General features: G+C 36.7%; 1 protein-coding gene across 3 annotated transcripts; it reads left to right on the plus strand.

Moving 5' to 3' along the window:
• Window positions 1-8,468: 8,468 nt before the first annotated feature.
• On the plus strand, window positions 8,469-120,771 carry LOC150079214 (integrin-linked kinase-associated serine/threonine phosphatase 2C-like). 3 transcript variants are annotated; one of them, XM_090382773.1, is made up of 8 exons: window positions 8,535-8,673; window positions 14,149-14,337; window positions 41,542-41,659; window positions 71,892-71,998; window positions 82,238-82,419; window positions 94,193-94,314; window positions 113,642-113,843; window positions 120,468-120,771. In XM_090382773.1, the coding sequence occupies exons 1-8, from the start codon at window positions 8,637-8,639 to the stop codon at window positions 120,621-120,623; spliced, it is 1,113 nt and encodes a 370-aa protein (XP_090238899.1). In that variant the 5' UTR covers window positions 8,535-8,636; the 3' UTR covers window positions 120,624-120,771. The 3 variants fall into 3 exon arrangements, with proteins under 3 accessions (XP_090238898.1, XP_090238899.1, XP_090238897.1); XM_090382771.1 differs by having other exon boundaries at window positions 8,617-8,673; window positions 14,149-14,331; XM_090382772.1 differs by lacking the exon at window positions 14,149-14,337 and having other exon boundaries at window positions 8,469-8,673.
• Window positions 120,772-144,179: the final 23,408 nt, after the last annotated feature.

Below are 144,179 nucleotides of genomic sequence, written 5' to 3' on the forward strand. Positions count from 1 at the left end.
GAGGCTAAGGCGCTTCTTTTCAGCAATCAAGTTATTAGTGGGATCAATGGTGTGGTCCATGAAAGTCACCGATGTGCCTTTTGATAGTTGGTAGAGGAGCCCGCAACGGATCGCGTCCAGGTCCAAAGGAAGAGCCCCTGCCAGCACTTGAAGGGCATGGGTGCTGACAGTACGGCAGGCCCTGGTAATGGAGAGGAGGATAAATCTTTGAATAGTTTCGAGCTTCTTTCTGTTTACTGCTATTTTTGCTCTCGGATAGAATATCCACGCGGCGTATGTAATTGCCGGTAGAAATACTGCTTTGTAGAACAACGAGAGAGTGCGGCGATTGAGGCCCCAATCCCGACGCGTAACTCTGGCGACCAATGTGGGAGGAATGTAAGTCCTGAGTCCAGGATTATTCCTAGATATTTCAGTTCAGTAGTGAAACATATTGTGGTCTCGTTCATCTTGATTTCTGGATGTCTTCTGAGGGACCCTTTCAGTTAGATGGAATTAGTCTTCATTAAAGAGATTTGAAGGTTATGATCCCTTGCCCAGTTTTGTAATATCAAGAGAGCCTGATTTGTAGAATTTTCTAGCTGCGCTCTGCAGTCTGCAGACACGGCCAGGATCAGATCATCTGCATAGGCCTGGGAGATAACTTCATTCAGGTTTGTGTTGAGGAAGTCATCAAGTACAACGTTCCAAAGGAGCGGCCCCAGCACCGAGCCCTGGGGACATCCCCCTGTAAACCTGGCGTTTGACTCTGCAGTATGGTGCATTGACAATTATTTCTCTGGCTGTGAGGTAGCTTCTTATGGTGTTATAAAGGTTTCCGGGAAGATAGGCACGTCTTAGTCGGTTGAGGACGCACAGCCACCAGAGTGAGTCGAACGCCCCAGCAAAGTCTATGGCAATAATCAGGAAATATTTTCTGTTGGAGTTTGTGGCAGTTGTAAGGATATTCTGGAGTGCGTCAATTGTAGAGCATCCTTGTTTGAAACCATATTGGCTTGTAGAGGATAAATTTGCTGCATCATAATGTACTGTAATTCTACTGTGTAGTAGGTATTCAAAAAGCTTGCTTAGCACAGATAACAAGGCAATCTTTCTATAAGAAGATGGGATTTCTGGAGGCTTGGTTGGGTTTTTCAAATCAGGCGTATGTTAGCTATCTTCCAATCGAATGGGAAGACTCCTGTCTGCAAACAGTGATTGAACAGGTCGAGGATGAGGTATGGGGAATGCTGCACAGTCTTCCTTATAATCTCTGGTTCAAGTAGGTCCAGTCCTGGACATTTATTGTTGCGGAGTCTATCAGTTGCGGTGTGCAGCTCCTCAATAGTGAAGGGCGGTTCTTGATGTTCTGCACTGTATATATTGTTGTCCTGGCAGAGTTGTTGTTGTTGTTGACTTGTACTAGGATCCATTGCTGATTGGATAATTGTATCCAATATGTTATGGATGGATCTGTCCCATGAGGTTGTTATTTTACCATAAGGGGTTATTGTTGCTGTCATTACCTCCCCTCTTCGGAGTTTGTTGGTTGTGATTTTATAGACTACACCCCAGGGATCGGTGTTTCCGGTTGTGGAAACTAGTTGTTCCCGTTATGTTCACTTGCGTTTCCTGATAGTAGTCGTGTATATATTTCTAGTCTCTCTCTATATTGATGGCGGAGAGCCTCTACCTCTGCAGCTGGCCAGGACCGTCCCCCTCGTTGGAAGGCTCTTCTTCTGAAGTTGACCTCTCGCCGGAGGCGCTGGAGTTCTGGACACCACCACGGGACAGAACCAGGAATGGGTTTCTTCCTAGGAATGGTGCAGTTGCTAGCTTCTATAATTATATTTGTGACTTTTCTCTAGTAGGCATCAGGATCAGTGGGATGGTAGTTATTAACTTGCAGCTGCTGGGCAAAGGAGCGCAGTTTCTCCGCGAAAATGTCCCATTTTGCTCTGGAGATGGCATACCTTTGAGGGGTGAATCTTGGAGTTGGAATTCTATCCAAGGATCTTGTTATCTGTTATGTTATGGCCCTGTGGTCTGAGGTAGTCCAGGAATCCCGGACGGCCCAACCCACGATGAAGTTTGATATATTTCTGGTAGCGAAGGTGACATCAATTGTGAATTCCCACAGTGTATTACAAAAGGTGGGAAGGTTGTTCGGCCTGTTTAGAACAGTAAGCTGGGAATTTGCCAGATCTTCAAGTTTTTGGCTGTTTCTACAGCCATGCCTGTCAGCAGTAGTGCTGAACCAAACAGGTGACCTGCAGTTAACGTCAGCACCGATGATGATCTTCTCATTTGGGAGAGTTGCAAGGACGATCTCCAGATACCTCGTGTATGGAAGTATATCAACCCCCGGTCTGCAGTATAATGAAACTATATAAATATTTCCCAGGGGACTGATGATGTGGGCACATGCCGCCCAGGCTGTGCATAAATGGGGGTTTTGGTGACAGTTATGTCAGAGTTCCTAGTTGATATTGCAGCCAAGGGGGGCCTCTTCATCAACTTGAGTAATTTTATATGTGAGGGGGTACCCCCGACCTGATTTTCATAGGTGTATGGTTCCTGTAAGATTAGAATATCAAAGTTGTCTTCATATGCTTTTATTCTTAGCTACAGCTTTTGCCCGTTGTGCATTTATTTGGAGTAACTTCAGGACGCTGGTGTTGTATGGTTTAAGACGTTGGACCATAATCGGTCTTTGATTGGTGTAAACTCTTCGTCTTTAAATATATCGGACATTTGTTGTCACGGATGGAGTGTTCGTGAGGCATCTTCTGTCCCTTGCAATTTGCACAGACGGGCAGTTTTTCTTTATTACGGCACGTATTATACTCGTGGCCCTTTTCAGTACAGTGGCCACAAGTAGCAGTAGCCTGGGTGCAGATGTGAGTAGTGTGCCCAGACCTGCAGCATTTAAAGCATTTGGGTACAGCCAAATGCTTTAAATGCTGCCCGAGTTTATGAAAACTGTCTTGGTGAATGACTGTTTGCCAAGAAATAGGGGCAATTTCAAAAATCCAGTTTACATTGTTTCCATTCCTAGACTTTGTATGGTATTTTGGAGTGATAATTTCTTCCCAGTTGCCTGACGTCTGGGAGTGTTCTCTGGATATTTCTTCCCTATAGCTCGTCCCGCACCTGAGTAGGGGTGAGATCTTTATCAACGTCAAAGACGATAATGGAGGGTCCTCTTTTCTTTGATGGCGCAGCTATGAGCCCAAGCATTGGTATTTTCGGGTTGTTCATAATATCAGCAGCTTCTTGGCCAGATTCAGTTTCTATGATTACCCCCACATTTCTGGTCTTTCTAATTGACTTGATCCTAGTGTTTTGGAAGTCTGTGCTCAATTCTGTAATTACTGTCTGTTTTACTTCCTCACTGGTTTTTGTAGATTCTGGGTGTGTGGGCCTGAGAACGACCAAGTGTGGTTCCTTTATGAGAGTCTTCTTTCTTTTTAGCATTAGCATTAGCATTAGTAGAGGCATTTGATGCAAGAAAGCAAGCTTATGCAGAATCAGCCAAAAAAAAAAAAAAAAAAAAAAAAACCACCCCCATTTCACCCCTCTGTTTGTTCAAAATACCTGTCCAGCTGAGCCTTAAAAGTATTTAGGCTATCAACTTCCACGACAAGGGATGGAAGTCTGTTCCACCAACCAACCACTCGCTGGCTAAAGGCAAATTTCCGCACGTCTATCCTACATCTGTCTTTCCTCAATTTGAATTTATGCCCTCTCAGGTGATTATTCTGAGCGAGAGGAAGAATCCCATCAGCATTGAGCATGCTCAAACCATTCAATGCTTTATACACCTCTATCAGATCACCTCGCTGGTGCCTAGTCTCCAGACACTGTAATTTGCAAATCTTAAGCCTTTCTTCGTAAGAGCACCCCTTTGTTCCATTCACTAATCTTGTTGCCCTTCTCTGTACTCGTTCCAGCAGCTCTACATCCTTCTTAAAATGAGGCCTCCAGGCCTGTATACAGCACTCTAGGTGTGGCCTGACCATTGCCTTATACAAGGGAATAATCACCTCCTTATCCCTGCTAGAAAAATTCCTATATATCATTGACAATACACCATGAGCTACTCTTGCAGCCCGTCTGCACTGCTCAGAGAACTTCATATCTGCCTGCACAACCACCCCCAGGTCACTTCCATTCTCTACCACTGTCAGTGCAATACCACAGAGTTGATACGTTGCTCTGGGGTTGCTGTTTCCCATGTGTAGTACTTTACATTTGTCAATGTTAAACTTCATTTGCCACCTCTCAGCCCATCTGCTCAACCTTTCCAGATCCTGTTGCAGCAGCATAGTGTCAGTAGTGTCCTTGACAACCCTGCCTACCTTTGTATCGTCTGCAAACTTGGACATTAAGCTTGATATACCATCATCAATATCATTTATGAATACAGAAAACAATAATGGACCCAACACTGAGCCCTTAGGGACTCCACTAATAACATTAGTCCACGACGAGCAGTGTCCATTGATTACCACTCTCTGTCTTCTCCCCCTCAGCCACCCCTTTACCCACAGCAGCAATTTGCCTCCAATGTTACACTGCTCCAATTTGTGCAGCAGTCTTCCATGTGCAACAGTATCAAAAGCCTTTCTAAGATCCAAGTATATAATATCAAAGTTATTCCCTGCATCCAGTTCCTTTGTGACTGCATCATAGTATCCAATCAAATTGGTCAGGCAAGACTTCCCCTTAACAAAACCATGCTGTGTCCGAGCTATAACTGAAGTCTTGTCTAAATGATCCTGCAGTGCTTCTTTAACTAGTGCCTCCATTAATTTTCCTGGAACAGAAGTTAAACTCACAGGTCTATAATTGCTTGTGTCAGCTTTTGATCCTCCTTTGTGAATGGGGTCACATTTGCACATCTCCAGTCTATGGGTACCTCCCCTGAGTCCAAGGAAGCTCTCATAATTATGGCTAAGGGTTTGCTTACTTCCTTTGCTGCCTCCTTTAATATAACTGGATAGATCCCATCCACCCCAGGTACCTTTCTTGTTTTTATCTTCAACAATTTCTCCTCCACTTTACTCTCAGTTATTACAAGATTCTCTAGCTTACTGCTAGAGTTGAATACACCTCTGGCTTTCCCCTCGCTAAACAACTCCTCATGTGTGAATGTCGATGCAAAATATTCATTTAGTTTGTTAGCTACCTGAGCAGGATCATCAACAGTTGACCCATCGATATCAAGTGGACCAATCTGATTCATTCCCTTCCTTCTAGAGTTTACATAAGTAAAGAACTCTTTGCTGTTTTTCTTTGCATCCCTTGCCAAAGATTTCTCGTAATCTGCCTTCGCCTGCCTAACCTCCTTTGTAACTTGGTTACAGATCAACTTGTATCTATCATAGGCTTCTGTGTCATGTGTTAATTTGTTTGTGTCCCATGCATGTTTCTTCTCTGCCATATGCCTCATCAGTTCATCTGACATCCATTTAGGCCTAAACCTTGAACAATATTTCTTAGTTGGTATGTAAAGTCTAGTAGCTTCCAAGATAAGTTCTTTGAATGCTTCCCATTTTGCATTTACTGTTGGTAACATCATCAGTTGATCCCATTGTATAGAATTTAAATACTGTCTCTGTCCATCGTAGTCGCCTTTACGAAAGCAATAACCCTTCCCTTTACCCCTAATGGTAGTTACCTCTTTGAGTAAATCCCACTTCAGCACACTGTGATCACTGCCACCTAGTGGTTCATTTATCTGCAGATTCCTAATGCATGAAGAATCACTGCTGATAATCAAATCAAGAGTATTCCTCCCTCTAGTTGCCTCCCGAACATGCATGTTCTTGTTATTGGTGCCCTATTTATGTTAGGTGAACTGGGTTTTGAATACCTCAGCGCATCAGCATAAGACCAGGAGCGCTGCTGGGTTTTTTTATTTCCGCTCTACTTGATAGGCCTCTAACTTGACCTGAGCCTTCTCATTTTCAATGTTGGAATTTAGTAAAATGAGTTCCATCTTACCCCAGATTTGAATTATTTCTCCTCTGAGAGTAGTGGTGATTTGATTGTCCGATTTGGCCATTAGTGTTTCTATCTCTGACCCTTAGAGCAAAAACTTGATCCATAATGGATCACTCGGGGAGGGTGGACATATCAAAAATGATGCCAGGTAAATTGGCCTCTATTGGTTGGGTTGTCTCTGGTGGTGGTGGTTCATTGTAGCCCTTAGTGCCATTCTTAAGGACACTAGGATGTGTAGCGTCTGTATCAATGCGCGCTCGAAAGGTAGGTTTGCAGGGCTGGTCAGTCTCTTCTACTTGTTGGGTAGAGTCATTCTCGTGCTGTTCCAATATTTCTTCCTTGGATGGAGATATTTGAAAAAAAGGCCTGTTTTGTTTTTCTTTGCCATAGACCTTGTAATGTGCGTTTGGGGGGGGGGAAAGCAGTGATTCTCTTTTTTTAAGTTCCTCATCCGAAGGTCCCAGTGCAGCGGCCTTCAACAGCACAACTACAGGGTTGCACAATTTTTTCTTCTCCTCAGACATTGTTTATCTTGATGGCGATCAAAAAAAAAAAAAAAGTAGAAACTGTAACAGGTACCCTCCTATCAGTTTAATTTGCTCTCGTAGCGGCACTCAGTTTATTTCCGGCCACGAGACACTGCAGTAATAACACTGACCGATGCAATACGGCGGCCATCCAAGTCTTTGTTCTTTGAGAATGTCATTAGTCGAGTTCATTCACGGAAGTAAGCAAAGTATCTTGAAGTACAAGTACTACGCAAATTACACAGGGAGAATCCCCTCCCCAGTAAAAACTCAGCTGTAGCTGTGGCAAGCTAACTAAAAGACAGCCGCCTCCCCTAAATTATCGGTACGGCGACCGCGTGGTCAGATCCGTAGCCGACAACGTAGAGTACAAGAACGGACTCAACTAAGTTAAACCCACAAGAAAAACTAAAATTAACTTACTCCATTTGTAGCAGTTCTATAGCTGATTCCATTGATTATCACCTATTCCTATTCTTAGCTACCCTAACACAACCCATATGTTTACTTGTACCGCAATGACTCCCAGCAGTCTCTGAAATATCCTGCATCTTATTTTCCAGGCTGCTGCTCATTCCAATAGAAGCAGTGCAAGAATCACTTTCACCTCTGCCAGTGGCTACTGTTAATCTATTAGTCCTTGTAACCTCCCAAGCTAGCAGTTTTCCGACCCACCTAACACTGTCACGCTAGCATCAGCAAATATTCTTGCACCCTTCTATTTAAGTGTATCCCATCACTGTAGAAGCAGTCTCTCCTGTTAACTTGGACACTTCCATCGGGACTTTGAACTGTCTTCTATATATACTGCCTAGGTTTGTGTGATAGGTTTTTCCACCCAGCAATTGGGCAAAAACAGGGAAGGGAGTACATTATAGTCACATTTATATATATTTATTATTATTATTATTATGTTAGAGCCACTCGTAATCTCTTACATATAACCATATACATATTATGACTGTAAATTGCGTGTGTTCTCTGGTCCATTTGCCTGTTTTGCTGGACGAAAAACACCCCGGTTTCTGGGGGGAACCTTGCTATCTATGCCTGAGACCGACTAACTCAGCCACAAAGTGAAAAAAGCCCACTAAAGTTCCTCGCGTCATCAACGGGATTCGAACCCGGGCCTTTTCCACCGGGTGTTGGGAGGAAGGTGACGATACTACTGTGCTACCGCGCAGACACATTATAGTCACAGACAGAGTATCTTACTACTCTGCGATTATAGTTATTTATATCATGTGTATATTTGACAGCGGTGTCGCCAAAGACTGCCGAATACATAAACAAGCAAAACAAATAAGTTATTAAAAATGACATGAGGCTTCCTTGTGGCGCGCAATTTTTGTAAATGGGCAGTTCAAAACTTTCTTTTTTTTTTTTTCTTTTGAATATATTTAATGTAGTTTGCGTAGTTCTAAAAATTGCTTCAAAATAAATTTTGACAGCTTTTTCAGTTCTGAAAGTCCCGTTAGCAGATTTATTACAGATCGCTCTATTTCGAAAAATACTTAAGAATCCAGTTTGCTTGATTACGAAAACATGTATCAGGCGGATATTAATATTGATATATCATATACAGTGTGCTGTCTAGCAGTTTGTGCAGTTGGCAATGTTTTCTCGCCCCTCGTAAGAAATTTGTATTTCACACTCACTAAAATGAAAATGGAATATCTATCATTAATAATCAATGCTGTGCTGTTATCGTTGTGCCGCTAGAATTGCGGATCACACCCATCGAACTAGTTTGCTTGTGTTCGGCATTAGTTATATCGTAATTGCCATACTACCTCACTTGATTTTTTTTTTTATTCGAAGACTTACTGTAATAAAAATCTTTGTTTCTCAGTATTGAAAAATTTGTTAAATTTCTTTTACGTTATTTTTGTGATAACAAACCATTTAGCGATTCTCTTCCATTCAAGAGTAAAGCTTAGTGCTAATGGTGGATCTACAGTTTGTGTGTTACAGTCGTCCGAAAAATAAAGTGAAAAACGTGTAAGATTGAGTTGATCTGCAAATTGTGGGAGAAGCCTGTCATCTGTCACTGTTTCTTGCCATTGCTTAAAGACATCTGTTTATATTTATATTGTAAACACTGACTTTAACGTTATATTCATGGATATGGATTTGTTTGGGGATTTGCCAGAGCCTAGTAAGTATTAGCTATTTGTGAATAACTGTTGCTCTTTCTTTCCTCGCAGTACCCCTTTCATTTCTAACGAAAACAAGTGTTTACGCCAAAAATACTATATTTTGATGGTTGTGATGATATATCCAGTGAAACTGGTAGTGAATATAGAATTTATATAAGTATCGAGGGATAATTCGCGGAATCTTATTGGGGAACTTTGGGGAATCTTATTTCAAGGAATATTCTTTACTAACATTGTTAATTACAAGAATTCTCATTTCGAAGTTCAGTTTGAGGTTAACATAAATAACTTTTCTTGTTTTCGTTTTGGTTTGCTTTCCCCCCACGACTGTTAGAAGGGAAATTCTATGCTTTCTATTGTATTAGACCTATAAACCAAGGTTTGTAAAAAAAAAAAAAAAAAAATCCGACGTGTTCTGTTTATCTCTTTGAGCCTTCCAACTTTCCCGACTACCTTGATATTTCATTATTTCAAATAACCTTTTTTAAATTGAGAAATAAAGAGGTCTGTATGACAAAAAGAGTTGCTAGCTTCCGAAAAATTTAATACAAGAATTTTATTTTTAAAATTATTAAATAAGCATAAACTCTATGAAAGTGGTATTATACACTTAGCCCTTATAGTAGTGCTGACTATATATAGAGGAAAAAAAAAAATATATATATATATTCAACAGTGGTCAAGCAGTAACTTAAATGCTTGAAGTTAAAGCAATACCCCTTTGACTACTAAAGTTATACATTTTAGTATCCTAAGTTGCATGATTAGCAGTGAACTCTCTCATTTCACTTAAACACTATGAATCCATAAGGAAAAACTGTGTGCATTTGTGAAACTGTGTGCTTGTCATATTGATAAACTCCTGTGTTATCTCCAGGTCACCAGTACAGACTAAGCTGCGGCTGCTTGCATAATGTGTTTTACTCTGTCTCTCAATATCTACCTCCTGCTCAAGAAACCATCTATGTACGTAATGGGAATGTGTTCTCTCAACTGTCTCCATCTTATCTGTTCATTGAGGGACTTGATTGGCTCTCTCTCTCTCTCTCTCTCTTTATAGGGAACTCAGACATTAGACAAAAGAGCACAACCAACTAAATGCTAACATGTGTGCACCCACCTATTCAAAACCAGCAGTCGATCACCAGTTTTATATCTTTTTTGGCTGGTTTGTTTTTGAAAATACATTAGTCGGTAGAAGGTAGCACAAAAATAATTTTTTTTGTAAGGACATTGCTTTTCCACAGTGTCAACTAGAAGGCTGCTGTAACATCAGTTGTAAGTACAATAAATATAAATCAGTAATAAATATGAAAAAAGTGTTTGCTTTTATTTTTTCAATGTTAACATAACTGCCATGGCTCAATGGCACTTTACAGTCAGCCACTACAGGCATTGGTTATACAGGAATTTTGCCAGCAGGGATAAGGAGGTGATTATCCTGTTGTATAAGTCAATGGGGTTATACTCCAGAACATGAGTACCACCTTGCAGGCATGGCTTCTTTTGCTTGAATCTGTCCCAAATTAGTGGTATAAACTAACCTAAGCTTTTTTCACTAGCCAAAACTGAAAGGCTTAAAAACCCACACTTCTTTTGCTTGGATCTGTCCTGAATTCGACCACACGCCCACAACACGGTGACTTGGGTGTACCCACATTCTGGAGATCAGCTGGCAATGGCTAGGCCAATTCTTGAATACTGCATACAAGTCTGGAAGTGTAATTTTAGGAAGGTTGTGCATCTCTTGGAATAAGTGCAGAGAAGAGAAATGACATTAGTGAGGAGGAAAAAAGATGCTCTTAACAAGAAAGTCTTTAGTTCTGAAAATTGCAGCATCTGAATACTATGCACCCATGAGAAGATCTGAGTGGAGCACTTAAGGCTTGAATGGATTGAGTAAGCTCAATGCAGATGGCATCTTTCCTCTTCTTCTTGACTACAGACATGACAGGGCATGAATTCAAATAGATCAAGGTTGGTTGCAGAATAGATGTACAGAAATTTTCATTCCGTCAGCAAGTAGTTGATTGTTGTAACAAACTTCTATCTGGTGTTATAGAATTGAGTGATTTTAATAAATTCAAGGAAGAACTAGACTTTTTTTCTTTTTTTTTTTTTTTTGCTGATGCTGTGTAAGCTGCCTTTCTTTAATTGTTTGCAACTACTAATACTAACCTGGCAGTAGTACCACCCCCCCTTTTATAATACATGTGATCCCATCCCTAGACAGGCCCAGATTTTAACTTTAATAAATCAAAAGTATTTACATTTTTGAATTATACTTTGTGTACTAATGCTTGAGATTTTGCCAGTAGATTGCAGTACTTGTTAATTTCTGTTAATTTAAAAAAAAATAATAATTGAAAATTATTATTTTTTGCCACTGAAAGCGGCAAAAACTATTAAGTAAAATACTTAATAGTTTTAATGAAATAAAAAATTTATTAATTATATTTAAATTTCAAGAAAACTATTGGTAACATAAAATAGAAACATGAAACCTTTAATCTCTGCCAAATTTAAGTTTCTAGAGACATTAATTTCATGAAACTTCAGCATTACTCCAACACAACAAATTAAGTCAATATGTACAAAAAAAAAAAAAAAAAAATTGAAATTAACATATTTCATTTTGCTTGTGTGTGTGATAGATATTATAAACATGGAATAGTAATGTTAAATCATTCATATCCTTTTTTTTTTCTAAAGTTTCTAATTTTCACTTCATGAAAATTCTGCATAGCTAAAATACAAAAATAATTTCAGTGTCACTTATTGTGAGTGTGTATGCCCATCTTTTATTGTAATCAATTTTACTTTCCTTGTGAACAGTCACTATTGTAAGTTATCAACTTTATATCACTTGCAAATTGATGCCCTCCAAATTTACTAGGAAAATAAAAATTGCCACCAGCCAGCATATAGTATTCCAGCTGATATCATACATAGTATAACGCTCATCCAGCCCTGTCAGCCCCCCCTTTGTAAAATTGTAAAATGTGATGAGCTATTCCTTTTCCTCCTGTTGAAGCATCGGTTTTACTGCCATGATACACACTACCGCTCAGAATAACATAATGACCTTTTTGGGTAATACAGGATATTTTTGTGACACCTTCCTGCAATGCAAATATGTTGCAGTTAGTTTATTTATTATCCATGGCCATGCACAAATTCTATTGGAATGTCTCATATTTTCTGTTTACAAACTAATGAGAAGAATTACCTTGATATATGCATGCAGAACGCTTCTTTTCTAACACTTGAATAAAAGAATTTAAAATAACTAAACGAATTCTCTACACTCAGAGAGAGAACATTAGCGATCAGACACACTCGGAATTCAAGGTTCAAGAGCTCTAAACCTAACACCAAAATAATTGGACCACCAACAAATATTGAGCGAAAGAAGACATTGTGTCTATAATTAAAACAATACAAATCTATTCTAAAAATTTTTCACTTTCCTGAAGTGGACAGAACTTTTTGACTTTGGCCGTGATCACAGGATAGTAAAAACATGAATTCGGTCTCCACAACATACCACAAAAAGTCATAATCATTCAGCAGATAACCAGGTTATAAATAACCACAGAATTTCGTGCCCCCTGAGCTTAACAAGAACAAACTTTCAGCGTCATATGATCTCAGGAAAAATAATGATATCGCTATACAGTGTGCTGACAAAGTAGACACTGTTGTTAATATATTATAATTTTTACCCCACTGAAGAATTACCTGGAGATTAACATTTAAAGAATTGTTAGTGGATATTTGAGAAGTTGAAGCTGTTTGTGTAGGGCAAGGTTTCTCAAACTTGAAGGTGAAATGCAATGTGCTACCATTAGCAAAACTATGGATAGGATTTCTGGTCAATGGAAGAAGGTCATTAATATACAGGAGGAAAAGAGTGGGAGAAAGAAATTAACCTTGGGGAACACCAGCATTAGTGGAGAAGTTAGAAGACAGAGAACCATCTACCATTATCCAGTGTGGCGGTCAGACAGAAAACTGGTTACTCAATTACCAAAAACAGTTGGCAAACCATAGGATAGAAGCTTATTTAGAAAACATTTATGCCAAACACGATCAAAAGCGTCGAGAGCAACTGCTTGAATCACCTAACTTTTCTGTTGAATATGTCCATAGATGAGTAACATTAGCCAGAATATTACCAGTGCATCGACACTGATGGAATCCATACTGGCGATCATTGATCAGATGGAAGGTTTCCAGATAGTTTAAGAGTTGGCGGTTAATTGATTTCTCCATTACTGTAGAAAGAGTAGAAGTAAATGCAATGAGACGATAATTGGATGGGAGGAATTTGTCACCCTTTTTAAGAATTGGCTGGATATGAGCAAAATTGCAAGCAGATGGGAAAACACCTTTGGAATCAAAAAGTGAAAAAAGATGACACAAAACAGGCATAAGTTCAGGAGTGCAGGTGTTGAGAACAAGTGGAGAAATACCATCAGGACCTGGAGCTTTCTTAGCATGAAGATTGTTCAAAATCCTTCTGACATTCTTTTGATGGACGACCACAAGAGGCATTGAATGAAGTGTACTGGAAATGATAGGAGGTATTTTACCAAGATCAATACATGAGTTAGAAGAAAAGTAGGATGCTAGCAGGTCAGTTTTATCTTTGGCTTAAGTGGCAATGCAACCGTCTGGTGCTGACCGGGCTAGCCGGGTGGGTAAAGTGCCTGCCTTTGGTTCGAATCCCGCCTCGGGCTTGGATCAAAGTACTGCAAAAACCTTGGGAGGTGCATTATGGCCACAGAAGCTGATGTGCCAACAACTACCAAAAAAAAAAAAAACCATCTGGTTCTGATGGGTGGGAATAGAGATGGGCAAAAGTTGCAGCCAGTAGCTTTGGCAAGAGACCAGAATGCCGTAAAATTTTCTCCTCTTTCTTAACCTATTTGAAATCTAGTTTGGAGTGATTGATAACTGCTTTACAATTGTTGTGAGCTTTGGTGTAGATAAAATGAAGCTGGAGATTTACAATTATTATATTTCAGATGTGTTTACCTACTTTGGACCACCTTGCATGTTGAGTATCTTAATCTATAGGAGTCATTAATTGTACTTTCTCTCTAAAAATAGAAACCATCGATGAATTTTAGCAGATTGTATCATTTGAAAAGTTATTTTCAGTAAAAAGGCCGTGTAATTGAAAACATTAAATTTGGAATCTGCTCCTAAATCTTTTCATTGTTGAAACCCAGTAGTTAATGACTGAAGCTAACTGTTATGTCAGCAATGCTGATCACTTCAAGCTTGTGTGCGCATTATTTTAAGTCCCTTTTTAAAAAGGAAAAAAACAGCTTTACTGGATTCGTACGTATTCAGTTGTATTTTTAGGATATGCATATGGGAATTCATATTTAATTGACATTGATCAAAAATTGCTGTGATTATTAGACTTAATTCTTTATAACATGATTAAATATGACATATTTTAGCGCAGAGAAGTACATCCCCTCCAAAGGGTAATCATCCTAATTCAACTTGGGATGAAACATCTCCTCAGGATTTCTTTTCTGATTTGCCTCCCCCAGCCAATAAAAAAAATGAAAATGGAAATAAAGGAATCAAAAGAAAGTTAGAGGAGTGTTCAGAATTTAATCAGGAAAGTTCAGCTACAGGTACAGGTAAATTTAAATTTTTTTCCCTTATAATTTAATGTCTTTTAAATTTGTATAAATTACAACATGAAACATTGTTTTGTTTTCAGTTACCGTGGATACTTGAGTGTAAGTCATTCCTTAGCTTTGGACCTCACAAAGTCAAAAAAATGTATTGACCCTTGTATTAGTTGATATTAGAAAATGTGCATTGGGGAAGTTGTCCAGTTTTGTATAATTTGGTGTAAAGAAATGGATGAAGTGTGCAAAACTGTTTGATCCAAAACCTTTTGATAGTAAATGAATGGAATAGAAATGTATTTCCTGAAATCAGAGATGCTGTTTATCATGTACCTTAATATTAAACCACTGTTTAAAACTGTTTGAAAAATTTTATTGGCAAAAACTTTGAAAATGCAGTTTTATTCAGTTTAAAGCTAGCTTCAGATGACACTTGTTTTTGATTTATGCTATTAAACTGTTCTCTTTCTATATTTGTAACTTATAATAGCTTTCATGAAGAGTTCTCTTTATTTCTATATTAAAAATTTCAGAGCTCTTGCAAAAAGTTGAAATGACTCCCATGTTGCTATGAATTTTTACACATCTGCCAGCAGGCTTACGAGAGTGGTTCAATAAAGAATTGCCCTCACCTACTTCCACATATCACAGAGTCATGATATTTTGTGTGTAGCATCATACATATCTCTGTACTAAAGGTGAAAAATTTCAGCCCTGTGTCTTAATTTGTTTTTCTCTTACAAAACTGAACTTGTGACGAAGTAGCATCATGGACAAAGTTGAAGCCAGAGCTGTAATACAGTATCTGTTCTTGAAGGGGAAATCTCCTAAAGAAATCCATGAGGAGATGACTGCTGTATATAAGGATGAAGCCCCATCCTATGGCATTGTGAAGCACTGGCATAGACAATTTAGGTGTGGTTTGACATCAGTAGAATCTGAGCCCATTCCAGGTCGTCCCCATTAAGCCATCGATGACAGCATGATCAGAAAAGTAGAGTCATTCATCATGGAAGATCACCGGATATCTGTGCATGAATTGTCCCAGAAGGTGAAGATTAGTGTGAGCTCATTAGTGAATATTAGTGTGAGTGTTGAAACAGTCCTTTGTGACCAACTCCATTTACAGAAATTGAGTGCAAGAGGTATTCCCCAATTATTGACTGGTTTCCAGAAGGCTGATCGACAACAGAAATCACAAGAGTTGTTAACCCTGTGCCAAAAAAATGAGGAAGACTTTTTCTCTCATATAATCACTCAGGATGAAAGTTGAATACACCATTTCGACCCTGAAAGTAAAAAGCAGTCCATGGAATGGCGACATCATAGTTCCCCACCCCCCCAAGAAGGTAAAGTCCAGAATCAGCAGGAAAGGTCTTGCTGACAGTGTTTTGGGATGAGAAAGGTGTAATAATGACTGATTACCTGCCGAAAGGTGGAACAATTGCAGGTGCCTATTATGCCAACTTACTCACAAAATTACAGGAGAAAATCAAAATATGTAGGCATGGCATGCTGTCCAAAGGTGTGAGAATGCTTCAAGACAATGCCCCAGTTCACACTTCTGAAATTGCAACAACACAAGCGGCCACTTGTGGATATGAAATGCTGCCCCATCCAGCCTACTCGCCCAATCTTGCACCATCGGACTTCTTGTTTCCTTTCCTCAAGTCATTTCTTCAGGGGTCACTCACTTCCCTGACAATGAGACACTCATTTCTGAAACAGAGTCATGGTTCAAAGACCAACCTCACCACTTCTACAAAAACTGTATCCATAGCCTTATCCATCGATGGAAAAAAATGTGTAAATCTGCACGGTGGCTATGTAGGGAAGGACTAAAACCTGTGCTAAGAATCAACAGGTTAGCAGCTAGGTTAGGGCGATTCTTTATTGAACCGCCCTCTTGAGTTCATTATATTAAATTCCATTTGAATTAAAAATTTTATAGTAAGAACCTATTTCATTTACAGTACTCATCTTCAATTTGTTTAGGACAGAGTTTGATAACTAACAGCTTAGAAGCATTTTAAATCCAGTTAAAATCCCAAAGGAATGTACAAATGACAGGTTTGTCAGAAATAAAAATCAAGGTACATTAGAAACTTAAGTTTTCAAGCATCTTCAGCTTCAGACAGTGTCAAAAGGAAACTTAGAAGGGAATGCTTCTTTTGTAATATAAAGATTATAGATCAGGCACAAGTACTCATAATGATTTTGGTTCATGTCACCAACCTTCATCTTACCAGTGGCTCGCCCTAACTCTTGAAATAGCAATTTTCTTGAACCCTTGAGGCATCCTCAATGACATTAACCAGAATTCTTGCACCTCTTCCATTCAAATGAATTCCAACTTTACAAAGCAGATTTCTTCTAATAGATGCAATTTGGGGCAGTCCATGCTAAAAAAAAATTTCTCCCTTGTAACAGTCCCTCAAGTCTAGACTTAGTTTTATTTTTTTTTATGTAAACCCCAAACACGAGAGGTGTTAGAACCTATAATACTTAGTACCGTGCTTGGGTTGGAGGTTGAGAAGACGAAAGAAGATTTTGTTGACATTGGACTTGAACTTCTGTAGACTATAATTTTCAGGAAATACGTATGAAGGAAGGTTGTTCCAGAAAACGGCAGTTGAATGAATAAAAAGTAAGATGAAAAGTTGGTTCTGTGAGTTTGAAGTTGGACAGTAAATGGATGTTGGTTGGTGGCGGCATGTGTTCGGACTGTTTTGAAAGAGAGAGCAGGAATTATAGAAGCCAATTCAGAAGAACAGTGCCCATGGATGTATCTGTAGAGGCATGCAGCAGAAACAGAACGCCTATGAGACAGTGAGTGGAGAGACTCTGTTAGAGATGAATCATTAATTAACCTAACTGCCCTCTTCTGAATGGAATCAAGAAGCCTGAGAGAGGTTTTGGGGGCATCACCCCAGATGTGGGAACAATATTCCATGGCAGGGCGGATTTGCGATTTATACAGAGTGAGCAGCTGTGGAAGAAAAGTAACGCTGAGAGCGAAAGAGAAAACCAAGTTTTTTAGATGCAGAGGAAGCAATATTTGTAATGTGCTTGTGCCAAGAGAGATTAGAAGCCCAAAAGAGATATATCATTTTGCCTAGAAATTGGAGTGTCACTAAAGATAAGCATAGGAGCAGAAGAATCCTTTTTGGAAGATATAAGACAAGACTGAGTTTTAGAAGGGTTGAAATCAACTAAGTTGTCTTTGCCCCACTGGAGAATTACCTGAAGATTGGCATTTAAGGAATTGGTAGCAGATTTTCAAGAAATTGATGCTGGTTGAGCAGGATAAGGTTTCTCAAAATGGAAAGTGGAATGCAATGTACTATCATCGGCAAAACTATGGATAGGATTTCCAGTCAATGGAAGAAGGTCATTAATATACAAGAGGAAAAGAGTGGGGGAAAGAACCGAACCTTGGGGGACACCGGCATTAGTGGAGAAGTTAGAAGACAGAGAGCCATCTATCATCACCCTCAGTGAGCGATCAGAGAGAAAACTGGATAACCAATTACTAAAAACAGTTGGCAAACCATAAGATGGAAGCTTGTTTAGAAGACCTTTATGCCAAACACGATCAAAAGCCTTTGAGATGTCAAGAGCAACTACTTGTGTTTCACCGAACCTTTCCTGAATTAGTCCATAAATGGGTAACATAAGCCAGAATATCACCAGTGGATCGACACTGACTGAATCCATACTGGCGATCGTTGATCAGACGGAAAGTTTCTATGTAGTTTAAGAGTTGGCGGTTAATTGATTTCTCCATTACTTTAGAAAGAGTAGAAGTAATTGCAATGGGATGATAATTGGATGGGAGGGATTTGTCACCCTTTTTAGAAACTGGCTGGATATGAGCAAATTTCCAAGCAGAAGGAAAAACACCTTTGGGATAAGAAAGTGAAAAAAGGCGGCAAAGAATAGGAGTAAGTACAGGAGCACAGGTTTTGAGAACAGGTGGAGAAATACCATCGGGACCTGGAGCTTTCTTAGCATCAAGATTCGTCAAAATCCTTCTGACATCCTTTTGACGGAGGACCACAGGAAGCATTGAATGGAGCATGTTGGGAATGGTGGGAGGTGTTTTACCAAGATCATTAATATGTGAGTTGGAAGAAAAATGGGATGCTAGTAGGTCAGCTTTATCCTTGGCTGAAGTGACAACAGAACCATCTGGTTTGGACAGAGGTGGGAGCAGAGATGGGCAAAAGTTGCAGCCAATAGCTTTGGAAAGGGACCAGAATGCTTGGCTACTATTAGGGCAAGAAGCAAGTTTTCTGCTCTTAGCCTGTTCAAACTGTAGTTTGGACTGATTAATAACTGCTTTACAATTGTTGCGAGCTTTGGTGTAGGCAGAAAATGAAACTGAAGAATTAGATACAAGCCAATTACGATATGCAGCATTCTTCTCTTGAACGGCCTTAGCACCTTTATTGGAAAACCAAGGTTTAGATAAGGGACGAGATTTCAAAGTGGAGTGTGGGATAAAGGATTCCATTCCTGCAAGGATAATTTCACTGACGCGATCTGAGCAACATTAACATCAGAAGTTTTGAAACAGTAATCCGACCGAGGAAAAGAAATCTCATAGGTCATCCCATTTTGCATTCTTGTAATGCAAAACAACACGAGGTTGGGAATAGCCATGAGATAAAGGCTCCATTGGAGAAGAGACAATCACCAAGTTGTGATCTGAAGTGCCTAAAGGACCTCTGACTTCGACCATGTACTTAGAAGGGTTGTTTGTTAGAAAAAGATCGTGTGTTGGCCATATGATTCGGATTGTCCGGTATTCTTGTAGGTTCATTTGACAATCTGTGCAAGGTCATTAGAAATTGCAAAAGCCTCAGCATCTCGACCAGCTGGTTCGGTGTGACTAGAAAACAGAAGCCAGTTGGAGTTGTGAACATTAAAATCACCAAGGAAAATTACCTCACTGTTTGGAAAGTTGGACTGCAGAAAGTCAAGTTGCAAAAAAGAGGAAGTCAAAGAGCTCCAAGTGATTACTGGAGTTGGGAGAATGGTAGAGACAACAGATGAATTTTACACAATGAAGGAGAGAGAGAGAGAGAGAGAGAGAGAGAGAGAGAGAGAGAGAGAGAGAGAGAGAGAGAGAGAGAGAGAGAGAGAACATCAAAGAGAGCAGATTCCAAATTGCCAAGTCTCTGACAGGGAATATCAGAACAGACATATGCACAAGTACCACCTTTGAGGCGAAAGGAATCATACAGCGAATAATTTGGGCATCTGAGATGAGCAGTAGTTGAATCAACCAATAACTGAGATTCTGTCAGAAAAAGTACATGGGGTTTGGCAGACTGCAAGTGGAAATGGACATTGTTAAGATTAGAATTGAGACTACGTATATTTGTGAAATGAATTAGGAAGAGCTTGGGAGGTTTAGATCTTTTCGCAGATAAGCTTGCTCTATTAGTTTGACAATTCGTGGTGTATTCAATAGTAAGAAAAAGTGGGTAGGACATACTGTATGAAGTAACAAAATTTTTGGATATGGCGTACACGTCGTAAGAATATACCCAGATCCTTGACATAATGTGGCCTCGACAATGCTCCCCACATGGACTTCCTCCAGTCACTATCTGGCAGAGTAGAGGTAGCAAGATTATACACTAGCTGATCCGTGAGTCTCCTAGAGAGTTACCAATAGGTTCGGTCCAGTTTACTAACTAGCGGCCGGCCTGCGAACACCGTTTTAGAGCTGTACCCTCGAAATGTAAGGAATATTGGATCTCGCCATGATGTTCATCATAACCTCAAAAGTCATCAATCATACTGCATGATGCAAACAGTAGGGAAGAGTTGACCGGAACTTAGCTCTAGAGACTAAACATGGGTTCCACCACTTCAAGCCTCCAATAAGCAAAGTGGTGGTATTTCACCAGTTGATGAGAGTCATCTACCACCTAGTATTGCCTGGTAACATAGAGGGGCGGCATTCCTCCATGTGGTGTGGGCGCCACACCTCAACCCCTGCTTACGTTGGTTCACACCTGGGTTGTCACCCACCATTTCATCGTATATTCCCTCCTGTCGTGTCTGGGCAGAATTGCAGACACAAGGACGTTTTGATTCTTACAGCATTTTTCCTACATGGCCGTATTTCTTGATCAAGTCATCAGTTTCATATTTTTAAGTCATAAGTAACTACATGGATTACCGTATGCCATTGTACCCTTAAAAAGTGATAACTGTTGGTTACATGATTAGTTTTTGCACCCTGCAGAATACTTTGGTTCTTTTCTATCTGCCATTATTATGGAATACATTTCTGGTTTTCCTTACAACTGAATTTGCTATGGCTAACTCCTTTGTGTGAAAGATCTGGTCCTGAGATGAGACCTGATTTTGAAGTGTTGCTTGGTATGGAATCAGACACCTGGATCTCTGTCAAGTCCCCAGTTTGATTTTGATCTAAGGCATCAACTGATCTCAAACACTCAATTTCACCTAACAGTACACAGTTGTTTTTAAGGCTATTGCACTCCCTATATTTGGCACACAAAAAAGAATTGCCATCATCTAAAGAAAGTTCTGCATCCATGTGACTGCAAATGCAAGTAAAAAGCCTGTAACTCACAGGTGAATTGTCAATGACAATTCTTCTATCAGTCATGACATCCTGTGATATGTTATGCTTGCTTTTTCCAGTTAAAAAGTAAAGGTTAAATTAATAAAAATATCAAAATAAGCATCAGTGAATTATCTTTAAAAATATCTCACTTAAAAATTAAACTGAACGTTACAAAAAAATGATCATGCTATACTGGATAAAGTGTAAATTTAGTTCTGGTAATGTTTGTTTGTTATTTGGTTTTTTAGGAGCATTAGCAACTAAGGCTATATTGCTCCGAGGATATGCGGTGGTCATTCCCTGACCTCTCTGAATCCTCCATATTTGGTGAGCACGGGCTCAAACCCCGGTCTAATCAAGAAGTGTGTGCTATACACTGCTGCTCCAGCCCACCTGGCTACGGAGGCGCCTCTGGTAATGTCTTTCAAAGTAAGTACACTTTGAAAGTAATCTGGAAGCCTCATTTTCGGAAGGATATGGATTTGCTAGAATATGTAGAATAGGGCAAAATTAGTGAGTGGAACAAAGAGTGCTCTTACCAAGAATGTCTTCAGTTCTGCAAATTGCAGCTTCTGGAGACTGGTCACCTGCAAGAACTGATTAAGTTGTTTAATGCTTCGAATGGATTGAGTGAGCTAAATGCTGAGGGCATTCTTCTTTGTGCTCAGACAGCACACTCGAGGGGGACATGAGTTTAAATTGAGGAAGGATGGTTACAGAATAGATATTGTGGAAATTTTCCTTCAACCAGCCAATGGTAGTTGTGGAAATGGGCAGTCTAAATAAATTCAATAAAGAACTAGAAAAATTATTAGAAGGGATGCAGGAATTTTTTTATTTTTTACTAATGCTGTATGAACTTTCTTTCTTGCATTATTTGCTACTTTGCATTAGTAGCTAAAATTAAACACTTCTGGAAGCTACTAAATTAAAAAGCATAACATCAGTTACCGGTGAGTCGCATTGACTAAGTTTTTAAAAAAGACAAACTAATGAACTCTCCGAGAAAAAGGATTCTGAATCGCAAACTTTTCGGGAAAGCAATTCTAAATGGGCCAAGCAAGTTGAATATGCTAGGTAAGTTTTCCTCACCTGTGTGGAAAGTTTGTACATGTTCTTGTCTTCTGGCTTGAATAAAGCACTCTGTTTGTCTCTTTTAAATGTTACACTAAAAAATCAGAACATAGCCTTTCAATCAAATGTGCCTCGCATTAATTTTCTGGGGTTGTTACTGCTTAATATGCTTAAGAATGTGTAAATTTTTTTAGGTAAAAAATTGTTAAAATTATTTTTTCATTTGTGGTGGTGGACCATCTGACGGGTGACCCTCAAGCGATGAACCCATATTAACCATAAATTAATGATTAAAATTTTGATATATATTTTTTTACCTTCCTGAATACATACAGACACATGAGGCATTGGTAGGAGGTGGTTTATCAAGATCATCAATACACAAGTTGATAGAAAGGTAGGATGCTAGCAGGTCCGCTTATATCTTTGGCTGAAGTGGCAGTAGAACCATCTGGTTTTGTCAGAGGTGGGAACAGAGATGGGCAAAAGTTGCAGGCCAATTCTGGTCTCTTGCCGAAAGCTTTGGCAAGAGACCAGAATGTTCGACTACCTTTTGGACAAGAAGTAAGTTTTCTACTCTTAGCTTGTTCATAATCTCTAGTTTGGACTGATGAACAACTGCTTTACAATTGTTGTGAGCTTTGGTGTAGGCAAAAAATGAACCCGGAGATTTGGCTATATGCTATGCAACATTCTCCTCTTGAACAGCCTTAGCATATTTATTGGAAAACCAAGGTTTACATAGAGGACGAGATTTTAAGGTGGCATATGGAATAAAGGATATCATCCCTATAAGAATAATTTTACCCACATGATCTGAGCAAACATTGATATCAGAAGATTTGAAACAGTATTCCAACCAAGGAAAAGAAGAAAAGAAATCTCACAGATCATCCCATTTTGCATTCTTGTAATGCCAAACAACAAGATGTTGAAATTGGCCATGAGAGAAAGGTGCCATTGGAGAAGAGACCATCACCAAGTTTTGATCTGAGATGCCTAGAAGACCACTCGCCTTGACCATGTACTTAGAAGGATAGTCTGGGAGAAAAAGATCAAGCATGTTGGCTGCATGGTTGGGATTGTCAGGTATTCTGGTAGGTGAATGAACAATTTATGTGAGGTTATTAATAATTGTGAAAGCCTCGGCATCTTGACCAGCTGGGTTGGTGTGACTAGAAAACGGAAGCCAGCTGGAGTGAACATTAAAATCACCAAGAAAAAATTACCTCACTGTTAGGAAAGTTGGACTGGAGAAACTTAAGTTTCAAAGAGATGAAGTCAAATTCTAAGTGATTAATGGAAAATTGGGAGAATGATAGCGGCAACAGATAAATTTTACACAATATGGTAGAGAGATTTTAAGTCAGAGGAGATCTCAAATTACTAAATCTCTGACAGAGAATATCAGAATGGGCATGCACAATTACCTTTTTTGAAGCGAAAGAAATCATACAGTGAATAATTCGGACAACTGAGATGAGCAGTGGTTTAATTAACCAATAACTGGGATTCTATCAGAAAAAGTACGTGTGGGTTGGCAGACTGTAAGTGGAAATCAACATCATTGAAATTAGAACCAAGACCATGTACATTTGTGAAATGAATGAGGAAGTTTTTGGGAGGTTTAGATCTTTTTGTAGATAAGCTGGTTCTATTAGATTGAAAATTTATGGTTTATTCAGAAGTTAGAAAATGTGGCAAGGACATGCTGTATGAAGTAATGGAATTTTTGCATATGGCATACGCATGGCAAGAATACACCCAGTTCCTTGACATAATGTGGCCTCAACAATGCCCCCACATACACACACACACTAATCAGACACCCTCCAGTCACTATCTAGCAGAATAGAGGCAACAAGATTATATACCAGCTGATCTGAAAGCCTCCTAGAAAGTTATCAATAGGTTCAGTCCAGTGGACTATCTAGTGGCTGACCTGCGAACACTGTTTTAGAGCTGTACCCTCGAAATGTAAGGAAGATTGTATCTCACTATGATGTCCATCATAACCTCAAAAGGCATTAATCATATTGCATGATGGAAAAGATGTGAGGGTTGCCAGAGCTTTGCTCTGAAGACTAAAAATGTGGATTTCACCACTTTGAGCCTCCAATAAGCAAAGTGGTTGTATTGCACCAGTTGATGAGAGTCACCAACCACCTAGTATTGCCTGGTTAAACAAAGAGGTGGTCTTCCTCGATGTGGTGTGGGTGCCGCACTTCGACCCTTGCTTATGTTGGTTTGCAACTAAGTGGTCACCTTCAGTATGCTAGTCGCTGTATTTCACGACTTGCACTTGGGGGTTATACCCAGGGTTACTAACAGTCCCATCATCATGAAGGTGCAAGCAGGGGAATTGGCTGTCTCAGACTCACTGGGGTATCACCCGAATATCAGTTCCATCAACGTTTTAGATTCACAGGTGACAAGCACAGCTTGGCATACCTGAGAGAATGTTTGTGACAGCCTCAAATTAGCTGAATATGTCGAAGGCACAAAGCAACTAGCCATGGGAGTTTTCAAATCTGTGTGCATATTTGATCTTCACCAGTTACCTTTACTTTTGAAGTTGTTTTGAAATTGTTCAATGAACATGGAACTTTATTGCCAGCAATAACATCTGCATCCGAAGAGTGGCAAATATAGCTAGATGTTGTTGAGCAAGAAGAAATACACAAGAATTTAATTAATAATACTAATTAATAATAAACACATAATTAATATGATGATGAGGACAGCCTATTACCACCAAGTACTCAATCTCCTGTTTTAATACACTTGCTACTCATTTTTAGGCCTACCGAAACAGGTGCATTATTGACACTAAGTGCCAGACAGTTTTTTTTTGAAGGAATCCCATATGCTTCCAGGTGGGATTGATTTCTAATTGATTAATTGATTACTAATCATTCAATGATGGGCATAATTGAATGATTAGTAATCAATTATTTCAATTACTTCTAAGCATGTAAGGTCTTGACAAATTCCAAATGGTACGCATGCATGCGTGTGTGTGTGTGTGTGTGTGTGCGTGCATTCATAAACTATTTACCTGAGATAGGTATACACCACAAGTATGTGCGTGCACACAAATGATACTATTTGCCTGATATATATGCGCACACACACACACACACTCAACTATTGCCCCAATTGATAATAGTTGGGCAATAGGTGTGTGTTATTTCCCCCCCCCAGTTTTTGTGTTGTTGATTTCATAATCATTTAATTTGCATATAATTGATTATTTTGCTTGTACCTATCTGTAGCAAGGAAAAATGGCCCAGCTTTAGTGCCATCACTACTTCTTTCCCTATACATGAAATTTCACTAACAAGCCTGTTGTTTTTGTTCTTCCACAACCATATTTTGCTATTGGGAAACATTTCTGAACAATGCACTTGCATGATCAGCACAACTTAGAGGAAGATTATGTTCAATGAAAATAAACATTTCAGTGTGTATGACATCATTGTAACCATGAAATGGCATCTATTTTTATTTCTTTCTATGGTGCACGTTATCATTATGCTTTATTTTTTTATAAAAGTGATTACATTATGTTTCACTGCTGCTCGAAAGTGGAGTATCACATCTATGTATGTATGGTACACGAGGTAAATGTGTTACTTTTTTTAGATTTTACAATACGTGGAAAATCTTGCATATATGTCTTCTGAATTTTACATTGTGTTTCTTTGTCATCTTTCTAAAAGACATTGTTAATGAGCCTTGCACGACACATCTGATGAAATTATTACAGTGAGTAATGCTGTTATTGCATGTTTCAGTTTTGTAATGTGGACTACCTGATGGCTGATTCATTAATGCAATTCCTGGACTAGTGCAGTAAAAAGAACACAAAGTGGAGGAGCTCAAAAATGTTTTTTTTTTTTTTTTTTGGTTTTTTTTTTATTCAGTGTAATCACACCTAATTGAATGCACTTATTACACCATTCTAAAAGTTTTTGAAAGGAGTCAGTAAAGGCATCCAAAGAGATTTTGTTCAGTCTTGGTGGTTACATTTTTCTTTATATCATCAACATTCTGAAATCTCTTTCCTTTGAGGGCAGTTTTCACCTTGGGAAAGAACTCCACTGGTGCTAAATCTGGAGAGTAGAGTGGATGGTTATTTTGTATAATGCTGTGTTTCATCAGAAATGTCTTGACAACAAGTGTGGAATGGGCAGGGGTATTGTCATGCAACAAGGACCAGCTACCTTTCTTTCAGAATTGCAGCCTCCACTTCAGTAGTTTTTGAAGCAAATTTATGTAGAATTCAGCATTTACTCTCCCCTTCAGGTGAAAATTCCTTGTGAATCACACCCTGTTTGTCGAAAAACATGGACAGTTGGCATCCTCTTGATCCTGGACTTCTATAAATTAAACGTTTTTGAGTCTTGGTGATGATTTTGAAGTCCAATGCATGCTCTGATGATTTGTCTCTGGGTTGTACTGAAACACTCAACACTCATCTACAGTTAAGGAAATTAGGATTAACTTGGCAAGTTTGAATGAAGTCTGCATAATGATGCTCTTTGTTGCTTCTGCTCATCTGTGAGGCTGTGTGGGGGCACAGATTTTTTGCACAGGCTTTCCTTTTTCCTAAACCTTCATGCAGAATTTGATTAGTCTATTTACTTATCAACTTTTTTATATATTATCTTTTATATTTACATCTTCTTTATATTTTTATTGTTATTTTTGTTTATTATTTTATTTTAATTTATTTTTTTGCTGGTGCAGCAAAAGTCTGTAGTTTACTTGCGCTATATGTCTAACTTTAATACTAATAGAGACCACCTGCCAGTGAGTTTTGAAACAGCTGTTCTTTGAAACAACTATATCACAATCACATCATGTTTGACCAATGTGGTTAGATACTATAAGATTAACTCAAAATTTGATTTTTATCATGGGGAGATTTTCTGCTCTCAGTTAAAACTGAATACTCAGTGCTAAGGTTTGGGCTTAAGTTCTACTTGGAGACATACTATTATCTATTGTTCTGCTTAAGTTTCTAATGTCTTTCCATTCCTAGTAAAAATTGAACATGCATTACTGTAACTATTGACTCTATGTTCCCTGGTATAGAAGTCAAACTTACAGGTCTATAATTACTCACTACTTCCTTTGAATTATAATTACTCACTACATCCTTTGAATTATAATTACTCACTTCTTCCTTTATGAATAAAATTTTACCCCAGGGGATCACATCTGGTGAGTATGGGCTTGGCAAACCTAGTGTCCTGAGCTGGATATCATCATTCTTCTCTTTCTTGTTTTCTTGGTGATTTCCTTCTACTTTTGACTCTCTCTCTCTCTCTCTCACACAGGGTAATGTGCGAATTTTTTTTTTTTGGCTGGTGCAGCATAAGCTTCAGACTCCCTTGCACCATACGGCTAATAATAATAATAAAAAGATACATTTGTACATCTCCAGTCTGTAGGACCTTCCTTGAATCCAAGAATGCTATTACTTAACTTAGCATTTCACTATCACCTTTACTTTGTTCACTTTTATCTGCAGCAGTTTCTTGTTCAGCTTCCATTCACTTATCCTAAAATCACTTAACTCCCCCTTGCCGACTGGGCTAGCCGAGTGGGTAAAGTACCTGCCCGGCAACCCAAAGGTCGCGGGTTCGATTCCCGCCTTGGGCTTGGATCAAAGTACTGCAAAAACCTTGGGAGGTGCAATATGGCCACAGAAGCCGATGCGCCAACAACTACCAAATCAAAAAAAAAAAAAAAAAACTTAACTCCCGATTAGTAGATAGGTCTGTTAGCCCAGTCTCTTAAAACCATAAGTACACTTGCAACTGCAGAGGAAAAATGCTTATTCAGTTTATCAGCAACACCCATAACAGAATCATATATAGCAAAGCTATTCAGATTAGACAGATCAATGTGATTCGTTCCTTTCCTTCTAGTGTTAACATAAGTAAAGAATTCCTTGCTACTTTTCTTTGCACTCTTAGCCAGAGATTTCTGATAATCTGCCTTATTATTCCTAACTCACCTGAGTAATTTGATTACAGACTAATTTATACTTCTGCAGACTCCTGTCTCCTGATAATTGATACTCTATTTCTGGTGCACTCTATGAAGTTTAACCCCTTTTTCTTCCACAGAAGGAAGTGCAACTATATCTGTTAGTATGGGCAAGGAACACTATTAAAAAGTAGCATTTATCCAACCAGTAGTATTTTGTAATTTGTCTGAAAGATATTTTTGCCTGACAGTACTACAGGCTCAACAAACAGCAGACTGAATCCAGATAGTGCAAACTGGCAAAATAGTTGATATGGTAAAATAGCTTCATGTGTGATACCATGTAGTATTTTAAATTTGCTGTTAGAAAAAATAATCTGTTAATGAATATTTAAATTAAATTCAGCAATTTACTGTCGGTGGATTTAAATGATCAGACGGATATTTTCTGGGTGATTAGTATTTAGGTTTAATTTTATCTTGACATGGATTTCCACATTCTGGCTAAGTTCTGCAAGTCTTCTGCAGAGATGGGTAATTGAGATAATGAAGCAAAAGATGGTATGGGAGGTTGCAGAGTAATGAAAATTACTGAGCTCTACAATAACTATAAATTGATCTGTAATAGTATCGTAAAAAGGTGTAGGCTGGGAAAGGTCTGATTATGAAAACTTAGTGGCCATGGGAGCAAAGTAAAGGAACAAAATTTTTCATGTAAAGTAAAAAAAAAAAAAGATATACTGCAGCCATTATCAATCAACTGTAGGATGGAAGTCTCGTCAACAATTCATGTTGAGGGAAATGGACCATAATCTGCCGCAGTGGTCCAGTGCAGCTTGGAAGATCGACCTTATTTAGCAGTCAAGGGCAGCGTGTTCCTGCACTCCTGCTCCTGATCACTTGCCTATGGAGGCTGCTCTATTTTTCATGTATGTAAATGCGAAAAATTTTTAATGTATGTGAATGCAAACAAATAGAGCGAACTTATCTGCGAAAAGATCTAAACCTCCCAAACACTTCATTTTTCATTTCACAAATATATGTGGTCTCAGTTCTAATCTCAGTTAGAACTGAGACCACGTCGACAATTGGAAATTGTCAATTTCCACTTAGTTTACCAAACCCTATGTACTTTTTCTGACAGAGATGCAGTTATCGGTTGATTCAACCACCTCAGTTGTCCAAATTATTTGCTGTACAATTCCTTTTGCTTCAAAGGTGGTACTTGTGCATATGTCCATTCTGATATTCCCTGTCAGAGACTTATTTTGGAATCTCCTTTTTTCGATTTTCTCAGGCTTAAAATCTCTCTATCCCATTGTCTCAAATTCATCTGTTGCCTCTATTGTTCTCCCAACTCCACTAATCACTTGGAACTCTTTGACTTCCTCTCTTTGAAACTTGACTTTCTCCAGTCCAGCTTTCCTAACAGTGAGGTAATTTTCCTTGGTAATTTTAATGTTCACAACTCCAACTGGCCTCCTTTTTCTGGTCACACAGACCCAGCTGGTCGAGATGTTGAGGCTTTTGCAATTACTAATAATCTTGCACAGATTGTTCATTTACCTACCAGAATACAGACAACCCTAACCACAGCCAATGCTTGATCTTTTGCTCACAAACAACCCGTCTAAGTACACGGTTGAGATGAGTGGTCCTCTATGCACCTGAGATCATAATTTGGCGATGGTCTCTTCTCCAATGGAGCCTTTCTATCATGACCATTCCCAACCTCGTGTTTTTTGGCATTACAAGAATGCAAAATGGGATGATCTGCAGGATTTATTATCTTCTTTTTCTTGGTCGGATTACTGTTTCAAAACTTCTGATGTCAACATTTGCTCAGATCGTGTCAGTGAAATTATTCTTGTAGGGATGGAATCCTTTATTCCACACTCCACCTTAAAATCTCGTCCTTTATCTCCAATAAATGTGCTAAGGCTGTTCTAGAGAAGAATGTTGTGTATCGTAATTGGCTTGTTTCCAAATCTTCAGTTTCATTTTCTGCCTATACCAAGGCCCGCAACAATTGTAAAGCAGTTATTAATCAGTCCAAGCTTGATTTCGAACAGGCCAAGAGTAGAAAACTTGCTTCTTGTCCAGATAGTAGTGAAGCAGTCTGGTCTTTTGCACATCTCTGTTCCCACCTCTGTCAAAACCAGATGGTTCTATTGCTACTTCAGCCAAGGATAAAGCCGACCTGCTAGTATCTTATTTTGGAGAGTGCACATGCACAGGTTCAACTGTAGTTGTGGATTTTAGTGCTTCTAATTTTTGAATGTTTTTATCTTGTTTGGAGTGTAATTCAGTGTTTACTTATGTGCTACAGTAATGCCTATGTGGTTACCTATCTCTAGATGCTAATATCTTCCATTCTTGCACCTTCTGCAGCTTATAGTTTTATTTATGTTGTTCTGGTCAAACGCCCTCTTGTCTGGTGATAGCCATTTTCCAATACCTCACTACTTGCCATTTCTGCCTTTCTGACTTCGGGACTGCTGCTGTCAAGGTCAGTAGGGCTGTGAACTTCCCTCCTTCCTCGGGATAAAGTTTCAAAGTAAGAACCCAATTCCTTCAGTATTATTTATTCTTAAACCTGTCACTGAATGACTAAGTGGTTTCATCTGCTACCCCGAAGAGGATTCTTTTATAAACTGTCCCTCCACTTCTCAAGAATATCTTAGAACCATCTTGTATTTCTTTTCGTCATTATAAACGATGGAAAACAACTTTCAGTTACAAGATTTCACACCTTTGCTTGTAGTTATAGCTGACTCTCAAATACAAGACGTGTCCTATCATTATCTGAAGTCTATCTAGGTCTTCTTCAGAGAGACCTAGATAGACTTCAGGAATGGTCAGAAAAATGGCAGCTATGCTTTAATCCAACAAAGTGTAAGGTATTACACCTGGGAAACAGTAATCCCAAAATAACTTATTCACTTGGTGGAGTTCAACTAAAGCCAGTACTGGAGGAAAGGGACTTGGGTGTTACGATACGGTCAGACATGAAATTCTCTGAGCATTGTAAACAGGTTGCAAGAAAGGCCCATGGTGTCCTATCGATGATCTATTGAACTTTTGCAAGTAGAGATAGGGACGTGATACTCCCATTATACAGGGTGATTCACTACCAGTGCGACAAACTTGCAGGAGGTGTAGGGGGCATAAAGACGAATCGGAATCGCATAGCATTGCAGGGTCCGAAATGCCTTCTTCATGCTGTAGAGGACGTTGAACGGGAGGTCGCGTGAACAGCGATCCCGCTGGAAGTCAGCATTTGCGAACCGTTTCTGTTGAAGAAACCAAGTAGCAAAAGTCCTCCAGAGTGGATAATCCGCAGGCTCCAATGATTGGACACTTGCAGATGGTATGAACTCATTTGGTTTGTTGACAGTGTTTGTTTGTTATGTGGTTTTTAGCAACTAAGGCCATATTGCTCTGGGGTGTGCCGTGGTCATTCCTTGACCTTTCTGCATCCTCCATATTTTGTGGTGATGGGCTCGAACCCCGGTCTAATCAAGAAGCGTGTGCTACGCACTGCTGCTCCTTCCCACCTGGATACGGAGGTGCCTTTGTTGACAGTATCCTCCATACAGTGGATTGAGAAATACCCAATCGTTGGCCTATCGCTCGAGTACTCGTACTTGGATTGCCTTCTGCAAGACGCAGGACATTCTCCTCATTGTCTGGCGTCCTCGTTGTTCGCTCTCGATTCATGGTACCTCTCGCGAAACAACCAGTCTCACGTAACCGTCTGTGCACACGTGCGAAAATTGTATGATGAGGAGCACGCCTGTGCGGGAAATGTTCCTGGTACAAGCGCAGAGCGGCACGCCCATTACAGTCCGCAGCTCCATACGCGAGGTGCACGTCGGCCAGTTCAACGTTTGAATACTCGTACTGCCTCGGGAACTGGTTCGCAAATGCTGACTTCCAGCGGGATCACTGTTCACACGACCTCCTGTTCAACGTCCTCTACTGCATGAAGAAGGCATTTCGGACTCTGCAATGCTATGTGCCCCCTACACCTTCTGCAAGTTTGTCGCACTGGTAGTGAATCACCCTGTATAAGGTTTTGTTAGACCACACTTGGAATACTGTATGGAGACCGCACCTAAAGAAAGACATCGAGTTTCTTGAAAGGGTGAAAGACGGGTAACTCGCCTGGTGAGATCGGCAAAAGGGCATCCTTATGAAGAAAGACTTCGAATATGTGGGTTGTAGAGTTTGGAAACTAGACACTTTAGAGGAAATTTGATTGAGGTGTTTAAGCATCTGAGAGGCATCGGTAAAATGAATGAGGACGAAATTTTCAAGATTATAAGTGATGCTAGAACTAGGGGACATAAATTCAAGTTACGGGGGGAAATGTTTAGATTGGACTGCAGGAGGTTTTACTTTAGCCAGCGAGTTATAAATTACTGGAATAAGTTGCCTACATGAGTGGTAGAGGCTGACAGTTTGGGAAAATTCAAAGGTCATCTAAATAGTACCTTTGGGTGAGGGAAGTGCATAGGATGATAGGTTTAATTTCCTTTTCTTTTATTAATTATTATTATTTATTTTTATTTTTTTATCATTGTTTTATTCAGGGTTTTTTTTTTTTTTTTTTTTTTTGGCTGGTGCAGCATAAGCCATAGGCTTTCTTGTGCCATGCGGCCATTACTAATAATAATACTAATTACGATTGTATATCTAAGTTGAGAAAAGATATCATTAGCTTTCTAGCATGTGAAGCTAACAGTCACTGTAATTTCTGGAAATCTTATCATGGAAAAGTAGTCAAACTTAGAGACAATTACCACTGCTCTACTAATTAAAAACGAAAGGCGCAAAGCTATCAGCGATGAGATAAATATTAGAGTAAAGTTACTTGAAAGAGATTTTTCCCCTGCCCTCCCACTCAATCAAATCTTTCTCCAGTGTCAGCTCAGGAAATTCCTGTCAAGCGTGATGCTATTTATTCAGAGTCATTAACTCAGAGCCCTACTCCAGTCGAAACCTTTGCGGCTGCCACCCGTAGTGGTTTGCAAATGAATGGGAAAACTAAACTAAGTAATAATGTTATCATAATCAGCACCTCTCAGAACAGTGTAAGCAAGACAAGCTCTAAGGTCAAAAACTCAGTCACAAAAACCCTAAAAACTTATCTTAAGTATATAAAGGTCAAGTCCTTTAGATCAGCTAGAAACCAAGGCATTGTTCTGGAAATGGGAACAAAGTCAGATATTAAGTGTATTTCTGCTTTAGAAACCTTTACTGCTGTTGGTATCTCTGCAGGAACTCCTCAGAAAGGTAATCCTTCTGTGGTAATTTATGATGTCCTTAAAGACCTTTCAAAAGAGGAAATAAAAAAAAAGTCTGCACAATGAAAACTTAGCTGATTTTGATTTTATCCTCGATGATATCAAACAGGTTACTACATTCAGGTTCGCTATAAAGTTAAGATCCTCTTTATATGTGCATTGGGTAATAAGTTTCTCCCCAAAGATATATAACTCTATTTCATCATTAGAAAGAATTTTCCTAACCTGAAGCTCCCACAAACATCATCTGTTTGTTTACTGTAGTCACCAAATGCTGTCTATGTCTTAGAAAATCTGTTCATTGGGCCCGTCACAGATACCAACAACATCAGCATTGGCCTACTGCTGATGCAGAGCATCTATGCTCACAATATACATCTCTTAAAAAAAGATACATTAAAGCTATAGCTTCTCGAAGACAAGAGACCTGGATGAATTTTGTCCACAGCTATGGCAATGCAAACCCGTGGGGCCTTCACTATAAAATTTCAAGGAACAAGACCTTTTCTTTAGAAGTTTTGGTACTGTGATTGACAACTCTGTTAACAGAGTTGTTAAAACATAGAGAGTCTTACAGAGTGAAGACTCTGTAAGACGTCTAACTGGTTGGACTTTGTTAACACTATTTTGGATTGATGACTCCTCAACTGACACACAAGTTCACTGAAACACCCATTCTGCAAACTCTGAATATTTGTCTAATGAAGCTATGCCTCCATTTACTTCAATGGAACTAGAAACTGCCACAAAGAAAATCAATATTAAAAAATGTCCTCTATTTGGATCTAGTAGAAAATTTGTTTTAAGACTTGTTAGACTATGACCTAGGCTTATTAGATGGTTATCAACTAGTACTGATTAATCTTTATAATAAATGTTTGCAAGAGAGCCTCTTCCCAGATGTATGAAAAAAACTTATTAAAAAAACCTGAAAAACCAACTTTTAAACCAAAGTCCTATAGACCCATCACCCTTCTGGCAAATCTAGGGAAACTGTTAGAACGACTCACAGCTTAGCGCCTTATGAATATCCTACAGTCACAGAATTTACTGTCATCCAATCAATATGGTTTTATGATAGGCAGGTCCTCTAAGGATTCCCTGGTTGATTTTACCTCTCATATTGAAAATTCATCATCTAAATATAACCTTGCTATTTTTGTCAACTTAGAGGGCAATTTTGATTCCCTCTGGTAGGAAAGTGCCTTGAACATCTCCATACCGGCCACTGACCTCAACAACTTTATCTTCTCTTCAGAAGTTACTTCAACAACCGGCATGTGCCTGTGAAATCAAAATTCTGTCAGGTCTCCAGCCAGGTGTATTGAGGGCGTCCCCAGGGTCTATCTTGGGGCCCCGCATCTGGGACACAGGAGTGGATTTCCAGATCTTTTGACAAAACCAAAATAATTGTCTATGCTGATGATGTAATCATTTTGATCAGTGGTCACTCTTATTCAGCTATTGAAGCCTCTGCTAATGCTGTTTTTGCAAATTGTTATGGTTGGACTCTAGACAGTAAACTATCCATCAGTGCTTCGAAGCCTAAAATGATGATTTTTGGCTCCAAATTAAATATTCAGTGCCCACCACAAGTCAAAGTTAACAATGTTCGACTCCCAATTGTCATGGAAACGAAATATTTGAGTATGATCGTGGACTGTAGATTAAATTTTTTCTCACACCTTAATCACATAACTGCTAAAATTAGAAACTTTACTGATGCCATCAAAGATCTCCAGAGCTGATTGTGGTCTCTCACGTCAGACCATGCAGGTTTACTACAACGGCATCTTCCTCTCTATGGCAACTTATGCTGCTGGCGCATGGTTCCACAGGGCAGGAAGAGTTAAATTTCAACCTAAATAGCTAGTTTACATAGAACTATGCTCCTTAGTATGCTAAAGGTATGCCGAACGTATCTACACCAGCGTTACAAGTTATCTCTAGCACATTGACCTTGGATATACACCTAATATACAGAAGCCTCTGCTTTCGCATTAAGAGACAGAATCCACCTAGGTTTTTGAATATCGCCATCCATCCTGAAATAAGCATGAAGGAGCTAGGCATTAGAACGAATTTTTAACTATATGGCAAAGACATTGGAATCCACATCTCTGGGTATCATCACTAAAGAATTTTTTCCCGAAGTTACCTTCATGTCAAGCAAGAAAATTAAAACCTGCTTCTCTATGTATCTGCACATTTCTTATTTATTAACAGGACATGGATCGGTGCCTCCTTAGCCAGGTGGGCAGGAGCAGCAGTGCATAGCACACGCTTCTTGATTAGACCAGGGTTCGAGCCCGTGACCACCAAATACGGAGGATGCTGAAAGGTCAGGGAATCACCACCGCATATCCCCGGAGCAATATGGCCTTAGTTGCTAATGCTCCTAAAATCCAAATAACAAACAACAACAGGACATAGATCTCTAAATGAGAAATTATACAAATTTAGGTTATACAGATAAATATACAGATGCATCTGGCCCCATATTGAGTACAGTTTTGCATACGACTTGCTGATGAATAATACAATGAATTGGTATTATTTTGGAATCAATTTCAATAAGCCATTATTTTTACCAGCCAAATACGGCACAGCGTCCGTTGTTATACTAATAATTTTATTCCAGGTTAAATTAAACCTCTTTAGACAATTTTCTACTTTTTCAAAAATATTTGATCCGGTTGTGTGTAGTCTTGCATTGATTCCATGGATAACAACTCCTTGACAATTTCAAAATCGCTGTTACAAGTGCAAATGAAAATTAGCAACTGTGCAGTGCCTTTTATGTCGGTACTTTCATCGAGAGCCAGAGAATATCACTCCACAGATTTCAGTTCTGCTGATAGTTCCTCTACCAAGTTATTAGCAATATTTTCGACACTCGTCAAGCTATAGTATATCGAGACAAACTTATGTTTTGGAATTTAGACTTCACAGATGGACATAACATTGTACTAGCTTCTAATGTACATTCCTTAATGAACTCTCCATCTGAAAAGGGTTTACATGCTTTTGCGATTTTGCTGGCAGTGGTATTACTTATTTTTGTTGCAGCTTCCTGTTCATCATTTTGTCGAATAAAAACACTTTGCTGTTGAGATAGTTGATCATACATTGTGTTTCTTCCATCATCAGTTAAGTTTTCTCCATGTATAGGGTGTTTAGTTGTGTAGTGTCTCTTAATGTTATATTCTTTAAAAACTGAAACACATTCATTACAAATGAGACACAGCTCTATTTTTAATTCTTGTGAAAAAATATTTAGTTTTCCATTCCTCATTAAATGTACAACACTCATCCTTGATTTTTCATTTTTTCCTAATTTTATGAAATATACAGTGATAACAACTTTAAAACAAAAAGTCACAAAGTACGCTCAAATTATAAGCTAATAAGATAAGCTTGTCACACGTTTTAAAGATAAATCCAAATTAGAATATCACAAAATAACTTAAAACATCAATTCAACCCAGAAAACAATGCATGTGTTAGCGATCGCCAACTAGATGGTAATTCACTCACCTAATCACTGTAAACTTCACCACACTGATTTTTATATAAACTTTGTAAATCCACACATGAGAACACTGTTACTGTGAGCGACGAGTTCCATATTACATGATTGTCCGACTTGAACTGGAGGTAGAAAGTATGGATTCATGTCCCTATTGTTCCACGTGCATGCGATTACACAGTAATTTTGCCAAAACAGTATTTCTCAGAAGTTCCTCATAGCATTGTGAGGATAATATTGTTGATAATCTACCACTGTTGATAGTATACAACTATCACTGTTGATTCCATTGTATTTATTATAGTATGATAGCATTACACTGATGAGCCAAAACTTTGACCAGCGAGTCGTTATGCAAATCGAAGCAACTGCAAGTGAACTATGGTGTGCGTTGAGACACGGTATAAAAAATACCTGATACTGAGCTCTGTTAATCAGTGCTACTCTTGTTCTTCAGATGGGAAACGCAAAAAATTTACAATTCACATGCCCAAATCATATGTATATACACCAATCCAATTCAAGATAGCAAAAGGGCCAATTATCATTAATGTTAACAAGATTCAATATTATTCAGTAATTCAGTATCCAAGAAGGGCATTGTTGGATTTGTTGGCCTCAGAATAGTTTATACACTAAACTCTTAATAGATTGCTAAATGTGTACAGATACATAAATGTTGACCTTGTACCGGTGGAACAAAATACAGTTTCCTACAGGTTAACATTTGGAGGGAATGATTTTTTTTTTTTTTTTGGGCTGATGCTGTATAAGCTCATACACTTGCTTTCATGCATCACATGCCACTACTACATCTCATAAAAGTCCTAAGAATTTTATGAGATGTTAACACTTTGCTGTAGAGATAATTTTCTAATTTCATTCGATCCAAGGAATTAAATCACCGACAGTTCATAAACTTTCTAGAAGACCTTCAGTGTGGGCATACCGATGTACCTTATCATAGTCACTTATGGTGGTCAAGTTGAGGAAACATACTTTGTAGAGTATGTGAGCTGAAAGGTGAAATTATATTATTTTTAGAAATGAAAAATAATTGGAATTTCACCGAGCTTAAAGATGAAGGTTGGATCTGCAATTTTGCTTCCAAGGCGATATTGCTGCTACACACCTCAATATATCGAACAAAGAGCGATAAGGGGAAAATAAATTTGCACACGATATAATGATCAGTTTGAATTCTTTTCTTCTTAAAGCTGTGCTTGTTTTCTCGCCAATCGAGTTCTAAAAACCTGGTCCATTTTCCTACAGTGGCATCTCTAAGAAATATTCCAGAAATAAAATTTGTTGATTATACAACATCAATCAAAAACTTAATTGAAGAATTCGAGACCAGATTCCTCGACTTTCGAAAAATTGAATCATATTTATCAATTGTGTGGGGGATCCATTCTCTTCAAGCATTTATAATGCACCAGTTGAAGTTCAGCTTGAGCTCATTGATTTAAAATGTGATTCCAACACATGGGAACTTCATAACCAGAATGATATTAGAGAATTTTATAACATTCTTGACCCAAAAAAGTTTTGTAACCTGAAAAATTTGGCTGGAAAAATGTCAGTTTTCAGTTATACCTATAAGTGTGAACAAACATTCTCTGTAATGAACATTAATAAAAACAAATGCCGAGCATCCTTAATGGCCACCAACCTTCATTGTGTTCTGAGAGTTGCTACTTCAAAATTAATACCCAACTGGAATAAGATGATTAATGATTGTAAACAGCTTCATAAATCCCATCAAAATAAAGTTCTTAATTTATTTATAGGCTGACCATAGTTCCTTGAGGCCAAAACAGGATGGGGAATAGAAATGTTCAGAAAGAGCAGAAAAAATATTCAACCAAATGTTTTTAGGTCGACGTGGAGGGATACTGCACATCATCAAGTTCACACCAAGAAAATATTTTTCAGATGAACATATTTTACGTAACAGATTTTGGTCTTTTAAGATAATAAATAAAATAAATTTTCTGCTTATACTCCAGGACGACCAAATGGTCAGAGGAGTTCACAAGATAGACAGAATACAAGAAACAGCACTGTAGTTAGCAGTCACGGGCTTGAACCCCGGTCGCTCAAGGAACGTGTACTTATGCACCTGCACGCTTGATAATTAACATGGATTTCAAGGTTTCAACACTTAATCTGGATTTCTTATTCAACCATATGCTATCCATTATGGAAAATATTCTCTCCATAGAAGCTGTACTTCCAAGTAAGCAAAGAACAAATTCCACAACATTACTAAAATCCTGGAAAGCTAGATGTTTTTCGTGCATTTCAGAAAATATTTGAACCCATTTATCAGATACAGAAATTTTTGTTTATTCTATGTGTCCAACTGCCTGACAACTATTGCTTTTATAAATGCCCACTGATCAAATATGCGAGTTTCGTCTTCTCTTGTTTGTGTAATAAGCTCCTCGTTGAAACTGTCCTGTATTTCTTTCCATTCAGGTACCTTTTTTGGTAATACTTGTTTAAATTTTTCAGTATTTCCCAAGCTGCATTACCACATTTACATATTCTAAGCTGGTTTCATAAAAATTCTTGACTACTTCAAAAAACTTGACCTCACTAATTTCACTGCTGTCTATTAACAGTTTTAGTTTATTTTTAACATCTGTTATTATAAAATGCCTTTTTTTTCTGGCTTCTAATATGTTTGTAAGATTTTCAATATTCATAGCTACTTCTGTAGCTGAAATGTTATCTTTTTCACTAAAACTAATTTATGTTTGGAATGTTGAAACTTGATATCTTGCAAATGACAACCATAATTTCAAACAGAGATCTTCAAATAATTTTTTCAACATAACAGGACATTTCTCTTGAGAAAGAAAATGTGGACGAAGTCCATTAAACATGCTTAAAGCTCTGATTGGGCCTATGGACAAAAATCTTATATATCCATGTTCCAATAATTTTGCATAATTGTCTCCTACAAATTCACAAAAGTTTTTAAGTTCTTCGACTTTGACTGTGTATATAAAAAAGTATTTGTATATTTTAACTGCAAAACAATCAATATCGATTGGTAGACAGTCGACAGCACACTGGAGACAATTGTGAATAATATGTGCACCACAACCAATACCGATAATCTCTAGCTCCAACTCTTTTACAACCTCCAAAATTTTTGTTGGTATTATCAGCACTCAGAGCAATGATTTTGTTTTGTAAGGAGAATTTATCTATTATTTTCTTCAACATAATACTTTGTAGTTCGGATGTTTCACCAGGTAAAGAAGTAAAATCTATAATTTTAACTTTAAAACCGCAGTTTGGCAAAAAGTACCGCACAACAATCAGAAACAGTTTCATGTCTTATTTTGTTTGACGCATCTAAACTTATTGTAATGCTTTTAGTTTTATTCAAATCCATTATATACTTCATCCAGTATATATGGTGATAAAACGTTAGTAATTATTGCTTCTGATTTTGTATGTGTGTGGAAGAAAATTTTGTTTGATAAATCTTTTTTTATCAATTTTGACAAGCAGTCATATGTACAAAAACTCTGATTGTGATGCACGGTATGATAGGCAACAAGAGCTTTGCATGCTGCAATTTTATCACTTTCTCCTTCATCACGTCTTACAATGAACAAGCTGATGCTTTGAACCGAATTCAAAGTTTTCTCAGCATCCTTATGTTTCTGGCTACATAAGATGTTGGTTAATATAGATGTTGGTTAATGTAATGTCTATGAACATTACATTAATCAACAATGATCAAAAATTAACATTACAATGTTGACAAATCCACTTTTGTTTTATCACTATACCAGTTGTCCAGTTTAATAAATTTAAATTCTTTTTGAAGGTCTTTGTTAAATGCACAATTTCTCTTTTTTGACATTTTAAATTTTGAGGCTTGAAACTTTTAAAATTATAAATTAAAAACTTTCAAGTGTGTGTATGCGATAACCGACAAGCACACAGAACAAATGCAGACTACTGACACAACACACATTGTTGAACTGATATTAAAGGCCTATGACAAAAATTGTCAGTATATTTCAGTCATAGTGATAACCAGATGGAATTCTCGGCATTCGATCGATGCGCCTCTACCTGTGGTTACACGAATGACTACTACCCACGATGGCAGCCATCCTATGATATAATCACAATTATAGGTTATGTTGCACCAATATTTAAGTGTTTTTCGAAGTTTTGTTTAAAAATTATATTTTTTACTAAAATGATGTGACAGCCAGCGCCATCCCGTTGTTTAATATATTTATTTATGACGTCCTGTCATCATAAATAAATAGGTCAGCCTATTTATTTACGTTTCTTGTATTGATTGATTGTATTCCTTCTGTAATCAAGCTGCAGAATATTTTTAAAATACTATTGGTAAGCTGATAGAGAAGTATGGTGGATCATAAATTAACTCCACTAAACCATAACTAAACAGTGATATTGAATATCCCAACTGAAGTGATTTTTTTTTTTTTTCATAAAGTTTTTCATTTTTTTCTAAAATTATTCCAAAAAATTGGAGTAATAGATTTTGCTTTGAGCTGATTATTTTAATGCTTTTGGACTTCGTTTTATTACATCTGCTTTGATTACGATTTGATAGTGAATTTATATTTAAAAAAAAAAAAAGTTTATTTTATAAGACAAAAATATGTTTTGTCTTTTTATGAAAGAACTATGCAATCTTCAAGGATTTGCTGCTGAGCGAAAAGGAGAACGGGAAGAAATGCAGGATGCATATGTAATACTGAACAGTTTTCATAAAGACATTTCTCACCGTCATTCATCGGTGTAAGTGCATGAATTCATTTTAATTTTTGAAGTAATTTAATTTTTTGTTAAATTGGTTTGTATCATGATTTTTGTTACTTAATATATTTATTCACTTTATGGGTTTAGTTAATCCGAGTTTTTGCAATGCCAGTGTGGTATCTAAAAAACCAATCTCAAAAATTTTGAAATTTAATAAAATATGGAATTTGTTTATAATCAGATTGTTTCCTTACATTATTTGATAAAAATTATTTAATAAAAATTATTTAATAATTATCAGAAAAATTTCCTTATAAAAAATTTTTCATCACTCATATAATACTGAATGAATTAATTATTCATTATTAGTCAGAAAGTTATTTATAAACTTTGTGTGCATTTTATTAACAAAGAGTTGGTTATTAAATTTTAGTTTGATATTTGGAAGAGTGCATATTGTGCATCTAGGTATAGGATAATTCAAGAGTAGTGTCCACAAATTTGGAAACCTATAAGTTTGTGTATTTTGAACTTTAGCGAAACATTCCAAACACTGAATGAAAGTCGTGGTCTTGAAGTTTTTATTGATAATAGCAAAAATTCACTAGTAATTGACAGTGTAATGTAAACAGCAGTGGCTACTTTCATTGGAGCAGAATGAGCACAGTGCATGTATGCCTTAAACTTCTTTGCAAGTACAGTAAACCCTCGATATAATGGATTTCGGATTTAACGGACTGGATAAATAATGTAATTTATGCAGTAATGTACATATTAATCTCGACCATATTATTTTTTTTAGGTTATACAAAACTTCAGTGTTATTATTAATTAAAAATTAATAATAATTACCGATTTCCGTTATTGTTTTCAAAATTACCTACTTTTATTTTTATAATCAAAATCAGGAAATTGTTTTTTTATTCTTTCTGAAAACGAGCATGACTCGGGACACTAAACTGCAGGTCTACCAACTCGCTTTGTTTCGGTCTCAGTTTGCCTCAAGCTATCGTGCAGTCAGGTTGTATACAGAGTGTTTCTATGATTTCTGAATTGTGACTTTATTTATTATATAATTTTGCAATTCTTACAATTTAAAATGGCATAAAGTGATAGAGGAGTTAAAATAAAGTGTGTGGACTTAAATGTGGCACAGAAATTAGAGCTAATTGAGAAATTAGAACACGGCATCTCAGTAGCACGTGTTTGTGAAATTTACAGCTTAAAAAAACAAACTGTTTCTGATATCCGTAAATCAAAGGCCAAATAACAACATAATTTTATATTGTACAGTACTGTATATTGTATTAAAGCTTTTTTTTTTTTACATTAAGAACAATAAAAAATAACCCTCCCCAGGTTACATTCGATTTAACGGACTTTCAGCATAAACGAACACTCCTTCTCCCCTATTAGTCCGTTAAATTGAGGGTTTACTGTATACAGTATATACATATTGCAGGTTCTTTCAACTCAATAGCAACAAATTTCAACTCAGTATCGACAAAAATGGCTTCTATTACTTGTAAACATATCTGTATGTGTTTCAAGATTCTCTCGAAACTTTACAGATACGTGCTGTCAACTCTGTTTACATGTAATAGCAGCCATTTTTGTATTTATTCTTTTTTTTTGTATTTTTTTTGTATTTTGTTCTGAAAATCAGCATATGAGAGTGTACCCTTAACAAAATTCAAGATGATATAGGCTTACCCAAACCAAAAATAAAAAATTCTCTTGAATTTGGATCCAGAAGTTGATAAAATTGAATTAAATGATACATATAATAAGCTGCAAAGAAAAAAAAATAAGTAATAGCATTTTTATTTTTTTTTATTATTTATTGTATTAAAAAAAGTAATATTTAAAAATATTTATTGTACATAGTTTTCCAACTTTTACACACTTCCCAATTCCTCAAAAAAAAAATTCACTCTTAAAGTTACATGAATGTGGTCCCAAACATGCTCATGGAAGGAATAAACAGTCAGCCCCTATGCCAAATTCTGATTTTGTGCACAATATGTAAAAACATTTTCTAGCAGACATTTTATTTTTGACTGAAATTAATTAAAGTGATTAAATTGTAGAAAACATAAGGACAGCTTCTGTGTGATATCCTAGAAAATCAGCATATCATGCAGCAACAGCTTTTGCAGGCATGCTAATCATGCTGAGTAGGAATACTTTAAATGAATGCATAAATTATTTATTTTTTTATATATTTTTTGAATGTGTCAATGAAAGGTTTTTGATGATAACTCTGATTTTGTTAGCAAATTTTTTGTTCTTCTCACTCAATTGCATAGTCATGCCCTTATCCACAAAGCAGTACTTTGGAATAGGCAAAATTTTTACCAACTTAAGCAGTTTAGCTTTGAAATCCTGCTTCTTCTCTTGGAGTACTTTAATCTCACAGATGGAGGAAGATGATTTTAGCACTTACTGACATTTGTCTCAGAGAGTGGTTATGGAATTACTCTAAAGGTGCTTCAACTTTTTGCAAATCACAATGTGTACATTTATTTAGAAATAATTTTGAATAGTGTATAAGAGGTTTTTGAACTTTTTTTTTTTCAGAAGAAATATAGTGAAACCCCAGTTTAATGGATTACATGGAGATAAGGCCAATCCACTAATTCTGAACTTCTGTTAAACTTGGAAGAAATATATATGGCTGCCAATGTTACTTGAATATTATGGAAAACTGCTGTGCATACTATGAAATTAAAAAACATTCTAATACTGTATTTTAAAGCACTCATCAGCTGTGTGCAGTAGAAGAGCTTGAAATTTTGTTGTGTTGTAAAATTATGACTCCAGCCCTACAAGCATTGTTTGAAGACCTTTTAAGTTCCCACATTGGAGGTGCAGTGTGCAGGATGTCTGATATGCTCAGCATACTGATGAAGGGTGACAATAAGAAAAATCTTGCTAGCTGCCATTCCCTGCTGATGTGAATCTTGTAAAGGGTATAGGTTGAAGAAGTTTGCGAGCTTGGCTGTGGTCTTGGGGTAATGTATATGGATGCAAATTCACACATTGTGTTATCAAGTCTATGCACAGCACAGCGATAACTATAGTGCTAGTTATAACTGTTTTTTGGTAGTCAAAAAACAGTTACAACGAAGCTATTACGTTTCTCTGGCCTGGCCATCTTGAGGTTAATATTTGTGCAAAATGATACAAGGAAGGAAGCTTATACAGCAGAGAGGAAAAAAAAAAAAAAAAAAAAACCCACATTATCTGTTCATCCCCTCAAAGAATTTGTTTAATCCTTCTTTATATTTATTCAGCCTACTTACTTCTTTCTCAACACCACATGGAACTTTGTTCAAAGAATCAATTACTCTGTGGTCGAAGACAAATTTTGACATGTCTATCTTGCAACCATCCTTTTCCAGTTTAAATTTATGCTCCCTTGTGTGTGTATCATCCAATAAAGAGGAGTGATGCCATTGGCATTTAGTTACCTCAATTCATTTAAAAGCCTTAAACACTTCAATCAGGATTCATCTTGTGTGCCTAGTTTCAAGGCACTACAATTTATAGAACTCAAGCCTTTTGTTGCTGTTCTCTGTGCCCATTCTAATCAATCTACATTCTTCCTAAAAATCAGGCTTCCAGACCTGTATGTGACACTCAAGATATAGCCTAATCATTGCTTTATACAGCATGAAAATTGCCTCTTTGCCCTTGCTGCTAAACTTCCTTAGATATCATTGACAGAACTCCATTGCTGTCCTAGCATCCCATCTGTGTGATTACCTACGTGTGGTAACAATTGTTAAATTATTCTGAGATTACTGCTACTCCATTGAAAGGGTCCAAAGATAGAAAACCTGCTTGGTGATATCTGTAAAAGGGTGTCCATATCAGGGAAGACTTCGAATGAAGATTGACAGAGTTTGGCAACTAGGTATCATAGAGGGGACCTGGTTGAGGTCTATAAGACTCTGAAGAGGGATAGTAAAATGAATAAAGGTGAAATTTTCACTGTTAGGATTTTAGAACTATGGGTCATAAGTTCAAATTATAGAGAAAGTTTCCTTTTAGGCAGCTAGTTATTAATTACTGCAGTAAGTTACCTCTGTGAGTAGTTGACACTCACAGCTTAAAGAAATTTAAATGCCAGCTGTGTAGTTACCTACATGAGAAGGAATGCAATTTTTTTTTTTTTATATTTTTCTTATTTTTTATTATATTTTACTTCATTGTTAGTTGTTCTTTATTTTTCTTTATTTACTTTTTTATTTTATTTATTTTTTGGCTGATGCACTAAAAGCCTCTAGTGCCTCTTTGCACTGTATGGCTAATACTAACTCCTGAATGCAGTACCTTTCATTTATCAGTGCTAAAGCTATTCTTTTCTTGCACATCTGCCATATTCAGCATACAGTAAAACACATAATAGCCTATGTGATATGTATGTATGAAAAAATTAATAATTGCCAGATTTCTATTGCTCTGATTTTAATGAAAAATGGAATGCTCAATAAATCATTCCAAATGAGCCAAATATAAATTTTTGTGAAAATCTATACACTGAAAGTTGAGTTGTTACATGCAAATAGACAGACAAAAAAAATAGTAATTGCTGGATGTATATTCATCTGATTTTAATGAAATTTGGGATTATTCTGTCTTTCTAACAGAGCTAAATATAAATAAAAAAATAATTGCCAGATTTCTATTAGCTTGATTTTAATGAAATTTGGGATGGCTCAACAAATTTTTCTATCTATCTATCTATCTATGTTTGACTTTATACAGCAGATAGTCACCTTGTCTTTCCCATTTTCCAAAGTCTCCAGACTTGGACATCTTCAACTTTCAAATTTCTCTCTCTCATAGCTGATATTGCACCCTCCTTTCATGATTTTCTAGGGCATTCCCTTCTTCTCTTCCCTTGTGGTATCCACTCATATAAAATTTTAGGCCTTTCTCTTCATTCATGCATAGATGATGTCCAAACCATCTCAGCCTCCTATTTTCAATTCGTTCTATAATATCTTCATCTGCATGCAAACACCTTCTGATTTCCTCATTCATAATCCTCTCAAGCTTGGAAACTCTAGCAGTTCGACGAAGGTAGTCCATCTCTAGTGCCCTAAGCTTTTTTTTTTTATCACCCTCTTTCAGTGTGAGGCTTCCTCCGTAGCCAGGTGGGAAGGAGCAGCAGTGCGTAGCACACGCTTCTTGATTAGACCGGGGTTCGAGCCCGTCACCACCAAATATGGGGGATGCGGAAAGGTCAGGGAATGACCACCGCATATCCCGGAGCAATATGGCCTTAGTTGCTAATGCTCCTAAAAAAAAAAAAAACCAAATAACAACTGTCTTTCAGTGTCCACCTCATCACATCCATAACAAAGTACCGATTCCACTAACGACTGTCCGATATGTTTTTTTTTTTTTTGTTCTAAGGAGGTATTGTTGTCCCACCGTATAGTATTGGGGCACAAAGATTCTTCCTATTTTGACGAATAACAAATTTTTCTAAAAGAGCTAAATATAAAATTTTATAAAAATCTATCCATTAGAAGTCAAGTTATTACATGCAGGCAGTCAGAGTGATGGACATGGCGAAAATAATTGGTGCAATATGCATGCATATATGCTAACATGCCTGAAAGCAGTAATGGGCCAGGCGCCTCCGTAGCCAGGTGGGAAGGAGCAGCAGTGCGTAGCACACGCTTCTTGATTAGACCGGGGTTTGAGCCCGTCACCACCAAATACAGAGGATGCGGAAAGTCAGGGGATGACCACCGCATATCCCGGAGCAATATGGCCTTAGTTGCTAATGCTCCTAAAAACCAAATTACAAACAAACAAGTAATGGGCCCAGCACTGACTAAGGGACTCCTCTAATAATCTTAGTTCATGAAAAGCTGTGGTCATTAATAATTACTCTGCCTCTTGCCACTCTACCATCCTTTTATCAATTGCATTAATTTGCCAATAATTCCACATTACTTGAATTTGTACAGAGGTTATTCATCTGGAATAGTATCAAAAGCTAAGTATATGATATCTGAATTATTTTTTGCTTCTAGTTCCTTTGTGACACCATAGGAGCTAATTAATTTGGTCAGACCACATTACCACTTAAAAAAATCCATGCTGTGATTGTAATATATTTGTAATCACAAGTAGAGACTGTATCGGAGTATAAAAATAATTTTATTTATTTATTTTTATTTTTATTTTTTTTTGTTTTAAATGGTGGTTTTCTGAAACTGTCTCCAAATAACTTCTAGAGAGTACCTAAGTGATGATGATAAGGGTTTTTTAGAGTCAGAAGAGAAACTAATGAAGTTTTTAGCTGGCGGTATCCAGTGCTTCTCTGATCTTTAACACTTTTTTTAACTTGAAAAGGGTACTGTAAATTGGAAAATTTTACACCACACTCACAAGAGTGAAATTTTTTGGCTTGTGTTTGTTTTACTCATATGTGGATCATCTTCCCACATCTTATGAATTACAGCTGTTTGCAGTTGCATCATAACAATAGGAACTGTGCACACAAGTATTAAGTATTTCAGCAAGTTATATCAGTAGTCATAAAATAGAACAAAAATGCTTTATAAAGAATTTAGCTTTTTCTATCTAATTTCATACCTTGCTGATGAAATCATGGCCAGTCTTTGTTTACTGTGCATTAAATATTTTTAAATTTAAACTGATGGTAAATACCGCAGAGAGAGACAATCTTATTACATGGTCATGTTTGGATGAAAAGCCAGGGGCAATTGATGCATCTGTTAAATTAGCTAAAAGCAAGCATTTATATGTTGAATAAAAAAGGCATGTGGTTCAGCATGGTCAGTCTTTCTGTAGTCTGATTTCTGTGTTCAGATACCGCCCTCTCTCTCTCTCTCTCTCTCTCTCTCTCTCTCTCTCTCTCTCTCTCTCTCTCACTCACTCACTCACTCACATTCTTCTTCTTATTCAATTTATTCGTATTATGTAGTTTATTATGTATTAATTACAATAAACTGTGAAGAGAAGTTATAAAGAAAATTAGTTATGGTAGAATTGTATCCAGGAAGAAGAATTTTGTATCCATTGTCAGTTATGGCAGAATTGCCTCCGGGAAGAAGAATTCTGTATCCATTATCAGTTATGGCAGAATTTCCTCCAGGAAGAAGAATATATTTGAACAACCAACTGAAGTGAAAATGTTTTTACCATTATTAGTAATTAAGCAGGGTGGCCTAAAAGTTGGTAACCGGGACAACTTGAAACGAAATGTGTAATATAGCATTTTTTTTCCTTCAAAAAGTAAAAGAAAAATATAAAATTACAATTAAAATACATTTTTTTATCAATCAATCAATCATAGTACATATTTATTAGTTGTATGATTGTTGTTAATATGTATTTGTCCTATATAAACTATAATATTATTTATAACAGTTATTTTAAAAATAGCGAGGAAGACTACTTTAACTTTATATATTTTTCTTTAGATTTTGCTAGTTTTAAAATTACTTCTCCTTAACGAAGATTTTAAATAAAAAGCTTTTAAATTCTGAACAGGACATGTTATAGTTTTCTTTCACCATAAGTTTGGCTTCTAAATTTTCTAATAAAAGATGGTTTCTCTCTTTCTGCCAAGCAGTTTTCATTAATTATTCATCTATGATACTACTAAAACACTGACTCAATTCTATAAAATGCCTTTATTAAAAAAAAAAAAAAAAAAAAAAACACATACTAACTGTATATTAAAATAATAATAAAATAAAATAAGATGGTATATAACGAGAATAAAATGTGATAAAATATAAAATTAAAAGCGCTAAAATGATGTTTAAAATCACTAAAAACCACTAAAATAGGAGCTTTCAGCAGCAGCAGCTGCCTTCATCAGCAATAATGGTTGCAGGTTATCCGACAATTTATATATGTACACATACACTACAGCAGGTCCGCGACATGAACTATGGCACCTGTGCATGGTCCACTTCTCATGCATTGGAAGTGGAAATTGAACGAACCACTCTAAACCGTTCATCTCTCCTTAGGATAAGGGCTTCAAAGAGTGGATGAATGCGATAGTCCTTATCCTTTAAGACTATAGCGTCTAGACAAACATATCCTTAAACTCTCTAGCCATTTCTGGTTCCAAAAGCTATGCGCTCTATCCACGATCAGGGCTTCTTTAGCTGTAATGCCATGCCCAGTTTCCCAGGCATGTTCAGCTATGGCTGAACCCACCTAACTGGCTGTCTTGAGGGCCCTATCGTGTTCCCGCAGTCTGCGTTTCGTTTCTCCCACAATCCGTACACTCAATTTCATATATGACCCCACTAGTATCATTACCCACAATAGGATCTTTGATTGCTGACACTACTGTGTGCAGTCTCTGACCTGGCAGCAGCCAGGTCACACAGTGTATCTTACACGAACGTAAAATACAGAAAATGGGTTCTGAAATGCCCAGATAGTAGGGAATGTAGAGAAAAACTGCTCAGGTCAGTTGCCACAAAAATAGTGTGGTTAAGGCTTAATGGTCGGGTCCTACTGCCCTTCATTTTTTTTTTTTTTTTTTTTTATAGTTGTTGGTGCATCGGCTTCTGTGGCCATAATGCACCTCCCAAGGTTTTTGCAGTACTTGATCCAAGCCCGAGGCGGGATTCGAACCCATGACCTTTGGGTTGCCAAGCAGGCACTTTACCCACCTGGCTAGCCCAGTCGGCCTGCCCTTCATCTAAGGAGAGGGGTGATGAGACTAAATGGGTTACAGCTGACCTAGTAATGTGTGGTTACTACCAGAGCATTATTTTATGTGGGGGAAACGAAATGCAGGCTGCAGGATCACCTGGGGGAACACGATAGGGCCCTCAAGACAGCCAATTACGTGGGTTCAGCCATAGCTGAACATGCCAGGGAAACTGGGCATGGCATTACATCTAAAGAAGCCGTGATCATGGATAGAGCACATGGCTTTTGGAACCAAAAATGGCTAGAGAGTTTAAGGATATGTTTGTCTGGACGCTATAGTCTTAATAGGGATAAGGGCTGTTGCATTCATCCACTCTTTGAAGCCCTTATCCTAAGGAGAGATGAATGGTTTAGAGTGGTTCGTTCAATTTCCTTTTCCAACACACAAGAAGTGAATCGTATGCAGGTGCCATAGTTTGTGTTGCGGACTTGCTGGGGTGTATATGTACATATATAGATTGTCGGATAACCTGCAACCCTTATTGCTGATGAAGGTGGCTGCTGCTGAAAGCTCCTGTTTTAGTGGTTTTAAACATCTTTTTAGCGCTTTTAATTTTTTATTTTATCACATCTTATTCTTGTTATATACCATCTTATTTTATTCTTCCTAGTTCATTTCGCAAATATACGTAGTCTCAATTTTAATATCAACAATGTCCATTTCTACTTTCAGTCTGCCAAACCCCATGTACTTTTTCTGACAGAATCTCAGTTATTGGTTGATTCAATTACTGCTCATCTCAGTTCCCCAAATTCACTGATTCCTTTCATATATTTCGTGTATGATTCCCTGACAGATACTTGGTAATTTGGAATCTCCTCTTTTCAATCTTCTCTGGCTTAAAATCTCTCTACCTCATTCTTTCAAATTCATCTGTTGCTCTACCATTCTCCCAAATCCACTAATCACTTGGAGCTCTTTGATTTCCTCTCTTTGCAACTTGACTTTCTCCAGTCCAACTTTCCTAACAATGAGATAATTTTCCTTGGTGATTTTAATGTTCACAACTACAGCCAGCTTCCATTTTCTAGTCACACTGACCCAGCTGGTCGAGATGCTGAGGCTTTTCCAATTACTAATAACCTTGCACAAATCGTTCATTTACCTACAAGAATACCGGACAATCCTAACCATACAGCCAACACATAAGTACAAGGTCAAAATTAGTGGTCCTTTAGGCACCTCAGATCACAACTTGGTGGTTGTCTCTTCTCCAATGGAACCTCTATCTCATGGCTATTCCCAACCTCGTATTGTTTGGCATTAAAAGAATGCAAAATGGGATGACCTGTAAGATTTCTTTTCCTTGGTCGGATTACTGTTTCAAAACTTCTGATGTCAGTGTTTGCTCAGATCGTATCAGTTAAATTATTCTTGTAGGAATGGAATCCCTTATTCCACACTCCACTTTAAAATCTCGTCCTTTATTTATACCTTGGTTTTCTAATAAATGTGCTAAGGCTGTTCAAGATAAGAATGTTGCATATCGTAATTGGCTTGTTTCCAATTCTTCAGTTTCATTTTCTGCTACACCAAAGCTCACAACAATTGTAAAACATTAATCAGTCTAAACTAGATTTTGAACAGGCTAAGAGTGGAAAACTTGCTTCTTGCCCTAATGGTAGCCAAGCATTCTGGTCTCTTGCCAAAGGCCACAACTTTTATCCATTTCTGCTCTCACCTCTGTCAAAACCAGATGGTTCTGTTGTCACTTCAGCCAAGGATAAAGCTGACCTGCTAGCATCCCATTTGTCTTCCAACTCATGTATTAATGATCTTGGTAAAACACCTCCCACCATTCCCAACACGCTCAATTCAATGCCTCCTGTGGTCTTCCGTCAAAAGGATATCAGAAGGATTTTGACGAATCTTGATGCTCAGAAAGCTCCAGGTCTTGATGGTATTTCTCAACTTGTTCCCAAAACCTGTGCTCCTGAACTTACTCCTGTTCTTTGCCACCTTTTTTCACCTTCTTATTCCAAAGGTGTTTTTTCTTTCTGCTGAGGTCATTAACTGAGGTCTAGCCAGTTCCTAAAAAGGGTGACAGATCCCTCCCATCCAATTATTGTCCCATTGCAATTACTTCTACTCTTTCTAAAGTAATGGAGAAATCAATTAACCACCATCTCTTAAAATACCTAGAAACCTTCTGCCTCTTCAACGATCGCCAGTATTGATTCTATCAGTGTCGATCCATTGGTGATATTCTGGCTCATGTTACCCATTTATGGAAAAATTCAATGGAAAAGTTTGATGAAACACAAGCAGTTGCTCTTGACATCTCAAAGGCTTTCGATCATGTTTGGCATAAAGTCTTCTAAACAAGCTTCCATCTTATGGTTTGCCAACTGTTTTTTGTAATTGGTTATCCAGTTTTCTCTCTGATCACTCACTGAGGGTGATGGTAGGTGGCTCTCTGTCTTCTAACTTCACTAATGCTGGTGTCCCCCAAGGTTCAGTTCTTTCCCCCACTTTTTTCCTCTTGTATAATAATGACCTCTTCCATTGACTGGAAATCCTATCCATAGTTTTGCCGATGATAGCACATTGCATTCCACTTTCCATTTTGAGAAAACTTGCCCTGCTTAATCAGTTTGAACTTTTCAAATGTCCACTACCAATTACTTAAATGCCGAACTCCAGGTAATTCTCCAGTGGGGCAAAGACAACTTAGTTGATTTCAATCTTTCTAAAACTTGTCTTATATCTCACAAAAAGGTTCTTCTGCTCCTATGCTTATCTTTGGTGACACTTTGATTTCTAGGCAAAATGATATATCTCTTTTGGTGATTACCCTGTCCTCTAATCTCTCTTGGCACAAGCACATTACAAATATTGCTTCTTCTGCATCTAAAATACTTGGTTTTTTTTTTTTTTTTTTTCGCTCTTGACATTACTGTTTTTCCAAACAGCTGTTCACTCTGTACAAATTGCAAATCTGCCCTACCATGGAATATTATTTCCACATCTGGGGCAACGCCCTCAAAACCTCTCTCAGGCTTCTAGATTCTATTCAGAAGAGGGGGCAGTTCGGTTAATTAATGACTCCTCCCTAACAGAGTTTCTCCACTCACTGTCTCATAGACGTACTGTTTTTGCTGCATGCCTTTTCTACAGATACTTCCATGGACACTGGTCTTCTGAATTGGCTTCTATAATTCCCGCTCTCTCTCTTTCAAAACAGTCCAAACACGTGCGCCACCAGCCAACATCCATTTACTGTCCAACTTCAAACTCACAGAACCAACTTTTCATCTTCCTCATTTATTCATTCAACTGCCGTTTTCTGGAACAACCTTACTTCGTATGTATTTGCTGAAAATTACAATCAACAGAAGTTCGTCTTATGTTAACAAATATCTTCTTTCATCTTCTCAACCTCCAACCCAAGCACAGTACTAAGTCCTATAGGTTCTAATACCTCTCATGTTTGGGGTTTTAATTTAAAAAAAAATATATTATTATTTTAATATACTGCAGGCCCCCTGTTATAACGCTGTTCGCTTTATGCTGATTCATTATAAGAATAATGCTGTTCTTATATTATAACCTGTATCTGACTATAACGCTGTCACAGATCATTATAGCGCTCTTTTACAGATTGCATTTTTGGCATATTTAATGAAATCGTTTCATTTGATGCAGTCGATAGCTTGAAAATGAATAGCAATACAGCAAACCTTCTTACACTTGCCAGACTAATCACAAGACGACTTGATGCCCCTGACATTACTGATCTAATAAAAACTCTCCGCATTGCCAGAAGGAATCAAATGGACCCAAGGCTCCCACTCACAATCAGTTTGAACAACCTGAAGGGATTAAGATGCACGTTCCCAGGAAACACGGTAGATTTGACGAACAATCTAGCCATTGACCTGGATAGATTCTGTGAGCAGCATACATACAGACGTCAGAAGCTAAAGGACACATATGCAAACGTACACTTATGAGACGCCACTAAGGAAAATGCCACCACAATGCATCCCGTTAAAGATAGGTGAAAGGGAAAATAAAGTGAAGCCATCACTGGTCCTCTCTCTCTCTTAGAATCTACTACTCCAAAGATGCCTGGCTGTGAGCACAATTACAGTCAAAATTGAAGAGATACCACGTGCAACAACCAGTGAAGGACCGCCCCATTTCTCCCATGGTTTTGTAATTTATAGCACTTTTGAGAAAATAATATCCTATAATTCTTTCAATTATGTAAAATAATAAACACTAAGTTCTGTACCTTTCGGGTTAAGCATACATGTGCCCCATGTAACCGCCAGACACCTGTCCCTGTCTTAACCTTTGTATGTAAATATCACCCCCCTAGCTTCCTGCTGTCCAGGGGTTGGCTTTTTGGCAGAGCAATAAACAGATTTAATAAATAAATTAAAACGTTTCCCACGCCGACTTGGGAAATTTTCCCACGCTCAGTGAAATTTAATGCAGTACAGTGACTTGTTACGTAGTTCAGAGATCAACATTTTAAAAAAATATCAAGTATATTGCTTGTAATATTTGCGTTATATGCATTTATCCGAAGTCTAGTCATCACTCAGTACAGTATTAGACATCGTGCATAACTGACAGTTTACTCAAACATTGTATCGTAATTAATGCAACCAATGCAGTTACATTTCCGAAGAGTTAATAATGGCCGATAAGAATGAAAAAGCAACAACGTCTGGGTGCAGTACGAAGACTATAAATGTAAGAAAAAGACTGAATTTGAAAATTAAATTAGACATTTTGAAGCAAATCGATTCTGGTCAACGACAAGCAGATGTATGCCATAATTTAGGACTTGCAAGTTTAACTATAAGAACAATTATAAAAAAATAAAGAATTAATTTTAGCAGCAGGAAAGATAGCTGTTCCATTGCAAGCAACTAGGCCCACTATTAGGATTGAAATGGAAAGACTAACTAATTTTATTAAAGATAATATCCAATGCAGAATTCAGTTAAGTTAAATATTATAAAAAAAAGAAAGAGATTAGCCAATATGATGATCTGAAGAAAACTCACAAAAAAAAAAAAAAAAAAAAATGTGGAACCATTTAAAACTGGTAAGGGCTGGTTCAATAGATTTAAAATCCATGGAGAAGCCTCAAGTGCAGATCAAGGAGCCGAAACTGGAAACAAATGCCTAAAATAAGTTTCATATTGAAAGAAGAAAAAAAAAAACATGCCAGGTTTCAAAGTGGCAAAGGATCGGTTGACTTTATTGTTAGGTGGTAAAGCTGTGGGGGATTTAAAATTAATACCCCTTTTAGTTTATTTGGAAGAGGGCCCAAGTTCAACTCAAAATCGACTCATTTTTCATGATTAAATTCAGCAATTAAATTAAATCAATTTAGATCAATTAAATTCATGATTTTAATTGGAATTTTAAGTTTAATTTTGATACGTAAGTAGTTAACCACATAATTATATATGTATGTAATGCAGAATATTTTATATGTACAAATATTTGAATATTAAATATTTTGACCGACATTTGTGCATCTTTTCACTACCGTTTATTATTGATTAGGAAATATCCTATGGCATTGACCGCAACTCACAAATACATATGTTACCTTATGGGAATGCGGCGCTTACTTAGTGCGGATTCACTTAGCGCTCTGTCTTTCTGGAACGAATTATCAGCTTTAAGCGGGGGTCACCTGTACAGTTTATACAGTCAGTATGTGTATTTTTTATTTTATTTTATTTTTTTCTTAATAAAGGCATTTTATTGATTTGAGTCATTGTTTTAGTAGCATCATAGATGAATCATCAAGTTCCTGACTCCAGAGGCCTCTTCAATGACTCAGGTGGAATGCTTAATATTTGACTTCAATGACTCAGGTGGAATGCTTAACAGTTGGTCACCCTGGTAATAAGTAATAATATTTTTGCCACTGGTTGATAACACCAGACATAGAAAGTTAAGATTTTGGTTCCCCCCTTCCCATCCTGAAAAGTACTTCTCACGGATTTTGATGAATACAAATTTAAAGTCACGTATTGATTGGAACCCACAGTTTTATAGAAGAATGCAAGTTACACTTATTGAAATTTTTAATGAAACTAACAAGTGTTACAATAAATGGTCTAAAAATGCAGTCAGTTTTATTTTCTTTTGCTTTTGTGATGATGAGTTGCTTCTCCCATCATCGTCTATCAGTAGTTAGTGTGCCAACATGCTGGATTTCCACTTCCTTGCTAACGTTTCTCCATGATAGCAATATCTTGATGGAAGTGTTCATCATTTCATGACTAAGGCAGCTAAGTTTCCTAGTTTCCAAGCTATGCAACCCACATATTTGAAGTCTTTCCTCATAAGGACGTCCTTTTTCTGATCTCACCAGGTGAGTTACCCGTCTCTGGACTCTTTCAAGAAGTGGAATGTCCTTTTAGGTGTGGTCTCCACACTTGAATACAGTATTCCAAGTGTGGTCTAACAGTAGCCTTATTTAATGGGATAATGATGTCCTTATCTCTACTAGAAAATGTGTGATAAATCATCGATAGGACACCATGGGCCTTCCTTACAACCTGTCTACAATGCTCGGAGAACTTCATGTTTGACCGTATCATAACTCCCAAGTCCCTTACTTCCACTACTAACTTTAGTTCAACTCCACCAAGTGTATAAGTTATTTTGGGGTTACTGTTCCCCAGGTGTAAAACCTTGCACTTTGCTGGATTAAAGCATAGCTGCCACTTTTCTGACTATTCCTGAAGTCTACCTAGGTCACTCTGAAGAAGCGCTGCTTGGCCGTGATCATTAACTACTCCACAAATCTTTACATCATCTGCAAATTTAGACATCACGCCCTCTATCCCTTCAACAATGTCATTTAAGAAAATCAAAAACAACAGTGGTCCCAATAAACTTTTTTGAGACCCCTTTTCAGATTGAGTTAATCTAAGAAGAGGGATTCCCCACGGAATCCCACTTCTTATATTAACCCAATCTGAGGAATAACCATTTATCACAACCCTCTGCCTCCTGCCTTGAAGCCATCCTGCTATCCATCTAAGGATTTTCCCTGTGATTCTAGCCTGTTCCAGCTTATAAAGTAGCTGCTCGTGTGGGACTGAATCAAATGCTTTGCTGAAATCCAAATAAACAATGTGAAAATTATTCCCTAAATTCAGCTTACGAGTGATCCTATCAAAATAGCTAACCAGGTTTGTTAAACATGATTTTTCTATTTACAAAACCATGCTGTGCATCCTTCAGAATTTCATTTCTATCCAAATGATCCTGAATTCCACCTTTGATCATTGCCTCCATGATATTCCCTACTACTGAAATTAGACTGGTTGGTCGGTAATTTCCCACTAGGCTCTTAGAACCGCCCTTATGTATTGGAGATACATTGGCACTTTTCCATTCCAACAGAATCTCTCCTGAGTCCAGTGATGCTCTCATAATTAGCCTCAATGATTCAATGCACTCACTTGCTGCCCCACTTAAAATTATAGGGTATATGCTATCAATGCCAGCATCCTTACTCGCCTGGAGGCTCTAAAGTTTATTCATTAAATAATCGTGAAATTTCAATATTATTAATTACATATTTTTCAACTTCACTCCCATAATTTCTCATTGACATAAAGGATTTTTCTTCTGTAAATATCTGCAAAGTAGCTGTTGAGCTTATCTGCAACATCAGCTGGGGTATCTAATACTATCCCACGTTCCTTACATAATGTCCAATGTGGTTCGTCCTTCTCTTATTTGCATTTATATATGTGAAGAATTTCTTATCCCCACTCTTTGCCAGCGATATCTCATAATCTGCCTTTGCCAGCCTAACCTTTCCTGTCGCATTATTACAGATCAATTTGTAGCTGTTATAGGCATCAGTACTTTTTATTGCTCTGTAATTATTCCATGCCATCTTTTTCTGCTCAAGTAATCTAGCAACTTCATTATTCATCCAACTTGAAATCCTCCTCATGTAATATTTTTTAATGGTATATACACATTCAAGGCTTCTGTGATTAATGTTTTAAAAGTATACCATAATTCGATTGTATTTGCCATGTAGTTAGTACCTTATTAGAGGTCGTGTATAGTACCTTAGGCCGTCGTAATTTCCTTTCTTGAAATTATAACTCATTCTTTTGCCTTTAACTACTGCTAGTTCTCTCTTCATTGCTCACCATAGAACTCAGTGATCATTTCCTACTACTGAAAGTGCACTTTTATGTCATCTGGTTTATGGGCGATGATCAGGTATAGAATATTCTTTTCCCTAGTACTTTTCCTGATATGTGTTACAAATAACAATCATCTAGTTGTTTTAAAAATTTAGTCTCCCATGTCAAGTTTCCTTCCTTTTTTCTCCAGTCAATTAGAGACAAATTAAAAATCACCCATAATAAGACAATTCACACTTACTTGCTCATTACATTTGCATGTAGAGGCTCTCATCATAATCTTCACAATCAAAGTGTCATTGTTTTTCAGTGTAATATTTATAAAATGACGATGCTGCTACCACTGTGTACCATAATTCTCATGTTTTCATGAATGTGAATGACAATTCTGTTAATATATTAGTACATACACCCAGCTTATTGCTCTTCGGGGGTGAAGCATGCTTGTTGGAAATTGATTAAATAAATAAAATAAAAAAAAATTCAGTAAATTAAAAAGCTAAATGGGGGGGGGAACTGGATTATGTATCTAGATCCCTTCCTAGTACCTCAACCCTCAAAATGCATTTTAAGAGACATGTGCAACCTCATTTTGTATAATAACAATTTTAACTGTTTTTTGTGGTTTTTCTTCCTTATTACCTAAAAACCTGTGAATGAAAACCTGTGTGACCTGAAAGATCATGCAGCTGTCTGAACAAGGCTTAGTTTTTGTTTGAAACTGCTATCTTACAATAGTATTCCAGTTTGTGGTCCAACAAAGATTCCTTTGAATTTTGCATCACCTAATTTTAGAAACTTTTCCTTTAAATAGTTAAAACCATTTGTGTTAAAACATTTTTGTCTGTAGCCTTAACAGTTTTTTTTTTTTTTTTTTTTAATACTTATATTACAGAAAATTTTCACAGAACAGTTTTTCTAGATTTTTCAGGACCTTTCAGGTCCTGAAAAATCTAGAAAAACTGTTCTGTGAAAATTTCTCTGACCTTTCAGGAGTATGTACATAGAACTACATTTCACATATGTGCTTGTTGGGATATATATAGATATACTTTTTGGAGGCCACTTCAAAGGATGAATCTCTTAATATCTGAATTGGCTTGGAAATTTTATAGTATGTACTGCCATCCCTGTGTCCAGCTAATTGCACACAGTTTATAATAACTGGTAGCACTTCTATAATTTCAATGCAGATACTTTTAAAATTATGGAAGGTCACACCTCAGTCTGATTTGGGATTATAGAAAGCTGAAACTGGATAATTTCTGTAGAATTAAGATCCAGAATTTCATAAAACCAGATTTGAGTAATACATAAATAGATGCAAAGCATATTATTGTATCAAACAAGTAATGGTAAATTTTATATATAATTTTTTTATATTTTGATTTGATTTTTGACAATTCAGTAAGCCCTTTAAAATCTGGAAATATTAAAAAGAAATCTAGCACTGATATCAATGATCACATTTGTCTTTAAGAATCCATGCAAAAAAGATGTTTCTCTCATTATAAGATACTTGCAGGACTGTTTTGGCCTTTAAACTGTTTTTGTGGGCAGCAAGATTTAAACTACATAGATAATGCAATTGTCTTAATTCTCACAGTAGAACAAATTTACCTTTGCAAAAAGTTTCCATTTCATTCTAACTTTTTTTTTTTTTATCATTGAATACAGTCATTGTCATTAAATATTCAACTATCAAACATTCAACTTTATACTATCAATCCCTGAGGGTGCTGCTTTTGAAGATTACTGTAATTTCATTCTAGTGTTGGGCAACATCAACATAAGAACACATTAATATTTTAAAGTAATAGTAATAGAGGCATGTGATGCAAGAAAGAAAGCGTATGAGCTTATGTAGCATCAGCCAAAAAAAAAGAAAAGAAAAAAGAAATTCACACAACCAGTCCCTCTAAAAGTTTGTCCAGTTCCTCCTTGAATTTATTTAAGCTATCAACTTCCACAACGACAGATGTAAATTTGTTCCAGCAATTAACCACCCGCTGGCTTAAGGCAAATTTCCACACATCTATTCTACAGCTGTCTTTCCTCAATTTGAATTTATGTTCCCTTAAGTTCGTAATCTAAGCGAGCGGAAGAATCCCAACAGAATTCAGCGTGCTGAACCCATTAAATGCCTTATACACCTCAATGAGATCACCTCACAGGTGCCTGATCTCCAGCAGTCTTTGTCCATAAATATTTATGGACAAAGTTTTCATTTTTACAAAATTTAAAAATTCACCTCACAAAACCTTCCAGTATTGATAATTCACTGTCAGGGACCCATGCATGCACATAAAACCCACCACTGAAAGGGTTAAGAGTAGCTAAAGTGAAAATTTCTTTGAGTTGTAAATCATTAAAAAAAGGGAAAAAAAAGTTTTTTTTTTTTTTTTTTTTAACTTGATGGTCGAAATCCAGTTCTGCAATATTACCGCACAAATCCACATTACCCTTTTCAAACTTACTAACCATGTACTTCAGGTCTCCACATATAACACAAACCCTGACCATCACAGTCCAATGAGGAGCATATGTGTATACATGGGCACATGCAAATGTATAATTTGCAAACTGCCTTGCACACATACATTGGTTGTCTGAATGCAGAGACGTGTGAACTATTTCTTCTAATTTAATGTCAAGAAATAGAAAATTACCATTTACTTTTATTTCCATTTTGAATTTGAGGTAAAATGAGAACGAGGTACCATGTTGCAGTAGTTCGTCTTTGTGGCTCGCATGAATGAGGAAGAATGTCGTGCACAAATCTTATCTTATGCTGAATAGGAGATGGAGGATTAATAAAACTCTTTGCATTCAGATCATCCATGACAATATTTACAGCACATGCTCCTACACACATGCACAATCATATATTGCCAAACGTTAAATAAAACCACATACAATACAATCATAGAAAAACACATAGAAAAACCCTTATATATTACTAGAGGGCTTACAAACATCAATAAAATAATTGAATTTTGTTAATTAACAAACAGCAATGACTTGATATAGTTCTGGTATTCTCAATTAAGATCCCATAAATTTAAATCAATCAGTCATGTATTTACTAAATAACTGAAAAGTTGCATTAATAAAATAACAATTGCACTTTTTTTCAATCTATGAAAGTATTCAGTATGCAGTATTTTCCAGGCTAAGAGATGATAAAATAGTCTAGCAGGATTCTTATCCTGTTAGTCTAGTATTTTAACAAAATGGCTTTCATCTCTTCTAGTTATAATTCTGGTAGCCTTCTTTAGAGCACCAAATAACCAAGAAATCCTAAGATCAACAAATTGAGATTTCGGTGAATCTGTTCTTGAAATACGTCACATGCACTGACCTTATGATTCTTGGCACCTAAAATAGGCCATATGGAAGAGGGATTGCCAAATGACCAAATAGTAGAAGCGTAACTTGGAACTGATCTAACATATAAAATACATACCTATTAATGTTCTTATTGGCCACTTGCATAAGATCAAGTTTTAGATTCTTACTCAAATTGGATAACTTCCCGATAGAAACCATATTCTCAAAACAACAATTTAGAATCAATAGTAATTCCTAAACATTTAATCGAATCAGATCTATTTATAACATCGTCGATAGAAATCAAAACTAGAAGCAGTCTGCACGAGAGAAACTTAATGTTATCACTGGATTACTTTTAAGACCAAGCTTATCTAAATAGAAAATGATATGGCATATTTGCAATTTAAACGACTGCTCAGTGAGCTTAGAATAATTTACAGAATGCCTTTAAAAAGACAGACAAATAGATATCATCAGCATATGCAGCAAAATTAAAGTACTTACCTCAAAGGGGGAAAAGACAGCAAATAATACAGCTGAGAGAGAGAGAGAGAGAGAGAGAGAGAGATGCATCTTGAGGAATATGGGCACTTTCTGGCTTATGTAATACTCGACTTGGCTCCTCCATAGCCATGTGGGCAGGAGCAGCAGTGTGTAGCACATGCATCTTGATTAGACCGGGGTTCGAGCCCGTGACCACCAAATACTGAGGATGCGGAAAGGTCAGGGAATGACCACCGCATATCCCCAGAGCAATATGGCCCTAATTGCTAATGCTCCTAAAAACCAAATAACAACAACAACAATACTCGACTTATGGAAATTTGACTTTATGTACGTTTTTGCCGGCCGGTGCAAACTTAAAAAAATTGTGGAAGCGTATTTTGTATCCCGTAGGAATAAATGGAGCTATCATGAAAATATCGTAATGTGAACCCAATAACACATTGTGTGTGTGTTTTTTTTTTTTTTTTTTGGTAATTCGTTCCACAACCTCGGAAGTTGAAATTTTCGCTATATAACTAAGCTGTTTATCTCTCTAAAAGGTCATTTTTATAATGGAAATTGCACTACACTTTCATCGTTGTTATATGTTCAGTTATAAGAATCAATTCTGAAAGCCTTTGTGATAATTTTCCAAAACACATTTATGGAGGTCACTACCATAAAACAATAAAAACAATTTGCACTTTGTGGTTTATTGGGCTTTTCTGTTAGCGCAATCTATTATAAATGGGTAGTAAACTCGATCTTATTGCATTTGCATTACTACTGATAACTGGAATTCAAGTGGGTTTTTACGTTATGGTATTATGGTGAAATGAGTTCCCCTTCACCGAATCTTCAATCATATAAAAAACACAAATAAATTTTCAGAATCTGCTCTTCATTCCTTTTTGCTTATTACAGTGGTGAAGGGAAAGGGACCAACGGAAAATGCAAGTGCTGGCAGTGCTAGGAAATTAAACAAAATTGATTTAGAAATGAAGATGATTAATTAAGAAGTACGAAGCAGAACAAAGTTTGTCATCTATTGCACGGAACTAGGTCTCTCTGCTTCAACAGTGAATACTATTTTAAGGGACAGTGTGCGTATAAAAGAACATGTTAAAGGATCAACACATTTAGGATCAGCAGTGATCACAAAACAGCATTCAGGTGCTATATTGATGATGGAAAAGCTATTAATAATATGGATGGACAATCAGATTCAGAAGCGAGTGCTCCTGAGTCCAATGGCCATTCAAGCAAAAGCAAGAAATATTTATGAAGATATTAAGGATAAGTACAGCAAACCCCAAGCCAAGTTCATGGCAAGCAACGGGTGGTTTAATAGGTTCAAGCATCGCACTGGTTTCCAAAACATTGAAGTATGCAGTGAAGTTGCCAGTGCTGATTCTGCAGCCACAGAGAAATTTTGTGATGTGTTGGAAAAAACCTTTCTAAATATCCACAGCCCTCATCCTCTAATGTGGCATGCTTATCAGCTGGAGAGTTAATTCTGGCAACAATGCTTGAAAGGTAAAACTTGCTAACGTTTTGCCTGTCTCCTCTCCCTTTTTTGTAATTTTGTACACTTTTTAATTTTTCCTGCACGTGGAATAAAAAAAATTGAATAAATAATTCTATTTACATGTTCATCGAACATTTATTTTTTGCTTCAATCAAATTCAGTGTGCATATTTGCGAGTGCTGCGTAAACATTTAGGGAAATTCTGACTTATGTAGATCCGTGGAACGCAAACTTACATAAGTTGGGGAGTGACTGTACTAACAGAAACAGAGCGAATTATGCATGTCTGAGAATTAGGCATGCATAATTCACTAATTTCTAACTAGTAAACATCAATGCCAGTAGGGCTAGTAAATATCCATTGATTATATAATAGTTACTTAAAAGGTTCAGTAATTGCGTAATCTGAACAGAATCAAATGCAACCTAAATATCAAAAAACAGTATTGCAATTCATAACTTTCTTCTCAACAAGTATCTAAGACTCTTCTTAGACACTTGTTGGTTAAGACATGGAACTGTGGATCTAAGTTTACAATTTATTAAAATAAATTTGTTTAGAAATAGAAGGCAAGATTAATTTCCCTAAATTTTCAAGAGACCCCACTGAAATCAATCTAAGGTCCAATACTTCTGAACTTCTCTTTTGATAATTGCAGTAACTCTGTAAATTAACCACTCCTTGGGAAAAATTGTCTCATTAAGAACTGCCTGATACAATACAATTAATACATAGAGACATCATTTGCAGCCTTCAAACAAAATTTAGGAATATCAGAATGTGAAAGAGCATATTGATTTGATAAACTATTAATTATCTTCATAACTAATCTTGTTTGGCATTTTACAAATTTGATAATTCACAAAGGAAAATAAAATAACAAGGTTTTCAGAATCAGCATTGCTTACATTAAATCTAAAAGCATGGAACAGCCATATACCAGTAGGGAAAACCTTCAAAGAATTATCAGCAGAATGAACTGTTTACCCAGAGAAATCTTATAATCAACAAAATTCTCAATCACCACCTTTTTTTTGCTCCATTAAACATGGAATGAGCTTCCTGATAAAGTATTCTTCAACTTTAATTTTAAATTTCTTAAATAATATAAAGAGACTATGCTTAGAACAGTTTGTTGGCCCACAGCTTTGATTGACCAATACGACACAACCAGGAGATGTGGAATTTGCTGTGATAACCAGAAGCTACCCTGTTAAACCATGCAGTAACGTGCAGCATTAATAGGTAGGAAAGGAGGATAAAGACAACCATGGAAAAATTGCAAAAACAATGCAGCTTCAGAAGGATTGATATACTTCAGATTAAATATCCTATTAACAATCTTAGTTCAATTAAATGAGACTCTGAAACAAAATTATGTTTAAAAACATGAGAGAGGTAGATCATTTACATAGGCATTTGTACAAAATCCTGTTGTCAAAATAAGCTTCACCCTTGATCTAGAGATTGTCAAAATGCAAACAAAGATTAAGATTTTCCATCTTTTCAAAAAAATAATTGAAAGCAATTGACATTCCTATCCTGATCAACATTAAGATCACTAAAAATCCCACAGTGTTATTTAGAGTTTAAAATTGAAATAACTGGCCTTGAAAAAAGCTAATACTAAATCCAGTTCACCACTTAACAGAAGAGACTTTCACAGATACCTTATAGCCTCCAAAGAAATCGTCCATACTTCATAGTGGAAGAAATGGGGACTGTCAGACCTCTGCTCTGGAGACCAAACATGAAGTTTACCACTTCAAGCCTCCAATAAACAAAATAGAGTCACCTACAACAACTAGTCATCATTGGGCTTTGTTTTTCGTGGATGATCACCATTGGTCCTTCAAACAGCTGTACCTGTTGTTCTCTCTCTTTTGGTGCCTCCGTAGCCAGGTGGGCAGGAGCAGCAGTGTGTAGCACACGCTTCTTGATTAGACCGGGATTCGAGCCCATGACCACCAAATACGGAGGATGCGGAAAGGTCAGGGAATGACCACCGCATATCCCCGAAGCAATATGACCTTAGTTGCTAATGCTCCTAAAAACTAAATAACAACAACCTGTTGTTCTGAACCCCATCCATGCACGTGAGATGATGCTATTGGCGATACCGAGCTCTGCAACCACACTCCTCGCACTTCTGCCTTCCTCGAACTTCCCAATTATTTGACTCCGGGTAAAGTCATCCAGATGTTGTCTACTGGCCATTTTGTTGTCTGTAGCACTATGAAACCAATTGAACGTCTGTATCGTGCTCACCATTCAGTAATTTAGACATAACTGCAGCTTTTATCTGATTATGTGAGCCTTCTCATCACGATTCAGATTTTTGCATGAGCGCCGGCATTCCACTGAACAGCCACAGTTTTGTAAATTGCCACAGGCTGTTTTGTTTGATTTTGTGGTTGTAACCTTTAGAAATAGTGTTGGTCCTTAAGTTTTGCACACCAGTGTATCACTCCCAAAAAATACAATTGGCACTGATGTGATTAATGATGATTTAGTTGTATAATTTTATCAGATTTTATAATCTGAAGATAAGTTTATTTTACTTTCATTTTATTTTAAATAGTCAGCTTCTTTTATCCAGATATTGAGAATGATGTTGTGAAAAACTCTTGTCAGTTAGTATTAGTAGTGGCAGATTATGCAAGGAAGCAAGCTCATAAAGCACCAGCCAAAAGGAAAAAAAAGAAAACTACCCCTATCTCATCTTTTAATTCAATACAGTAATGTCTAGTTCATCCTTGAATTTATTCAACTACCCACTTCCACAATACTGGATGGGGAAGTTTGTTCCAACAATCAGTAATTCTGTGGAAGCAGATTTTTGCACATCTCCAAAAATCTGCAAATTACAACCATCCTATTTCAATTTAAATTTGTCCCATTATGTGTGTTGTCTAGGAAAGAGTAAGGATATCATCAGCATTTAATGTACTCAATCCATTTAAACCACTAAACACTTCAGTTAGGTCTCCTTGTAGGTGCCTAGTTTCCATGCATTGCAATTTGCAGAACTGAAGTCTTTTATGGTAAAAAGTATCCTATTGTGTCCTTCACTAATCTTGTTGCTCTCCTGTGTGCTTGTTCCAACAAATCCATATCCTTCTTAAAATGAAGCCTCAAGATATACATGCAGCACTCAAGGTGCAGTCTAACTATTGCCTTATACAACAAGGTTATCACTTCCTTCTCTTTGCTAGTGAAATTATTGTATATTGGCAGAACCCGTGAGCTGTCCTAGCAGGCTGTCTGCATTGCTCAGAGAACTTCATTTTGGACTGTACAATTATCCGTAGGTCTCTTTTCGTTTCCACCACCTTGAGTGTAGTACCACCAAATCAGTATTATTCTGTAATTATTTCTGCCCATATGCAGCACTTTTGGATATCATCAGTTTCAAACATTAAACCAGTAACCTGGTTTAATGTTTCTAATAATGTTTGTAATTTTTAGAGGAATTGACCACACTTGGAATACTGTGTTCAAGTATGGAGACCGCACCTAAAGAAAGAAAAGCTTCTTGAAAGGGTGCAAAGACGGGTAACTCGCCTAGTGAGATTGGCAAAAGGACATCCATATGAAGAAAAACTTTGATTATGTGGGTTATAGAGTTTGGAAACTGGACACCTTAGAGCAGTGGTTTCCAAACTTTATGTTACTATGCCCCCTTTAAAAAAAAAACTGATCTTGGCGCCTTCCCCCCTTTATTGCATAAAATAATAGAGACACGTTTTTAAATGGTAAAAAATGTATTAATACAAAAAATGAAATAAAAACGTAATTGACAGAATAACAAGGTTTTACTATATATACAGTAAACCCCCGCTATTTGCGGTATCTGTTTTCGCGTATTCGCGGTCGCTGATTTAATATAAAATGAAACTTTAAAAAATGTTAATTTTAAAGCACCATGAACATTTTCCGCCATAAAAAAACATACGCGTGGCTAAAATCATCTTTTCCGGTCAAAACAGCGCTCAGTGGGTAGGGGGGAGAGGGATGACAAAATCGCAAGCTTGGATGTTTCTCGTTAATCCTTATTCAGTGTGTTATGCGCTTGTCATGGAAGGTTTCGTCGTTTGCTTTTAATTTATATGCTTATAAATTGAATAAATTTATAAATTGATATGCTTACAAAAGTGATAAATCTACCGTTTTGCAGTGTTTTGTTTTGTTGTGGACAAGTTCTTTCTAACCCGTACAAAAATATGGCTACGAATAACAAGGGAAATGTGAAAATATCAAAGAAGGTGATGACATTAGCGAATAAAATTGAGTTATTAGACAAAATTTCTAGTGGTGAAAGTGTCTCCTCAGTGGAAAACATTATAAAATCAATGAGTCAATGGTATGATCAATCAAAAAATCAGAAGCAAAAATCCGCCGTAGTGTCCATGAAAACATGCTAATTGCTTCAAAAATTTGCTGTGTAACTCATGATGTTAAATTTTAAAAAATGGAAAAAGCTTTAAACCTGTGGATAGAAGACCAAACTCAAAATAAAATTCCGTTAAGTTCACTCATCATTCGTGAAAAGGCAAAACTCCTTTATCAACACTTTAGCGAAACTGGTGATAGCACTGGCGGGATAAGTTTTTTAGCTAGCAAAGGCGCAGTTTGAAAGATTTGTTTGAAATTTCTAATAAATATTACATTTAATATTAAATTGTTTCTTATTTTCATTTCGATGCCATATGCTTGCATTTCACTATGTACTGTCTATGTACATAGTCATATTATGAAGGTATATATAATACATACATTGACAAAATTTTAGACTAGTTTTTCTTATATATTTCATACTTTGGAACGGAACCCCTTTATTACTATGGGAGCAATAACTCAGTATTCGCGGCATTTCTCAGGAACATAACCCCCGCGAATAGTGGGGGTTTACTGTATATGTATATATTCATTTTTAAATTAATTTGTTTTTAATGCGATGGATGTTCTTGTTTATTAGCACAAAGTTTATCAAATCTAGGTGTCATTGAGGAGAGTGCTACTCATAGCTCTTTTTGTACTACTAAACGGGCTTGATATTTGGATTTCGTTGCATCTAATGCAGAAAATCCCGTTTCACATAAATATGATGTTACAAATGGCAGCCAGCAGTACTTGCATTGCTTTGCTTAACAAAGTATTATATTCTTCACTTTAATTAACCAAAATTGAACTAGGGTTTCACTCTGAAATTTTTGTTTCAATGAAGTATCGCATGATAAGTCTATCAATTTTTCCTTTTCAATAGTTGTCAATCCAAATTCATCATCTTGTTCATTGACAAATGGATTCTGTATCCACGTGAACTTTGTAAAATCAAGATCTTTGAAATAATGTGAAAAGTGCATTAGCAAACCATCCAAGTGTTCAGTAAATAGATTTTTGTTTGCTTCAATATTAACTCTGGTGCAGAAATCATTTAAAAGTGGAAACATGTCGAACTTATTTTTTTTGTAAATTTGAATTCCATAGCTCCAGTTTTTTTATGAATGTTTTCACTTTGTCTTTTTGAATCAGTGAAATGCATTTGTGGTCCTTGCATTGATTTATTCAAAACACTCAATTTTCCAAAAATATCAACCAAATAGGCAAGTTTAACAATAAAGTTATCATTCCTAAATAAATTTGCCTCTTCATTATGATTTTCATCAAGAAAAAATTGCAATCTCTTCTTTGAGTTCAAACATCCTTTGAATCACTTTTGTACAAGATAGCCAGCGCACTTCACAATAGTATAGAAGTGAGGTATAATTAGTTTCCATATCTTCACAGCTTTGCAAACAACCTAACTTTTGAAGGATTTTTTTTTATGTCGTTTATAACTTTCGTAACATTTTGCAAAAATGTTATTAAGTTCCTCGCTCATATTTTTTGACACAAGAGCTGCTCTGTGAAGCATGCAGTGCGTCCAAATAACTTTGGGTGCTTTCTTTTTAACTAATGCTTGAAGACCTGCCTTGTGTCCTGACATTGACTGTTCTCCGTCAGTACAGGGTCCAATGCAGTTATTCCACTTTATGTCGTTCTCATCAAAAAAAGTGTCAATTATATTAAAATTTTCATTGGATGTGGCCTTTCCAGGAATGGGGTTGCAAAATAATATATCTTCCATTATATTAGTTTCTGCAACATATCGAACACATGCAATTAAATGAGCATCTTTAGCTACATCAGTTGCCTCATCTACTTTGTATGGCGAATCGCAAAGTATGCAGTTGAGAAACTAACTGATCGCAAAGATCATCAGATATATCATCGATTCTTCTGCCAACTGTATTATCTGCAAGCGGTATTTGTAGCAACTGTTTCGCATATGATTCACTGAACATTATTTTAACCATATCAATAGCTGCTGGAAAAACTAGTTTCTCCTATTGTGTGTGGTTTTTTACATTTTGCGATTCTGTAAGAAACTTGGTACGACGCTAGCAATGCATTTGATGGAACAGAAAATATTTTTTTGAATGTTTGCTTTTGTTTATTAAACTCATCTAATTTTCTTTGAAAAAATTCTATGGGCTTACCAACGTATTCAGAATGCATAGTTTTAAGGTGCCGTTTTAATTTGCCTGGTCTCATACTATCTGCAGCCAAAACTTTCGTACAAAACAAACATATTGGTTTTTCCAAGCCATCTATATTAACACTTGTGAATCCTAATGATAAATAGGATGAATCATATTTTCTTGTCTTGGGAGTTCTACCTCCTTGTTCCCCGTTGCTTGTATTCCCACTACCTTTACTTGTATCAGCATCAGTATCTTCATTATTAGTGGATTTTCTCTTGTAACCAGTTAAAAATTTATCCATTCGTCTAAAAATATTAGGATTAAATTTATATTCTTAAAAAATACAACTTCTAAATTACTAATGATTATTATCAGTAAGTAATCACGCCAAAAACAAAAAACATAATCGCACACTGCTGAAACCATATTTTCAATCATAATTCATCAATCCATTTCAGCAAAATATAATTTTTTTTCCCAAATAAATGTTTATCTCATGTTTATATCGAAGTTAGAGTGAGATAGAGTGAAAGTTTATTTATATGTATAAATTACTAATGATTATTATCATTAGTAATTGTTACTGATAATGATTATTATCAGTAAGTAATCACGCCAAAAACAAAAAACACAATCGCACACTGCTGAAACCATATTTTCAATCATAATTCATCAATCCATTTCAGCAAAATATAATTTTTTTTCCCAAATAAATGTTTATCTCATGTTTATATCGAAGTTAGAGTGAGATAGGTGGCGGTAAATGCTTTAAAAAATAGGTTATAAAATTTAATGTTATGTTATGAAAGTTTATTTATATGTATATATTTTATATACATATAAATAAACGCGCCTCAAAGTTTGGAAATCGCTGCCTTAGAGGAGATTTGATTGAGGTGTTAAGGCTCTGAGAGGCATCAGTAAAATGAATGAGGACGAAATTTTCAAGATTATAAATGATGCTAGAATTAGGGACATAAATTCAGGTTATGGGGGGGGGGGGGAGATGTTTATATTGGACTGCAGGAAGTTTTATTTTAGCCAGTAATTTGTAGTTTTATTTTATTCTAGTAATTTATAGTTATAAATTACTGGAATAAGTTGCCTACATGGGTGGTAGAGGCTGACAGTTTGGGGAAATTCAAAGGTCATCTGGATAGTACCTTCGGGTGAGGAAATGCATAGGATGATAGGCTTAATTTCCTTTTCTTTTATTAATTATTAGTTTTTTTGTTTTTTTATTATTATTGTTTTTTTTTTTTTTTTTTTTTTTCTTTCTTCCCCCGTCTGGTGCAGCATAAGCCATAGGCTTTCTTGCACCATGCGGCTAATACTAATACTAATTTTAGCGCCCCCTCTTTCCTTCATGTATCACCCGTAGAGATTTTAAAGGTAACTTTTTGATTATAAAGTTATACTGCTTCAGTGTAATAATTGCTTTATAGTTTTACATAATTTTATTTTAATCAAATTTCCTAATATTAATTTTCACATATGAATTGTATTTTTCAGTAGACGACTTGCATGCTATGCTGTATTTGATGGACATGGAGGAGCCAGGGCTTCAAGATTTGGTGCAACACACCTGCCCATCAACTTGGCAGAAAAATTTCCCAAGGGTATCAGCATGAGTTCCAGTCTGAACTTTTTTAACCATTTTGGCACTTTAGAAATAAGGTCAGTTATAAGAGTTGTTAGGGATTTTATGGGTAAAGGCAGTCTAGAGTTCTGTTCAGGTTGCATCTCTTTAGGTTTACTTTTTTTTTTTTTTCTTTTTCTTAAGCATAGCAATAGGTTAGGGCCAGAAGTATTCTTAAAAATACTAGAGTACACTTTTTTAACTATAAAAATTAGATGTTGGTAAAAGGTATGTGCTACATAAAATAAATTGGCTTATTTAGATAATATATATATATATATATATATATATATATATACGTTCTTTTTTAAATTCCTATAAAATTATAGTCTTACGTATAGTAGGTTTTACATATAGTGACTGGATATTAATTATATTGTGCAGTTGTTCCAGTAAACACATAATACAGTATTTGAAATCCTGATAATAAAGAGAAATAACAATTTTATATACACATAAACAGAATTATACAAGATGTTCATTTTAAATGTATATGCACATTGTGTGAAGGTGCTAGTGGAGAATGTTATGTAACTGGTGAAACTGAAAGTTTGAAACTGCTCATGTCATAAAGATCATGCTTCATACCATCAGACAATGCGTTTTTTAGTGGAATCTTACTTGCAAATGAAGTCTTACAGTGAATATCTACAAAAATATGTTGAAAAATTCCCTAACACCTGAGCTGTCCATGAAAAGCTGCAATTTTGAAGATAATAAAATATTTTTGTCAGTGTGAATCAGTTGAGAATATGAAAGAGAGTGCTTACACATGACACTTTAAATGATATTAGACAAACAATTTTGAAATCTTGAAACAAAAAAAATCCATGGAAACTGCATTTAAAAGAAGATATCACTTGGTTCAGCTCATTTTGTATTAAGAAAACACCTAAACCTTTTCCATACTGAATCCACAGTATGCACTAGCTTCAATGTCAGGATAATGTCCAGAGATATGGTACTATCACTGTGAAAGTATTGAAATTTTGGATAAAATTTATTTCACTAACAAAGTCAGGTTTCACCTTAGTGGCTATGTCATTTGTCAAAACTGGAAATGTAAAATGCTAAAATCTGCACATTTTTTGTGAACCCCTTACATGCCCAAAGAATTCTTTGAGATATGTGCATATCGATCGATTGCCAGTATGGATTCCATCAGTGTCGATCCACCAGTGATGTTCTGGCTTATGTTACCCATTTATAGACAAATTCAATGGAAACGATCAGTGAAACACAAGCAGTTGCTCTTGACATCTCAAAGGCCTTCAATCGTGTTTGGCATGGAGGTCTTCTAAACAAGCTTCTATCTTATGGCTTGCCAAATGTTTTTTGTAATTGGTTATCTAGTTTTTTTCTCTGACCGCTCACTGAGGGTGATGGTAGATGGCTCTCTGTCTTCTAACTTCTCCACTAATGCTGGTGTCCCCCAAGATTCAGTTCTTTCCCCCACTCTTTTCCCCTTGTATATTAATGATCTTCCATTCACCAGAAATCCTATCCATAGTTTTGCTGATGATAGCACATTGCATTCCACTTTCCAGTTTGAGAAACCTTGCCCTGCTCAATCAGCTTCAATTTCTTGTATATCCACTACCAATTCCTTAAATGCCGATCTCCAGGTAATTCTTCATTGGGGCAAAAACAACTTAGTTGATTTCAATCCTTCTAAAATTCAGTCCTGTCTTATATCTCGCAAAAAAGGATACTTATGCTCCTATGCTTATCTTTGGTGACAGTCCAGTTTCCAGGCATGATGATATATCTCTTTGGGGGATTATCCTGACTTCTAATCTGTCTTGGCACAAGCACATTACAAATATTGTTTCTTCTGCATCTAAAAAAATTGGATTTCTCTTTCACTCTTGGCGTTACTTTTCTTCCAAACAGCTCTCTGTACAAATTGCAAATCCACCCTACAATGGAATATTGTTCCCACATCTGGGGTGGTGCCCCCAAAACCTCTCTCAGGCTTCTAGATTCCATTCAGAAGAGGGCGATTAGGTTAATTAATGACTCATCTCTAACAGAGTCTCACTACTCACTGTCTCATAGATATTATGTTTGTGCTACATGCCTTTTCTATAGATACTTCCATGGACAAAGATACTTTCTCATAGACGTACTGTTTCTGCTGCATGCCTCTTCTACAGATACTTTCATGGGCACTGTTCTTCTGAATTGGCTTCTATAATTCCCCCTCTCTTTTTCAAAACAGGCCCTAACCACCAACCCTTGCACGGTTCTAAGTAATATGGTTCTAATACCTCTAGCGTTTGGGGTGTTCATAAAAAAAAATTTTTTTTTTAAAATCTCAAATAATTGGAAGGATAATTGGGCCCATTTTTTGAACAAACTGTCACCTCTAATGTTTACCAAGGCATCCTAGTGCAGTTGATTTTATTGTTACAGAAAAATGAAAGAGACATCTGGCTCCAACAGGAAGGGAGATGTGTTGTACTGTGTGCTCAGCCATTGAAATGTTGCAAGAATTTTGGGATTGAATCATATCACAAGGACTTTGGCCTGACTAGGTCTCCTGATTTACATCCTCAGACTTCTTTTTATGTGTGCTGTTAAAGCAGAAAGCTTGTGAGAGCAATCGTGAATCATTCAGCAGTTCAAAGTGAGCATTAAAAATACAATCAGGATTATATCAACGCAAACTAATATGTCACTTGCAACATAATCAGAAGAGTGAATTTATGTATTGCTAACAACGGGACACTTCCAGCATCGTTTATAAACTATTTGTTAATTTTACTGATGTTAAATTGCATCTTCCTTTGATCATTTTTTGGGTTTACTTTTAAAATGAACACCCTGTATATAAATCATAATTACAGATTTTAAAATGATTAGGCAAAAATTAGTTTTTCAGTTTTGTTTGTAATTGCAGAATTAACATTCGCAAATGGAATAGGTTGTAATCTCCTAGTACCATCCAAGTGTTTTTTGCTTGTATTTCACATATGGAAAATGTCAGTCACTTTGGAAAAGTGACTGACACTTTTCCCAATGATTCACAGATAAACCCTCCTTTTTTGCACAATGATGGCATGTCTGATAGGGTGCAAGTGCCAACTGCCCTCCTCATGATCAGGTGTTCCAATTAACAGTAAATAAAACTACCTGGTCATTTAACCCTTTAATCTGCATGAAGTACCATTCAAGTAAAAAAAAAAAAAAAAAAAATCAACTCACTAACTTCATAATTAGTTTTTAAAAGAATAAAATAGTTTTTTAACTTGTTCTTGAAAAATTTTGGCACATTGGCTACTCAGCCATGGTACTCTAGTTTATACAGTTTATCATGTCTTTTCAAGTGTGCATCATGGTCTAATTCACATGTTGTGTTGTGGGCTGAAAAACCTGGAATAACTTTTGGAACCCTATCTTTCCACCTGAGATCAGCTAACTATAAATTGAAGAGGTCTTTTATGAATATCCAAAGTCTTTGTTGGGATTCAATCTGTGACTTCCCCAATACAAGTGGAAAAGTAGCTGTGTACTGTCACAGTGGACATAAGTTAATTAGTTAATTAAAATTGTCTAATACTAGAGAAAAGTAAGTTCTGCAACAGCAATAAAAGAGTTCTTGAGAACATTGGATAGGAATATGACAACAAAATACTCTTGATCACTCTTTCATAAAATTTGTTAGGAAAAAATTCAGACTGTCTTGAAATATAGCTTCTCATTATAAAGATGTATTTCTTTTATGATAAATTGGCTATTTTTACAAGCTCTGATCAATTCCTTTATTTAACCTACAGAGCTATGAGCTCTGTAGGTTAAAATAGGCTTAAAAAATGCATTATAGGTAGCCGATTTCTCTTTTGCTCCAAATGAACTTGTTTGACTATTTCTACGCTTTTACTTTACTTTTTTGTGTATTTTTGTGCTTCATCTTCCACCTTCATTAAAGAATGTTCTTAGATATACAGAATTACTAGTTTGTTTCAGTTTTCGATTGTATACCCTACAAAGTAAAAGTTACTTGTCTCTTCCAATATTCATAACCTGTTTTTGTATAACTGATTTTCATGCCAAATTTTGTACAGCCAATATCTAATTTATTCCAATTTTTGAAGATCTTCCAAGCTACTGTTTAACAGCATGATATCATCTGCTTATAATATTAATCCAATTATCTTTGCATTTGTTTTTTTTTTTTTTTTTTAATTTGAAAGCAGATTTCTAGGTATTTGTATTGTGTGCTTTCTCAAGGTCAACAAATCCTAAATATAGGTTCTTGTTATGTTTTCCTTGACTTTTCTTACAATTTGTAATCTGTAATTTCTTTGCTTACGGTTTATATTAGTGCAAAGATCTGCATTAATAATGCAGATCCTGGCATTGTCTGTTTGGACTAAAACCTGACTGTTCTTCCGAAAGTTATATTCAACAATACTTCTAACCCTCTTACCCTCTAACCCTCTAAGTTACTTACCATACATTCTTGCATAAGAAAGTTGACTTCTGTGTTTTTTTGTTTTTTTTTCCCTTAAATTTCTGCTTATATTCAGCATATAAGTCAGTCCCTTTTTTTTTTTACAATCTTCATTTGCACCTTGCATGGTAGCAGTGTAAAACAGTAAAATATGCATTAAGAATCACTGTCTACTTTTCAATTGAATTATTTCTGCTTGTTCTTTTAAAAGTTTACTGCAAATTGGTTTCTCTGTAAACAGTGTCTCAATACTGAAATTCCTATAAGAATTTTACAATCTCAAAAGTTTACTTTTCAAGTTTTTGAAAAGTAAATCTGAACACACAACGCCCAACAAATTCCACAAACTGTTTTTGTCTGGTGAAGAAGATGAATAAATTCTGAGGTTTTAAAAGGTGGGCAGCAGTGTATATTTCTGTTTAAATATATTGGTATTAATTCAGGTCTTTGTAATCCTAACATATGCCTTTAATTCAAGTTTAGGATTTTATACTTAACATATAACTAGACCCTCAAATTTTGGATAATTTTTAGTTCTTCAGAGGTGACTGTATGGTACATTAATTTTTTCTTAGTATCAAGGACTGAAATTAATCTGTAATTTCACATTCGGCTTTATTGCCTTTGTTACTGCTGCCTCCGTAGCCAGGTGGGCGGAAAGCAGTGCATAGCACACACGCTTCTTGATTAGACCGGGGTTCGAGCCCGTCACCACCAAATACAGAGGATGCGGAAAGGTCAGGGAATGACCACGGCATATCCCCGGAGCAATATGGCCTTAGTTGCTAATGCTCCTAAAAACCAAATAACAAATAACATCCATAAAGCACCAACCTGACAAAAAGAAACAATACAGAAAAATATATAATTTACATACACTGGTGTTCAAAGAAAGTGCATCACCTAGGAATTTCACATTTCTAACCGTTTTTTCGATGGTATGTTACATTAATGACTAGCATCACAAATAGAAATATAAACAAAAGATATTTATTAATAGTTAAGGCAAAGCTAAGTAATATTTGAGAGGTGCTTTCAAAATATTCCAAAATGAGCATTTGCAACCTTTATACAACCGTTTTGGTAAACATGACATGACAATTATGGCTGTAATGTTATCAGAAGCCCTCAATTTGCTTCAGTTTATCATTTTAAATGGGAAAGAAAATGAAAAGTTCACCCAGGTATAAACTAATATTTAGTTGAACCACCTCTGGCCCCAAAGTTCACCAGGTACAAACTGATATTAAGTTGAACTACCTCTGGCCCCGATGACAGCAGCACACTGTCGAGGCATTGACAGATCAATTTCTGAAGATAGTCAACTGATAGTTTGTGGTTCCAAACACAAATTATGGCTTCCTGAAGTTCACAAAGGGCCTGGTTTCTTTCTGGAAACTGCAGATTCCACACGATGCCAACAATTCTCTATAGGATTCAGGTCCAGCCTGTTTCCTGGCCAGCTAAGAGTTGTAATGGACCATTTTTTCCTGTAACAAATGTAAACACATTACTGTCAAACCTCTAATGCAGAAATGAAGCTAAAGTAACTAGAAGTAGTGCCTACTTACACTTTTTGTCCGATGACAAGGAGCAGAGTCATCTTGAAAGATGCAGTTACTTGGCAGGTTGAAAATGGTTTCTAATGTTTGGCAGCAATTTGCCTTCCAATATAGCCAGGTATCCACTGGCATTTATGTAACCTTTTCTAAACTGCAGGTGGTAGTAGTAGTGGCATGTGATGCAAGAAAGCAAGTGTATGAGCTTATGCAGCATCAGCCAAAAAAAAAAATTTACAAAACAGTTCCCTCTAAAAGTTTGTCCAGTTCCTCCTTAAATTAATTTAACCTGTCAACTTCCACAATAACAGATGGAAGTTTGTTCCAGCAATTAACCACCTGCTGGCTAAAGGCAAATTTCCACACATCTATCCTACATCTGTCTTTCCTCAATTTGAATTTATGCCCCCTTAGGTTCGTAATCTGAACAAGTGGAAGAATCCTATCAGAATTCAACGTGCTCAACCCATTCAAGGCCTTATACACCTCAATAAGATTACCTCTTAGGTGCCTAGTCTCCAGCTGCTGCAATTTGCAGAATTTAAGCCTCTCTTGGTTAGAGGATCCCTTCATTTCCCTCACCAATCTTGTTGCTCTTCTCCGTAGATTTTTTTTTTTTTTTTTATGTGAACCCCAAACACGAGAGGTATTAGAACCTATAGTACTTAGTACCGTTCTTGGGTTGGAGGTTGAGAAGACGAAAGAAGATATTTGTTGACATTGGACTTGAACTTCTGCAGATTGTAATTTTCAGGAAATACGTATGAAGGAAGGTTGTTCCAGAAAACGGCAGTTGAATGAATAAATGAGGAAGCTGAAAAGTTGGTTCTGTGGGTTTGAAGTTGGACAGTAAATGGATGTTGGCTGGTGGTGGCACGTGTTTGGACTGTTTTGAAAGAGAGAGCAGGAATTATAGAAGCCAGTTCAGAAGAACAGTGCCCATGAAAGTATCTGTAGAAGAGGCATGCAGCAGAAACAGTACGTCTATGAGAAAGCGAGTGGAGAGACTCTGTTAGAGATGAATCATTAATTAACCTAACTGCCCTCTTCTGAATGGAATCAAGAAGCCTGAGAGAGGTTTTGGGGGCACCACTCCAGATGTGGGAACAATATTCCATGGCAGGGCGGAGTTGTGATTTATACAGAGTGAGCAGCTGTTTGGAAGAAAAGTAACGCCGAGAGCGAAAGAAAAAACCAAGTTTTTTAGATGCAGAGGAAGCAATATTTGTAATGTGCTTGTACCAAGAGAGATTAGAAGTCAGGGTAATCCCCAAAAGAGATATATCATTTTGCCTAGAAATCGGAGTGTCACTAAAGATAAGCATAGGAGCAGAAGAATCCTTTTTGCGAGATATAAGACAAGACTGAATTTTAGAAGGGTTGAAATCAACTAAGTTGTCTTTGTCCCACTGGAGAATTACCTGAAGATCGGCATTTAAGGAATTGGTAGCAGATTTTCGAGAAGTTGACGCTGATTGAGCAGGACAAGGTTTCTCAAAATGGAAAGTTGAATGCAATGTGCTATCATCGGCAAAACTATGGATAGGATTTCAAGTCAATGGAAGAAGGTCATTGATATACAAAAGGAAAAGAGTGGGTGAAAGAACTGAACCTTGGGGGACACCGGGATTAGTGGAGAAGTTAGAAGACAGAGAGCCATCTACCATCACCCTCAGTGAGCGATCAGAGAGAAAACTGGATAGCCAATTACTAAAAACAGTTGGCAAACCATAAGATGGAAGCTTGTTTAGAAGACCTTTATGCCAAACACGATCAAAAGCCTTTGAGATGTCAAGAGCAACTACTTGTGTTTCACCGAACCTTTCCATTGAATTAGTCCATAAATGGGTAACATAAGCCAGAATATCACCAGTGGATCGACACTGACGGAATCCATACTGGCGATCGTTGATCAGACAGAAGGTTTCTAGGTAGTTTAAGAGTTGGCGGTTAATTGATTTCTCCATTACTTGAGAAAGATTAGAAGTAATTGCAATGGGACGATAATTTGATGGGAGGGATTTGTCACCCTTTTTAGGAACTGGCTGGATATGAGCAAATTTCCAAGCAGAAGGAAAAACACCTTTGGAATAAGAAAGTGAAAAAAGGTGGCAAAGAATAGGAGTAAGTTCAGAAGCACAGGTTTTGAGAACAAGTGGAGAAATACATCAGGATAACTGGAGCTTTCTTAGCATCAAGATTCATCAAAATCCTTCTGATATCCTTTTGACGGAAGACCACAGGAGGCAGCAAATCTACATCCTTCCTAAAATGAGGCCTCCAGACCTGTACGCAGTACTCAAGGCATGGCCTGACCATTGCCTTATACAGAGGGACAATCACCTCCTTTTCCCTGCTAGTAAAATTCCTGTATATCATTGACAAAACCCCATGACCTGCCCTGGCAGCCTGTCTGCATTGCTCAGAAAACTTCATATCTGACTGCACAATTACTCCCAGGTCTTTTTCATTTTCTATAACCTTAATTGTAGTACCACACAGTTGGTATGTTTCTCTGGGGTTACTTCTACCCATATGCAGTACTTTGCATTTGTCAATGTTAAAACATCAGATGCCACTTCTCAGCCCATCTGCCTAAATTTTCTAGATCGTGTTGCAGTAGCACACTGCCATTACTGTCATTAACAACCCTGCCAACCTTTGTATCATCTGCAAACTTTGACACTAAGCCTGATATACCTTCATCAATATCATTGATAAATATACAAAACAACAGTGGACCCAACACTGAACCCTGTGGGACTCCATGAAGAGCAGCATCCATTGATTACTACCCTCTGTCTTCTCCCACTCAACCATCCTTTTATCCATTGTAGCAACTTACCCTTAATACCATTCTGCCCCAATTTGTACAGTAGTCTTCCGTGCGCAACAGTGTCAAAAGCTTTCCTGAAATCCAAGTATATGATATCAAAATTATTTTTTGTATCCAGTTCCTTTGTAATCACATCATAATATCCAATCAAATTTGTCAGACAAGACTTTCCCTTAACAAACCCATGCTGTGTCTGGTACCCCAATATCATTTGGCTGGTAGGGAATTTCACTGTAGACACCATACAGTCTGGATGGTATTCTTCACCATGTCTACGGCAAATCGTTTTTCTCCCATCAGAGCCGTGCAGGTTGAATTTCTTCTCATCCGAGAAAATAACTGACTTCTACTGCTCAGGAGTCAATTTGACATGCTCCTTACACCAAATTTGTGTGAGGAGGGGCTTCTTCTTAGGACAATGGGCTACAAGTCCATTTTTGAAGAGGGGTCTTCTGAGTGTTACTGCACTTGCTACCACTTCTGTATGTTCTTCCCATTCTCTTTTCAGCTCAGACGAAGAAGCTTTACAGTTTTTAAGGAACAAGCACTGCAAAACACGGTCCTGTTTTGGCGCAGAGACTCATTTGCATCCTGTTCCTTTTTTCCTGTCAGCAGAACCAATATTCTTGAGTTTGGAAAGAAATCTCTCACTGTCGACTGATTACAAGACACTCTATAAGAAATATGATGGAAAGAACATCCTTCCTCAAGTAAAGCAACAATAGCACTCTTTCTTCGTGGAATCAGCTGCATGTAACTGCCATCCTGACACAAGTAAGGAATGACTGCAACTCTTGCAGAGTGTGCTGCAAGAGTTGCAGTCATAGCTGAAAGTAACAGCTGATGCAATATTACATCATCACCTGTGCATGTCAGTCTTATCTGATGCAATCTGTAAGAAATATTGCTATATACTTACGTTACTTAGATGACAATTTAGCTTTTATGCTACGAGTAGGTAGAACCAAATAAGGAGAAAAATCATTGCATGACTGTTAAACTGCTACCCTTGGAGGATAAGACCTCTCTCTCTCTCTCTTCTCTCTCTCTCTCTCTCTCTCTCTCTCTCTCTCTCTCTCTCTCTCTCTCTCCTATTATTAATTCTTCTCCCCCTTTTTTATTTTTAATTTATTTGACTTTAGCTTCATTCTCCATCTGTAATTCTATCTACATACCTGTCAGTTGTATATATTTTTTCCCTTCTGCTGCAGTATGTGTGTTTGACGTCTCGATTACTCACTATAACAGAAATTAATTTTTTTCGTGCTTTGATACTTAGAAAAATTGGAACAGCTGCATGAGCAATTGTTAATATCCAGTCATCATATTTTTATTGTGGAATTCATTCATTTGTGCAATTTCTGCCAGGTGATGTGGTGCAAGTTGAAAAAGAAATCAAAAAGACACTCATTGAAGCTTTCAAAAAGACTGATGAGGATTTTCTGAAACAAGCTACCAGAACAAAACCATCATGGAAGGATGGATCTACAGCTGTATTAGTATTAGCAATCAACAATACATTGTACATTTCAAATTTAGGTGATAGTAAGGTAAGGAATTTGCACTTTCCTTCTAGTAGACTATTTATTTTTAATAGATGGGCCTAATTTTTTCCTAATTTAATAATTTAGTATTAAAAATATTTTAAATATTTGTAATACTAAATAGCAGAAAAATAAAAAAAAACCTCTATTAATAAATAAAAGTCTTGTTGGTGTAATAGAATTACAGTCAGTCCTCGTATAACATGTGTTTACACTACACAAATTTGATCATACATGATTTATAAATAGGGGAACGATATCTTATATAACACAAACCGAATTCGCTTATGCACGATTCGCCTTTGTGTTTACAAGAAATAGCAGTCCAATGCGAAATCACCCCAACTGAACGCAACACGATAGGAATGAAGAGAAGATTCTGAAAATGTATTTATGTTTTTTATACAAAGGGTACTAGGAAAGTTTTGCAATATGACGCAACAATGAATCACAGGAAGCTGCTTGTTGCTGCATGTTGAGACATGTTCATACGTGCATAGTAGCCGCCGCGCCAAGTCGATGGGCTCAGTTATTCATTGGTAGTGAGAGTGTAAAGTGCTTGCGATGGCATCGTGGTCACGAAATGAGATATGGACAGTTTTGCGGTATAATTTCGTGCGTGGTTTAACCATAGACCAGTGCTTAGAAGAAATGACTCTTGCACTAGATGATGATTGTCCACATCGTACAATGATATTCAGGTGGTATAGAGAATTCCAAAGGGGAAATTTCACTCTGGAGGATTCTGAGAGGCCGGGAAGGCCACGAACGTCAGTTACGGAGGAAAACGTTACTCTGTGAGGAAAATGCTTGACGAAAACAGGCGAGTGACCTACCAACAGATAGAGGATACTTTGGGCCTAAATGCACCAGCAATTCGTTCGATTCTGCAAGATCATTTGCACGTGAAGAAACTTTGTTCTCTCTGGGTGCCGCATCAACTGACTGAAGAGCAGATGACACGACGTGTGACTTGGTGCCGGGAGATGTTAAAAAAGTTTGATAAGGGACAATCTCGGTATGTGAACAACATCGTGACAGGTGACGAGACTTGGCTGTACTATTACGATCTGCCGACCAAGGCTCAAAACAAAGTTTGGGTCTTTGATGATGACGACACACCCGTAATTGTCAGAAAATCCCGATCTGTAAAGAAGAAAATGATAGCTGTATTTTTCAAATCGAGTGGAATTGTGGAACGTGTCGTTTTGGACACGCAGAAGACAGTCACAGCTAAGTGGTATACTGAACAATGCCTGCCTAAAGTCATTGGATCTATGAAGAACCTGCGGCCAAAGTCAAGAATGGACACCTGGTACCTCCATCACGAAAATGCTCCAGCTCACCGCGCCAAAGCCTGCACCGAATATTTGACCACGACAGGACTGAAACTGTTCGAGCACCCTCCCTACAGTCCAGACCTTGCTCCCTGCGACTTTGCACTATTCCCGCATGTGAAAATGAAGCTAAAAGGGAGGCGGTTTTCCAGTGATGAGGACCTTCTACGGGCTTGGGACAACGAGTGTGCTTTACTCCCTAGTGAAACTTGGCAGAACTGGTTTAAAGATTGGTTTCGGAGGATGGAGAGGTGTATTGAATGTAGAGGAAATTACTTTGAAAAAATTAAATAAACAAAGCTGTATTGCAAAACTTTCCTAGTACCCTTTGTATCAGTGAAGGGGAAACACATTTCACCATAATAATGTAAAACCCCACACAATTCCAGCTATCGGTATTATCGCAAATGCAATTAGATCGAGTTTCCTACTAGTTTATAATAGATTCCACTAGCAGAAACGCAACTGTAAATTGATTTTATTGTTTTATGGTAGTAACCCCTAGAAATGTGCTTTAGTAAAATGTGAGGTGTTAATAGTGTATCTCCGCCTTTACGGTGTTGTTTATTCAGTTGCTACACGCACGCAGCTTTGTTTATGTGTATCAAGCGTGCCTCCTCGTTTTGTAATTGTGCTTTATTCCCTAAAAATGAGTAAAATACTTAAAAGGTGTGAAAAGGAAGCGTCCTGGCGAAGACACTTCGCCAGGACGCTTCCTTTCCTAAAAGAAAAGCAATATTGATAAACAGAGGCGGACTGGGTCAAAAATTCTTACCTGGGAAAATTTGTAGTGGCCTCATACTAGCATTTATGCCCAAAATCACACCAGCCTCCGGCCCACCGGGGTTTCCCCGGTAAGGCTAATGGCCAGTCCGCCTCTGTCGATAGAGAAAAAATATGAAATTGTGAAACGCTTTGAGCGAAATGAAAGACCATGTGATATTGCACGTGCTACAGGCCTAAATGAGGCAACGCCGAGAATTACAAAGAATGCAGAGAAAATAAAAACAACTTTCATAGCAGGAACAACTCAAAGTGTAATTAAAATCCATTAGATTAAGACACAAAGAATTGGATGAGATTGAACGGCTGTCATCTGTTTTGATAGAAAACCAAACAAAAAACAAGTTTGCTTACGATAGAAGCAAAAGTAGTAGCAATATTTTATTACGTAATAGCCGTAATAAAATACGTAAATATTTTATTATGATTGTTTATTGTGTTTGGTAATGTTTTGGTTACAAATGTGTGTTCAATCTTTTGTGGTCGGCACCTAACCCTATTTTTCCCATAGGGCCTGTTGTTTATAGTACACGATTTTGCATTGCACGAGGGTTTCTAGGAACACAACTATCATGCTATACGAGGACTGACTGTATTTGTGTTTTGGAATGTACTGTTGTTTGTGATCGTACTTTTGGGTTTTCTCCTACAAAGACATCATATTTCATTTGAAAGCTGTTGATAGAAATTCTAGTTCTAATAATTTATTGAAACTAGACTTCCTTTTCAATTTAATTCTCGTTAATTAAATTATTACTAAAGAATATATATCTATATTAAAGAACTAGATTTGTGAATAATTCTTGACTACACAATCAGACTTTAGAATATATTTATTATGCAAATATACAGTTAAAAATCAAAATAACACCTATTAAAAACATGAATAAATAATGTTTAAAATATTTATTGAAATATTTAAAATATACTATGTTAAAAGTGCTAAAAATAAAATCTAAAAACATGTACTTTTGGCATCTGTATGGTGCCCTTATCAACTGTAAAATTTACATTAGGGCCATGTGAAAACAAATACATTCTGATGACAGGATGTATGTGGTTATTAAAATTAAAGTATCCCTATGTAGGGGGCTCTGGAGTGAGTTCTAAGGCTTGTACTGAAGATAAATTTGGACAACAGGTACAATAAAGAATGTGCTCGCCATTTATTGGGGAAAAAAAATTAGTTACAAAATTTATCACATATATGGCGCTGTGGCAATACAATTCACTTGAACAGCGATGCAGTTGTTCAATGTGTCCTCCATTTTGGTCAACAAGTTTCCATTCGAAGAACAGCATTTTCTACAGCAGAATGTAACATGTCAACTGGAATAGCCAGTACATGACGTCTAATGCTATCCTTGAACTGCCAGAGTTTGACATCCTTCCCGACACACCTGGTTCTTCAAAAAACCCCACAACCAGAAGTCGCTTGGGGTGAGGTTGCTTGGCTCGGATTGGTCAAGATGTCTGGAAACAATGGCTGATGACCCATTCATCTGTAGAGTGTTGCCTTAGCAATCTTTGAACACAATAGTGGATGTGGGGTGGCACACCATCTTGCATGAATATGGTATCCTGAAGGCACCCACATTGTTGCAGCTCTGGTATTGTGAAATTTGCCAACATTTCATAATATCGCTGTCCAATGAAGGAACAGGTGTGGGGGGTCCAGTCGGTGTTACCTGTTCAAAAAAATATGGCCCAATCATGAATGTGGCCATAAATCCACACCACACTGCCACTTTTGGAGAATGCAACAGGACCTCTTGGATAACTCGACGGTTTTCTGTTGCCCAAATGTGACAATTGTGCGTATTCACTTGTCCATTTAAGCAGAAGTGGGCTTCATCACTCCAAAGGATGTTCCATGACATGATATCCACTGTCATTTGTGCCAGAAACTGAAGTGCATACGTGAAACGAATATCTGCATCACCATGCTTTAGCTGCTGTAGCATGTGCATCTTGTAAGGATAGTACCGCAACACCTGACACATTATTAGCATTACAGTGGAATACAGCATGTCCACTTTACAAGAAATAGCTGGCACACTTGTGCTACCACATGGAGATTGACTTGATAAATCCATGACAGCCATAGCTACATCTTCAACATGAGAGTAGTCCACTCGTTTTCACCTCTACCTGGTTGAACACCAAGATGTCCTATCCTTTGCTTCAAATTTAGCAATTATTTTGCAGACAGAACAAACAGTCATAGGTGCCTTATGCGCTTCTGACACTGGAATTCTCTGATAGCCGTAGCTGCATTGTTGCTGTTCTGATAATACAGCTTCACTAATAGAGCCTTTTCCTGGAACTTTGTTGGCATTGCTGCTGTAGTGTAAGGCAAACATCTATGATTTTGAAAAGACTGCTCTGCTTTTATACAGTACAGTAGAGCTGAGTAGTGGCACTGTGGCAATAACTTACGATTATGCAAATAACATAAGTTATTTGCATAATCATAACTAAGATAGTTATGCACCATACAGTGACAAATTTTGTAACTAATTTTTTTTTTTCAATAAATGGCGAGCACATTCTTTGTTGTACCTGTTGTCCAAATTTCTCTTCAGTACGAGCCTTAGAACTCGCTCCAGAGTCCTCTACATGGGAATACTTTAATTTTAACAACCCTGTATATGTCAGGAAAGAGGGAGGGAAGAAAAGAAGGGAAACACTGTAGGGCAAAGGAGTGTCAAATAGAATAAAAGTGGGGAGGGTGTAGAAAGGAGATAGGATGGAATGGGGATGTAGAAAGGAAATTGCAGGAATCCCTTCCCAGCCATGGATTTGAGATAATGCTGTTTTATATTTGTATACTAATTTTTTTTTTTTTTTTTTAATTATTAAATACCTGTAGGTGGTTTGGTTCATTCTTGCTGCAGCCTTGAGGATTTTGGAGCAACCATACCATTCCACCTTTGGTAATGTGCCTTGCAACACTTGCTTGCAAGGCACATTACCACATTATCTGCTTGCTCCCTTGTAGTGCAGAGAGAGCAAGCAGGTTTGTAAAAATGTAACTCATTGTTGTCTAGACCCATTTTGGCATGAAATTAAAGTAACATTAAGTAATTATTATAATTATTATTGTAACATATTTTTATTTGTTTTTAGCCACACTCTACAAGGAAGCTCTAAACTTTTCATATAAATGGCTTTCATGTACCGAACATGAAAAGATGCCTTCAGTATAATGTATGGTCGATATTCTTAAATTCCCCACATCAATTTAAGGAAACTTACAAAAATTGCAAAACCAAAAGAATTACTTACTTTATGCACAAAAAAATTTACCTAGGTTCAGATCACACATGGTCCAGGAAAAATTATTGGTCCAAATGCAGATTGCAACAATAAAAGCAATTATCTTTGCAGTATGCTGGTAAACATGCAAGTTCACCACATATGAATATCAATTTTTCAGCATGAAGGCATTTGGTATATTCAGATCCAAGATCTATTAACTAATTTAGACATTGCAGTAAATAATGTTACTAGTTATCTAGACACGTCCTTACCCTCCGGCGCCTCCGTAGCCACGTGGGAAAGAGCAGCAGTGCGCAGCACACGCTTCTTGATTAGACCGGGGTTCGAGCCCGTCACCACCAAATACGGAGTACAGTAAACCCCCGCTATTCGCGGTATCTGTATTCGCGGTTTCACGTATTCGCGATCGCCGATTTAATATAAAATGAAACCTAAAAAAAAATGTGAATTTTAAAGCGCCATGAATATTTTCCGCCATAAAAAAACATGAGCGTGGCTAAAATTATCTTTGCCGGTCAAAACAGCGCTCAGTGGGTGGGGAGGAGATAGTTGACAAAATCGTGAGCGTGGATGTTTCTCGCTAATCCTTGTTTGGTATGTGTTATGCGCTTGCCATGCAAGGTTTCGTCGTTTGCTTTTAATTTATATGCTTATAAATTGATCTTATTATCATTTTTTTTTATCTTTGCGTTATTTTTTTCCCTTGATGCGCAATATTTTTTCAGTAAAAGGTAAACTGCAGCCATTATCAATTTATAAATTGATATGCTTACAAAAATGACAAATCTACCGTTTTGCAGTGTAAAACAGACCTTTTCGAGTTTTTTAACGGAAGGAAAGTGACTTTATTGTGGACGAGTTCTTTCTAACCCCTACAAAAATATGGCTACGAATAACAAGAGAAATGTGAAAATAGCAAAGAAGGTGATGACATTAGCAAATAAAATTGAGTTATTAGATAAAATTTCTAATGGTGAAAGTGTCTCTCTTCAGTGGCAAAACATTATAAAATCAATGAGTCAACGGTACGATCAATCCAAAAATCGGAAGAAAAAATCCGTCGTAGTGTCCGTGAAAACGCGCTAATTGCTTCAAAAATTTGCTCTGTAACTCGTGATGTTAAATTAGAAAAAAAAAATGGAAAAAGCTTTAAATCTGTGGATAGAAGACCGAACTCAAAATAAAATTCTGTTAAGTTCACTCATCATTCGTGAAAAGGCAAAACTCCTTTATCAACACTTTAGCGAAACTGGTGATAGCACTGGCGGGATAAGTTTTTTTGCTAGCAAAGGCGCTGGTTTGAAATTTCTAATAAATATTACATTTAATATTAAATTGTTTCTTATTTTCATTTCGATGCCATATGCTTGCATTTCACTATGTACTGTCTATGTACATAGTCATATTATGAAGGTACATATAGACAAAATTTTAGACTAGTTTTAATTATATATTTCATACTTTGGAACGGAACCCCTTTATTACTATGGGAGCAATAACTCAGTATTCGCGTTTTCGGTATTCGCGACATTTCTCAGGAACGTAACCCCCGCGAATAGCGGGGGTTTACTGTATGCGGAAAGGTCAAGGAATGACCACCGCGTATCCCGGAGCAATATGGCCTTAGTTGCTAATGCTCCTAAAAACCAAACAAACAAACAAACCTTACCCTCCTTACACTCTGGCTTGTTCGGTGTCCAACATGAGACTTCTCATTGAGAACTGGGGAAGGGCCCATACTTCATAATAAATGAAGTATGGCACCACCCTTTCCCCAGTCCTTAAGGAGATTATTATGAGCAGCAACACCCATGCATCACACTGACTTCCTGCCAGTCTGTATAGACAGTTGAAAGTCAGTTGTCAGTGGGATCATCTTATGTCCTTTTACACAGCACAGCACATCCAACCAGATCCTGCCAGAAAACAGCATGTACATAGAGTTCCTTTACAGAACTTATTGCACCCAACTTTGTACATTGAGTGATCACTGAATTATGATCACCCCTATGAAAACTGAATGTGACCCGTTGACCACATGAGGTACAAGAGTGCAGAGTTAGTCTACTTACGTAGCATTAGATAAGGTGTCAGTGGTTCAGTAGATAGTAAAGTTCTGAGCGTGATGGGTAAAAGGAAGGATTTATCAGACTTTGATAAAGAACAGATAGAACAGATTTGTTCTATCTGAAGGATGGCATGTATTGATGAGCTGGTGCCTCGATTTCCCAAACGGCTGAACTGGTGGGGTGTTCGAGAGCCACTGTAGTTAAAGTATACCAGGACTGGTGTCAAAATGGTCACACAATGACCCGACTGCAAAACTGCAAAGGTCAGCGAAAGGTTGATGTTAGAGGTGAACGCCGGGTCCGACAACTCATACAGGCAAACAGGCGCAGCACTATTGAAGAGTTGACTACCCAATACAACATGGGCCAATCAGGAACAATATCTGGCATGACCGTGCATCGCACGTATGGGCTATACCAGCAGATGACCCCTATAGCATCTTCTAACCAAGGTTCATTGGTATAAAAGACTCACCTGGTGCAAAGAGCATGGAAATTGTACGTTAGAAGACTGGAAGAAGGTGTGCTGGTCGGATGAGTCACGTTATTTACTCCACACCGTGGATGGTCACGTATGGATTTGGCATCAACAACATGAGGCTCTTGATCCATCATGCATGGTATCAAAAGTGCAGGCCGGTGGAGGAAGTTGTATGGTGTGGGGCATGTTTCAATGGCGGGAACTTGGACCTCTGGTGCATGTAGACAATGTATCAGTGGTCTCCACTATTGTCAACTGCTTGCTGTGTACAGCCTGCTATGTTACACTTTTTCCCAAATGGCGAATGTGTCTTCCAAGATGACAATTTGCTGAGCCATCAGGCACTTATTTTGCAGGATGGTTTGAGGAACACAGTTCTGACTTCCAGCATAATGATTGGCCTCCGAACTCCCCCGATATCAATCCCATAGAGCACTTGTGGGACACTATGGAAAGGCATATCAGATGTCTGGATATACCAGTCACTTCCATACCTGCATTGCTGACAGCATTACAGCTTGGTTGACTATACCTCCTGAACGCTTCTGACATCTTGTTTAATCAATGCCACGTCGGATAGCTTCTGTACTAAGGGCAAAAGGAGGACCTATGAAGTGGTCATAATTCAGTGATCACTCAGTGTATGTAACAGTTAGCAATTATTAAAGTATTCTTATTTAGAGCTGTCTGGAGCAGTCTAATGGCAGAAATGCAACCAAATTTGGCAGGTATGTTCTTTGGAGGATGCAGAAGAGAATTGCAGGAAAACAAAGTTTGGTCCAAAAATTGCTGCCAGAGGAAAAGTTGTGCTGGGAATGATTTGCGCTACCCACTGCACTCATACATAAATGCAGAATGGAAACTCTAAGATGCTGCAGGTGAAGATACTGTAGAGTTATGAGCACAGTCAGTGCCTCTCGCCTTGCCAGAACATGCTTTGATTGCTAAAGTTCTATTACCAGAATGGAAGCAGTGCAGCAACAGTTAGGTGACCTTAGTCACCCATGTGCCATAAAAACCAAACCAGGCAGCAGTTAGGGTTTACAGGCATACAAACTCCATTGAAAACTACAGTTGCAAATGGATGATGCTGAAACTCGACTGATATTTGCATTCAACTCCTTGGCATAAAGGAGTGGATAGACGTGGAGTGACCATGGAAAATCCTTTTGGGAGACAAAGCCCATATCCTCTTAAATGGGACTGCAAATGCCAAAAATTGTAAAATTTTGGTCATGGAGGAAAATAATGCAATACAGGAAATTCCTTTATGGTATTATTTTGTGGCTACCTTCATTGTCTAACTCTGTTTATTATTATTTTTTTTTAAATAAAACCTACTAAATATGTAACATGTTCCATTATTGTTTCATTGCTGCTCAACAGTACTGTGAGACATATTACCAACTGTTGTCATTCCACATCTGTGACAGTGAGGTTCCTGGAACTGATACTTTTATGCAAGACAGGGCATCTCCGCATTAGTGGATATGTACAAGAACTGCTACAACAGTATTATACCACTGAAAAGGTTATCAAGCACTCATTTCCCACAGCATGGCTGCCTCAATTGCCAGAACTTGTTCCTTAAGACATTTTGTTCTATCTGAAGGATGGCATGTATTGTGACAATATTCCTGATCTAGCAGCCCTGAAGGGTAGCATTATATGACATGTGAAAGACATTCCTGATATGTTATGTTCTGCAGTTACTCAGTTTGAGATTCTGCTAGACCACATTGGTGACTACATTAAAGTACATGTTGAGCACTGATTGACAATTTCATTATCACTAATTGGAACAGAGGCACATAATGTATAGTTAACAGTTTGCTAATATGCTTGACAACAGTCATGTTATGTGTTGCTGATAATGCGGTTACATAGAAACATCAGCCACTAAAGTGACAATATTATTGTACTAGTGTTTATGGCCTATTCTTTATTTACAGTATATACGGGTACACATATCATCAACAGGTTAAATCATTGAGAGTAAATCTTTTCCGCTGGCAGTGATTTTTGAAACTAATTTTGTTTTTCATGTAATCCTCTGAAGAATGTACACATCAAATTTTGTTACATTAAATCATGCCCCCAACTGCTTTAAGTAAGGATGCTGTAATTGTGACCACCCAGTATTTTTCACATCCATCACCATCAGAATGCACTTTGACATATTCCACTTGAGTACACTTGGCAGTGTCCTTCTGCTACAAGGAAAATTATTATACCATTTTCACTATATCATGCACACCTGTAAATGTAAACAACTTTGTGTAGTGTGCATAGTGCTTGTCATCTTTTAAGAGACGCTACAAAAGCCAATACATGTTATTCAACTGATGCTGTTCATATTCATAACACATTTGTAAAATATAAAATAGGAGCTCGTATAACTTGAATGAACCTTGTAATAACATGGCTGGCAGATGGGTAATCATGCAAGTGTATATTAACATGCGTCAAGTACCACCTGCATCTTTCTTCGGTGTATATTTTATGGTAAAAAACTTCAAAGAAAAAAATTCTCATCATGCTATTTCCATCTATATCTTAGGTATTGCAGTGTGAGTAGTCATTTTCCTGGGGGATGGGGAATATTCATAAATATCTATACTCTGAACATCTAATTTTCAGGGTTCTTCTGGAAGCATAAAATTGTGCTTTAAAGATATATGCATTTAAATACTGGGTGTGAAAATCAAGCTACAGTTAGTTTTTTTCTTTTTTTATTATAACTATTTTCATTTTGGATATGAAATTATAGTACATATATAATTATTGATCTGTTTTTTTTTTTTTTTTTTGAGAAATATTATAAATATCCATATTATAAACTAATTTTGGAGGTTCAGTAGACCACTGAATGTAAGTTTATGCTACAAAACTGTGCATGAGTGCTAAGAAGTCTAATGCCATCAGTACTGGAAAATCTTTTTCCTTTCAATGACTTTTTCAACTTATGGAAAGAGAACAAACTTTTCTCTTTATACTTACTCCGGGATGGCTGTAATGGATTAGTGGGATTTACAGCTGCAGAGATTATTGGTCACAGTGGAATATATAGTTAGTAACATCGTGTAGAATCAAATGAATAACATGCAAATCTTACTACCAGAATGAGACCACTCTACTACAGACAACTTTGTCACAGAATCTGTTGAATGAGGTGGTTGATCAGGTTTGCAGGATTTTTTTTTTTTTTTTTTTGCTAAAAACTATCCTACAGAAATTTTGCATGTTACAAGCATTGTCAAAGATGAAAAATCCTTGTTTGGTAATTCATTTGATATAGAGCTTTCTCTTTGCGTCAAACAGATTTTCTTGATTGTTTATAATTTTCTGGTATTATTTGCCTGACTGTGTATTATTTGAAAACATAACTGTTTGATTATCGGCAATAAATTTTGCTATCAAAGAAACAGATAAACACAGTTGATATGTGGCTTTTTTTTTTTTTCACAGTTCAAGTGGTTTTTATTTTTGGTTTTGTTTATATCAATTATAGCTTCATTTCATTGCCATTTATAATTTTCTAAGAGACTTCTCTTGAATTCTTCTTGAAGGATCAGTATAAATTCCACTTCATCACTTATGTTCTTGATTCATAATAGAACCATCTTAGTAGAAACTTTGTGTTCAGGTGCTCTATCAAAATATTAAACTCATTATTCTGACTTCACCTAAATTTAAATCCATAACAGTTAAGTTTTTCAAGTTGCCCTTTTGTGCCCTTTGTAAATTTATTTGAACTATTTCTTTAGAGCAAAATTATTTCAAACAAAATTAAGATCTTTATTATTTTTGTTATTTGATTTATAAAGGCAATTCTCTGTCGATATCAGCCAGAAACACAGAAACATGTAGCAGTACCCTTGAGTAAAGATCACTCCCCAACAGATTATCAGGAAAGAATGCGTATTCAAAAGTTAGGTGGTCATGTCAGGTAAAAAAGCTTTTCTCCTACATTGTAGCTATTTATATGTATTACATACTTACCAGTTTTTTTTTTTTTTTTTTTAATGGAAGGATTACTTTTCTGGATTTCGGTGAAGGTAATACTGTTTTTCAAATACAGAACAACCAAATTTATCAGTATGGATTCAAAGACACCTTTAGATGGCTGTTGCTCTGTTCATATTTAGTGCAGAAGACAGCATATACCAAGGACATGATTTTAGTAGATCATATGTTTGGTATAGGCTGTAGTTTTTGGTTTCATTTTGTGAATTAGAGATGGTATCTCTGTATTTTCTGAGAGTTACTTGTGCTTTTGGGGATGCAAGTAGTGTTTCTTGGTTAGTGATTTGACAGTCGCAGTGACATCATTGTGTGGAGTGAAGGTAGTGAGAGAGTTTATAAGATTGTCATGTGATAACTTTTTTTTTTTTTTTTTGAGTGTTTTATTCTAAGATCTTTATTATTTTTATTATTTAATTTGGCTATAGATTTATTTTACATTATTTGACAACACTACAAAAGAAATACTTGGTAATTTATTCAATCAAAATGCCAAGTTGTATGGATAATACTTGTAAAAAATTACATTCGAAAGATGATTGGATATGATATCACTTATCATATCATGCATTCCCAAAGACACTACATCATGCAAATTATGAATAATGAAATGTAACTGAAACAAAACTGAAATGTAAAAAGGATAAAATAAATATGAAAAATGGCTGTGTGTGTGTGCTCGAAGCTTCTTAGATTATCTGATTATGAGCAAGATTTTAAAAATGAATTACTTGATGTGTCAGTCAGGAGGGAGAAAAAATTGAAGGGTTGATTCTATATATCATCTTTAAAATTAACTTCAACTGCAAATGAATTTTCACTTTCTCTTTAAAAAAATTCAGCAAACAAAAATGAAGTTAGGAATATCCAAAAACATGCTTTAGATACCATCAAGAAGTTATCTTGATGGTTTCTCTCAAAAACAAAAATGAGAGAAATCAGCAAACACAAATGAAAACAGGTTTCACTCTGACCTGTTATATTAAACTTGATAAGTAATTTTGTACTTTGACAGTGAATGAAATGATTAAAGGCTAATAATATCAGAACTATGACTCGATGCAAAATTTAAAACAGGAATTACAGATAATATGAGAAATTATTATAGTAAAGAAACAGTTCGTTAAAATGTTATAAACAAAAGTACAAAGAAAATTAAGTATTGTTTTTTCATTTATGAATAGACTTTTGGAAGAAAAGAAAAGATTTCTTTTCCTTGGTCGGATTACTGTTTCAAAATTTCTGATGTCAACGTTTGCTCAGATTGTGTCAGTGAAATTATTCTTGTAGGAATGGAATCCTTTATTGCACACTCCACTTTAAAATCTCATCCTTTATCTAAACCTTGGTTTTCCAATAAATGTGCTAAGGCTGTTCAAAAGAAGAATGTTGCATGTCGTAATTGGCTTGTTTCCAATTCTTCAGTTTCATCTGCCTACACCAAAGCTTGCAACAATTATAAAGCAGTTATTAATCTGTCCAAACTAGATTTTAAACAGGCTAAGAGTAGAAAACTTGCTTCTTGCCCTAATGGTAGCCAAACATTCTGGTCTCTTGTCAAAGCTATTGGCTTCAACTTTTACCCTTCTCTGCTCCCACCTCTGTGAAAACCAGATGGTTCTGTTGTCACTTCAGCCAAGGATAAAGCTGACCTGCTGGCATCCCATTTTTCTTCCAACTCATGTATTAATGATCTCGGTAAAACACCTCCCACCATTCCCAACATGCTCCATTCAATGCCTCCTGTGGTTTAAAGGATATCAGAAGGATTTTGACGAATCTTGATTCTAAAAAAGCTCCAGGTCCTGATGGTATTTCTCCACTTGTTCTCAAAACCTGTGCTCCTGAACTTACTCCTGTTCTTTGCCGCCTTTTCTCACTTTCTTATTCCAAAGGTGTTTTTCCTTCTGCTTGGAAATTTGGTCATATCCAGCCAGTTCCTAAAAAGGGTGACAAATCCTTCCCATCCAATTATCGTCCCATTGCAATTACTTCTACTCTTTTTGAAGTAATGGAGAAATCAATTAACCGCCAACTCTTAAACTACCTAGAAACCTTCCATCTGATCAACAATTGCCAGTATGGATATCGTCAGTGTCGATCCACTGGTGATATTCTTGCTTATGTTACCCCTCTATGGATAACTTTAATGGAAAGGTTCGGTGAAACACAAGTAGTTGCTCTTGACATCTCAAAGGCTTTTGAACGTGTTTGGCATAAAGGTTGTCTAAACAAGCGTCCATCTTATGGTTTGCCAACCATTTTTTGTAATTGATTATCCAGTTTTTTCTCAGATGGCTCTCTGTTGTCTAACTTCTCCATCTGGTATCTCCATTCTGGTATCCCCCCCAAGGTTCAGTTCTTTCCCCCATTCTTTTCCTCTTGTATATTAATGACCTTCTTCCATTGAACGGAAATCCTATCCATAGTTTTGCCCAAGATAGCACATTGCATTCCACTTTCCATTTTGAGAAACCTTGTCCTGCTCGATCAGCTTAAACTTCTCGAATATCCGCTACCAATTCCTTAAATGCCGATCTCCAGGTAATTCTCCATTGGGGCAAAGACAGCTTAGTTGATTTCAATCATTCTAAAACTCAGTCTTGTCTTATATCTTGCAAAAAGGATCCTTCTGCTCCTATGCTTATCTTTGGTGACACTCCGATTTCTAGGCAAAATGATATATCTCTTTTGGAGATTACCCTGAATTCTAATCTCTCTCTTGGCACAAGCACATTAGAAATATTGCTTCCTCTGCATCTAAAAAACTTGGTTTTCTCTTTCATTCTCAGTGTTACTTTTCTTCCAAACAGCTGTTCATTCTGTACAAATCGCAAATCTGCTCTAGCATGGAATATTGTTCCCACATCTGGCATCTGGGGCGGTGCCCCAAAACCTCTCAGGCTTCTAGATTCCATTCAGAAGAGGGCAGTTAGGTTAATTAATTACTCCTCTCTGACAGAATCTCTCCACTCACAGTCTCATAGATATACTGTTTCTGCTGCATGCCTTTTCTACAGATACTTTCATAGGCACTGTTCTTCTGAATTGGCTTCTATAATTCCCACTCTCTCTTTCAAAACAATCCAAACATGTGCCGCCACCAGCCAACATCCATTTACTGTCCAACTTCAAACTCACAGAACCAACTTTTCATCTTCCTTTTTATTCATTCAACTGCCATTTTCTGGAACAACCTTCCTTCATATGTGTTTCCTGAAAATTACAGTCTACAGAAGTTCAAGTCTAATGTCAACAAATATCTTCTTTCATCTTCTAAACCTCCAACCCAAGCATGGTATTAAGTACTATAGGTTCTAATACCTCTTGTGTTTGGGGTTTTCATAAAAAAATAATAATAAAAAAAAAAAAGATATGTATGGCTTAATTGTTGATGATCTTTGTTCAGGTTGCTGACAAACTCAATAGGTATTGTGCATCTACATTCATGAATGAAGTTTTTATGGATTGGAACACCAGAACTGTATGAAATTACAACCGCAAGCTGATTTTGTTATAACTTTGAAGAAAGAGACTACTGATACTAAAGGTAAATAAGGTAACAGGGGCCTGATGGGATTTATCCAATTATATTAAACAAAGTATTAGATAGTATGAATCAGAGCTGTAATATTCAATACGTTCTACGTTGATATTAATATTTGTAAAATAATAAGAGGAGTTTACCTCAATATAGTACGTAGAACACTTCCGTATGATACTCTCCAGAAATTAAAACGAAAAAATCGAAAACTTACGTTAGAGTAAAAAATAAATAGTTAAAAACCATTTAACACAATTCAAATCAATTTAACACAATTAAAAATTAAAAGAATCTAACGAAAATATCGTTTTGAATATTTTCGTTAGATTCGTTTTAATTTTTAATTGTGTTAAATTGATTTGAATTGTGTTAAATTGATTTGAATTGTGTTAAATTGATTTTTAATTATTTTTTTTTTTTACTCTAATGTAAGTTTTCGATTTTTTCGTTTTAATTTCTGGAGAGTATCATACGGAAGTGTTCTATGTACTATACTGAGGTAAACTCCTTATTATTTTACAAATAAACAAAGTATTAAATAAATAATTAAACCCTTCCATAATTAAAAGGTATCTTTAGATTGTGGAAAGGTTCCTAAATTGGAGGTGTGTAAATGTGTCTCCTGTTCACAAAAGAGGATCAAAGCAATTAGCAGTTATAAAACCTGTAAGCTTGATTTCTATTCCAAGAAAAATAATGGAGTCTGTGTAGTTAAAGAAGTATTGCAGGATTACCTTACCAGAAATGGAATTGTACAAAAATTGCAGCTTGGCTTAGTTAAGGGTGGGGGATCCTGTCTGAGCAATCTGAAGTAGTGACTATGATGAAATAAAATAACTGGATGCAAATGATAATTTTGACCCCATATATTTAGATATCAATAAAGCTTTTCACACTGTTTCACATAAAAGACTACTGTACAAATTGGACAAGCATAGCATTAAGGAAACGTTTCTCTATGGTTAAGGGGATGGTTGAGTGTCAGACGATAAATGGGCACTGCTGTTCTTGGAATAATGTAATATTAGTTGAGAATAACACACCAATTAGGTAGTACCACAATTAAGGAAGTGGATGGAAAAAATGGACTAAGTGGTAACTGCACAGTCTGAAGTTCTCTGAGCAGTCTAGACAGGCTGTTAGAACAGTGAAGTATTTAAACAATATACAGAACTTTGCCAGCAGTGTACAAGGAGGTGATTATCCCACTGTATAAGGCATAGTTAGGCCACATCTTGAGTATTGCTGACAGGATTGGAAATCTCATTTAAGAAAGATGTGGACTTCCTGGAATGGGTGCAGAGAAGAGCACCCAGATTAATCAAGAATGTGAAAGGTAATCTTACCACAAAGGAGTTTGGTTCTGCAAATTGTGCCATTTGGGAACCATAAACATGCACAAGAACCTGAGTGGTGTGTTTAAGATTTTTTTTAACTCTTTCTCAGATAATGCAATGGGACATACACATAAACTGAAAAAGGATAGCCACAGGAGAGATGTGTGAAAATGTGCTTTCGGCCAAAGTAACTGATTGTTGGAACAAACTACTATCTGGTGTTTTAGAAGTGAGCACTGTATTTTTTCTTTCCCCCCCCTCACCACTGACACTACAATAAGCTTACTTCCATGGTCACAAGGAAGATATTGCAGAGGGCTTCTATATCTTTTGATGGAGTTACAAGTAATAGCTACACCTTATACCTCCACCTGTACCAGTGATATTGATCAAGAGAATGAATAAGTTTGTTTTTTTATTTTTGAACTGATTATATGATACTGCTGTACAGTGATTTGTTTTTTAAATAAAAGTTCAGTTGTCCTACATATACTTATTTTTTTTTTTTTTATGTTGGATATAATATGGTTTACATTGGTACATATCCAAAATTTTAGTTTTATCTTTGTTGTCCATTGGTTTTTTCTAAGTCAGTGGGATGCACAGAAAATCAGAAAATTCAGGTTATTGGAATATAATCCCCATACATTCTGGGTAACGAACTTTTTATTGTATTGTGATTATAACTGATAATCTAATAACATGTTGTAATGATCAGTAAGGATATCTAAAACTTACCCCTTCGATATAAATCTTAGCATTGTGTGCTAAGCTCTATATGTTACATTACGATCTCCCATTGTGGATAGCATGCAAGACATACATGTTATATATCTATTGATATATATCATGCACAGATAAATCAATTTTTGGATTTAAATCTGTATGTAGAAATGCAGAAGGCATTTCTAAATACAGATTTACAGACTATAAATGGAAATTTAATCATCAAAGCAAATACAAATTATTCCAAAATTGATTCCTGTTGGCAAGAATTCTGAAAATCATAATGTATATATTACTCTTAATGTATTAGAAGATGAAATGCACAAGGCATAATTTCTTATGGGTTTAGGTTTAGGTAACTATATAATATCGGTGTAGATACACCATAGTTTACCCATAAATGTGAACTGCATATGTAGTGTAAAAGGTATCGTTTTAATAGTATCTCATATTGTGGGTGCCTTCACAACGAGATAGCTGCACTACTTCAAATAAATAATGCGTCTCTTGTAGAGAGGACGACTGTTATTTATTTTCAGTGGATACCACCACCCAGACGATCGTTTCGAAGCTTTTTGGCTTCATAATCAGTAAACCCATAAGAAATTATGCCTTGTGCATTTCATCTTCTAATACATTATTATTTATACACTATTTGGCATCTCTCATATTGTGGAAATAACTTCGCAAACTGATGGCATGTTGCATTACCAGGGTACCTGCCCACTCACTGATGAAGAAGCCAAAAAGCTTCAAAACGATCGTCTGGGTGTTGGTATCCACTGAAAATAAATAACATTAGTTCTCTCTACTAGAGAAGCATTATTTATTTGAAGTAGTGCAATACCAGCTATCTCGTGAAGGAACCCACAATATGAGATACTATTAAAACGATACTTTTTATACTACATATGTAGTTGACATTTATGGGTAAACTATGGTGTATCTACACCGATATTATATAGTTAATTACTCTTGACATAAATAAGCATACCTTAGAATCAAAGAAACTGATCAAAAAAGAAAGGTGTAAATTATCTTGTGTGAAACTGTAATTCTTACAGGATCAGTGGAAATGAGCTAAGAATGATATATTTACTAACAGAAATTAGAGAAAAGATTAACACAGCTGTAGAACAGTTAAGAAGAAATGACCAGTGCAAAAATATTTGAATGAAAGTCACTAGTTAGACATACATGTCTAGTAGTAAGCTTGTTGCCAAAAAAGAGAAGGAATTTTAAGAAATTCCTTCTCTGTTGTTGTTGGCAGTAAATATAAAAGTGCATTCCAGGTAGAAGTTCTGATCTAAATCCCAGGAATGTTTTGTCCTCTCTGATGTAATAATTCTGCAATATTTCAGGTTGCTGTGGTGTTATTTTGGGCAATAGTGAAATCTCTTGGCAGCTTTGATTTATTAAACTGTGCAGTTTCCTAAAATGCTACAGGATTATTTTAGAAAATGATAAAGCCTCCTATCTAGGAGGCTTTATCTCTATACTTATCTCTTTATCTTTATTTCTATACAAAAAATGGCTGTAAAATATGCTGGGCTGTGACACATTTCCATGTGTGTGTTCACCGATGAGCCAAAACATTATGACCACCTACCTAATATGAAATTGGTCCTCCACATGCAGCCAAAACAGCTCATACCCGGCGAGACATGGACACTACAAGATTTCTAAATGTGTCTTGTAGTATCTGGTGCCAACACGTAACCAGCAGATCCTTTAACTCCTGTAAGGTCCATCGTTGAGACACCGCAGATCAGAGTTGCTGTTCCAACACAAACCACAGATGCTCGATGGGATTGATGTCTGGGGAATTTGGAGGCCAGGACAATACCTGGAAGTCTTCCTCATGTTCCATGAACCAGTCTCGAACAATCCGGGCAGTGTGGCATGGCGCATTATCCTGCTGAAAGACAGCACCACCGGAGGGAAAGACTGTTGCCATGAAAGGGTGTACCTGGTCAGCAATGTTTAGGTAGGTGGTAGATGTCAGAGTGCCCGGCACCTGGGTGACTGGACCCAGGGTATCCCAGCAGAGCATCGCCCAAAGCATGACACCGCTACCACCGGCTTATTTTCGTCCCACAGTGCATCCAGGCGCCATTACTTCCCCAGGTAAACGATGCACACGTACCCGGCCGTCCACATGGTGCAACAAGAAATGTGATTCGTTGGACAAGATAACCTTCCAATCACTAAAGGTCCAGTTTCGATGCTCGTGTTCCCATTGTAGGCGCTGTCACTGGTAAACCATGGTTAGCGTGGCCTGTGGCCACGCAGCCTCATTTTCAACAGGGTTTGATGTACTCTGTATTGTGACACATTACTCCCGTCACCAGCATTCCAATTCCACAGTCGCCCTTCTGTTGCCACGTACCATCCAGGAAAGCCTTTCAGTTTTTAATAACTGTATGCTGCTGCATATTTTAAACCGTGAGGGAGAAGCCAAAATGGAGAGATTTTTACCGAATTGCTGTGACCTTGAAAATGTTCAAAAATTAATTCCCATACTTCTGTTTATGAACTAGCCTTAAAAGTTATATTGTCTTTACCTTCTTTAAGGGAACTATTAGAACTATCAACCTAGGTCTTCAATTCCTTACTGCAACAGGCTGAATCTGAAAATGCAGTATAACCTTGAATTTTCCTCTGCCTTCATATCAGTCTGCATAGGCAGTACATTATGTTAGCCAATAGAGCAGGCACCTCCGTAGCTAGGTGAGCAGGACGAGTAGTGCTTAGCACACGCTTCTTGATTAGACCGGGGTTCGAGCCAGTGACCACCAAATACGGAGGATGCGGAAAGATCAGGGAATGACCACTGCATATCCCCAGAGTAATATGGCCTTAGTTGCTAATGCTCCTAAAAACCAAATAACACACAAACAACAACAAACCAATAGAGCCATTACCCAGAGAAATGTTAATATTACAAAATTCACTTATATCAGTCTCCAGCTTTCATATCAGTCTACATAGGCAGTACATTAGGTTAGCCAATAGAGCATTAGCCAGAGAAATGTTAATATTACAAAATCCACTTACCACACAAAAACCAGACAGCTGTCAGAGCTAAAAATTTTCCTCTGCACTCACCAAGTGTACATCTATTTCTTAAATAACTTATCTAATAACTGCTTAGCTTTGAACCCACTTTATTTTATATAATCAGAAGCATAGAAATTCACGACCAACACATTAGCATTAGTAAAGGCTCATGACAGGAAGAAAGCAAGCTTATATAACATCAGCCAAAAAAAACAAACAAATCTAATTTCACCCATCCACTCGCTCCAAATGTTTGTCTACTTTTGCCTTGAATCTGTTTCAGCTATCAACTTCTATAATGGCAGATGGAAGTTTTCCAGCAATCAACCACATGCTGCCTATCAGATTAGTCTACCTGACATACATGGTTTGACTATTGATGATCATGCTCAGGTAGCTGATAAACTGAATGAGTATTTTGCATCTGCATTCGCACATGAGGAGTTATTCAAGGAGGGGAAAGCCAGACGTTTATCAAACTCTAACAGGGATCTAAGTGATTTTGTAATAACTGAGAGCAAAGTGGAGGAGAAATCAATGAAGTTAAACATAAGGAAGGCACCTGGGGTTTTTAGCATTAGCATTAGTAGAGGCACATGATGCAAGAAAGCAAACTTATGAAGCATCAGCCAAAAAAATAAAAAATAAAAAACCCTCCCATTTCACTCCTCCGTTCGTTCCGAATACCTGTCCAGCCCAGCCTTAAATTTATTTAGGCTATCAACTTCCACAACAACGGATGGAAGTCTGTTCCACCAGCCAACTACCCGCTGGCTAAAGGCAAACTTCCGCACATCTATCGTACATCTGTCTTTCCTCAATTTGAATTTATGCCCTCTCAAGTGATTATTCTGAGGAAGAATCCCATCAGCATTGGGCATGCGCAAACCATTCAGGGCTTTATACACCTCAATCAGATCACCTCGCAGATGCCTAGTCGACAGACACTGTAATTTGCAAATTTTAAGCCTTTGTTCCATTCACTAATCTTGTTGCCCTTCTCTGTGCTCGTTCCAACAGCTCTACATCCTGCTTAAAATGAGGCCTCCAGACCTGTATACAATACTCAAGGTGTGGCCTGACCATTGCCTTATACAAGGGGATAATCACCTCCTTATCCCTGCTAGAAAAATTCCTGTATGTCATTGACAAGACGCTATGAGCTACTCTTGCAGACTGTCTGCACTGCTCAGAAAACTTCATAACTGTCTGCACAAATACCCCCCCAGGTCCTTTTTGTTCTCTACCACTGTCAGTATAGTACCACAGAGTTGATACATTACTCTGGGGTTACTGCTGCCCATATATAGTACTTTACATTTGTCAATGTTAAACTTCATTTGCCACCTCTTAGCCCATCTGCTCAACTTTTCTAGATCCTGTTGCAGCAGCGTACTGTCATTAGTGTCCTTAACAACCCTGCCAACCTTCGTATCGTCTGCAAACTTGGACATTAAGCCTGATATACCATCATCAATATCATTTATAAATACAGAAAATAACAATGGACCCAACACTGAACCCTGAGGGACTCCACTAATAACATTAGTCCACGATGAGCAGTGTCCATTGATTACCACTCTCTGTCTTCTCCCCCTCAACCACTCCTTTATCCATAGCAGCAATTTGCCTCCAATGTTACACTGCTCCAGTTTGTGCAGCAGTCTTCCATGTGCAACAGTATCAAAAGCCTTTCTAAGATCCAAGTATATAATATCAAAGTTATTCCCTGCATCCAGTTCCTTTGTGACTGCATCATAGTATCCAATCAAATTGGTCAGGCAAGACTTCCCCTTAACAAAACCATGCTGTGTCCGAGCTATAACTGAAGTCTTGTCTAAATGATCCTGCAGTGCTTCTTTAATCAGTACCTCCATTAATTTTCCTGAACAGAAGTTAAACTAACAGGTCTGTAATTACTTGTGTTGCCCTTTGATCCTCTTTTGTCAATTGGGATCACATTTGCACATGTCCAGTCAATGGGTACCTCCCCTGAGTCCTAGGTGCCTCCGTAGCCAGGTGGGAAGGAGCAGCAGTGCGTAGCACACGCTTCTTTATTAGACCGGGGTTCGAGCCCGTCACCACCAAATACGGAGGATGCGGAAAGGTCAGGGAATGACCACCGCATATCCCGGAGCAATATGGCCTTAGTTGCCAATGCTCCTAAAAATCAAATAACAACAACAACAACATACCCTGAGTCCAAGGAAGCTCTCATAATTATGGCTAAGGGTTTGCTTACTTCCTTTTCTGCCTCCTTTAATATAACTGGATATATCCAATCCACACCAGGTGCCTTATGTTTATCTTCAACGATTTATCCTCCACTTTGCTCTCAGTATTACAGAATCATTCAGCTCACTGCCAGAGTTTAATTCACTCTGGAATTCCCCTCCATGAATAACTCCTCATGTGTGAATGTAGATGAAAAATACTCATTTAGTTTGTTAGCTACCTGAGCAGGATCATCAACAGTTGAACCACCGATATCCAGTGGACCAATCTGATTCATCCCCTTCCTTCTAAAGTTTGCATAAGTAAAGAACTCTTTGCTGTTTTTCTTTGCATCCTTTGCCAAAGATTTCTCGTAATTTGATATGGGTGAAAATAATGCTTGCACACACACCTTAAGAGTTGATGTTGCCACAATAGCCAATATTGGCAGCATGTTCCAAGGGTGGAGACATTCCAGAGGAAATGGTTATAAAGTAATAAATGTAATTGTTGATAATGTTCCTGTCATATAATTGTTTTGTTAAATTAGTGATGTGCCTTTCCATGCCATTTAAATTTGTTGTAAATATCCTATCTTAGCAAATTATGGATTTTATTTATATATTCTGATCTGTTAATAATCAGTTTCATTTCCTTTACCTACTTTGCTAATTATTATTGATTAGTCATGTTTTAGATCCTGCAGGGACTCCTGTGCTTAACCCACACAAGGTTTTCTGTACATTAACATTATGTACAGAAAATTATGTTTATAATTACTTAATGCTTGTCCCTTTCTAAAATTGATTGGCTTTGTCCTACATACTCTGACAATTAGTTAAGCCTTTTTTTTAAATTGCAGCAGCATACTCCAATAATGGAAACTTATTAGTTGCTATGCTGTAATGAACCTGATACTAATACATTTAACTCTTTGCACCATGAGAGCCCTATTACTGATATTGATCACTGAGTTAGACGCTACTTTGGTTCCGTTCTCCTATTTCTGAAGTTATCTGTAGTTTGAAGGGAAAACCATTTTTTTGTAATGTATGTATAACTTTCTTCTTTCTTCAACTTTCTTGTCCTATTCTCTTATATCATCTGATAGATCATTTGTCTTCTTATTTAACTTTTCCACTGTTTTCTTCTTAATCCTGTCCAGTTATTTCCTCTGTATGAACCAAATTCTTTAAATGTGTTTAAATGCTTGTGATCCTTTTAATATTGTTTTTGGTGGGTTTCTACTTCCTCTTAGAGCAATGTTCTAATTAATTTTCTTTGTCCTTTTGTGGATCATCTCTGACTTTCCTACCTTTACTGGGTGTTTTAGTGTGATAATTTTCATTGTCATTTCTCTTCATATTCTTTAAGGAATTTTATCTGCAACCTATAATGTCCATCTCCTCATGTTTTTCTTTTTTTCGTCATTAGGACTGTATACTGTCTATGATTTTATTTAATTAGGACTCGGAACAAATTTTCTTTGAGAGGGCATTCATAAAGATTGGTACAAATTATACACACCCGTTACACTACAATAAAATTGTTTATTCATCAGTATTTAAAACCTTTTCTGGGGCCATAACAAATTGCAAACTGGATTAAAGCCTGGAAAACAAAGATAAAATATTTTACAGATAGTAAGACACACCCACATTTTCGAAGGCAGGTTTTTGAAAAAAAATATATTTTATTGAATATATTTGAGACAAATTTACAAGTTCTTAATAAACAAAATGTCACTGTAAAAAGAAAAGAAAAAAAAAATCTTTTACTCATTATACAAGTATAACATCCTATATAAATCAAATGTGTCATCACTACTGTCACCCTCATCATAACTGATATTTTATGGTCTGAACATTCACTTTGTTTGAAGAAAGTGAAAGTTCAGGCTATAAAATCATTTTTAGGCCACCAGGGAAATGTAACTCCACATTTCTTGAAAGACATGGCAACTGTCTTGTGTTTCACTAGCTCCCTCTAATTTTTCACCCATTTGTGCACTTGGGTTAGTCACTTCATTTGTCCTGTTGATGTCAAATCATGATTTATGCTTTGAGTGTTAATTGAGATGTCCAATAGCTACAGTTGGCTGTTGCCTCTGTTATATGCAATCTGAAATGGTCACAGTAAAACACTGTGACCATTTCAAATGTTTGTTTAGGACTTTTTTTTTTTTTTCTCCCATTCTCTCTCTAGCCATAGCTTTGGACCATTAAGAAGCAGTAGAATTTTAGGCAACATTTTCCAGAAAAAGTGTCATGATCTGGAAAATATGGCAATTCCCAAAAGAGGCCTATGACATCTAAGAATAGACTAAAAATTACTGAAATATTCACTTCTACAACAACAGATAGAAGTTTCTTCCAGCAATCAATTGCTTTCTGGCTGAAAGCAAATTTTCACACATCTGGCATACAAACAACCTTTTTCCACTTAAATGTATGTCTCCTAGTGTATGGCATCCAAGAAAGTATGATTAGACCGGGGTTCGAGCCCATCACCACCAAATACGGAGGATGCAGAAAGGTCAGGAAATGACCACCGCATATTCCCGGAGCATATGGCCTTAGTTGCTAATGCTCCTAAAAACCAAATAACAAACAACAACAACCAAGAAAGTATGCCATGTGCTTTTAGTTCACTCAACCTATTTAAGCTTTAACACTTCTTTCAGGTCTCCTCATAAGTGCCTAGTTTCTAGACATTTCAATTTACAGAGAACTCAGTTGTTTTTTGAAGAGTACACTTTTCTGTCCCTGACTAATCCTGTTGCTCCTCCCTGCATTCTTTCCAGCAGATCTGTTTGCGTCCTAAAATAAGGTTTCCAAACCTGTATGTGTTATGCAGATATGGTCTAACTGTTGCCTTATAATACAGTGGAATAATCACCTCGTTGTCCTTGCTGAAAAATTCTTGTATATTTTACAGAATCCTGTGAGCTGTCCTAGCAGCCTGTCTGCACTACTCAGAGATTTCATGATTATACATTTACCCTTAGGTCTTTTTATTTGTTTCACTACCTTGAGTGTTGTACCACCCAATTGTATGTTGTTCTGGGATTACTGCTATCAAAATGCTTCTCTGCATTCTTTCCAATAGATCTGTTTTCTTCCTAAAATAAGTTTTCCAAACCTGAAGGTTTCCAATTAGACCACATTATGCAAATGTGGTCTAATTGTTGCCTTATACAGCGGAATTATAAGGTATTTCAGTATTTCTAGGTCTTGTTGCAGTAGTATGCCTTGTTTCCTGTCATTAACCACCCTGCCAACCTTTGTATCATTGGTAAACTTAGACATTGAACTCGGTGTGCTTTCATCGATATCATTAACAAATATTGAAAGCAATAAGGAGCACTAAGCAATAACATTAGTCCAAGAAAAGCAGTGCCCATTAATAACCAGTCTCTTTTGCCTACCACTGAACCATCCTTTATCCTTAGTGGTAACTTTCCTTTTATGCAACACTGCTCCAATTTGTTCAGTGTTTTTTGTATGGAAGAATATCAGAAGCTTGATTGAACTCTACTAGTTCCTTTGTAATTTTATCTAGAGCTAATCAAATTGGTCAGACAAGATCTTCTCTTAACAAATCCATGCTGTGACTGCTGTGTAACTTCATTCTTGCCAAGATGATCCCATTGACTTGCCAAGACTGATTCCATTTTCTCCTTCCTGTACAGTTCAAGCTTATAGGTCTGTCTGTAATTACTCCATAAAGACAGGAAAGTCAAAGATCCTCAAAGGCACAAAAATAAAATTAATTAGAACCATGCTCCATACTAAGAGGAAAGAAGTAGACCACTTTGCCCTTTGATCCCACTTTGTGAGTAGAAGAGACATTTGCACATTTCCAGACTGTAGCCCTGAATCTAAGGATTCCCATAATTATGGTTAATTATTAAATTATGGATAATTAATAAAAACTTTACTTACTTCTTTTGCTGCTTAATATGGCCTGACCTAGCCGAGTGGTTAGGAGTGAGAGTGCATAGCACGCGTTCCTTGAGTGGACCGTGGTTCAAGCCTGTGACTACTAAATACGATAAATATTTGTATTGACGATTTATTGTAAACTACTGACTTGGTTGTCGTGCCGGAATATAAACAGAATATTTATTTATTTATTTATTTATTTATAATTGGATAGGTTCCCTCAGCCCCAGATGCCTTATTTGCTTTTAGCTTCAATTTCTCTTTTCAGTAATCATAAAATCATTTAACTCCTACTTAGAATTAGCTATACTTCTGATATTTCCATCCCTAAAAACATTCTTTACATGTGAATGTAGATGCAAAATACTTATTCAGTTTGTCAGTAGCCTTTTCCAGTGGACCAACATGGTTTGTCTATCTCTTTCCTTCAATAACATAAACAAAGAATTCTTGGATACTTTTCTTCACATACTGAGTTGCCGTAAGTATTTGTATCTCCTTTTAATTTTTAATCATACCATGCATTTTTCTTCTCTGCTGCTAGTCTCATCAGACTAGTGTCATCTGACGTTCCATTGGTATAAAAAACCTAGCAGCTTTTATAGTTACTTCTCATGTAGCATTTGTTAATAACCTCAGTTAGTCCTACTATAAAGAATTTAAAATCTTTTCAAAGCTATTGTAATCATCTTTACAGAAACAAAATCCATTCTCTTTAACGTTGATGGCAGTAGTTATATGGTTAAATAAATCCCACATCAACACACTATGATCATTGCCTCTTAGTGGTTCCTTTACCTGGTTCATAGTGCATGAAGAGTCACTGCTGATAATTAGAACAAGAATTATCAGCAGTGATAATTCTTGATTTTCTAATCAGTTATTAGAAAATCATTTAGCTCCCTGTTAGAGTATGATAAACTTCTGGCATTCCCCTCCTTGAGTAACTCCTCATGTATGAATGTAGATGCAAAATACTCATTCAGTTTATCAGCTACCTGAGCATGATCATCAATAGTCAAACCATCTGTGTTAAGTGGACTAATCTGATTCATCCCTTTCCTTCTAGAGTTTACATAAGTAAAGAACTCTTTGCTGTTTTCCTTTGTTACTCGATTACTGGCAAGCTTATATCTGCAATAGGCTTCTGTGTTGCCTGATAATTTATATGCATCCCGTGCATTTCTCTTCTCTGCCACTAGCCTCATTAATTCATCTGACATCCATTTAGGCTTAAAACTTGACCAGTATTTCTTAGTTGGTATGAAAAGCCTAATACCCTCCAAGATTAAGTCCCTGAAGGCTTCCCATTTAGAATTTACTATTGGTAACATCATCAGTTAATCCCACTGTATAGAATTTAAAAACCTCTCTGAGACCACTGTAGTCACATTTACAAAAGCAAAAACCCTTCCCCTTGCCCCAGATGGTAGTTAGATCTTTAAGTAAATCCCACATCAGTACACTGTGATCACTGCCACCTAGTGGTTCCTTTATCTGCAGATTTTTAACGCATGAAGAATCACTGCCGATAATCAGAACAAAAGCATTACTAAACAAATAAATAAATAAGATCTTTATTGTACAGTTCACCGGTACACGCAGGTACCACGACCATATAATACCCTTCACGGCACCATGCCAGGGGTTAACAAACGGCAGAGATAATAAAGGAATTGTAAAGATTAATTATAAGCAAATTATATAATAAAAAAAAAAAAAAAAAAAGTACTCATAGCAGATAACATTGACTTGAAAGGAAAACTAATACAAAATAACAAAAATAACAAATTTTGATAACAAAAGCTTTTCCTCAAGTCCAGTTTTCTGAGAGTTTCTTGCCCCGCCATACTCTCACTGATTGCCTCTCAAACATGTTGCTGTAGAAAACAGTCATCCAATAAATTCACAAAAGTCTTACTAGTGTGTGAGTGATTAACCCACAAGTTCCAGTCAATACCTGGAAAGTTAAAATCCCCCCATTATAAGACATTATGATTTACTGGCCCACTGTATTTCTCTTCACAGTTGCTCATTATACTTGTCAGATTCATTAGGCCTACAAAGCACACCTACTATCATTTTTCCTTTCCCATTGCTGATGTCACATCACACTGACTCAACATTGCATTGTCCATCAATGTCAATTGGATGCACTTTCTTAGATTTTATGTGTTTCTTAACTAACAGCATAACCCCTCCTCCCTTCCTGTTCTGTCAATCTTTTCTGTACACATTCTACTCCCAAAATTCCAATTCTGCACTGCTTATATCCATGTGGCACTATGTCTCTGATATCCCAACAATATCCACTTTTGATGTCTTGACCAACACTTCAAAATTATCAAATTTATTTACTATACTCCTAGCATTGATGTACATGCAAGTATACATATACCTATTCTTACTCTTGGTTACCCTAACACAACCCATATATTTACTTATTCCAATAGAAGCATTACAAGAATCACTTTCACTTCTGCCTGTGGCCACTGTTAATCTATTAGTCTGTGAATTCCCCCAAGCCAACAGTTTTGCAACCCACCTAACACTGTCTCGATACCATCAGCAAATATTCTTGCACCCTTTCTATTTAAGTGTATCACATCCTTGAAAGGAAATCTTTCCTGTTCACAAGCACAGACCATGCTGAGAAAAATTCTGCACCATGAGCTTTGCACAATCTCTCCAGTGCCGAATTGATTGATAAGGCTCTCATCATATACTCCCTCCTATCGTATCTGGCAGAATTGCAGACACTTTCAAATTTTACCCTAAACCATGACCTCTTTTCAACATTGACCTGTACTTGTTAAGTAAATCTGCAGATCTCCTACTCTTAATGTCATTAGTGCATGCCATTAGTACAACAGTATCACCCTTTGTGCCCTTAAAAGATATCTGCTCTGCAACATTATCATCTTTTGCCCCTGGCAGATGTACCTCGTTCCTATTCCACCTATCCTTTCTGCACAATATATTTCCCATCTCCTTGACAGTAGAGGCACTGACAATAACTAGCTCCTTTGGGACCAGCACATTTTGCCCTGAAGGTTGCCACTGTGTTGCCTGGTGATAAAGTGTAAGCTCTGGCATTGATGTGGGCAGTTGAGAGCTTGATGGGTCCCCCAGTTTAAGTCCATTGAAGGCATCTACCGTGTCCTGCAAGCTCTCATAAAGGTCCCTAACAATGCCAAGTTGGCTCCTAACTTCTTCATACTGCTTACATCAAGCACACACAAAGACATCCTCCTCTGCAACATCATGTCCCGTCCCAGAAAGGTCTGCAAACATTTCACAAGTTGCACATTTCTTTAGGCTATGATGTGCTGGAGAATCGCCCCCTTTGGTTCTCCCCTGAGCCACAGCACTCCCACTACTTTGTGCACATTGCTTTGCTGCTCTAGTCTGGAGCATGATTTCCATTTAAATACGATTTAATTAATTAACAATGAAAATTAATTAGGTTAATAAATTTAATTGATTAATTTACTATACTATACTTGACTATACAATACTATACTATACTTGACTATACAATACTATACTAAGCTAATGCAGTAATACATATTCTGCTATATGGGTTTACTTTATACCCTAGCTGTCAAATTCAAGATATATGTTATCAAGTACACTATACTGTAATGATCACAATGCTAAATTAGTTATATCCTTAGCTAAATACAAAAGATATATATGCCCAAAAAAAATGATTAAAACTTTCAAAATACTTATTTATTACAATTAAAACCCTACTATTCTGCTACGCTACGATATTCCAGCCGAAACACCAATATGATAGCAGTAAGAGTAGCGAGTTGCCTACAAAGTCACCAGTTAAAAAAAGTTATCAGGCTTATGACTGCAACCACTTTCTTATTAGGCATCTCATTGTAATCAACTTCTTATCACTCCTGTTACTATTTGGTATAACTGACTTTGAGTATATTTATTCAGAACCTATTATAATAATGAATAAACCTTTATTTAACAACTTTCTTTCTTAGGCCTAACAGATGAGTAGATGACATCATCCTGATATTCCAAATGGATATAATCTTATTCTTATCGATGTGCATTTCTGTCATCCATTTCATAATATTATTTGAAATTTGTCATCCATTATTATTTCTCTTTTTGGTAACTCTTTGTATACACATATAATTGCATTCCAGTCTCAGCCAATTTTGCACCAGTTAACTAACTTCTAAACATTTTCCTTTATTGTAGTTAAAAGTATATTATGAAGAGAATTCATTTGTTATATTTATTGTATAAATAGCATTTAAAAAACTGTATGTCTCTCATAAATAATATGAATTGTTATCACCTCAATTTTATTTTTCCAAAATAAAAAATTGGAGCAAAAAATTTTAGTATACCATTTATTTCTGTATCAGATGAAGGTTAGGTATGATTTATTTGCAGAGATGGGAGAGTAATGGGAGTATTAGAAGTCTCAAGATCTATTGGAGATGGTCAGTTCAAAGCATATGGTGTTATATCTGTTCCTGATATTCGACGATGCCAACTTGGAAGCAATGACCGTTTTTTTTTAATTGCTTGTGATGGTCTTTGGAAAGTATTTACATCAGATGAAGTTATCAGAATTGTGCTTTCAATTGTAGAGGTAATGTTAGCTCAAAAATATTAAAATTTTTAGTTTGCATCCTTTAGCATTAAAACACTTATAACTTAATTAGATACTGTACACTTTGTGTTACATTTCAGACACATTCTGTATGTTTCTTAAATTAATTTCATTTTCTATGATTTATAGAAGTGAAAAGTAAAAAAGTAATTAATTTCACTTCATTGTATGTACCCCACACTGAAATGCTGATGAAAGTGTTCCATTCTAGAATGGCTGCATACAAATTGTGTGTGAATTCCATTTTACATGGTCGAAAGTGTGCCACAGAATAAGGAAATGGCTTCATTTCATTATTGGAGGAACCAACAACAAAATTTCCATGAAGTTAGTTCATTTACTCTAGTGGCCAAAAGTGTGGAAACTTTTAAAAATATCTGTTTTTATGGCAAGTAGGAGAAAGGCAATGGTCAGTCTATACCTTGAGTACTGTATACAGGTCAGGAGGCCTCATTTTAGGAAGGATGTAGAGCTGCTGGAAGGGGTACAGAGAAGGGCAACGAGATTGGTGAGTGGAACAAAGTGTTGGTGTTACCAGGAAAGGCTTAAGTTCTGCAAGTTACTGCTTCTGGAGACTAGGCACCTGCAAGGTGATCTAATTGAGGTGTATAAGGCTTTGAATGGATTGAGCAAGCTCAATGCTAATGAGATTCTTCCTCTTGCTCAGATTACTCACCTGAAGGAACATAAATTCAAATTGAGGAAAGACAACTGTAGAATGATGTGCCGAAATTCGCCTTAGCCAGCAGGTAGTTGATAGTTGGAACAAACTTCCATCTGTTGTAGTGGAGGTCAGCAACTTAAATAAGTTCAAGGCAGAACTAGACAAACATTTGGAGTGAATGGATGGATGAAATGGGAAGGGTTTTTTTTTTTTTTTTTGGCTGATGCTATATAAGCTTGCTTTTTGCATCATATGCCTCTACTAATGCTAATGCTAAGTTTTTCAAGAGAAAAAAAAACTCATGAAGGGGTACGCTATTCTGAAATTCACTTTATTCTGTACTGAACACAATAAACATTATGGAAGTTCATAAACAATTATAACATTAACATTAAAGTGTAAATTAAATCTATAACTTGGAGTGCCCTTTGCAGTAGCATCACAGTCAGTATTTTGTTGGATACCCTGAAAGTGTGTTTCTCTATGGCAGTCAGAAGTCTGCTAACTCCAAATAGTTAGCAAGTTGCCAACTTAGTTTTTAGAAGCATCACATTAAATATTATTAAACTCAAATTTAAATATAATTATATTTGAAGAGCCAGTTTGTCATCCAGCAATACTATTCAGAAAACAAGCTTTTTGAATCAAACTGAAATGAATTGATTTAGTTTTAAAAAAAAAAAACTTCAATACTTCTTAGTATCTTTGAAGGTAAAAAAAAAAAAAAAAAGATATTTTGCAGATTTGTTTTGTGAGTTTCACTTCCCCCTTCCCACACACACACTTCTCTTAAATTTTTGACTGAAAATGACTCATTTTGCTGATTTGAGTGTAACAATAAAAGTCACTGGGCCCGACAAGTTGTTAGTGGGAAATGAACATTTTCTTTTCAAGCATCTTCTATTGTTCATATTTTCTGTAAGTGGTGCATTATTTTCATGCAGACACACACACACACACATTAAAAACCAAGATAAAATTTTGCAACTGTAATCAAAATTTTTTTTTATTCCACCTGTAACTCAGTTTCAGCTGTAATGATGATTACTGGCTCATGTAGTATAATTATTAGCAATTATTATCATTAGCAATATTAGCAAGAGCAGTTTGCACTTAGTTACAAAATTTAATGAATGCAATAACACAAAGAAAGAAATGTCATCCTCTTTTGTATGTATTACAAATATTTAACGGCAAATAATATCCCAGGACATGGATTCTCCTTCCCTCCCCATCTCTCTAATCAACTGTACATATAATTAGTAACAGTGGCTAAAATTAAACTAGCGGTCTTATTGTCACGTGCTAGAAATATACTGCAATTGTTATTTTTCTCATTGAATTAATGCATTAACTATTTATTCACAAATATATACCATAATGAAATTAAAATACTTTAAATGAGAATATAAAAATTCTGCAGTGTTAACATTCCATTGCTAGTATGGCATCTGACAGAAGCCACTTTTTTCTTATTTTTTTTCTCTTCTTCTTGCTAACCAATATTCTGTAACTGGTTAATGGTATTTTCTGTTTTTATTTTGATATACTATAAATTGTGAGATTCATTTTTTTGTGTGGCATTTAATTGATACCAGGTGAGCAAAAGCATCTGACTTCCTTCTTAGTAATTTCCATTCCAATGTGGCACTTGTGAGATGACAGGCATCTAATCTTGCTGAAGAGCTTCAATTTCACTGGCTAAACACAGTCATCAGTCATCTGGCAAAAATGTAGATGCTCACGTTGCATCTACATTTTTCCGGACACAGTGCAAGTGTCTAGATTTCAATCTGGTTGATGATGGTGACCTTAAATTTGAAAAAATACAATAAAATACTTCATTATTATTATTGGTTTCTCTCATTTATTTTTGTTCAGTATTTTTTAATTTAGCAAATCATACTTAATAGAACATTGTTTTCAATTCAGTAAAAGAAGCTAAAAATTATTTTTTTACAATTAAAACAAAAAGGGATACTACACAGATGACAAGTGAGTGGCTTTGCTAAATTGAGGGTGCAAGTGATGGAAGGTTAATAATAAGAGTATCTGACTAAATATTTCTTTTGTTTAATTAATACTAACCTGTTCTGAACTTCTGTAGATCCTTTGAACCCATTAAATTGAAATTGTTGGATTCTGTTTCCTTGTACTTCAAATTAACCAGATTTTACTGTAATAAGAATATTATTAGTGTTAAATAATAATTGTTGGAGTTTTGCATTTAATTACTAATTTTAAAAATTAAACTTATCAATTTTTAATTATAAATTTTTTGAAATAACAAGCTTTGATAATGATAATAAAAATTTAGTTATTTCAAAAAATTAGTAATTAGTGGTAAGGAACTATTCTTGCAGTCTGCTTCCTCCCTGCAGGAACCCATGAAATCCCTGACTGTTGGCATTTAATCTCTTTTTGACCCATGTCAAAAAAAAAAGGTTAGAGCTCCTGATTTAATGTGGAGTGAGGCAGGGTTGCAACTTATCACCACTTTTTATAATTTTAATGGATAATTTAATTAAAAACTGCAAGTTACTGATAAAGTTCATTTCAAATATTTATTCAGTCCCTCCCTAAATTTAAATAAAATTTCCAGCCTCTATGAGAATAGGTGGGAGTTTATTCTAACAGTCAATATTTAACTATAGAAAAAGTTTCAGATGCGAATTCTATAATTGCCTCCTCTAAATTTATATTTGTCTCCTTGCATGCATATTACATGAATAAGTGTAAAGATGCCTTCAAGTTTAGGCTAAACAGGGAATGTCATGACCAAATATTTGCACAAAGATATAGAAAACAAATTACCTAACCCTTTTTTTTATGGCCTTTAAACCTCGATCAGGTGACCTCACTTAGTTTCCCAACATTGTAACTTTTTCCTGTGATAAGACTATACCGTTGTGCCCTTAACCAATCTTGTCATTCTTCTTCATAGCCTCTTCAGTAAGTCCACTTCTCACTTAAAATCAGCTCTCCTATATGCAGTATCTGACCATTGCTTTATACAGTAAAATATCAGGATAACAAATGCCCAAGTTAAGAAATATTCAGTATAACATTACTTCTCATCCCCAGCCAACTTACTATGTATTTTTATATAAAAAATATTTCATTTTAACAAATATTATAATACAAATAACAATTTGGTCCAAGAAAAAGTCATCCTGCTGGGGAGGGAAAAAAAAAAAAAAAAAAACATTACAACAAAATCTCTAAAAATAAAATCCTTAATTAAATAATGACATACACTTTTTGAACTTTGATTTTAAGCATCTGGCAGCGCTGGCAATAATTTACTAACTGGGCTGTCAATTGCCTGTTTCAGATTAATGACTTTTGATCTTATATACCTTCCTAAAGTCTTATTTAAATGATTTTGGAAGTGGCAGGGATTGTGTACACAGAGGTACATATCTTGTGAAACTTGCTGATAGATAAGATGCCAGTATATTGAAATTATTTGCAGCTTTGTGTGAAATATAGTTGCTTACATCATATCATCTGATGAAAGAGACTATTTTCATGATAAGTTTTTCTTTTTTTTCCAACAATTAATGAAAGCTTTGTTTTGTTGAAAATGACAATCTTAAAAAACAGTTTAAAATTTTCAAACTTTTCATTTTTAAATATTTTGTTAAAAATATAAAATTGCTTGAAAATTTTTAAACTGTTTTTACAATTTCATTATTATTATTTTGTTATGTGTAACTTTAACATTTTGACATTTTTTGTTGCCTCTCAGTGTAATAAAACATATCATATAATATTTAATTATAACAAATATATTTTGGTGGGCTGCACAGATTCATTATGCTGACATACAGTGGAATACCAATCCTTCACATAATAGAATAATTACCTCTTTATTTCTACTGGAAGATAGCATTAGTAGAAAGTAAGCTTATGCAGCATCAGCCAAGAAAGAAAAAAAAAAAAAACCCTCCCATTTCACCTCTCCATTTATTCCAAATTCTGTCCAGCTCAGCCTTAAATTTATTTAGGCTATTAGCTTCCACAACAAAAGATGGAAGCCTGTTCCACCAATCAACTACCTGCTGGCTAAAGGTAAATTTCCATACATCTATTCTACAACAACTCTCTTTCCTCAATTCGAAACTGTGCCCCCTCAGGTTCTTAGTCTGAGCAAGAGGAAGAATCCCATCAGCATTCATCTTGCTCAACCCATTCAAAGACTTATACACCTCAACCAGCTCACCTCGCAGGTGCCTACTCTCCAGGCGCTGCAATTTGTCGAACTTAAGCCTTTCTTGGTAAGAGCACCCCTTTGTTCCCCTCACCAATCTTGTTGCCTTTCTTTGTACTCATTCTAGCAGCTGAACACAGTACTCTAGGTGTGGCCTGACCATTGCCTTGTATAATGGGATAATCACCTCCCTGTCCCTGCTAGCAAAATTCCTATATATCGTTGACAAGACTCTGTGACCTGCCCTGGCAGCCATGTGCACTGCTCAGCGAACTTCATATTTGACTGCAAAATTACCCCCAGGTCTTTTTAACTTTCCACTTCCCTGAGTGTAGTACCGCACATTGTACATTTCTCTTCGGTTATTGCTACCCATATGCAGTACTTTGAATTTGTCAATGTTCAACTTCAGTTGCCACTTCTCAGCCCATTTTCCCACTTTTATATCATTAACAGGACCCCACGAGCTTCCCCTATCAGCATGTTTGCACTGTTCAGAGAACTTATATTAGATTATGTACTGTATGTATTTACTCCCAAGTTCTTTTCATTATCAGCAATCTTGCGTTTACCACCAAATTGGTACCTAACTCTAGGATTACCATGATGCAAGGCCTTGCATTTCCCAATCTTAAACCTTGGTCCATTTCTCAGCTCATCCAAATAATTTGTCTGGACCCTTTTAAAGTAGTAAACTTCAATTACTTTATTGACCACCATACCCACCTTTGTGTCATCAGCAGATTTACATATGAAACTTAAAATACCTATTTTGATATCATTAACTCTTTGCCAAGCGCATTGATAGTAAATGTCTACTAATGCAACTTAAATTGAAAAATAAAAATATCTACTAAAATGACATCAAAATGAATTTTAGTATTCCTTCATTATTGGTTTTACTTTCAATCCATATTTTGCAAGATAAATTTGGTTTCGATTGGCCAATAAACAGAAATGTTATTACACATGGCAATCTAACAATCCTAATCAGCTTTTGGAACTGACAGACATGTTATACTGTTCTGTCAGTTTATGTACATGATTTTACTAATGTGATTATGATTTTTAAGTTTTATAGCTTTCAAGTTGAGAAATTCATGGAAGTTATTTAAGGTTGCTCTCTGCTGTTATTCTATATGGTAAAAAATGCCATCTATAAATAGAATCCACATCTTCCTCCTTCTCCAAACACTTCAAATTTTGAGAAGAGGATTTCCCCCATGATCCTCCATCACCACTACCATCACAACACTTTGCTCTATAGAAAGTATCTACGAGATCATGAATCACTTACCATCAAGATAATAATAGTGCAGACTACTAATCTGGCACTTACGTAAATAGGAATTGTTAATCTGAGTTAGTGGCCATCTAATCATCAGTGGCACATCAGCCCCTTGTGCACAGACCAATAGGAGACCCCAGACCAATGTCTATAAAAGGGCGTTTTTTTTTTAATCTAGTTATTTTAAATTTATTGCTGGCTGTGCCCACTGTTAGTGACATTTAGAATAGTGAAATCCTGTGGTTTTAAAATAACATTTCTTTTGTACATCAGTGTTTCTCTCTCACTCCCCCCACCCACCTTCCTCCCCATTATTGCAACCTGTGTGACTATGCCTTACAACCAGTGTGTGCAAAATTTATCTTTGTGTAAAATTTTTTTTTTTTTTTTTTTTCACTATGTTAAGTGTTTTTATTATTATATTTTTTTTTTCTTCAGGACAAAAGCATACTAGCTGTAGAGAACAAGACAGAAGAAGAAGTAAGATATGAAGTTGCTTGCAATAGATTAGCCAGTGAAGCAGTTCGTAAACTGAGTGGTGACAATGTTACTGTAGTAATTGTTTCAGTTCAAAAAAAGAGTCCTGATCCCTGATCTATTCACTAATTTGAACTCTTCAAATTCAAGATTAAAATTCTTAATCAACTGTCTGTGTTAACATCAGAGTGCTATTGAGCCTGGTGCCGTAATATTGTACTAAAAGCATCTGGTTATTAATTATCAAATCTGTGGATTTCATAATAGTACAGAAATGAAGTGGTCATCTCACCATGAATATTGCAGTCATTTCCTATCAAACTGCTTATCATTGCAGTTTATAATGTGAAGATAGATGATTATAAAAAATTATAATCTCTCCATCCTTTTCCACCTTCCTAAGTTGTACTCTTAAACAATTTTTATCTTATGCTGAATTAAAAGTACTTTAACCTCAAAAAGAATTAGAACAATTAAAATTAGATGCTTAAATATTTGAACAAAAAAAAATCATATGTTCAGCATTGAAATTAAATATTAATAATGCTGTTATTTTACAAGTGCTTTGAACATTTACAAGTGCCATGATTTATGAGTGTATCCCTTCAGTTAAGATTTGTTAAAATAACTCTTATTTGAATATAATTCACTTATTGAAACAGTTTTTAGTGAAAGTGGGTACACTGGGAAAAAAGCAATCCATTATTATGTGAAAAAATTTAATAATCAGATTTTTGCTCCTTTCCCCCCACCTTGCCAATCTCTATTTGACAAGTTGATTTAGCTATAATGGGAAAGAGTATTTGACCCTGTCTGACCAAAATCCTAGTAAGTAGTATGCAGCTAATATTTATATATTTAATAATTTATTTATAAGCTTGGAAAGCTTCTGGAAGTTTGGTGCCTTTAGTAAATGTTTCTTCACTTTGTAAGTTTTTTTTTTTTTTCATTCCCATCATGCATCTAAACACCTGCCATCATGTGTGAGTGAGTGAGTGAAAAAGCAGTACATGATAAATATGTACCTCATTCAGTATGCATAGTTTCCTGCTTTGTTGAAATTCATGTTTTAAAACACTTCAGTTAGAAAATTAATAGTAGCCAACCACTCCGAATATTAATACAATTGTTTTTAGGAACCAGAATTCAACTTTTTGCTTTGGAATGCATCTGTTAGTGCGGTGTCTTGTTACATTTTATGCATTGTTGTATAGTGCAATATGATCTTAGTTGCTGATGTACCTAAAACCTTTCAACAGCATTGTTGTAACTGAAACATTGCTTACCAAACTTCTCTCTCTCTCTCTCTGTGTGTGTGTGTATGTTCTCACAGGCGCCAGTCGTTACATATAACACAGTGATGATATAAAATGTAAAAGAAAACATGTTTATATTTCAGTGTTTTTTTTTTTTTTGTTTTTTTTTTCCTGGTTGTATTTTGTGTGTTGAATCCAGTGGCATCATTGCTTTTTCTCCAGTGTCAGTTGAAGATTAATGTTTTTGTGATATTTATATGTATTACATAAGTGCGTACTAATACTGTGATAGATAAGAGTGTAATTTTTGTATATTGATTCCCACCCCCCCAATTTGCTATGGCTACCAAATGAAGATGTTATTGTCTCTAGACTTTTTTGTGATTTGATTTTATATAGATCTAAAGCAGGTGAAGCATAACATTGCTAATGGCACCAAATTTTGCAGTGCATATATGAAGCTCGTTTTAGAAAGCCTATGGAGGATCAAGATAAGTTGTGGTTACCTTGTTTTTGTTGTAGGCATATGCCTTTTCCTATTCCTCAAATATGAAGAGAGCCCATAATTCATCATCATGACAGCTGTTACTTTTGTGAGGTGGATATATCAAAGCTTGTGGATCAAAAACTGTTGTACCCCAGCCTTTCTCTATTGCTCCAATGCCACACAATGAATTTGGCATGTCACTTATGCATGTTTTTACTCTATTTGAGAATCTGTCTGCTATTGTTTTGAAGTAGATCGCCATTACAGGAGAAGGGAATGGATAGTCTGCCAGAATTGAGTTTCAGCTTATAAGAACACCCACAGTGTAATTAACAGTATCTTGGTTCTAAGGAACAAAATCTTGCTTCCACTGCTCCATATCAAGTTGGAACTAGTAAAACAATTTAAGGATCTGCAAGGTTGATACCGTCAAACATGCAATCTGTGTTTCCAAAATTGGAAAGCATGTTTGCCAAAGTGAAAAGTGGCATATTTATTGGTCCACAAGATATGCAAATGTTGACTTCACAAAAACTAAAAGACAAAATGACTAATGCTAAAATTCACTTTGATTATATTGTATTGCCATGTAGTGAATAGCTTTCTTCATAATGTTACAAAGAACTAAATAACAAGTAGATTGAAAATTACAGAAAAATGGGATGCAGAAATGTCAGTCAAGGTCCATTACTTGCAGTCTTACTTGGATTTTTTTTTTTTTTCCAGACCAAATCTGGGTAATGTCAGTGAAGAGTATGGAAAGAGATTCTGCCAGGGCACTCTGCATAGTCAGTCGAGAAGAGGTACCAAGGAAGGTAGTACTGAAGCTGTGATGGACAACTATTTGGTTCTTAGTTCAGAATGATCACACTGACCACAAAAGACAATGTTCAAATGTATATTTTTAAAGTTGTATTATTATTATTATTATTAATAATCCAAGGATGGTGTCTACTTTAATTTTTGAATTTTTTTAACTTGGTTACTTTTAGCAAAGATTAATTCTCCATTCTGTACAGAAGTTAAACGTTGTTAATAAATCTGATATGTCATTATTGCATATTTACTTTTCTTTCATTTCTGGGCAAACCATTGATGCCATTTAAAATCAAGGTCATATTTAGAATCAACAATTGCAACAACAACAAAATTAATAAAGAAAAACCAAAAAATGCAGGTGTAATCATATGTGGTGTAATCATACTCTTGGTGCAGTGTGATGTCTTTGATGTTAGCTTCCTTTATAGCAAAACAATGTCATATCCAATCAAGGAATGTACTTTGTCGTATATAAACAATACAAGAAATATATTCCTCTACAGGCTATTTTTCTCCATAAGTAAGTAACATATGCATTAAATCATGACTAGCTAGTTACTGCACTATTAGTTGATGCTGTTTGCAAGTACTGTCACAGGGAACAGACTTGTGTCCAAGTATTATTCTTTTTAATTTTTTGTTTTTTTATAAAAATCAGAATTTAAATTTTTAAATTCTCTCCAATTTTTAAATTGTAATTTATAGAAAAAGAAGTTAAATGTAATTTAGAAATTTTTTCTTAAAAAAAATTGCTTTACGAATGAGAAAACTGTCATAATAAAACTCTAACTGAAAATGGAGTAAAATTTTAATGAATTTAGGTTTTTTTTTTTTTTTTTTATTTATTTAAATTTTGAATGTATTGGTGGAAGAGAGGACTGTCATATTCTCTGATGTAAAATATAGATTAAAAGTATTTTGTGTACAATATCAATAATCAATAAAGTTAAATGATTATGTTTTTGAAGGCAGAAGAGCTAATAGATTTTTTTCAACTAAGTTGCTCTTTTTAAAAACAGAACAATTATATATTACCTGTAACTGAAATATCTTAAGACATGACTATTATTGATTTTTAAAAAATTAAAATGCAGTGTAATGTACATGCTGCATATACCTGTATTAAAATATTTTTAATCTACCTGGTGTGGTAATTGCATAGTATATGGTATAATAGTCTTTGGGCTTCTAAAGGAGGGGGGGGGGTCTTTGAAATTTTTTTTAAGGAAATTACTGATTTATAAAAAAAAAGTGCATCAAGTTTTCTTTCAAAGTAAATAATCAAACAGCTGTGTAAACAGTGGTGAGCTGTGAATATTTTAACAATGGGCTCTCAGTTTTTCCAACTTTCTACCAAATAAATTTGATCGGTCATGGAAGTGACATCATCTGCGGCTTCCACTAGAGGCACTTTCCACGCTTGCATTACTAGTAGTGTGATTAGAGCATGTGATGAATGCCATCCAAGTGAATGTGTAAAACGTTACTAGGTCTATCTAAAAAAAAAAAATTTAAAAACCTGGTCATCATGCCTTGCCTTACGATGATAACTGGATAAGAGTCTGGAGTTCTAACTTTTTAGATTTGAATAGTATGACATCAGTCATCCTTCCTGAAGTTACTACTGCAACAATATGATTGCAACAATACAAATATTTGTCAATTTATTTTTTCGTCTCGCATTTTCGTTACATTCCATTGTTAGGTTCCCCTAACAGAGATATTTAGATATGTTGCACTCGCAAGTATGCATCTCTTACTTTAGTTATAAATCCATTGTATCTTGTCTTCCAGAAATTATAAAAATCTGTGAATGATCAATAAAATATTTACAATAAAAAAGCTCTTTTATTTCGTAATCGATATATACAAATCAAAATACCTAAAACAAATGCGAAGGATGTTTCACATAAACCATCTACCATGTGTGCTCAGCAAACGTGCAACTTTTTTATTAGTATTTTTTTTAACTAGGGAAATATAATGGATACATTTTTTTCATGATAAAATTTTAATATTGTGAATAAAATATAACATGAAATATTTCCCATATCACAAATAAAAAATACACTTGCTAGAAAAAGTACACAGAAAATCACATTACATGAAAAAAAATTATTTCACAAATATTCAAGAAAAATTTATTCTAAAAATTGCCATATACAATTTATTTCTTTATTTTATTTTATCGTATTATGTGAGTAATACACGAAGGAACCAGTTTTTTTCCTGCTTCTTTCATGTATCGTGGCCGTGAGGTCCAACCGGAGAGTACGGCACCATCGTAATATCCAAGCCTGAGGCAGGATTCGAACCTGCGACCTTTGGGTTGCCAGGCACTTCTTTATTAATATTTGTTGTCGATCTGCTTTGCTCAATAGCTGAGCGATGATTTGATGTAACAATCCGGATCAAATTGAAGCAATGGTTTTCCATTTAGATCTATTGTCATTATAATCTGCAATGTGTTTAATTGTCACAATATTCATTACGCTGAAAGCTGAACTCAACTTCAGCACTGCTAATAGCAGTGGTTTCAAAGATGTCTTCTGGCTTTCTTAATTGAAAAGGTAATTTCACTCGATTTTAAAGATAAAGTGTCTTCTACAAAATCTCTAAAATCATTAATTTTTATTTCATATTTTATCAGAAAACTTAAAATTTCTTATTCGGTTTTCACCGTCTTGCCACCGAGACAAAAGTTCCTTCACACTCCACGATTTTGGATAGCATATGTTTAAAATTTCTTTCAATGGTATTGTTATTTTCTTTATTTAATTTAAAATCGCCCAGTTGCATTAATAACATCTTTTAAGGATAAAACAATGCATTTAATAACTTGTCACGAGGTAATTTTTTTACTTTCGATTTTGATTCCTTCAAACTCTCCACTTCGCGTGCTCTCAATTTTAGCTTCAGAATTTTTCAAATTAGCAATAGCATTGATAGTTTGAATAACTAATTTATATGCTTTTACCATTGTGATTCTGAAAAGTTCAGTTCCTGCAGGATGCCGATCATTAGTGCTAAATGGTTAAGATGTTGAAAATTTAAAATTCAATTTAATAATCCGGAACATTTAACTTCTGAATGTTTGCACAAAGTGAGATAATTCCTCCAACCCATAATTGCCATCCGCAAGCTACAAGCTGCTCATCGTGGCCCGAACACACGGCCGATCCTTATAGTCTCCACATCAAGTTCTTTAGCAATCATACTTAATTTGCACTATTTTTTTGGAGATTAGTAATAGTTTTTTTTTCTTTTTAATTATTGCCTGTATGCCATATTTTAGAACATTTTCTACACAGTGAAAGGCTCGACAAAGTTTCAAAATCTGCCAGCATTTCATCTTCGTAAATCTTATACAAGAACTCCCCGACTTGTGCGAGAGTTGCGTTACGTAAATCGGAATTTCCCCGATGCTTGTGCAGCATTCGCAACTGCTCACTGAATTGATTGAATCAAAAAGGAAATGTTCGACGAACATGTAAATAGAATTATTTATTGTATTTATTCAAATTTTTATCTTGTGCAGGAAAAATTACAAAAAAGCATGCAATTTAAGAAAATTTCAAATTTATAAAGTTACAAAAAAAAGGAGACAGGCATAACGTCAGAAAATTTTACCTCTTGAGCATGTTTGTCAGAATCGACGTCTTCAGCTGATAAATACTTCGCTGCAGAGATTTAGAAGGGATCGGCCGCTCAACCTTACAAAAGAACAATATTAATGAATTTTCACGAAATGCGATTGCCATCTCTCTCTGGTGATGAAGCAGCTCCTCATTTTGTTCATCTTAAGCTTCGGCAATTTCTTTCACTTTCGCTGCCTGCAAGTCAATCAGTTCTTCGTTAGATAATTCCTTCTCTTCTTCCTCAACTCCTCCACGTCTTTAGCATCTACTTCCAACTAAAGCAGCCCTGCAACCTTTACAATCTGAACTGTAACTTCTTCATATGATTCGTCTTTTTCAAATCCTTCGAAGCCGCCTTTTTACGTGATGGTATATTTTCTTCCATGCGCCATTTAAACAACTTTTAGTAATCTCCGTCCAGGCTTTATTAATGTTTAAGATGGCGTGGTAAATATTGTAAAATTTCCAAAAGTCTCAACGTAAAATTTTTCTCATCGTCTACTGCAGACAATGCCTGAGCAAATGTGTGAAAATACTATGCTTTTAAATTCGAAATACCCTGATCCATAGGTTGGATGAGTGAAGTGTTTGGCGGTAGAAATATGATGCTCACGTTCGAATTGAAATCATGTAGGGTGTCCAGGAGCATTATCTAATAGAAGCAAAATCTTGAAAGGAACGTCGTCTTTACAATATAATTTCAATCTCGGGAATGAAGCAGCATTTAAACCAATCCTCGAAGGGAGGTTGTTATCCATGCTCTCTGGTTCGATCGGAAATGCAGGGTACGGTGGCTTTACTGATGCCCTTAAATGCATGAGGAGTTCTAGAATGGTACACAAACAGTGGTTTTAATCTGTAATCGCCTGCTGCATTAGCCCCAAGCAAGAGTGGCCCTATCTTTTGACGCTTTGAAACCTGGCATTGTATTCTTCTCTTTGGCAATATTTGTTAGATCCAACATTTTTTTTCAAACAGAGCAGTTTTTCAACGTTAAAAATTTGCTGCATTGAATAGCCGTCTTCATCAATAATATTTTCCAACGCATCACAAAATTTCTTTTCAGATGCAGAATCGGTACTGGCGACTTCACCGTATACTTTAACATAGTGGAAACCAGCTCGATGCTTGAACCTATTAAACCACCCATTGCTTGCCACGACTTGGCTTGAAGTTCGCCGTACTTATCATTAATATCTTTATAAATACTTGTTGCTTTTGTTTGAATGGTCATTGGACTCGGAGGCATTCGTTTCTGAATCTGATTTTCCATCCATATTATTAACAGCTGTTCCATCTTCGATATAGCCTGAACGCTGTTTTGTGATCACTGCTGATCTTAAGTGCGTTGATCCTTTGACATGTTCTTTTATACACGCACTGTCCTTTCAAATAGTATTCACTGTTGAAGCAGCCAGACCTAATTCTCTTGGAATAGATGACAAACTTTGTCCTGCTTCGTACTTCTTAATCATTTTCATTTTCATTTTTAAATCAATTTTGTTTCGTTTCCTGGCACTGCCAGCACTTGAACTTTCCGATGGTTCCTTTCCTTTCACCATTGTAATATGTAAATTGGAATGAAGAGAAGTTTCTGAAAATTTGTTTTTTATATGATTGAAGGTTTCGGTAAAGAGGAACACATTTACGTAAAATCTCACAGAATTCCAGTTATTAGTATCACAAATGCAATAAGATCCAGTTTACTACCCGTTTGTTAGCATTAACATTAGTAAAGGCACATGATGCAAAAAAGCAAGCTTATGCAACATCAGCCAAAAAAAAAAAAAAAAAAAGCCACTTCACCCCTCAGTTCGCTCGAAATACCTGTCCAGCTGAGCTTTAAATTTATTTAGGCTATCAACTTCCACAACAAAGGATGGAAGTCTGTTCCACCAGCCAACTACCCGCTGGCTAAAGGCAAACTTCCGCACATCTATCCTACATCTGTCTTTCCTCAATTTGAATTCATGCCCTCTCAGGTGATTATTCTGAGCAAGAGGAAGAATCCCATCAGCATTGAGCATACTCAAACCGTTCCAGGCTTTAGACACCTCAATCAGATCACCTCGCAGGTGCCTAATTTGCAAAACTTAAGCCTTTCTTCATAAGTGCAATCTTTTGTTCCATTCAATAATCTTGCTGCCCTTCTCTGTACTCGTTTCAACAGCTCTACATCCTTTTTCAAATGAGGCCTCCAAACCTGTATACAGTACTCAAGGTATGGCCTGACCATTGCCTTATACAAGGGAATAATCACCTCCTTATCCCTGGTAGAAAAATTCCTGTATGTCATTGACAAGACACTATGAGCTACTCTTGCGGACCGTCTGCACTACCCAGAAAACTTCGTATTTGCCTGCACAACTACCCCCTGGTCCTTTTCGTTCTCTACTACTGTCAGTGTTGTACCACAGAGTTGATACGTTACTCTGGGGTTACTGCTTCCCATATGTATTACTTTACATTTGTCAATGTTAAACTTCATTCGCACCTCTCAGCCCATCTGCTCAACTTTTCTAGATCCTGTTACAGCAGCAGCGTACTGTCATTAGTGTCCTTAACAACCCTGCCAACCTTCGTATCATCTGCATACCATCATCAATATCATTTATAAATACAGAAAACATCAATGGACCCAACACTGAACCCTGAGGGACTCCACTAATAACATTAGTCTACCATGAGCAGTGACCATTGATTACCACTCTCTGTCTTCTCCCACTGAACCATCCCTTTATCCATAGCAGCAATTTTGCTCCAATGCCACACTGCTCCAATTTGTTCAGCAGTCTTCCATGTTCAACAGTATCAAAAGTCTTTCTGAGATCCAAATATAGGATATCAAAATTATTCCCTGCATCCAGTTCCTTTGTGACCACATCATAGTATCCAATCAAATTGGTCGAGCAAGACTTTCCCTTAACCAAACCATGCTGTATCCGAGCTATAACTGAAGTCTTGTCGAGACGATCCTCCACTGCTTCTTTTACCAGTGCCTCCATTAATTTTCCTGGAACAGAAGTTAAACTAACAGGAATATAATTACTTGTGTCGCCCTTTGATCCTACTTTGTGAATTGGGGTCACGTTTGCACATCTCCAGCCCATGGGTATGTCCCTGAGTCCAAAGAAGCTCTCATAATTATGGCTACTGGTTTGCTTACTTCCTTTGCTGCTTCCTTTAATATAACTGGATAGTTCCCATCCACCCCATGTGCCTTTTTTATATTTATCTTCAACAATTTCTCCTCCACTTTCCTCCCAGTTATTACAAAACCATCTAGCTCACTGCCAGAGTTCAATTGACCTCTGGCATTCCCCTCCCTAAATAACTCCTCATGTGTGAATGTAGATGTAAAATACTCATTTAATTTGTTAGCCTCCTGAGCAGGATCATCAACAGTTGAACCATCAATATCCAGTGGACTAATCTGATTCATCCCTTTCCTTCTAGAGTTTACATAGGAAAAGAACTCTTTGCTGTTTTTCTTTGCATCCCTTGCCAAAGGTTTCTCATAATCTGCCTTTGCCTGCCTAATTTCCTTTGTGACTTGGTTGCAGACCAGCTTATATCTATCATAAGTTTCCATGTCACCCAGTGATGGGATTCAGCCGGTTCGCACCGGTTCGGCAGAACTGATACCTAATTTTTTTGTTTAGTTCGGCGTACCGGTTGTTAAAATGGATCAGGGTTCTCTCCGAAGTGGGCGCCTGGGCAGCCACCCAATATGGAAATCACAAATTTACATTCCTTACACTTTTTTTAAGGTTCATCTACGCAACAGCGTGTTCCAAGTGCCCGTGGTGATGTTTATTCTGTCCAAAGGTGAAAAGAATTAGACGGAACTATGCTTGTAATATTTATTTATTCATTTCATAAAACTCATTATACCTTTGATGAAATACTACATTTTTATTCCCTCGCGTTTGTTACGTAAGTAAACAAACATATAACGAACGTCAAGAGAAAAAGTGCCAAACAACCAGGGGGTGACACATTGTCATTTGTTTCAGCTTTGTGTTACGTCCTAAATTCACACGAGATATTATGAGTGCGTTGATGTTCCCCGATCAATAAAAACAATACGAAGCTAGGACACAACGAACCAAGAGAAATATAGATTTCAAGGGTTATCTTATTACCCATTTCAGAAGCCGTGGAAGAATGTTCTCCCATGTTGGAATCCTTATGCCAGTGTGCACGTGGTAATTAAGACGTTTTTATCACAACTTTCCCGTGACAAACAGGTTTGTCGTACACATTATTCTATCGTATTTAATCTGCATAGCCTATGCCATTTATTAATTCAGCAAGAAATTTTCGTTTAGTATCGATAAAATGAATAAAATGAACGTTCTGACTGATGTTTATCAATGGTATAAGCACAGTGCTTCGTTTATAAAAGTTTATGATATGACCACACGTGGACAGAACCTGTAAAAATATTCACATATATAGGCACATATCCGCTCCTGCTCTATAATATATTAAAATAAAACATGACAGATTTTTTAAATACTGGTTTGACAGATTTTTTCAATAAGAAACCAAAATCAGAATTTGTTGTATCAGAATTGGCCTTGAATGGTACAAAACAATCACAAGCACAACCACTCCAACTTGAAGAAAGCAGCACGTCAATTATTTAAATAAAAATGTAGAATAAACTTCCATCTGTCGTTGTGGAAGTTGATAGGTTAAATAAATTAAGGAGGAACTGGACAAATATTTAGAGGGATTGTTTTGTAATTTTTTTTTTTTTTTTTGGCTGATGCTGCATAAGCTTTCTTTCTTGCATCATATGCCTCTACTAATGCTAATTGACCTGATTGAGAACACAGTCATAGTTAAATTTTTTGAATTTTTTCCACACATTCTTTTAAATTTGATGAATAAGTGTTTACTAGAAGGAATATTTCCTCGTCAATGGAAAATAGCACTACTAAAGATACTGCACAAGCCTGAGAAATTAATATTAGATCCACGTGCCTACAGACCTATTTCGTTTTTAGCAAACCTGGGGAAATCTTTTGAGCGAATGTTAGCCCCAAGAATCCAAACAAAATGCTAGAAGATCATCAGTTATGTTCAGAAGCACAAATACGGCTTCAAGAAAGGACGGTCGACTGAAGACGCTATAAATCTTCTGACCAACTATGTGTCCAACTCACCTGCTAAATACGAGCTCACTGTGTGTGTTTGTGGACTTTTAGGGCGCGTTTGACACTTTATGGTGAGAAAGTGCCCTCAGGAGCTTGAGATCTGCAGAGTGTGATGCGTATATCTACAGTTTTATGCGATCGTACTTTAGCGATAGACATATTAAGGTGGTGGCAAACCATCTTACGTACTAGGCTCAGATTTCAAGAGGATGCCCCCAAAGATCAGTGTTGAGACCTCTCCTCTGGAACGCTGTGCTGGATCAATGGTTAATGCGGGAACACAATAATATATCAGTAAGATAGCCTATGCGGATGACTTGGTGATCGTTGCTGATGGAAACACAAGGAGAATAACTGAAGAGAAAATACAGCCTATCTTGGATGACTTGGTGTCATAGGCTACAGTCAACAAAGTGAAAATATCCCCCAGTAAAACCAGTTTTATGACTTTTAAGAACCATTTTAGCCACAACAGACCGCCCAGAATCCGGCTAAATAATACCCAAATACCATATACAGGGTGTTTCAGTTAAACGTTTCAGAACTTCTAAGAGGGGTAGGGTACATCCTGACAACTCGAAATAATATAGCAATGTGGGGTCGGAAATGCTTTCCTGAAGCGGTGTTGTACACAGAAGCACCATAAAGAAAAGAGACCGTAAGTGAGAAATCGTTTTAATAATACATGAAAAGAAGCAAAAGGTACATGGATTAAAGTAAGTGTTCGAAGTTTCTTCCACGGGCTACAATGCACGCCTCACATCTCCGACGCATGGACATCCGAACATTCTGGAATACTCCAGGCGAATTTCGAATTTCTTCGGCAGCTACTGCGATTCTTGCAACCAGCTCCTCAGCATTGTCAACAGGGGTGTCATAAACTAGCGATCTCATATGACCCCAGAAATAAAAATCAAGACATGATAGGTCGGGTGACCGAGCAGGCCAACGCACGGGACCACCACGTCCGATCCACTGTTGACCAAATGTGACATCCAGGTAGTTACGAACATCTCCGCTATAATGGGCAGGGGCTCCATAGTGTTGGAACCACATTGTCTGTTGCGTCGATGCAGAAATCTGTTCATCTCTCAAAAGTTGTGGCAATATTTGCTGAAGAAAGATCAAGTAGATAGGTCCGGTTAGACGACACGGTAACAGGTAAGGTCCGATGAGGTGATCTCCCATAATACCGGCCCATACATTGACCGAAAATCGAATCTGTGCTGCACGACGTCGCACGACGACTTCTGTGTATAATACCGCTTCAGGAAATTTCCGACCCCACATTGCTATATGATTTCGAGTTGTCAGGATGTACCCTACCCCTCTTAGAAGTTCTGAAACGTTTAACTGAAACACCCTGTATATTCCAAACTAAGTATTTGGGAATCACCTTAGATGATAAACTCAGTTTTCTGCCTCATGTGTCAAAACTCAGGGACAAAATCCGTTTTTTCACAGCCTCAATTATCAGAGTCTCAAGGAAAGAGTGGGGATTATCAAAGAAAACCTTGAACCTTTACTATAAAACCTTATTTTTGCCTATTATATCATACGCAGCAAGTTTTTGGTACCAAAAAGTATCGAAGGTAAAAGTGAAACAGAAACTTATTTCCATACAAAGGTCAGTTCTTTTGACGATCAATAATATTCCAAGGACTGTTTCAAACAACGCACTCCAAATACTTGGCAGTACGATTCCTGTAGATTTATATATTGCTTTTCGGGGTTTGATTTACTACCTAAAAAAAGACAGTCTAAGACAATGCTTGGAATTACGACTGACCCAGCCAGCGACTTTAAAAGGGAGAAGAAAAGGCTTTGGAAGGAATTTACTGTTGCCTGTCAAAAAAGATGGGATGAGAGCGAATTTCGGCTTGTAACAAGAAAGTATATTGCGCAAGTGGAATTCTCAACAACCCCTGGAGTTATTTCGTGGTTTAGACTTTCTATGATAACTTCTTATCTGCTAACAGGGCATAGGTCCCTCCGGACTAAGTTATTTGAGCGTGGCCTGGAACCTGATCCGTACTGCACATGTGGGGAATATGAAACGTGGATTCATGTACTTCTGAACTGTCCATTGTACTCTCAACCTAGAATGGATTTAATTTCTGCGGTTCCAAACTTATTGGAGAACAATGTAAATATCTTAGTTGAAGACCATAATAACTTTATTGCTCTGCAAACTTTCTCAAGATCAGTTTTCATATTGAGGACTCAGCTAAGAACTTCAGCTTCTTCTGGGAATTGACTTCACAAATGACCAAAAGATAAAAGGTTTAAGTGTAAACAGAAGATTTAAGTTAATTGTTATTGTGTTGACTTATATGGATTGCTATTGTGTTAATTAATGTTGCATTGATTTTGACCAATTGTTATTGACATGATTTATGTCAATTGTTATTGTAAAGATGTTTGTTATACAGTGTATATTGTTTTCTTGGTTCTCAGTAATTCAGAGACTCTGAGCATATTTTAAAAAAATGTATTGTATATATCTGTTTAATATAATAATTAGTGGGTGTAAGTGAGGATAATTTGTGGAAATTCTCCACTAGTAATTTATTTGTTGACACCCACTGGTATTACACTACATCCTGTGGGTGCAGGAATTGTGCATTGAGCACAAATACATAACGTAAACCTGGGCCTAGAGAAGGGCGTCGAGCAACAGCTGTCTTATATTGGCGGTGGTAAAATACCTCGCACATGTTTTTTAGGGTAGAAATGTTGAGGTTCTACGCCAAAACAGATGAACTAGGTGGAGATGGGCTTTTGCCTAGGAGCCACCCTTGGCTCTGGGATACACATACGAAGTGTAACGAGAATGTTAATGTATATAAAATTGTATATATATATATATATATATATATGTAATAATTGTGTGTGTACAAATAAATGGAATGGAATGGAATGCTTCAACAGTGAATACTATTTTAAGGGACAATGCGTATAAAAGAACATGTTCAAGGATCCACGTGTTTCACACCGGGGCCAGTCCACCCCCAACAGTCATCACAAAACAGCATTCAAGTGCTATATCGAAGGTGGAAAAGCTATTAATAATATGGATGGAAAATCAGATTCTGAAGCGAGTGCCCTGAGTCCAACGGCCATTCAAGCAAAAGCAAGAAGTATTTATGAAGATATTAAAGATAAGTACGGCGAACCCCAAGCCAAGTAACGGATGGTTTAATAGGTTCAAGCATCACGCTGGTTTCCAAAACATTAAAGTATGCGGTGAAGTCGCCAGTGCAGATTCTGCAGCTACAGAGAAAATTTTGTGATGTGTTGGAAAAGACCCTTTCTAAATCTCCACAGCCCTCAACTTCCGCAGCTGCGTGCTATTCAGCTGGAGAGTTAATTCTGGCAATGATTCTCGAAAGGTAAAACTTGCTGACGTTATTACTCTGTGGTCTCCTCTCTCTTTTTGTAATTTTATAATTTTGTAATTTTTGTAATTTTGTACACTTTTGTAATTTTTCCTGCGCATGAGATAAAACAAAAATTGAATAATTCTATTTACATGTTCGTCGAACAATTCTTTTTTGCTTCTATGACATTCAGAACGCATAGTTGCGAGTGCGGAATTTCCCTAAATTCTTATTTAGGGTAATTCCAACTTACGTAGAGTTCCGCGGAACGCAATCCTTACGTAAATCGGGGAGTTCCTGTAATTGTTTTAAGAAACAATATCGGTACAGCACGTTTTCTGGATGTATTTGATCTTCTAACGAAACATCAAGAAAATATTTCTATTGATAGCCGCGTTACAAACTTCGAAAACTGTTGTCTTCGCATGGACATTCGTAAAATCAAACACTAATCCTTTTTTGCACAGAAAGTTGTCCATTACAGTGGAGAATGTTTTCTGATTTAAAAGGATGGAAAGTACTTGTCATTTATTCCATCTGGAAAAAATGTCTAGTGGTGGGAACCTAGTAACAATAGTTGTTTTTTTCTGAGAAGTCCCCGTGCGATAAAATCAAACAGGAAGTTACCCTTTATGTTACCGAAAGTAATCTGTAAATCACCAAGTCTTACAAATACCTCAATCTCTGAATAAGAAGAGCAGGTAGAAATAAAGTAATTTTACAACCAACGAAAACAACATTTTAGTTAGTGGGAGTGGGCCTGTCCGTATAGCAAAAGCATAGATGCAAACATCGATATTGATTTCGACATCACGATATCAAATCAGATATTTTTCACTAATTAACATTAGAAGTTTATCAGAACTCTGAATCAACATTCTGTAAAATAAAAATAAAAAACTTCTCGCCAGTGTGTTTCGAACATAATATAAAACTGTCCTGTTTTTAACCTATTTGAATTTTCTGGATGAAGCCACCAACGTCGATTTCTCTTTCTACTCGCAATCAACTGTATACTCTACATCAGGGGTAGCCAACGAGTCGATCGCGGATTTAATTTCGGTCGATCACGACGAATTTTAAATATACAGTTATCCCTCGATTTGTGCACCTTGTGCAATTAAATTTTTGAGATGGTAGATCGCGGCGCATTTTGAAGGAAAAAAGTAGATCGCATCACATATTAAGTTGGCCACTCCTGCTCTACATAAATGGGAAAATACATCCAACTTGAACAACATCCACCTTGAAACTTATTTTATGTTATCTTCCTTCATGGATTAGGCGATCCGCCTGTTCCGATGTCAAAGAAGTCTACCCATCTTTTCTTTGGTCTTCCTCTGTCTCTTTTTCCTTTTGCTCTATATGTATATGCTAATTTAGGGAATCTATTATCTTCCATTCTTTCTACATGTTCTTTCTTCATTTCCATCTTTGTCTATATTCTATAATTTTTCCATTAATTGAGTAAATCTTTAATTCCTTTCTAATATTTACTAATTTTGTACATTATTATTATTATTATTATTATTATTATTATTATTATTATTATTATTATTATTATTATTAGCTATATGATGCAAGGAAGCCTGAGGCTTATGCTGCACCAGCCAAAAAAAAACTCAGAATTACCCTGTGAGAGAGAGAACAAGAGTCAGAAGTAGAATGGAATCATCAAGAAAGAGAAGAATGAGGATATCCAGCCCAGGACCCTGGGTGTGCCAAGCCCATACTCACCAGATGTGAGCCCCTGGGGTACATCTTTTAACATATCTTAAGAATTTCATTTCTGCAGCTTGTATCCTATTAATGTCTCTATTTCGGTATCCATGTTTCAGAACCAAAAGGAAGTGTTGGTACTGCCATTACTTTATAAAATTTCAATTGTGGTTCTCTCCTTGTTTTCTTAGCCAGAGTTCTTTTTATTGTTCTAACCTTGAAACTGAGAATAGAAAAAGTGAGTCGCTGGTGGTACCCAATGCAACGTTAGAAGCGCCCCGTCTAGTTTCAAACGATCTGACGTTATGAGCGTTACGCGTTAGGTGTGTAGTTTGCTGTTTTGAAGGTGTTCACAACGCCGGCGCTTTAAGCGCCCGTCTAGTATCACAACCAACATATATTTGTCATATTAATTTAAGTCTTAAAATAAAACCGACCAATATATGATACACTCCTAATATTCACTGAAATACAATAAAAGTTTAATCATAAATTAGTTATTTCTCTTCTATAATTATAGGTCTGCTTTTATGCAACTGTTGTTCTGTTGAATGACACTTCTGCTGGACTTATTATTATTATTAGCCATATGGTGCAAGGAAGCCCGGGGCTTATGCTGCACCAGCCAAAAAAAAAAAAAATTCCTGTGTTACCCTGAGAGAGAGAGAGAGAGAGAGAGAGAGAGAGAGAGAGAGAGAGAGAGAGAGAGAGAGAGAGAGAGAGAGAGAAGTAGAAGGGAATCACCAAGAAAGAGGAGAAGAATGATGATATCCAGCTCAGGACCCTGGGTGTGCCAAGCCCATACTCACCAGATGTGAGCCCCTGGACTTTCTCCAAAGTGTTCCTCTTTGTCAGATCACCAATTTCATTATTCTAATTCAAGAAACCTTTTCTTCTCCGTGTTTGCTCCTAGATATTTTTCAGTCGGAATTGCTATAATTGTTTATTATCAGAGATAATGGCCGCCTTGGCCTATAATATGTAAGGAATATCTGCAGATTATTATATTTTCACTCAAAGGTTATGGAATGCTGCATTATGATACCATCTATCGACTGCTCCTTGTCATGTTTTTTTCTCATTCTTAAAGGATTCATTTTTCTTCCGGCTTCCTCACGATATTACGCCTAACTCACTTTCAGTAATAAACCTTACTATACCTTTTTTTTTTTTCTTTACTTGAGGAAAGGCCAAATAGACTGAATTAAACACGATCTGCACACATTAAATGTATCTTCACCTATCAAAATCGAATTGCTATTGTATTCTAAGTCCCGAATCTCTAAATCTATAACTCCTTTTTGTGAGGGAAAATATATACTGTATCTCTTTCTCCGTCGAATTTCTTAACTTCTCTTCACATTTTTGAAATGCTTCATTCAAGTCTGTGGTTTTTCACCGAACACACGCTCAAATAGACAGCCAACTCAAGTTTACAACTTAACACATTCCTACCACTTAGGACGGATAAGCACGGAAGCATATGGAAATGTCGGCAGTGAAAATGAGAAAGAAAGTAATGAAAACACCACTGACCATACTTGCGTCAGATTTAATTGTTTTTTTTTTTTTTTTTTTTTATTACCAAAGTTGGCTTGACTGTCTGAGCTTGTGGCTTACCTCAGAGCGACCTTCTTTTCCTTCCTGTGCACAACTGAAATTTATAATTATTTAAATTGCTTTGTTTACTTTTGCTTCAGTGTCAATCTTCAGATTTAAGCAAGGCTCGTTCGGGCTCCGGATTTTGTTGTTATTTCTCCGGGTCGTAGAATGGTAGAGGAAAAAACATTCCCGTTCCATTTTGAGGCGAAAAATTATTATAGGATATTGTATGTTATTATGGCATTTTTTTAGAATGTATAAAACTAAAAAAATATTTAATACTTGTGATACGTACCACAAAACTTAACTAGGGCCAGCAGCCAAGGGCAGCTCGTTCATACACCCAGGGTCCGGAGCTGAATATCATCATTCTCTCTCTCTCTCTCTCTCTCTCTCTCTCTCTCTCTCTCTCTCTCTCTCTCTCTCTCAGGTAATTCAGAGTTTTTTTTTGTTTTTGTTTTTTGCTGCAAGGAAGCCTGAGGCTTCCTCGCAGCCAAAAAATTATTATTATCTATTTGGTGCAAGGAAGCCTCCTTGCACCAAATATATAATAATAATTTATATAGCCAGGAAGATATCAGACCACTTGGAGAGCCAGAACATAATGGCCGAACAGCAGAAAGGATGGAAGCAGCTGAGCAAAGAGCAATTAACCATAGATGCCGCGGTTATGGAGCAAGCCTATAAGAAGCACCGCAACATGTATACAGCCTACATCGATTACCGCAAGGCCTACGACTCCGTACCTCATAGCTAGCTAATAGAGGCGCTGAGCATCTACAAAATCAATCCGATAGTGACAAACTTCCTAGGAGAAACGATGGCGAAATGGAGTAGCATTATAATGGCCGAAAACATCACAACCAGGCCAATGCCCATCAGGAGAGGAATCTTTCAGGGAGATGCCCTGAACCCATTGTGGTTCCATCTAGCACTTAACCCGCTATCCATCATGCTCGACAGTAGCAAATACAGATATAACCTCAAAGAAGGAAAGAAGAACCTATACACCCTCATCCACCTGATGTACATAGACGACATCAAACTGTACGCTGGAAACGAGAAGCACCTCCAGCAACAGCTGCAGGTCACCGAAGAATTCAGCAATGATATTAGGATGTGGTCTAGACAAATGCACGACCCACGGATTCCACCAGGGGAAATTAGTCGACCGAAACTACCAGCTGCAAACTGCTAAACAGATCGAAGCCATGGCGGCGGGAGAGGAGGCCTACAGATACTTGGGGATGATGCAGGCTCAGCAGTTACAGCACAAGGAAATTAAGGCCTGCCTGACCAAAAAATATCATTACAGACTCAGAAGCCTGCTGAAAGCAAAGCTGAACGGAGGCAACCCAGTCAAAGCCATAAACACCTATGCAGTCCCAGTGCTAACATACTCCTTCGGGGTCATAGATTGGACTAACACCGAGCTGGAGGATATCATGAGAAAGACAAGGACAATGATGACCAAGAGCCGCCAACACCAACACCACCCTAAATCTGCCGTGGAGAGCCTGACAATTGCCCGGAAAGAAGGAGAAAGGGGCCTGAGACCTCATGGAGCAACAGAAGACAGCAATAGTTAACCTGAAGGATTACTTCCAGAAACACACAGTCGCACTGGCGCCATAAGTAAGATAGACAAGCGGTATACCCCCATCAACCTAAGCGAGGAGTCCCCCCCAACCAGGAGGCACAAACGAAGCTAGAAAGATGGACAGAGAAGACACTCCATGGCAGGGGGCCTGGGAACCACCCCGACACAGTATACACACACACACACACTCTCCATGGCAGAGACACTACAATGATCTCCATCAGGGTCACATAGATAAAATTGCTTTCAATGCATGGCTCACCAGCGGGACGCTCTTCCTCGAGACTGAAGGATTTATGTTCGCCATCCAAGACCAGGTAATCAACACCAGGAACTATAACTATTATATTTAGGCCACCCGAATAATTAAATTAATCTGCCGTGCTGTGTCATATGTCTGTTAATTGCTGTGTTCTATGGTCGATTTGTCTGTTTGCTGGAACGAAAACCCCCAGTTTCTGGCGACAAAACCTGCTATCCGCCTAGCTGATCTACGCCTGAGACCGAACTCAGCCACTGAGTGAAAAAAGCCCATTAAAGTTCCTCGCGTCATCGATGGGATTCGAACCCCGGGCCTTTTCCACTCGGTGTGGGGAGGACGGTGACGATACCCACTGTGCTACCCGCGCAGACTACCAGGACCTATATTTTATTATTATTATTTTTTTTATTATTATTATTGTCTTTGGTGGCCCCTAGACATTTGTCCAAATCCACCTAATATACTTGATTTTATTATCCTTATACAAGATACCTAGCCACCAGAGAGCAGTCATCACCTAGGATAACTGCTACCTGACGCTCGTCCCTTATGAACGTGGGAGCTGGGCCTAGGTCTACTGTACTGTCTGTGCTGACCGCCACAAAATTCCCCGGACCCTCTGGTAGAAAGTGCTAGACCAGAGGGCGGCAAGCAATCCTACCCCCAAGCCGCCCAAGCCTGGAAGCAAAAAAAAAATAATAATAATAAAAAATAAAATAATAAAAATAAAATTATAATAATAATAAAAAAACTAATAAAAAAATAATAAAAATACTAAAAAAAAACTAATAAAAAAATACGCAAAAAAAAAAATTATATATTAATAAAATAAACTAATAAATCTCTCCCTCCCCGCACAAGTATTCAGGAATCAAAGCTTCCTACTCCTATGGGCAGAGAGAAAAAAAAATAAATAAAAAAAAAGAAGACCAGGGTGGTAGGGGAAAAAAAAAACCTCTACCCAAATCTAACCCTGGCAATTTATCCTGCACTATGTTAATTTCCACAGTGAAAGGAGTGAAGGGGGCTTAGTGAAACAGTGAAAGGAGTGAAGGGGGCTTAGAGGGGAACAGGTATCCTGTGTGTTATCAGACACTCAGCCTAAAACACTGATGGATCCAATATCTCTCTATTACAGAAGATTTAGGAGAAGTCCGGTTGGCCTGCCTCCCTAAAATCCACTCATGCACACCTTCTCGATGGTAAGCCCTGTTACGTCACTTAGGTGGCAACGAACGTGTAGAGTGGTTCTCTTCAAGATGCCTGGTCAGCATGAAGAGGAAAAGACCAACCCCTCCAGCAATATGAAAGCACGACGAAACAAATGGCCCTCAGTCCCCAGCAGCTTTCACTCTCCCTCTTACGGCAGCGAGAGGATTAGAGTGGAAGAAGAGGGTGCTAAGAATCTCTGGGTACGACCAGGCTGCCATGCACGGAAACTGAACTTGGCCTGTTATAACGTAAGAACACTCATCGGTGAAGACAGGATATTAGAGCTGGAAAAGGAATTAGAAAATGTGAATTGGAATATCATCGGTTTGGCTGAAACAAGAAGAAGAAATGAATCACTTATAAGTTTATCAAGTGGAAATCTGCTGTACACCAATGGAAACAGTGAAAGGAGTGAAGGTGGAATTGGGTTTCTGGTCCATAAAGATTTTAAAAACAACATTTTGGAATTCAAAAGTACATCACCAAGAGTGTCAAGACTAATACTCAACATTTCTAAGAGATACAAGCTAAAGATTATAATGATTTATGCACCAACATCGAGCCATGATGATGAAGAGGTTGAAGAAATGTACACTGAAATTGAGAGTCTTCTAGATGAGCAGAAAACCCACTACACTATTATTATGGGAGACTTCAATGCTAAGGTTGGAAAAAGACAAAACAGCACAGAAAGGGGAACTATAGGAAATTTTGGAATTGGTGAAAGAAATGAAAGAGGTGAAAGACTTGTGGAATTTGCAGAATCTCAAGGACTGTCAGTAATGAACACTTTTTTTCAAGAAAAGGGTGAACAGAAAGTGGACATGGAAGAGTCCAAATGGATTAACTACTAATGAAATCGACTTCATCCTCACTAACAGAAGATATATTGTGAATGATGTTACCGTCCTGAATAAGGTAAATGTTGGAAGTGATCAAAGAATGGTAAGATGTACACTTGATATAGATGTAGGAAAGGAAAGGAAAAAACTGACTCGAGTAAATAATACAAAGGTCTTTGAAATAACAGAGGAGGAGAAAAAGCAGTATGTACTGGAACTTAAGAACAAGTTTGAGCTTCTGCAGACTGCTGAGGACCAAGATATCGACGAGGAATATTACAACTTTTTGAAAGTGATAAAGCCCAAGAAACCTATAGGGAAAAAGAAATCCAAAGAAGAAAAAATTAGTCAAGAAACACTTGTCATGATGAACCAAAGACGACAAATGAAAATCAAGAAAAACACTGACAGGGAGAAAATTGAGTATACTGAGTTATGCAAAGCCATTAGAAAGAGACTCAGAGAGGACAGAAAACAAAGGATTTAAATCAGCAGCCATGAGCAGTAATACAGAAAGACAAATGATACTGAAACTGAAGAATAGCGATGGTGTACTTATAAACAGCAGAGAAGGCATAATTCAAATAGCAGAAGACTACTATAGAGAATTATACAAGGAGCAGGGGAATGATGCCAGCAGTGGGGAAGATGGATTGCAAAGTAGCAACACATACGACATACCCAATATTCTTCCTGATGAGGTAGAACATGCATTGAAGAAAATGAAGAATCAGAAAGCCCCGGGGGAAGACGAAGTTACTGTAGAGTTGTTGAAATTGGGAGGAACAGACATAACACAAAAACTGGCAAGGCTCTTCACAAAGTGCATTAGAAAAGGTGTGACGCCTAAGCAGTGGAATAATGCAATCATAGTTTTGCTGCATAAGAAAGGAGATAAATCAGAAATTGGAAATTATAGACCAATTAGCTTGTTATCCCACATCTACAAGTTGTTCACAAGGGTCATTACTAACAGATTAGAAAGAATACTGGATGAGAATCAACCGAAAGAGCAAGCTGGCTTTAGGACAGGATTCTCAACTATGGATCACCTTCATGTAATATCACAGCTAATGGAGAAAGCAAATGAATATAAAACACCATTATGCCTGGCATTTGTGGATTATGAAAAGGCATTTGACTCCATACAGCATAAGGCAATGTTTCGGGCACTGGAAAGACAAGGCATTGATACCCCATATATTATGATTTTGAAGAAAATATACGAGAGTGCTACCTCCTTTATTAGACTAGACAAAGACAGTAGGAAATTTAAAATTGAGAAAGGAGTTCGACAAGGAGACACAATATCTCCGAAGCTGTTTACTGCTGCCCTTGAGGTAGCTTTCAGAAGATTAGACTGGTCGCAGAAAGGAGTCAATGTGAATGGAGAGTACCTAAACCATTTACGATTTGCAGATGACATTGTGGTCATAAGCCATGATCCCAAAGAATTAGAGGAAAATCTTAATCAGTTATGCACAGCTAGTAAGGATTTTGGACTAAAGATGAATATGGCTAAAACAAAAGTAATGATGAACAAGTATGCCACAGAAAGGGAAATAATGATTGAAGGAGCAGTAATTGAAAAGGTGGAGTCATATACTTATCTGGGACAAGTTATTAGCTGTAATAATGATAAATGGCTGGAAGTCAAGAGAAGAATAAATTTTGGATGGATAGCATTCAGG

The sequence above is a fragment of the Mastigoproctus giganteus genome, chromosome 10 (genome assembly GCF_048544385.1).
Source record: "Mastigoproctus giganteus isolate SK-2022 chromosome 10, ASM4854438v1, whole genome shotgun sequence".
NCBI classification, from domain to species: Eukaryota; Metazoa; Arthropoda; class Arachnida; order Uropygi; family Thelyphonidae; genus Mastigoproctus; species Mastigoproctus giganteus.

Bases quoted from the DNA above. Each gene is read 5' to 3' on its own strand.
- LOC150079214 (XM_090382773.1), top strand. From the start codon at position 8,637: ATGGATATGGATTTGTTTGGGGATTTGCCAGAGCCTA. The intron at 14,338-41,541 runs GTAAATTTAAAT...TTTTTATGAAAG, and splicing joins AAGTTCAGCTACAGGTACAG to AACTATGCAATCTTCAAGGA. The intron at 113,844-120,467 runs GTAATGTTAGCT...TTTTTTCTTCAG, and splicing joins TTGTGCTTTCAATTGTAGAG to GACAAAAGCATACTAGCTGT.